Below are 115,255 nucleotides of genomic sequence, written 5' to 3' on the forward strand. Positions count from 1 at the left end.
CTTTTACATAAATTGAAATAAGGTTCAAACTGAGGTAAGCATTTGGTGAGCTCATTTTGTTTTTAATAATTGACCAAAGCTGAAAAATTGAGAGAAAGCAGTGCGCAGATCACATTACTTAATGTAAATTGAACACAGTTGGTATGCTCACATTATTTCACCATCCTTTGTGGTTATCTAGAAGGTATGTTGTAATTCTAGGCATCAAGAAATAGTCTGACGAAATCCAAATTTTTTTAGCTACGCCCAATATACAAAGCTTGATTGGTTAACACACAAGAAATAAGTAAACAATTTTATTTGAAATCAGTTACATTTTATATTGTGTGTATATAACTTGATTTATATGTAGAACTAACTTTTCTCAAAAGTCATATAGAAAACAAGAATAGGCTAACGTATACATATATATTTATTAAATCGAAATGACATGCTTTGTATTTAGTTGTTCTTCAAAAGTACATGAAATATTAAACAAAACAATAAAATTCGAAAAAAAATATCTGTGTAAATATATATATATATAACATTTTATGTGTATATTTCTATAGGTTGTTGTTCTTTCTGTTGCTGTACGTAAGTACTATAAATCGTGTCTTCAGTTTTATCTTTACGGATGGGCTTCAACATTAACATTCATTTGTGCACTTAAGTATATTCTGTACTTCAGATACAATATATGTATGTATTTATTTTTAAATTTGTGGCTAAACTGTGTTTTTCTGTGTTTTTTAGTATATTTTCCATTTAATACAGATTATTGCTAAAAAATTCAATTTCTTGCCATTTATAAAGCTTCATGGGCTCTTGCCTATTCTTATTTGATAGGAAAGTGGATAATAAAATATATCTTACTTATCTATATATTTACGAATAAAAAATATGCCTTTGATAGACAAATAGTGTACATATATGAAAATATTGAAAAGTAGTGAAAAGTATTATTCATTTCTCAAAAATATGCATACCCAAAATGTTTTACTTGACATTGCGATTCCTCTATGCGTACGTACATATGTATGTACATATAAAACTACAAAAGAACATCCAACAACAAAATGTCCATTTCATGAAAATTTAGAAGTTCCTTGTAAAAATTGTCTATTCAAAATATCTGTATGTATATATTTAGGTATATGTTTATGTATGAGTATATATGTAAGTATACATACGCATATCAATGTATGTATATATTATTTAGAAGGTACAAAGTAGGTTTTCATTTACACATATTGATATATAACTACACTGACTTACACTTATGTATTTGTTTGCTATGCCAACGACTAATTCACTATCATGTATAAATGTTAAAGTTAAAGAACTTAATTTGTTTATGGTTCTTATACTTATGTGGTTCTTCATGATATGTAAAGGCTAGACAATGGCAACATTTTCGAGTTTCGGGCTTCGAATTCATATTTGAGCAAAACGGTCTACCCAAGTTAAAAACCGATTTGATTGCAATGTTGTCTACCGGGGTTTCAAACCAATTTTGTCACAGTAAATTCCTTTTTCTTTTGCTTGCTTTTTCGTAGTTTCAAATATCCGTTTCTAACCGTTACTCAAGCTTAAACTTAGGGATTAAATAGGTAGGTTTATATAAGTGCTTTATATATCAATTTACCTATTTTATATATATATTTTGTAGAAAATGGCTGTCAACTGGACATACATCTATATATTTTTTTTCTGCTCTGAATTATTTGCCTTGTGTTAAACATTAAGTAAATATATTACATATTTTGTATTTATATTCAACATTTAATTAATAACAATGAGCTATAAAAATACAACAAAAATACATAGTGTGATATTCTGTTATTCAGGTATTACCAATAATATGAAAATAAGTTAACAACACTTAAGTTTTGTATTGTGCCTCCAAAAGCTTGAAGAGATATGTTTTCCATGTTAGGCATAAATAATTATTGTACTTAGTCTTTACATTGGTTTTTATAGCCATAGAGGAATATATTTGTTAAACGTTGTGATCGTTTCTATAAAGGCTCTACATTAGTTATTTTCTATCTAATTTTGTATCATGCCGATTTGTATGTATATGGTTTCCCTTCCAAAAAATGTTATGTATATGCATTTGTATAGGTATATGTATATGTATATGTATATGTAAATGTATTTGTATATGGTATAAAATATAAGTTTAAGATAAATAATATGCAAGTTGTAAATAGAAAGATATATATGTAGATTTAACCGCCAATTTATCACAAAACCACAATTGAAGGCTATGAATCGAAATTGAAAGAAAAACTCAATCCTTTGAGGGAACATTGCTATCATCTAATATTTTCTTAATTTTAAATTTACATTTAATTTTTATCATTCAAGTGTATCATAGTTAACAAATTATTAGAAAGCTTAAATATAGCTTAGACTATGCAATACTTATGCTCTTATCAATTATTATACTATTATCTTAAATCTTAGTTTGTGAGTTTGTGTGCAGCGCTGTATGTGTCAGACACAAATCACATAAAGGTACTTAAACTCTCTCTTTGTGCACCAAGTCGTGCGATAAAAGCTCCAACCAAGACATAATGGATGACAACCAAAATGTAAGGAGTGTATCTACGTACGATATATATCGTATTTGCCTATATGTGTCTAGTTCTAGACTTTAAAGAATCAAAAATATAAATTTTTCTTTTTTTTAATTAAGAAGCATGTTTATAACCATTAGTTATGCGCATCTGGTACTTAATACGATTGACTAGATGTAAGCTAACGGCGAGAGTGGATACTGCATGAAAGAGCTCTGATTTGTATTCGAAGGCAAGCATGAATCGGAATCGGAATCGGAATCGAAATCGAAATCGGAATGGGGAAAAAGGCGCAAGAAAGAGCCAATGTATAGTGTAAGGGGGTAACGGTTACGGTAGCTGATGTATGGGGGGATGTGCGTGTTGCGCGCATTGATTTTGACAGTTTGAAATTAAACAATTTAACAATTAACGTCAACAAGTTGTGAATTCTTTCTTTCTGTGTGGCTGACAAGTCACGAATAGCTTCGACTTGAAACACTGCTTAAATATTCATGAGCAACTCTCATTACGCACTGGTCAGTGGCCAACGGTTAGTTGTTGTGCCTGTACCAAGCAATGGTTACAAACTAGGACTTGTAGGCCTACGAATAAGGAGATGTAGGGTTAAGGAGCGGGTCGATCATACGCATGTTACTAGATATGAGCTGATGCAAATTTAATTATAATTGATATCTACATTCAATCTAGCATTCTAGCACTTTTCTTTTTCTTTTATTGCAAGCATCCTAGTCTCACGTTCATTGAGATCGCTTAGAGCTATGTACACGCTGGATTGTTAAATATTCAATGCTATATTCTATTTACGTAATCTACCGTATTACGAGCTATGTAAACATAAAGGAAGCAAAGTTATGGCGCCTAAAAGGGCAACGTGGTAACGAACATGTTCTCAATAAGTGCCGGTGCTGGCACCAGATCTTCTAATTTTAGATAGAATATGCGCTGCAGTCCCTGTACGCTCAAGGAGCGTAACTCGGGCAGTTTGCCCAACAGGCGACTGAAGTAATGCTGCTTCTTTTGAGCCTCCGCGTTGTAGGTAACATGGTCACGTAGACTGCCGATTATCTTCATTTGTAGTTGTTCCACCTTTTTGGGTTCCCGAAGTCCGTGTCGTTCTGTAACAGAAAGTAGCGAGCTGTAGTGTTGTTGTGTATATGTGTGTGTGTGTGTGTCTGTGTGTGGGTGGATGATGAGGTGGCTATCCACTAACCTGTTATCAACGTGAGGGCGCAGAGGCAGGCGAAGGCAGAGATGTCAATCTCCAGATTGTGCAGGCTGCGGCTGAACTCCATGATACCATTTAACCAGTCGCCAAAAGAACGCTGGCACTGGGTACGATGTAGCACAGTGCCATTACAGAAGATCATCTTTGTATCGTCACTGCGAGCACGATAAGATAGTCGTAGCACAAACAGCTCCAGCGAGGCGGATTGGAACAGAAGCTCTTGGTCCTCGGATGTGAGCTCCAAATAGCCGGGAATCTTTTCAGCGAATTGCCTGATCACATCTACCGAGCTGGTCAGCAGTTGGTAGAACTGCTGAACCTTTTCGGCTTCGCTCAACCCTAGGGGATTCGCTAGAGTTGGCGGAGTCAACGAATCCTGCGGCTCCACGTAGTGGGAATAGTCCAGGCACGAGGGATCTGGTGTTGTGTCCACGTGACTCCGCACCAGAGCAGTTATTAACGATATGGGCGGTGATGGGGGAGACTCCTGCGGTGACTTTGGCTTTGAGGGTAGACGTCCACGGCGGCCCTTCAGTGAGTCCGTGCGCACTACTTCCTTCACCATGCCAACCACCAGACACTTTTGAAAGCGACAGAATTGGCAACGATTCCGTCTTCGCTTGTCGACCGGGCAGCTTTTATCCGCCAGGCATACATACTTGGAGCCCTTCTGCACGGTTCGCTTGAAGAATCCTTTACAGCCCTCGCAGGTTCTAACTCCGTAATGTTGGCAGGCAGCCGTATCTCCGCACACGGCGCACAACTGCGAGGAATTGGTCGACTGAAGCAATCGTCCTGCCTGGCTGTGCAGAAAGTCAGCACCACCCCCGCTCACAGGTGAGTTTGCAGTGGAGTTGGGTGCCGAGCTTAGTTGTATCTGCAGCGCATTGATGGCATGAGTGTTTCTAGAGCCAACTAGCGCCAGCTTAGCCACCTTGGGGCTGTGCGCGGCAGAAGCGGGAGAAACGGAGCGCTGTATGGGCAACGAGGCTCGGCGCATGGGTGGGACAACCACAGCAGAGCCTGTGCTCAAGCCTGATCCAGGAGCGGCGCTACTTCCTGCGGTGGCCGCCTCCATCTCGGAAATGGTGGGAAACGTGGGCAGGGAATAACGTTCGCCGTTGTGCGAGCTGTAATTCTGTACGGATTCCCAACATAATCGTTACAATAGGTAAAGGGTAATGATTGTAAGCAGTTCCTACTTACCATGTGTTGATAGGTTTGCTGTTGTTGTTGCTGTTGCTGCTGCTGCTGCTGTCCAAAGAAACTGTCGTTGTGAGCCACACCGCTGTATTCATAGAGCGAGCTTGCTGATGAGCTGGGTGAGGGATGGGAAGTGCCATTGATGGCATTGAAGTGACCATGGTAGTTGTATCCACTGCTGTTGCTACTGCTGTTGTTGGCGTTGTTGGCCCGAGGTGGCTGAGCTTGTAGCTGGTGCAGCGATTGCCCTGAAGCATGGTCGGTATTTAGGTCAGCCATTACATCCGCAAAGCAGTCTTCGTCCATTTTTAGAGTCAAGATCTGGTCGGATGGCGTGGCAGTAGTTGAAGGGGATGCCTGTTTTGGACTGTTGGCGCTGCTGCTGTTGTATTTGAGAGAGTAGGTTTCCTGGAAGCTGGGTAAACTACTGCCGCAGGAGAGTGGTCCTCCAATGGGTGAGATCAGGAGGTCGCTGGTGCCGTGTCGCTGCAGATAGGTGGCCTGGAGCTGCTGTTGCTGCAGTTGCTGTTGTTGGTGAGTGTGAAGTGCGATAGCGGGATCGCTGCTAGACCGCAGGCTGAGCAGGCAAATCGAGTGATGATCCTGCTCGGAGCCTGCGCTGCCGTTACTGTTAGAGGGTGGCTGGTCTTGCGTTGAGGGCAAGCGCTTATCGCGCAGGCATGTCAGCTTCGTGAGATTCTCAATGGAGCTGGTGATATCCTCGCTGCTGCCAATCAGCGCCTCACTGGACGGGGGCACATCAATCTGCGAGTCTGGATAGCTGGCGACCGATCTCTCAAGAACTGGCGAGAGCAGCGAATTGTTCGAGTCCGATGGAAAAAACAAGTCCGAGAACAGCTCGCTATGCGTGACGGCCGCATCGGCTAGGTTGCTTATCAACTGATCCTCCTCATGGGACAGCAAAGTCACCTGGCTTGACGTGGGCAGCGGTAAGTGCTGGTGCTGCGTGAGCAACTGCTGCTGCTGTTGCTGCTGTGCCTGCTGCTGCTGCTGTGGCGCTTGCTGCTGATGATTGTGATACTGATGGCGATTGTGATGATGATGTCCAGCACCAGGCGCGACGGCAGCTACTGTGGACGTGGTTGTTGTCGTTGCCACGGCTTGCGTTGAAAAGTTGTCGAACGACGAAAGTGAACTAAAGGAGCTCTGCAATTGAAGAAAGTCAGACATAGACTGAATTAGCGCCTCTCGACCGAGTTTTAGGATAGCGTCTAGCATTAGATAAGGGTGGAGTCAAGTCGTCTGCTAGACATGCGCGATATCCCTGTCGACGCTGATTGGTGCACAGAATACAACCCCTATTACCAAGGCAGCCATATAATTGTTTTGCTCTGTTCATAAACGTCAACCGAGATTTGTTATGATGCTTATATTTGACTGACTAGCGACTTAATACCATTATAAGGCTGAAGTACCGTTCTACTCCAAAGCTTGGCATCATTTTTTATACCCAATTCATAAATCACAAATGGTTCTCAAACTTGTTCAACCTAACCTCAGTAAGTTCTTGATTTCAATTAGTAAGGAATATATCATATAGGTAAGAGTCTAACAATAATAATAGTAATAAAGAAATATTTCTAAAACCCCTATTAGATAGTAGCGCACTGTCTATTGAGGATCATTGTTCTCCAATTGGATATGCTTGACGCATTAGCCGGCTCTGTTTGCCAACAAGGATATTTGGCAAAATATTGAATTAGGCAGCTATTGTGGTAGTTGTTGTCATTGTTTGGGTGGTGGCCTCCTCTCTCTCTACAAGCTCTTCACAGTTGGTAATCAAGGAGCCATTGACAAAAAATTTGCCTTGCTACGACGCCTTTTTTGTTAAGGTTGGCAAAATGCACAGCATCTGCTTTAATATTATCTATGCCTATTTTTTGTGATCTTTGAGGACATGCATTATATAAAGGATGTTAATTTGAAATGGAACTCACATTGGGCTGCAAAAGTAACATGCTTGTGGTCGCTGGGCTATGGAGCCTCGGTTGGCTGCTTTTAGGTGATGCTGCAGATGGTGTTGTTGTTGATATAGCTTTTGTTGCTGTTGTTGCAATTGTCGCACCTGTAACTTTAGTATCGCCTTTTGTAGATCTAACTGCAGATATTCGTTCAGCTCTCAAGCACTTCGGCTTGCCGATTCTCTGGATATGCCTCACGCTTTGCTCGGTTGACTTTGTGGGTAGCGTGTCACGATTTTCCGTTGCTGTTGTTTCAGTTTCTGCACCTGCAAGGATTTTAATAAGGATAAACATTAAATGTTGGCATTTAATATGCTTCGCTGAAAATTTGAAAATTCGTTAATTTCTAAATGTTAAGCGGTGTCTGGGGCATCATAATTTATTCTAATATGCCATGCTTCCCTGCCATACGCTACCCTGCACTTTTGTCACTTTGTCAGCTCCACAGATACATACGGATTCATACGGCAAACATTTCGAGATGTGGTTTCCCAATTGTCTTGCGTTCCACACGCAAGCAACCGTATCGAATGTCTTAATTAGAAATGCCTCTACAAGCCTCTCCTTGAGTTACCCTATGCAAGAGACTTCTGTGTGAGACGACAAGAAAGGAGAACGGCAGGCGGAGGTCGGAGGTCGGAGGCCGTTTGGCGGTTGCTGGTTGCCAAAAGCTAAGCTCACGTTGCCGCCTCCGATGCGGCACCCGAGTTGTTGGAGTTTGGCCAACAGAGGATCGCATCTCAATCTCTTGGTTAATGCAGCACATTAAATGAAATAAATTGTGCTGTCCGCTGCAGCACCTCGACTCCGCTGCCTACCCTCGCCCGACCCCCTTGGCGGGTGTTCGCTTTTGATTAAAATAAATATTATGGCTTATTCGAATTGCAACATGGCAATTGGACGTTTCGCTTAGCTGTCCGCTGTCGCTGTTGCTATTGTTGCCGATTTTCATATTTGCTTCACAAACACATTTGTCATAATTTATATAATTTTATAAAACTCTTGATTAGCTTACAATTGTTAAGATTCCCTAAAAGATTTGAAACCTCCCACAGTTTACCTTTGCAAGTAAAAACAGCATTATATCATGTTTTCTTCTACTAAAACTATTTAATTCTGAATTTTGCTTTTGTTGTTCTTTTTAAAGCCTATCAAATCAAAAGCCATGTGTGGGGTTTTAGCGAAAAAAAAGTATGGTCTTTGTGGCCGCCCAAATGAAACGTTCTTACATGTTTGGATCTAAAAACTGGGGCTGAAAATCTTGAAGAATTGCATGTGCTACGTTTTATAATAGAAGTTGGCTGACAATGTACAATAAAATCAAAAGAATTCCATTGTCAATGAATGGGTATTTAACGCAGCGATGTCGTAATATCGATTCTTGTAGACAATATCTGCAGTATAAACTTATAGCTTATAAAAATCTATATTTGACGTCCCCGTTCATGGTTTTTGTTTATTTGAAATTTACTCTTTTACTGCTCAAGATCAACTTGAAATAAAAAGACAAACATGAACTTCCGAAGGTAAGGCTATTCAAATTAATTCTTTCCAATTATTCAGATCTGTATATTCTCTTTATAAACAAATATAAACAAATATATGATCTCCATTGCAATTCATTTAAACATGGGAAGCCTTACTCTCTCGATGAGTTTCTTCAATAAAATTTTTGAAATTTATAGTACCTGCTCAGTTGGCACAATCTATTTGAAGATCTAACAGAGTGTAAGACAATGGGCGAAGATTTCAAATGAAAATCAAATATCATTGCAAATGCTGCCGGCTTTAGCCGTGGGTCATTTAGAAAGCAATTGATTGATACCCTTTGCGCCAGCCAACTCAAAGCTCAGAAGACAACAACAAATAGCTCAAAAACTACCGTGGGCTACTGTAGAAAAATAGCTACCGGGAAGAGCGTGCGATATTCATTGAACATAACAATGTGCCATTGTTTTTATTAGCGAACATGTTTCTCTGGCATCAGCTTTGGGTTGGGCACGGCTCTGTAGATGCAGTTGCATCTTGAAATATTCAACAAACATTCAGCCTCGACGGCGATGGACTAGACTAGATTTGTGTGCGTGTGTGCGAGTGTTAAGTAAGATGAACAATTCCTCATCTATGGTCCTGCATTTACTATTTTCAAGAGCTGCTTAACAAATTTATTATAAAGGCCAGCAAATACTGACTAAGCTCAAGTCGTTTCGTTTTCTCGTGTCTTCTTCGTGTTGCATAACCCGGCTAATTTTTTTCTGTGTTTTTTTTTTTTACTTTTTTATTTTATTTTTTTATACCCTGAACCCATTGAAAATGGGAAATCAGGGTATAATGGTTTTGTTAAAAGTATGTAACAGGCAGAAGGAGGCGTGGCAGACCCCACAAAGTATATATATTCTTGATCAGGGCGACGAGCTGAGTTGATTTGGCCCTGTCCGTCTGTCTGTCCGTCCGTCCGTCCGTCCGTCCGTCCGTCCGTCCGTCCGTCCGTCCGTATGTATGAACGCGTCGATTTCAGAAGATATAAGAGCTAGAGACTTCAAATTTTTTTTAAAATGTCCGTAATTACAGCGCGCATATCAAGTTTATCATTAAAAATCGATAACTCATCCCGATCTTTTTTTATCGATAAAAAACCTTATCGAAAACCAGTTATAAAATTATATCTTCTACACCCTTATTGCTAGAGTCTCCAAATTTTTAATGTATGCTTATATGCAATTTATACAATTTCGGTTTTTGTTAAAATTTACCCCCCACCCTTAAATTCACCCCCTCACCCTCACTTTTGTAAAAAGCGTATTTCAAATACTAGAGACTTGGGCTTTGGAATATACACACATATTCACCATATGATTACGCTCTAAAAGTTTCATTAAGATCGTATGTCTACAAAAGAAATTATTTAACAAATAAATTCTCATAATATTGCCCACACTGCAGCGCAGCCCAAGCGCAGTCGCTGCTTACTGCGCAGTTAGCAGAGCGCAGGCTTATGCGTGCGTGTGGATGCATGTGTATGTATGTGTGCATAAAAGAAGTGCAGAATGATTAGAATATCAGCTTGGAGGGTTCAGGGTATCTCCTAGTCGAGCAGTCTCGACTGGAGCTTTCTTACTTGTTTTTATATAAGATTGTTAATACATATTATTTTGCAAGCTTTGAGTGTACTTTGAACTGCGAACCCCATTGCACGCTCTGGCTCTGGCTCTGGCTCGGGCTCTGTCTGATCAATGGACATGGACATATGCATCTGCCCAGTCTGACAGACAAAGCCAAAGACAGACTCGAAGACAGGCACGGACGGACAAACTTGTGCAGTGACCCAAAGAAATGGTAATGCGTCGTGGTCGACGTCTTTGGCATGCTGTACGGGTCAGGCGACTTGGTGACTCTCTGGCAGCTTTGGCAGCTTTGGCAGCTCTGGCCAGCTTCGGCCAGCACTGGCATTCAGTCATTGAGTCAGTGGGTGCAGAAATCAGACATCTCTGCCGCTTGGGCTGTAGTTTTCGTGTGAAGTTTTGTGAGAAGTATACAAATGAATTTCAGGTTTGGGCCAAGGAGTTAGTCAGTTTGTCTACTGTAGCTGTTGCCGAATTGTTGTTATTGTTGTTGGTGGTGGTGGTGCTGCTGAAGCTGTTACAGGTCTGTTACAGGGCAGAGGCATGGCGGCAGGGGAGGCGTCGATGCTATCGCCTTTGAAATCCACGACAACGGGATCCGCTGGCCCAATAGACTCCAGCACAGACCTGCGCGCAGGCCACAAACTTCCTGCAGTACCTTTGATGATGACGATGCCGTTCGTCTGCCCCATTGTTGCCCTAGCTCCGGCTGTATCTCTCTCGCTCTGGGCATGGGTACTTGTTTAGACTTTCACTATTAATTGTCGATTTTCATCGATGGCTTTTTTATTGTTGGCTCTGATGATGCACAAAATGCAATACTTAATGGGCAATGGGTAATGGGGTTGGTATTTATAGTTGAGCAAAAAACCCAATTTCTGTGAACCTCATATCGAAACTGTATCTATTACTCAATGCTCTCGAGTGAGAGACAATTTGATTGATTTATGCAATCGAGTCTGCCGTCTTATGTTGCATTGTTTTCGTTACATCTCTAATTGCCCGACTCGTCTTCGAGTCAGTGCTTCGACACACGCTTCTATTACATTATGTTCAAATTGGGACAGCGAATAATCACAGGACTGCCTGATTTTAAGGAGCGATGAAGCGAAAGGCCGAATAGGACTTGTAATTAGAAATTCAATCTCTTAATGCTATTCTGGATGTTTCTGAATATCAAAGTAATATAATATTATCAAAAATTATTGCGATTGCCTTTAGACAACCTTTTCAAATGGGAGAAGTATTTAAAATCTGTATATATATTGTATAATATATCAAATCAGATCATTAGAAGAATTCCCGTAGGACATAATAGAGCAATGCTTAATGATAAGCTCGATCGTCGCGATAAACATCGTTATATATATATATATATATTGTATGCTGTTTACCACGATTCAGTCTTCTGTCGGTTGCACATATATTAGCAGATGCGATGGTCAGGGTATAAAAATCCAAAATGAGGTTTGAAGAGAGGAATATATATGGACTTGAGTGAAAAAATCCCAGTTAAATATAATATATATTAAAGAAATTTGTCGCAACAGTTCATAAAATCTTGTTGTGCCACATTAAATACTAAGTAAGCCACGAAACGGAGGCTGCATCAAAGTTAGCCTGGCACTGGCAGCGACAATGCGAACGGCGTCATCGTTGTTTAATCGCTGCAAAAATGATCGAAGGTCATCTTGGACATTTCAGTCAGAGCCACAGCCGGAGACGGAGACGGAGACGGAGCCGGCCATTTGAGTGGATCGAATTCACTTAATAAGCGCGTGAGCGCATCTCAACCAGTTGTTCCAATCCCTCTCGCTCTCGCTCCGCCGTCCGCCCTACTCCCTACCCCGTACTCTCTCTCCCTCTCGCTCTCTCACTCTTTGTCTGTCTCTCTCAGCATATTGACCAATATATTGGCCACTTGCCAACTTGCTGAGAGGAGGCTACTGCATTGGTCATCGTCAGCGAATTATGCAAAAGCGGATTCATAAAAATCAACTGCAGCCCGCTTTTGGATTGCGATTTGTGTCTGTTCCAAAATTTGCATGAAATTCTAATAAAAGATTTACCGTTTAGCTGCCTAGCTGCTTGGCTGGTTAGTCGAGGAGCTGGCGAGCTGGTGTGCTGGTTAGTTGTTAGGTGTTAGCCAGGCAGATGCAGCATCTAGAAACTGGTTTGATCGAAATTGGAGTGTTATATCATTTGAGAATATGAAATTCAAATGCGTGGCACTTGGATTTACCGCTGCTAACCCGTTCTAGGTCTCCAACCAAAAAATATGTACTTGTCGCAGCAATGATAATACGAAAGTAAATAAAAATCATGTAAGAAATTTGCATTTAGAATGCACGTGGATAATCACTTGAAGATGTTTGCCCATTCTTTTATTTACTTTTGACAATGGATGACCATTGTAGGATTAAGTCCAAAAGGAAATTCCACCCTGATCTGAACTTAAATATTTCTAAGCATATACATGTATAAGATCTCGTGCCTTAAATTAATTGACAGATTTCTGAAATACAATGCGTCATAATAAATGCAATTCCTATATCGCTTGCTGCGACGCTGAAATGCTAGACTAAGGGTCTCTGACTAGCTGTCTGTCTGCTTCTCTGACTGGGACAGGTCAAAGGTGGGCAGGCTGCACTGCATCAACGTCTAGGTGAGTCTCCGCCTGATTGACATGGCTAAGACAAAGATAAAGAGCTGCAAATTTTGGAACGCCGCTTGCATAAGGTTTTTCTTTTGCATTTGTGTGCTGAGAGCGACCCAAAATTAAAACCCAACTAAAAACAAGGTGCAGCCCCAGGCGGGAGCGTTTGGGAATCTGCCCAAATAAATAAAAATTTGACACAATTTTTTGTTTCTTTGCCCATGCTGTTGTTGCTGCATCGTCGCGCAAGTTGTTGCAACTTAAAAAAGCAAAGGAAAATCAAGCAACCCAAAGCTATCAAAACATGCACTTGCATGCGAATACATTGCGCGAGGGCTGATCGTAGAACTTTACAGACAAATGTTATCGTATTCTATTAATTTGCTTTTTTATTTATATAGTTTATCGTTCCAATGTTCATATTTTGAATACAGATTACAATTGCTTGAATTATCTTTAAGTTGACTCTCGTCTTTTAAATAAAATTAAATAATAAATAAAAAAGTTGTAAAAGATGCGGAAAATTCTCTGAGACTTGATATATGTAGACAAACATTTTAAAATTGCATACAATATTTTGAAATACATATGACGATTGAATTAATTTAGAACAGTAGAGAAACAGCTATAATCAAATAAGAAATATTTTACATGGACTGCAATGATATTTTGTAAAGCTTTATAATTTATAAATCTACCCTTAGAGATCTTCATCTCGTATTAGCGCTAATTTCAGTTTTCAACTTCTTTTCGACTTCTTTCGTTCGAAGATTCCAAATGGGAGAAAACCAGGGCAAGGGGCAAGGGGCGAGGGACGAAGACCAAAGCTGCCTTCGTGGACCACCTAATCGATTGCCTGAGCTGAACAAAGCACGGGCACAGTTCCCAGCAGGTTGCACCAGCCAGTCACAGCAATAGCACCAGCTACTTCAGTAACACCCAAAGGCATCTGGCTTCAATAATGCCTTTGTATAGGTAACTGTGAGATGCAATGAGACGGCTCAAAAAAACCACGACTTAAGCGTTGTCTTTGTCTCTGTCTGCGACACAAGAGGAGCCTAACCCATATATTTGTCAGTGAATTTGAGGCGTGCTCATGTAGATTTCATTCAGTGTACAGCACCCCAATGAAATGGTTAGTTTTGCATATCTAAATTTCAGTTTTGTATCTACCGTAGATAGCTCCATAGTGCATTTACTCATCCTTCAAGTGATTTAATTGCACCGAAAAGACCGAAAGGTATACTAAGGTGAGGTATTAAAAATCAATTAGTTGTGTACGTATATACCTTAAGAGAAATAACTGGCTCATGGCTCATGTAATATAACGAAATTGTAAATATATAACATCTTTGGGGTGTTTACTGATAAATAAATAAATAAAAATAAGAAAGAATTAATTCGAGTCTTTAATCATATGACGTCAATAAAAAACTCAATTTTCTGTCAAAATCTAGTTACATATATGTTGAATTGAATTCATGTCATTTAATAATTAGCTCATAAACAATACAGCTTCGAAACTTTTTCCTCGGTAAAAGAAATAACAAAAATAAAAGTTTAATGTAAATTGAGTCACCAGATTCGTCAATTAAAAGAGTAAACCATGGGTTACTCTTCCTATCCTATTCTTGGTATATATAATTAATATGTCAATTCTAATCTGCGAATGTAAGCAAGTTAATATAAGCTAATTTATTGTTGAAAGGCGCATCACATAAATATTTATGCAAATGTATTTGGTGCCATTGCATCTATTCCCCAATTCCCCACACATACATATAGGTGCATGGTCTCCACACCGCACTGGCATGGTTTAAATTTCATGATTACAACTCTGTTTGCTGCATGGCACCAGCCTAGGAATGGCAAGGCATACGACGACGACTTAAGTCTGACTCGGGCTTTAGTCGGCTTGCAGTAAGCTCGCTGCTGACTGCAGCTTAAACGTGTCTTCAAGACGGTTATTAAATCAATAATGAAGCACACGAAGCACACCAGCAGCACCCAAAAGTGCTACGAAATCTTTTGTGGGCTACACCAAAGAAAACCTCATAATGATCATCATCATAACGTAGCTAAGATCTGGCTACATCATTAGCACTCGTCGCAGACATTCAATGTTGCTGCTGCTGCTGCTGCTGCTGGTTAGTTGAGGTTATTGTTGTTGTAAACGGTGCCGGAGTCTCTGGTACGCCGGTACGGTGACACACAAACATCGTGGAGTTCACGGAACGCACCCATAAGCCAAGCTCACAGTTTTATCCATTAGACGAGCTTTGCTTTTGTTTTTGGCTTCGAGTTTTTTTTTTTTTTTTTTTTATTGCCAGTGTTCAAGTTTGGCGAAGCTTGAGCTGCTTCTCCTAGTTTTTTATTATTTTGATTTTTACTTTGTGTTGCCTGCATCGCCTCTGCCCAGAAATCGAACTATTAACTTATTGCAGTCAGTGTAAGCTAAGTTTGAGGTGGCGCGACGACGTTTGCAATTCTTTGGCCACATTCCAAAACGTAAAAGGCCCGTCGTTGGCGTTTGCTTTTGCTTTTGCGTTTGCACCAAGGTGTCGAGGGTTAACTAAGGTGTGATAAATTTTTGTCATTTACCACAACATTACTATCGATATTTGAAAGGCCAGAAAAGGTCGTCTTTTGGGTGATCTAAATGCAGAGAGCAACCTGCCATAATTGTTTTACTATCCCAAAGCCCATACTGGTGACTGCTGGGCTGTCCAGGGCTGCAAAACAGTTAGATATCAGGGTCTGCAGCGGTAATTCCAGTGACTGTTCCTGAATAATCTTTGCTGTTGTTTTACAAATATCTTCCACAAATGCATATGTGTCAAATTAATCGCCATCTGTGCTGACCGCTCTGAAGTGTTTGGATTCAGTAACTGACAGCATCCACAGCCAACGGCTTGAAGCTGTATTTGTTTTTATTTCAGTCGCGTTGCATATACATATATATGTGGCTATCTCACCCACACAGCATCGGTGTCGTCAGCCGTGTTGATTTTCGCCGATAATTAATAGGCAAAAGCAAAGATTGCGATGCCTCGCCATTGGAGCGCCTAACGTGAAGCTCCTTCATTCAGCCTTATGTGTATACAAATTTACCTGCTTCTTTTTTATTTTGTATTTTCTACGGCTACACGCAAGACCAGCTCTAGCTGCTGATAATATTTTCAGCAACATTTTTGCATAGCTGTGTCTATTAATTAATTGGCGCCCAGCGGACGTTAGTCGCCACAGCGGCCGGTGGAGCGAAGAGACGAGGCTCTTCTATAATAGCAATTAGCGTGGCATTTTAATATGCATTATTGCAGTGAAAAGATCGAAAACCGTTTTCACAGCATCAGAAGAAGCTATAGTCACGACTTTAGCCAGGACGATGAGGAAACAGACACTCAGTAACTGTTGATCTTTGGCAAAAAAAAAGCAAACAAACAAAAATGTTACTTATCCATTTTAATTACATAATTAATTTATATTGCCTGTGAATACTTGGTTCAATTAAATAAAGACACGTGTATCGCACACAAATACAGAAGTATTACTATATTGGCAAACATTTAAGACTAATAATATTATTTTTTGGGAATATTTCTCAACTGACTTTTTTACAATTGTTTACTGTAATATATGTATATATATATAAATATTGATTTAATGAATGGGTATTCAAAATACAGGCTGGCTCTAAAAATAAACATTTTGAATAAAGCACAGCACTTCTGAAAACCTGTTGATATCTGCATCAGTTTCCCATGACAGAGCCGACATCCAAATTGACGCCGCTTTGAATTCGACGATCTGGGGATATGTGGCAGGCAGCCAGTGCTTAATTTAGTCAAATCAACGCTTTTGTATATGATTGTGTCTAAATCTTTTATTTGCTGAGCGCATTAGCAATCTCAGAAACTGGTCAACGAAAGCAAAAGCCAATTCAGAGTCACGTACTTAAACGAGTTAGAACACTGCAGTCCACTTGACGAAGTACTCTGCTCAATCTAATGGCTCTTAATTATTATCAAGCTATAGAATTATACTCAGTGACGTATGTTGATCAAAATTAATTTATTTGAAAAATGTATTTTCTTTCAATACTCTAAAGATCTAACCACCAAACTGTGACTCACAAACTGTGGCATTGGAAATGATCGCTTGTTGAAAATAAATTAAGCTTCAAGACTTTGAGTTGTTGTTACTCAATGTGGGTGTAAGTATTAGAAAAGTATTGAAACAAAAAAGAAATACAAGTCAAATCAAGATACAAGATGCAAAACATTAGAACAGAGGTCGAGCTACTTTCTGTTTGGCTAGTCTAAATATCCAAAAGTAAATAATATTATAATATATAATAATATTTATCTATTTTATTATATATATATATATATATATATATATATATATATATATATATATATATATATATATATATATATATATATATATATACTAATATAATATTTCTCAATTTTCATTTTATTTATAATACTTTATTTTAATAAAATAGAATAAAAAAAGGTTTAGAAAACCAAATGTTAAGCTAGTGGAGGAAACTGGGCTAAAAAGCCGCTTGAACGAGCTCAGCTCGTGAGCCGTGAGCAGTTCATTTCAATAGTAGTTGGTGGTCTTTTCTATCACTTGGCATATGTATAACGTATTACGAATGTAATAAATTGAAAATTATATTAAATACAAAACTCTTGATGCACGTTTAGGCAACTGAATACTCAAAGTACAAACAGCCGAATGGATAGTTCGATATCACTTTGAAATTTTTCCAGGCTTAAATATATTTATATAATATTTGTAGCTCTAAATCATACACAAGTCTATAATTTTTAGGATGGGCCATATATGTGATCGAATCTAAATATAGAGATAAATATATGTAAATATATTAGTGGCCCACTTGCCTGGAGCAGTATTTAACTCCCGATAGTCTCAAGATAACAGTTATTTCTGGTTCATTTTTCGTTTTCTCTCAGTTTGGCTTATATTGCAATGGCATATGTGTACATATATACATATATATATTTTGTCTCTGTGTGAGCTTTATATGGCACGATTAGAACTGCGTTCATTTCTGAGATGTGCGCGCAGTGGTCATAAATTTAACAGATAACTATAGAAATAGAATTAAGCGCGTCCGAGTCGAACCGGTCTAACCACTTTTACTCTCATCACGGGCATCGCATCATAAGCAGGCTAGCGTCCATATCTGTGCGATAGTCGCTGTTGTCTTCGTATAAGTCTCTCTGTATCTCTGTCTTCGACTCGACTGCAGTGTGTCATCGTGCAAATGTTGTGCCGTAAACCAATTTTAATTTATGCTAATTGCTCAGCATTGTGGCAATTGGATAGCTAAGCGCAAGAAGCGAACTTGTGTCTGAAATCGAAACTGAAATTGAAATTGAAATCGAAATCGGTATCGAATCGCAATCAAATACGTATACGATTCTAAATCTGATTCAGACTTGCTTGTCAATTGAAATGGTACCTTTAGGGTAGGTTAAATAGGTTCTCATATGGAAATTTGACAATTCTAGGGTAGGAATATCTATTTATTTGTATTCCTCTAATCTAGTGAAAGCCATTTCGCAATAGAAAGCTTGATTGGTCCACAATGGCCAGAAAACGACGCCAAAACTGATTGGCAACTTGGCATATTATTTATTAATTATTTCATTGATTTGTCTCGAGGCTCTTGCTATTGTTTATTTTATTTGCTCTTTATTTAGATTTTTTTACTTGGGATTTTCAATCTGTGATTCCGATGCCGATGCCGATGCTGATGTCAATGATTGAGGTGTGTATTTTTTATTCCCTCACCTTTGGAATGGCGTGTTGAATGCACAACAAGGTTCTTGTTTCATCCGTTAGATCCGCAATGACCGACTGGCTATTGGCAAAGTGCTTTTTATTATGCCTTTTTACATACGATTTTCAGCCATAAATCATTCTATGCTGTGGGAATCTATGTATACGTATAGCTGAGCTATCTGTAACTATGTGTCGTTGTCTATTGGTTGCACAAAAAGTTCAATGCTAAACAGCGAGCAGTCAGAGCACAGCACACAAAAGAATTTGCCACAGTTCAAAGCATCGTTCATTAGCCAACTCGAATCGCAACTCTGATTCCACATCCAATTGTCATGCTCAAACAACTTAGCTAACTTGGCTGACTAGGCGAGTCATAGCGCTAAAAGGTCGTACAAATCGACTACTGCAACTGGACGAATCTTTTGATATACTCATAGACAACCCATCGTCGATTATCTCAGGACATAATAATGAAATATACAATACTTTTTATGTATTTTGTAATAAATTTTAAAATAATAGCGTTTCCTGGCTTTTTGACTGCTTACATTTCAGAAAAAGCTAATTTCAAAATTAAGCAATTTGTTACGCATAGAAAAAAATTGATTTTTTTTCTAATGTAGAGCCTTGCGTTTACTTTAAGGAATGCATTTTAAATTAATCAAAATAAAGGCAACAACTTTGTGTAAATACTGAAGGCTAAACATCACTTTGGGGAATATAGTTTTTCCCAACGGTTCAAATTGCATTCTCAAAAGTGAAGGCCTCGTTAAAGATAAAGCGCAGCTGAGCCAATAGATTGGAACGTCTGCTAGCTTTTTTTTAGTCCAATCAGCCTTAAATCAAAGACTGCATGCTGTCATGTGGTCAGTCTGAGGTCTTTAGCTATTTGTACCAAATGAGCACTGTATTTGTTAATATCGAATTTTTTAAAATGGAGGGGCTCTTCCTAAGCATATATATGACTAAAATTGATAATATAAATTTAAAGGTTATTAAATATTCAACTTGTTCGAATTTTTATGAGTTTGATAAACTGAATTATAATCCTTAAAAATGGCAGAAGAGCTTTATATTGCAGGTGAACGGCGAGTGGCAGTCGATGCTGTGAGAATAATTGACGACTAAAGACACAAAAAAGTATTATTAAACTTGCTTAAACTACAGGAGATTCTAATAACCCGACGGAGAGACTAGCTGGCAGAATAGACCGACTTGTTAGTTAACTTCAATTTTTGTTTTTTATAAATGTATCTATAATACAGGATTATGCGTCTGTATAAAATCTTTCTCGTTACTTCTTTCTCCCTTTCTCTCTCTTTCTATCGTTCTTTATCTCTTTATCTTACCTTCCTTTTCTTATCTCTTCCTTTTCTCGCCATCGCTTAAATTTGTAGCTTTGACCGAAATGTATGATATTAAACAAATGTAAATTAGTTTAAGTCTATATAATCAATCAAGCAAATTAAGTATATGCCGTGTTATAGATAATAGATTATGTTGCATATATTAATGCGTAAGAATGCGCTAAAAGCGTTTCTGTTAGATTCGCCTCTCTACTATTTGTTCAGCTTTATTCCGTAAATGAAAAGATTTTGATTCAATGGTATTTTCTAGTTACTGACCTAAGGCAGTAACACCTGTGCTAGTACCTGAGTATATTTTGAGTGCCCCTCGTAATGTGCTTCTATTTATACAGATGTTTCTTGTTTTTGTTTTGGACTCAAACACGTGGTATGCGCCGTATTACGCATACGCAGTGCTAACAGGATAATGCACACAAGAAACAAGAAGAGAAAACGTGAGCGAGTACGCAGTCTTATATATAACGCCGTCTCGCTTTCTCGTTGACGTCATCAGTTTTATTTTGGACATGGCAACAAGCTGAAAAAGTAAGTATTATAAGCAACGGCTGAGGCTTTATCGATCCATGGTTGTGTGTGTGTGTGTGCGTGTATGTCTATGTATGAACCAAGTTGGTTGAAGGATACGGAGGCCAGCTGATAATTTATATGTGTGTAGTCAGAGCCAAGGACGTCACGATTTTCAAGTGCGTGTTGCATGCGAGTACATACGTTATGTATGTATATACATACATATGTATTAATATCTCACATATTCTAAATCAATAGCTCAAATAGAGGAGGGCTCGCCAGGAGCTATACGAGAATAATTACATACTTATTTACCTGAACATTCGATATAGTATGAAAAATTAATTTGATTGATTGACTACTTGATTATGAATGTTCAGCCCATACTTATGGTTCGAAAAGTATACAGATAAGGGCACTAGCAATATTTTATGCTTGCTTTGTATTTATCAGGCAAAACTGTGAATATTCAAGTGAGGTCAATAAAACTAAGCTCTTCGTTCAGTACCTATTTTACTAATTTTAAACTCTACAATTTGGGAATCACTTCGTAATGAAGACTCTAGTATTATGATACATGGCCAAAATCATTTAATCACTAGAATATCAACCTGAGCTCTTAGATGTGTACTAATATTGAAGTTATTCCTTAAGGCTTCACTGAACCATGCGAATTGTGTTGGAGCTTAAATTAAACAAGAACTGAAATAGTCTATGGTAAAAAGAAGGCGTGTATGTCGAGCTTCGAGCTGCATTGGAGCTTGGGGTTTGAGTTGCGGTAGGTTGGTGAGTATGAAATCATCATGGGGTTGGTAATGGTAATGGCAGACAGAAATTAAAAGAGGGAGAGTGGATACGAAATGACCTTGAAAGCGACCAAGAAGATAATTTGAACAAGTATGTGAGAGCCACGAAGTTGATTCGTGGTTCGTGGTTTGTTGTTGGTTGCTTTCCTTCTTTTGCGTTCGTTCCACTTTGCGACTCGTCTCCAACACTCAGCTGGTCGCAAAGGTAATGACGTCACAATGCGTCTGTGAATTATTTTTGGTGTAGGGCAGAAACATCAGCGCTAAAGCAGATACGGGTTTTCGATTGCGTCATCAAATGCGAGTGTATGCTACGCAGAACCCTTTCCCCTTGATATAGGATATACGACATGCGCTTAGTTCTTGTTTGGCTCTATAATTTCCTACGTTTATTTTTGCACGTGTTGTTCGCTCTGCGACGTTTTTAGTGTTGCGTACTTCAGGCGCTTATAAATAGTAGCCATAGGCCCTGCTAAAGGTCATTGTTTTTATCTAAAAGTAGTACCCAGCATCGATTTTAATATGCAATAGAGTTGGGCGTCCTGTATGCGAGTTGGTGAATACACCGAATCGTTCATTTCGCTGACTCACTATACCCTAACTAGCTCATGACTGATACATACTATTGCTAACGGAAGGTAAAGTCTCAAATGAGCTTATCGTTCAAGAGTTATCGATTTCAATTATTTGGCTGTGGCCACAGAGCAATGCCACTATGGTTAGTAGCAATGTTCATAGCCGTTATATCCCTTTATTTTAATGAACCATTTTATTCAAACTGTTCCTTACCCGGTCACAATTACGATGAGAATTTCGGTTGCTACAATGTTCGAAGCAAGTGTCAATCAAGCAAGCGCCGTTAAATCTTCTTCAATCATTAAAAAACAAGTTGGGTGCCAAAAAACGTCAACTGAACAAGCCAATTGGAAATAAACAAGCATGCAAACACACACACATACATACATATGTACATGTGTAAAAAAATCAGAAAAGGAAAAACAAAACCAAAACATCATAACAACAAAAATGTTTGAATTTGAGCTTTTGCAACGGGTACAACAACAATTTGTGATCTTGGCAAATTTTCCTTCAGACAAGAATTGCAGACGCAACTAACAACAATCTGCAGCGGCAAGCAGCTATTAGCAAAAATTTTTTAGTTTTTTTGTATTTAGCTTTTAGTTTTGGGCCCACATTACAACACCACATGTTATATGTTATATGTATGTGATTGGAGTGCGCTTAAAGAGGAAAACTAGTTATTCTTAGCGGATTCCTCCTCACTTATACGAAATCGTTCTCTTTGCAACTGCAGTCGTCTTGGTGAATTAAAAAATCAGTAAAAAGAAACAACAACAATTGATTAAAATACTAAAATTGAAGAGGCAAAAACGATGGACAACAATTTTTTTTGCGGCCACGCATCGTGTTTGTTTATATTTTTTTATTTTAGCTTTAATTTTACCTCGTCTCAATTTATGTTGGTTGGCACTCTTGAGAAACATTGCAGATGTCGTCGAATTTAACGAGTATTATATACTAGATATGCTTTGTAGCTTTCGAAGACGACTGAATTGTACAACATTTTATTTGGAGCGTACTAAATTTCCGGAGCCATACAAGAGTACTCTATTACTATTTTTATTATATTTCAGGCTAATTTATAGTTGGGAAAGTCAGTTTTAATATTTTTTATGTAGGTGAGGAATAAAAATTTCAAAATCGATTTCAATAAATCGCTGTGCTGCAATCGTACCTTATTTTGTTCTTATTAAGTGTTAAAATTATGAACACTTTTTGTCTACAACTTGGGCTTGACCCTCATTCCGCACACAATCGCGGTCATTGGCTTACCCCAAATGCAGTGGGAAACGAGAAACGGCTGCACTCGACTGCTCCACACTACGTTTGAAAATATCTGAACAAACTATAACCCGAAGCCTTTTGGAGTCGACACTTAGAAAACCCTAAAAGCATCTGATTTTCTGTTGTGCGTAAAATTTGTTTAACGACAGCCAATATAGTCTCTTTACACAGATGTATAGTGAAGAAATAAGCAAAATTATAGACGAAACAAGGTAAAAGCAACAACAGGCCAACGGCTGAGCAATCCAATCAGTTTCAAATTAAGGTTTACACATGCGCCGGCAGCAACCGGCAGCCAAATTGACCAACAGCCAATAAAGTAACCAAAAATCGTCAGATTGTAAAAAATTGTACAAATTGTAAAAACAGCAAGAAATCAAGAAGACAAAATAGTAAAATTTCGAGGGAAACCTGCTGGCTGAGCCCAGGCGAGACGACGCCTCAAAACGCATTCCCAAGATGCTATTCGGCCTCGACTGGTTCTGAGCACCAGCTCACAGTCAGATTACCCGGCCGGCCATCCAATCATCCATCTATCCATCTCTCTGACAGCAAGTTCTTGGCGTGCCAAAGTGTGGCATCGCCGCGTGATGCGAGGACATTGCACTCGCCGCATTATTGGCAAATTGCAAATTGCGAATTGCAAATTGTAAATACACTGCAATTAAATAGAAAACGAAATCAAAATACAAACTATGCGGAATCGAGTGCGCACAATCTATTCTGGGACTTGAAAGCTGTATAGGAGTTGGGGCTGTTTTATAGATAGCCATCGAATCAGGCACTCAGTAGACAGACAGACAGACAGACAGATTTACAATGGCCAATTATGCAGCAATAGTTTTGTATTAAGTTAAAGTTTAGTATGCACCCGATATAAAGGAGGAAGAGTCGCGTATCGCAATAGCGTGCGAACCATTTAAGTTTAATTATAAACTAAAAAGTATAAATAATAATAAATTGATACACATAACTCTTGCGTAATCTGGGTTGATTCCTCATTTTGTGTAGAGCCCTCAAAAACCTTGCTTGGTCAATCCCATAGACAATAGTGAACCATGCGATCAATCCGAACGTTGTGTCTCTGCATTGCTTATAAAATTCGCATAAATCAACGCAGATAATTAGGCAATCATTAGCAAGGCCGCAATATGACTTTTTCTCTTTCTCTAGCTAACTTCATTTTTTATCATTACTTTTTATATGCTTTTCCGAAATTTGTCTTCAGTTTTGTGGTCTCACACGAGGTGTGAAAATAATGACCTAAACTTGATCACTGCCAAAGCCAACAGCCACAAATTGATCAAAAACACCTTAGTATAGGTAGACAGGAATCTTTTATTTGGCGGAAAATCCAAGAAACTTCATTTCATTTTCATTTCAACGAATGCCTTTTTTAAACATATCCTATCGAGTAAGTTTTTAATCATTGTTTATCTGGTTATGTGATAAATCAATTGGGTGTTAATCATTTAGTCGTTTTTTATGAATTGAGGATTAGGCAGTAACTTGACTTAGAGTAGACGATACAAAATGTAGCTGACAAATAGATTCATCGTTTATTTGCAAATGAGATGCAATTGACCGTTAATGATGCGATGCACTTAAAGGGGCGCTCGGTCAATGCGCAGCAGTTAACAAAAGCTGGCAGACAGAGAAATTAAAATTGTTGTTGCTTTAAAGGACACAACTAATTTCACACGCAAAAAAAAAAAAAAAAAGAAATCAAAAGGAAAACAAAATAAATAACACCGAAACGGAATTGTCCGGCATAATAAAAGATACACAAACAGTGGACCAGTCTCGTGATTATTTTGCTTGCAAAATGTAGACTCATAAGAAATACGGGCGACGTCATGAGTACGTGTTCTTCAGGTTAAATATATCTGTCTATATAGCCATATAATACCTATGCAGAGCTCTGACGCAGTGGACTACTTTCTCACATCGATTTGATGGCTCAAGTTCAAAAGATTTTCTCTATGGCCCTCAGTTGACGACGCACAGTGGGACCTTTGCATACTTGGCGATACAAAAATCTAAAAACACTAGTTTCTGAATAAAGAAATTTATTTTTAATATCTAATAGCCATTTGACAGTTTTAAGTCATACTTTTGCCTTTCCTGTGCATTTCAATTTGATGTCACATTGGTTTTATTAGGTATGCGTGGTACAGGTAGACTTGAAATTTAAATTCAATTCAATTGAATTCAATTTAAATTTAAAAGCCATTTCAAGCATCAATCCTTTTGGCCAATCATTTGCATTCTTATTTCAATTTTCTCACGCTTTATGGGTTAAGGCCCTACTGTGAGCTACGCCCATTCCGCCCACCTACCCCGTGTCATCCGTGAAACCTACTGTAACGTATTGCATTCGCTCTAATGGCGTAGCTGGCGTCATGGTTCTTTCATCAGCTGCAGCTCACTCTCCTACGTACGTATATAAAAATATTATAGAAATACAAAAACAAATAATACGAAATGCGAATCAGAGAGCACGATACATCTATTAGAACCGAGGGCAATTATCAGTTCATACCCAAGAGATAATTAACTCGAATATGATTTGCTGCACTGGGTCATTGGACTGGCAGTGCTTAAGCCCCGTTATAACACCCATAAGAAATACAGAAATGACGATAATTAAAAAGGAAACTATTTTTGGTCTACATATATAAAAATGTGAGAAATATAAAAAATGGGAGCAATATTTAAAATCTCCATTATTAGCGACAATGTTTACCCATCTTCCCTCAAGCAGCATACGGATTACACATAAAAAACCTATTTGCAAATAGATTTGTGAATTTAAATGAAATATTTGCATGCTGTATATTCCTGAAGTCCATTAGAATAAATGATATTTTGATCAATTTTCCAAATGGAATGTTGGGTAAAAGAATCATAAGCATACGGTAATAATTTTTATTGTCTAAGTAACGTAAAATAGTATAACAAAGTAATAAGAATATAGAGGAGTCGTACAAATAATGGTTATCCAGATGCAGCACACAGTACGTATCTTTCCCTGAAATAGAGGCGTCAATAATAACACTCAAGTGTGCCTGTGTTATATGACAGTGTGTAAGTGTGCATGTAAGTGCATGCGTGTGCTTGTGTGCGCTTGTCATGCACATTGTAAATCATTTTGCGTCAGACTTTGTGTCGCTCTGCCTCTATTTGTAGCCGTCTGCCACAGTGGCTGCTCCTCTTCGCTGTCTGCTGCCTCTGCGATGCTCTGCTGACGCTGGTAAACATGTGCTTGGATGGGCAAAGCTCGTCTGTCTGTCTATTATATGCATATATTTATATTCTACTATATTACTATTATGACCCCCTTCTCCCTGCCCTGAGCGGGCAAAAATTGATGTCGTCATTCTGCCCGAGGCGTGTTTATAATTTCAGTTAATGCAGCAGCTGCATTCAACAAATCTTTTTTCTTCGCCATTACGCAGCACTTTTGGCAGAATGCGTAATGTTGCACATACGCAACGTGCGCGTAGTAATTAGAAGCAACGAGCCCCACCTCCACCACCTCAACCATCACCAATATCGAAGGGAGTCACGCATACATACAAGTCTGTGTTCCGTTACTGTGCCAACAACTACTGTTATTCGAGTGGAGCCCTGCAGAGCCTGGCAAATGCTGCGTGCAAAGTAAGCCGGAGGAGACGCAAGAGCCGGCTGAGCAGCCCAAAGGTCCAATATCGCAGCCGTCGGGAAAGAGGTTGCGACAGGGATAGATCGCTGCCGGAAAAGTTACGCACTTCGAATCAGTGTTCAGATTCTGCCTATAGTAGGAGTTGTTATTGACCTCATAGTAGATGTTGCTCTCGTAGGGAAGTGTATACAAGGACTCCTGACACTTGATGGCCGGCGATGGCAGCAAAAGTTTCACTGTTTGATGTGGCTGCTGTGGCAGCATTTGTTCATTTTCAATGAGTCTACTATTATTGTTATTGTTATTGTTGCTATTGCTGTTGTTATTGCTGTTGTAGCTGTGGCTTACCGACGCCGTCGCCTCTTGCTTCACCACAATCAAAGAGGCAAGACGATCGCGCATTATATTGTGTATGTATTGGCTAGTGTGTGTGTGCGTGTGCGTAATGTAAATGACGGCGATTCATGAGAAGGCAACACAAGGCACAAGAAACAAACATAAGAGAAACAACATCAACAGTCAAAGGACACATGAAAGTTATTAAACACCTGTATGGCGCACTGCAACACGATGGAGATCCAGCACGACGTCCGAACTGGAAGCCAATTTTGTGTCTAGCACAAAAACTTGGCAAGTCGCCCGCTGTGGTCACTCCGATAATACATAGCTGTAATCGAGCGTGGCTGTTGCTGCCATTATTTGCTCGACGTTACTTAATGCACACTCACGGCTTACACTTGTCCTCGCCTGTTTCTGTTATGTCCTTAAACTTGAACTTGCGAATTCCGCGATTTATCCGGCCTCCTCCACCTCCTCCCGGCGACCCTGCTTATTCTTATTCTGCTCACAGGCGTTTGCGCAGTACCCGCGGACGTCGCGACGTAACCAACTGACGACGCAATGGCTTACTCACGTTTATATGTCAACGTATGTGTGTGTCTGTGTGTGTAAGTAAGCGGCGTTATATATACTCGAAATACAAGGACTTTACTCAATGTTAAATGTGCAAAGACATCAACAAATTTCGTTGTTGCTCGTGTTATAGTTGGTATATTTACATAGTGTTTGCACCTGCACTGAAGTTACACATAATTCTACACAAATATACATGGAGATATTCAATGGATTCTGCTCACACAATATATTCGAATTGCAATAGTTCACGTTACACATACGCAGCGTAGCACAGACGCGCGCCACAGCTGCAACGGGAGTCGCACGATATTACGCATACGATGTGTTCTCAATCGGCTTCCGTTTCCGTGTTGGTCTAGATGACAACTTGTTGCAATCGTTGAGCACCAATTAAATATTTCTATACTTTGTATATTGTTTGAATTAGTATTATTATATTATGCGAGACATTTGTACGTTCGAAAATGAGTGCCGCTTTTATTTTGCTCTATGCGATTATTAAGCGATTTGGGCTGGTTGTATCTGGCTTGTTTAATATTTGCGAAAGGTTGTTAACAATGCGGCGTCTGTGACGCGACTGAACTTATCTTTACAGTTATACGCGACTATATCCAAACGGAGGAGCAGCACGCCAAGCGAACAATCTGCTTCAGTCGGCGTCGCCAGCTGCTTGTGAGAGAGAGAGAGAGCAAGAGAGCCAGAGAATGAGAGAGAGGGAGAAACCCGTGCTCGGGTGCAACACACGACCTACCTTGCGCACTCGGTTTTCGGTTTTTTGGTAAGACAAATCGTAAGCGCTATTACGTCATTTACCGAGCCATCATCATCGGCAAGAGCAAGAGCAAGAGCAGGAACAGGGGTAGCCGCCCCAGCAGCGATGTTAGCTGCGGCAACAACAGCAATACAAAGCTCGTGCGAACTAAAATCGATGACGTCGTTGTTAATGCGCCTGCGCTGCAGCCGAAATGGCAGTGGACAAATATACGTATACGAGAGCGCAATATTGTAGATGCACAGCTCTGTCGACGTCGTATGAAAGCGAAGACGGAACTAATTTGCGTCATAAAAAGCTCTGCACTGCTCCGTTCTTTAAACGGCAGTGGGAAATTGATTTTCTAGTTGCTTTTTTGCTTTTTCACCTGCTTTGTTTAAATGGCTGTTCACTCCCCCCTCCCCCGCTATCATCCCCTACTATGTCTCTCCCTCTCTCTCTCTCTCTCTCATGTTTTCTAACTGTTTCTTTAGATTGTTTCACACGCCCACATCCTTACAAACTGAAACGGAGGCGGCATGCCGGCTATATACCGGGAAAGCCCTTGAACCTACACGTAGATTTACCTATTATATATAGGCAATATCACAATTCAATTCGCAAGGTTTTGAGTGTTACATTGCTCTTGCACCTCTGTACAGTTAGGTAATTAATGAAACAAAATCTTAACACACTTTACCATTGACAATTGGTAGTGCAGCTTAGAAACCTGAGCGGCAAACAACCGTTAGTAATATATGTACATTAAATTAGCTCCTCCTCTCGAAACTACAAACAAAACCGAAAGCAACAAGTGACACACACACACACACACCAATATTCGCACACAAGCAGGCAGTTTTATAAACGTGAAGCCGAAGCTCGGATCACAATCCTCTTGAGCGAGAGCGAAAAAAAATGAACGTTAACTGAGTGAGAGAGGGAGTGAGATAGCGAGACTGAGTGGGAGAGTGAGAGTGAGAGTCGGTCTAGCAGCGTTTGGTTTCCAGTTTGAGGTGGAGTAGAAGTATATGTAGGTGAGGCCGGTAACGTTTCGTTTTCGTTCGTTTTGCGAGTTCGTGCTGTGTAATGCATTCGTTGTGGCTATTTTTAGACAGATTCCAAGCCACGTTTTCTAACTGTTTTTAGCGTATGCCTGCGCCTGAATCACAACGGCAGAGCTTGAGACAAACGTGAGATCGCCGGTCAGCAGACTTGGGCGCAGTGGGCTCTTCCTTTCGATTTCGCTAGATTTTTTTTCCCATAATGCTTTTTCAGCGCTTTGGCATAGGCATTGCCTTTGGTTCAACACCAACACACCCCTCATACCCCACACCCCACATTGTATTAGTGTTGCAGTTCAGTTCACCTTAGCATGGTGAGCCTCACATGCATACATACACACATACATACATACATATGGAGGTACGTACAAGTTGAATTTTTGGGAGCGACGCAAGTGGAACTGGTCTGGTGATGTTTGTGTTGTTATTGTTGTTTGTGTTTTTGTTTTGTTCATTTATTCATGGCTGCTTCTGACTTGTTGGCGCTGCTGCTGACCCGCTCGTGGCCCCAAAAAGTGCATGCATATACCGCCAGCCTAGCGTCGGACAAGCGTTGGAGTCGCTTCCAAGATGTTATATTGTTGTTGGTTTTATTGGCTGTATTAAGCATAGCTTGCCAAGCCAACAACGTGAGGCAACGCTAGGCAACACGAGGCGACGCGCCGCGCCGCGACGTCGAAGGCAAGCCAATAGTTGGCACTCCTTGCTTTTGCTGCTGCCTTAAAGTCTCTTTAGCTTTTGTCTTCTCTGCGATGATATTCTAAATGTGCTGCGCCAAATTTACTTCGTCTGTTGAATTTGTTGTTGCTGCTGGCCTAATCCATGTATCGTTTTCGCATCGTTGCGCGCAGTTCGTGAGTTTAATTTAAGGAATTTTAGCTCTTTTTGATTGCTGTTTAGTCTTTGATTTTTGTATGTCTTTACCAAATTTCAATTAGCAAGCGGCACTTTGCGTTTGCTATTTCAATTGTTTTTTTCGTTGCTGTTGTTGTTGTTAGGCTGCACATTTGTGACGGCGCCTTTTGAATCATTTGCATAAATTGCTTGTGGTTGGGCCAACTCTTTACCTCTCCTTAAGTTTGGTGTGCCTTGCTTTACTTTGCCTAGTCTCAAGCCGTTCCGGACTTGCTGACATGCCCATTTTATCGATGACCCACCTATCTATTACCGAGCATAACTATACCCATAACATCCCATGCAAATTTTCGGAGTTGACTCCGTTGCCTGCAGGTGCTTTTCGTGGCGAATTATTGTCATTATATTTATTCATAGTATTTCTATATATAAATGTATATGTATATATGGTCTAACCTGCAGACATCTTTTGTGCCCTCTGGTGCAAGTATTTCATGCAATATTTGAGTTTTCGAATTTACTTTTGGCCAAATAACATTATGTCGAGGAAGCATGCCAGTATTTCATCCAGCGACAAATAGTACACATGAATTATAAAATTATAGCTGTTCAGATATATTTAAAAATATATAATATTTAAAGATTTTATACGTGTACGTGATACCTTTTAAGCTCCAATGACATCGAAGAGTGTAAAAATTTTTGATTGAACACGCCCCTTTTTGATAAAAGAGCTTATTTGCCAAGTATATTGTATTCCAGCTTTTAAGCGGGGTCAACGAAAACTTAATAGTTTTCTAAGCGATATTGAACGGTTTAATTTACATTATAACATGACCACATCTTTATTTTCAAGATCGCTGTTAAAGGTATAAAATATAATTAATATAGTTCATCACGCACAAGTAAGATTCCATATTAGATTCCCAAATTACCCCACCCATTCATAACCCAAGCAATTTTTAACCAAATCTGAGACAGCAAATTATGGACGGATTATCCTTAGGAATTCTTATTGGTTAAATTAATATCAATCATCTATTGAAGGCAGACAGGCAGACCTAAGGATGAAAGTATCCAACTATCAACTACTGCCTTCCGGTGCTTATCAAGTTCCTGTGTTCATTAGCGTCCCATTATTTATAGCGCAATGCTTTGCGGCTGGGTGGCCACACGCGCCGTGACGTCATAACACAGTGTACGAGCGATCGATAAACAAAGACGTCATCAATTTGGGTGGCGACGCGTGTCCGTGACGGGCTACATGGACATGCGCTGTTAATTGCGCTCGCGCCATGAATGAAAGCTTTGGAGCATGTGGTGAGTGCGCCGGCAGAGGCAGTGACAGTAGCAGAGGTACACAGAGACAGAGGCAAAGCTTTATGCGGAGGCAGAGCAGAAACGCCGGCCGGCAACGGAGGGTCGGCGTCGCAGCGTCGGCTATAGTCTCCATTACGGCTGATGTTGTGCTCTCGCTCTGGCCAGCAGCAAGCGCGTGAATCCGTGACGTAACAGTGCGACGCCTTACTGTACGTACTTTCAACGGCTATCTCTCTTTTTGTGACGTCAGAGTTGGATGTTACTAGACTGTTCGTATGGGCAGCATTTGTCGTGCTCTCTCGCTCGCTGTGACGTCAGTGAACCGACTTTTTTAAGCCTGCTGGGTCTATATTATTATTGCATGATTAATTCATTAGCACAGGTGCAACGAAAAGAATTCAATATCTGCGAGCTTTGTGTTTTTGTTGTTGCGAAAATTCACTGCGTGCATATGTGTGTGGATAGGAAAGTCTCCAAGCCTTTTTAAATATGCTAAATATAGAGGGTATTTCAAGTCACCACACAGCACGCTCTATCATCGGTAATGGTGACGTCACAATACACTTGAACTTGACTGCTGCGTAAATTTGTACATATGTATATATGGCCAGGGGATAAGCATACGTGCTGGACTCCTTTGCAGGCCGTTTTGCGAGCAAAAATAGTTGCTAAGTTGCATATCTAAAAGTAGGCTTCCAATAAATTCAAAGAAGGCATGAATAAGGGTGCATGTGTAGGAATTATTTTAGCGTCTTACATCTTACACACATACCGACTCAAGCCACGGACTTTCATTTGTGACAGTTTTATAGTCAGTAGTCAAAATTAGTAATGCTAAAAACATGTTTACCTTGTTTATCCTTGTCTTGTCTGGGTAAAGAATGGAGAATGTAGGGTAAGAAAGAAATGTAAATTTTAGCAGTAATTCAATGATTTAATTTAGCCATTTTTCTGAACGCCAATAAGTATTTCAAATTAAAATTGTTCCCTTTGTTGTCTTCAATGTATCGGATCGGATCCATATATTTGAAGTAAAGATTTATTATATACATGCCCATTCTAATATAACGAATACATTGGGAAATTATTAAAGCCTTAGTTTCATTTGAATGCTTTAATCAGCCTCTGTACTAAATCTGCAGCTGAAAGACAAGTTATCCAAATGACAGTCACTAAGGTTCTTATGCAAAGCCACCTAATGTTTTTATAAGTCCGAAGCAATTGTAGCGCACCAAAACGCTGCATTTATTATGGAATGCATCTCTTTGAAATAGTCAACTACCTGCACAGTGTACACGTGAGATTTCCATAAATTTAGTGGCCTGTCATTTATAAGGAGCAAACAATATACCGGACAGATTCAACTTGATATACCGACAAAAACATTGCGGCAACATCCAAGTAGTCTTCAGCTAGTCTCAGTGAAGCTGCTGTTCATGTGAGAAGCATCTGTTTATGGCGATTTTCGCACCCATGGCGCTCGGACGAATGCTGCGCAAATGTAGAGACTTGACCTCGACCTGTCCCGTGCTCTCATGCTCAGGGCAATACGTTCAACTAGGTAATACATGCTCTGTTAGAGTCTCTCGTTATATTATTTGTGTGTATTCAACAAGACACGGTGCTGAGTTGCATTGCTCGCAATGAAGTCGATAATAAAGTTATAAATAAACCATCCATTCAATTGGTCATGGACGGTAGAAACTCTTTGCTCAGCGCTTCAGTCCATTGATGTAGATAAATAGTTCGAGAGCGATACGTTTCATTGATTCTTCGGCTATTCTTTGAACAGTATTTGAAAGAGCCCACAACTGAACCAATTTAATTTCAATCTCCAATTATAACTGATATAGCTCACGATGGTGAGCGACTAAGCTGTTCACAAACTTGTACTAAGCCTCCCATCTCTAATATGCAGTCGCTGACATGGACGGCGAGCCATGCGGCTTCTATAGCTTGGCACGGCTACATCTTTATATTCTGAACGGTATAGATTTGTATCGGCTGATATCTGCGTGTAAATTCGCAGTCATAGCCAGAAGCTAAGCCATGCATCTTGGTCAACAGTTGGAGGTAGCTTCAGCATGCGATTGTTAATTCAACGGGTTTGTCAAACTGCAGTCAGACAGATACAAGGCTTCGATTCTTCGAGTCGCTTGCAATCAGCTTCGGCTTGAGTCGGTCTGGCACCTTGACAAGCCTGCAAACCTCAGTAAAATGGCAATTGGCAACAAAGATGATCATGGTAGTAATTCTGAAGCCAAAGTTAGTAGTTGAAGCTTTAACTGTAGGTGAGAGGAGTTTTATGATTCGCATTTAGCTATATACAATGACCATATTGAGAAAACTAAGTTAGAATTGAAACTTTTCTGAACTTACTGCAAAGTTATAAAAATCCTTGATAAAGACGTACGTAGGTATATTCAATATTCTAGACAGTTATTTTAATTGAAAAAAACTGGTGCAAAAAGCAATCGGATGTGCAAAAAAGACATTGACTACAGCATGCTACATTTTCATATATATTTTATAAGAAGAATTCACATTAACCCCGACGTTTAGTCGATCAGCCTGACAGCAAGATTACAAGTTCATGTTTTAGTTCATTTTTACAGCTCGTTTATTCATTTTACAACTCTTTAGATCAACGGTACAAGACAAAATCATATACATATATGTATAAACGATCTTGAATGAGTCATATATAAAATATCAGCTCTTGGATCAAAATTACATTTCCCACCTCAGTCAACCTGCAAAGTTCGTTAGTTTTTAAATTCTCGGTTTTGAATGTCTCTAAACAACATAAGACATATAAGGCTTGTCCCTACTGCGGAACATTTAAAAATAATTATAATAATTCATATCAATAATAATAATAAATATTCGTTGTCAAATATAATAATTCTAAAAAAATTTCAGGCATATACTACAGTATGAGGAATTTTTAAAATACTTCATTTCAATCAATTTAGCAAAGAATAGTTTAGATATTTTATATTTTTATATATCACATTGTAATTTGCACTCCAGATATTCGCGCATCCGCGGAAAATGTCAAGCGACTCAGCTAGCAGATATATGTAATTAGTCAATGCTCAGAGCAGAAAATCGAGAAGCCACCATCGCAACAGGCACCTGAACATGTCAAGGTGCTTTTTTCCGTTAAGTTTATTTGCATGTGTATGTAAGTGTGTACCCATAGCCAGCAGGCGAATGCGGTACGATGCGATGTCAATGGGTTAGATGTACTACAACTAAGTCGGAACGATCACGTTTGTCTATTTAAGGAGACCGAGTCGAGGTTAGCTGCAGACATTGCAGCCATTGTGAATGTTGTCATGCGCGAGTAGCACGCAACAACTGCCTCGGGATCGAGACTGGCGGATGACTAAGGCTAGCAACTGACCAGCGGTAAGAAGCTAACTGAGCTAACTGGGCTTCCTGCTGCTAACACAGACATCATTCCTATCGGCACGGCAAAGTTCAAGCAACAATTGAATGGGAAATTTATTGCAGCTAATAGTAGAATCGGAACGAATCATTTGAGGTATACAAACATATGTGTATCTGTATCTAAAAGGCATTTACGCTGAAATATTTAATGGCCAGGCCGTAACGGTAGACGCTCGCAATCATTTGATACCTATCAGAGTGAACTTGATCATAAATACAAAATAGTACTTCCTTATGATTGTTCCTCAGTTCAGTTCAGTTTGCTAGAACGTCACATTTGTAAAGTTAAGTTTAACCATGTTTTGCGGGCTTAAGTAATCGGGATGCTGTGCGGAGAACAGACAGCATAAGAGCCTTTTATGGCAACATCTATATTAATCTGAAGCACATACCATGAGAACAGTACTTGAGATCCTAGTACCTTCTACATTAAGGACCAAAGTTCGATGTGTTGCCTTGCCACAGCAATAGACGGCATTCAATACTAACTGGTCGGTGATCTCGTCGCAGTTCTTGATATCAATGATATCTAGCTGGGGGCATTTGCGAATCAAGCGCATCAGACCAACATCGGTGACGCGGCCACAGAAGGACAGTCCAAACCGCTTCAGCAATGGCAGCTCATTGAAGAACTTGAAGTGATCGTCCTCCAGTACATCATTTTCGCACCAATACAACTCCCTCAAACTGCTCAGCTGACCCAGGAAGCGGGCATGCTCATTGCTGATCTCAAACTGGCCCGTCAGTTTGAAGTACGCCAGCTTGTTGCCCTTCTTTTCGGCTAGAGTGGAGAGAAATCCCAGATTCAGTTCATTAGACGTCATCCAGGTCTTGAGCGTGCACCGCTGCAAATTGGGAAGTTGGGCAATAATCTCAAAGTTGGCATCGCAGCCGGAAAAGGACAGCTCCTCCAGCTCCTCACAGCATTCGGCTACCTTTTGGTAGAGCGACTGATTCATGACCTCAAAGCAGCAATCATCTAAGACGAGTGTACGCAGCTTTCTCAGCGGAATGCCAAACTCGCCTGAGTTCCAGAGAAGGCAGTCTCGGAGCACAAGCCTCTGGAGCTTGTCAAAGCCGCACAGGTGTTTGCCTAACAGCTACAATTCGTCAAGCAATTCATATCAGCTGGTAATCGGTGGGAATTGGCTTACCCGTATAACAGCCATTGATCAACTCAAACGACTCCAGATCGGTATTGCCATCCAAATCCAAACTAAGAACATCCTCCGCATCCATGCAGTCGATGCTGACACGCCGCAGATGCGTCAATCGGGACATAATCGTTCGATAGCGAAACTCGTCTGTCACATTGGTGTAGTAGATTTCTTCGATGTTCTTGCAATACTCCGAAATAAACTCGACGAGCAGCGATTCCTTTTGGAAGGACGCACAGTTAACCATCAGCACGCGCACAAAGGGTCCGGCCACCTTGAAGAAATCTATGATATCAGGTAATGCCATTTGCTCCACATCTTCCGCATCCAATGTGTGCTTCTGGGTTCGAGCCCAACTCTCAAATGCCTGTCGGAACTTTGGAGCCACACACGCCAGTCGTACCTTGTCAGACAGCCGGGGCAAGTAGGCAAACAGGTGGCGGATAATTTCTTCATGCAGGCACAAAATGTGGCACTTAGATGAGCCCTTGTCTTGGGATTGCGCTTGCAATCCAGCGAATGCAGACATTTTTTAGTGTCGTCGGCTCAATTGACCCTTTACACATAAAATTTTCATTGCCACGTACTTGACAACTCTCGACAATTGTAAACAAATACATATCGGAAAATATTTTATGTACAAGTATAACCTTATGAACACATTTTTGTTCTCAAAGCTTCCTATGGCAGTCATCACACGTTAACGACTGACAGCTGGAGGCAATTTTCATTCCTCACCTGAATCAGATTTCCATTTAATTTCGTTTTAACCTATGCACAGTGAGAACGGGTATACGATTCAGCATGGAAGCATCGTGTAAATCAAAATAACAGAACAGAGGAAGTACACCTCAATAAATCGCAGATAAAGTGCAGGGTATTTACTATCTTAGCTGTTCCGTCTAGACCAGTCTTAATTGTTTTTGATTTTGTGTTTTTGTTTGGCAGCAATTCAATGCATAATTGGCTGCATAAATGCATAAATAAAAGCAGCTCGAAGCAATAATACGCGTTTAGAGGTGTACAGTTTTTGTATGACCCATGTTATACTGATATACTGGGAGACACATCTAATAGTAGTAGTAGTAGTTTTAATTATGTGTATCTGTATTTTATACCGGATAAACTTTGTCTATGGTTTTTTAAATTTTGTATTATTTAATAATTAACCTTGTCGGGACGGATTTGTTATTGTTTCAAAAGGTAAAAGATAGATGCAGCTTACCCGTAGTACCAACGAATGCATAGATACTGCGATGTTGTATTTATATACGACTAATCTTAGGAATTCCTGATCGTGTTTCTTGAGCTTGATTCTCAACAGCGGTAAATTGGGAAAATTTTCATTACCAAAATGATTTTTCTATTTAAGGTTCTTCTCTGTTCCCGAATGAATATAACGCTTAAACCGTTACACATGATCAAGACTTTCAAAGAGGAAGCCTAGCATTAACATACTAAAATACTATATCAGGTGCTTAGCGGATAGAATCACGCAATATATTGGAATTTATTATTTAAAAAATTGAATCGGGTGCACGTCTTATATTGCATAATAAAACAATTTTTACTGATCTGACTAAACTTTAAGGAATAAAACAAATTTGAAGATGAATTTCAAATGACAATTTTAGATCCTATTTTTATGCATATATGTATCTGTTTTTTTTTTTTTTTTTTTTTAAATTTTTGTTTAATATGTTGCATACAATATGTATATATATGTATATTTAATTGTGTGAAAATCATCATAGGAGTCTATGTTTGTAGGTAAAATAGACGTTTCGATATATGTAAATATGTATTCATATGCTTGTTGAAGCACTCAGATCCAATGTGTAAGCTGCATGGTCCCGTCGTGAGTCCGTTGGGTATCCATTACACTCATCTGGCGGACCAATCGCTTCATCGAAGACCGATGCTGCCTTCCAGTACTGCCACTGTTCGAATCGCTAATCTCGAGTGGTGTGCGCTCATTAATGCGAGGCAGCTGGCGTTGGCGACGACTATCCTTTAACTCTAGTTCGACATCGGAAGCATTGGTTGAAGAGCCCCCTAGTACATCCAGATTTTCATAGGAAGCTGGTGGTGAGTGAATATCACTTTAATGATAATAAAATTGATTACTCAAAATTTGGGAATTTTTAAATTCAGAATTAGATTTACGGTTGTGGTTTGCATCGGAAGCAATCCTTGAGTTGCCAATCCTTGCCAAACTCTTCACCCTCTTCAATGGTCTGCGGCAAACGATGATGCAATGTCTCCGGCAAACGCAAGCCGGTCAAGCCCCCCAGCATCGAAACAAATCCCATTATTACTAATGGTAGCTTTAAATTTTCTTTACCCAGATACGTAACGAAGGGTATCACGATAAGTCCCAAGCCTCCTATGTAGCTAGATGCTCCAATGCCTATGCCGCGCACCTGCGTCGGATATAGCTCGCCGGCAAACGGGTAAATGATCAAGAATGATGCCGAAAGTAGAGCCTTTGATATGAGGTATAATATTAAAGTCTCGTCTATGGCATTGTCAGGTAGCATCACAGTTATAACGCAAGCCACTCCACTATATTCAATTGAAGAACAAGATGATAAAATTGTAAATAATAGTTATATAAATATAACTAAATACTAAATAATATGTAAGGAACTCTAGCCGAGACATCTCGACTACGAGATCCCCTGAATTCGTATAACTGGCACTTTAACAATTTTTTTTACTTCTTTTCTGTATGCACTAAAAACAACACATGTTCATACACACGCTTACTTTAGAAACTTATTTGTTTCATAATTTTTCTTGCAGATGGACTAACTTCATAAATTCAAATGAAATTTTGAGTGAAAAGGATGAATTTGTGACCGGTATCCAAAACATAAAAAAATCGAAATTCTATAAAATACGTGATCCTATATTTAAAATTTAAAATATATGATATAGATATACATACATACATATATGTATATAAGATTGTCGATAACTTTAAAGCTTAAATAGTTATCGCTTTTCTAAACAAACTTGATCTACGTGTGTAATACACGAGCCTAAAAAAATGTATAGTGTTCAAACAGACGGACAGGGCTAAATCGACATAGCTCGTCACCCTTATAAAATATATATACTTAGTGGGTGATTGTTACATTACATTAAATAAAAAAAAAAAACGTTAGAAAGATTAAGTTAATTAATTAACGTTAGAAAGTCAAGTAAAATAATAACATTATTGATATTCTCACCCCAATATCATTGATAAGCTCAGGGGCCAACGTCGTCCCCAAGTGTCCATAAAGTACCAACAGCATAAGTAACTAGGAATCTCAACAACCGCCGACAAAAAGAAGCTTACATATTGATTGGTGCCAAGCGATGGTCCATAGTAGCTGAGACCCAAATAGACGGTCTCGTTGGCAAACCAGCTAAGTGTGATCAAGATTGTCTTTAGGCGCATGTTAGGCGTGCGGCATAGATCTAGGAGGCCTACGTTAGCCACCTTCTTCTTCTGTTCGCGATGTTTATCTCTTTGGATTTGAGCCTCTAATTTGCTATGCACTACCTCAGGAAATTCTTGTCCATTGACGCGTGCCATGCGTTCAAGTATTCGCAGTGCCTCTTCCAGGCGGCCACGCATGAGAAGCCATCGCGGGGACTCGGGCATTATGAATATGTATAGAAAGTAGGAGTAAAAGGGTAAGGATGTGTAGTATGAGAGACGTACCCAGTCCCGCTCCAGATAGGTAACCAACGAGAGTAGCATTATACCTGACGTATAAAATGTGCACGTCATTACAGTCACAAAAGATCGATACTTCTCGCCCACTAATTCCAGAGCTGCAAAACAGACATGAAAAAACTGGCATTTTACTCACGCACGACCAAAATCCAATACCAAACAGGAATATCTGTGGGAAAATATTGATCTGTATGCTCCATTAGACGATTTTAGCTCTAAAACTAATAGATTTGCAATTTTTTCATATTATATATTTTAGTAAATCCTCAGTTAGTTGACAATAGGATTTGTCGCTGTGGAACGTTTGAAGAATAAAATATTCTCAGTTTTGTAACTGGTTTAGATTATATACTACATATTGGATCCATTGAATATTATGGGAAACCAGGGAATAATGGTTTAAAAAACAAAAATGTTTACATGATCCTGATAAGGAGGATGAGGTGAACCGATTTAACCCTGTCCGTATGCCCTTATGCTATTATGTTGAAATAGAGACTGTACATTTTTGTGTCTATGCACGTGCACGTGTATATAAAAGAATCGAATTTTATTTCAGAATTAGCAATATAAAAAGAAAAATTTCAAGGCACTAGCTCTTATATCTTCTGAGATCGAGGCGTTCAAACCAACGGACGGACGGACAGACATGCAGACAGGGCTAAATCGACTCAACTCGTGGGCCTGATCAAGAATATATATACACTATGGGGTCTGCCACGCCTCCTTCTGCCTGGTACATACATTTCAAGAAAACCATAACATCCTGGTGTCCCATTTTCAATGGGTTCAGGGTATAAATCAGCAAATGTATATAGGCAGATCTACTTACAAATGATAAAGGGTATCTGATATACCGCAGGTATAGTCAACCCAACAATCACTCGACTTCCGGCCCATGTCCAAAAGTCCGTGCTCAGCGATGTAATCAAGCTGCCCGCCAGAAGAGTAGCCAGGCAGGCGAAGTAAGATAGTCGCCGGCCTGCTCGATCGTTAAGCAATCCAAACAGATATACACCTACCGGACCTCCACAGTTGAGAGCCGCCAATCCAATGGTGGGATATATATCTCGATCGCATACCAAATTAAACTGTTACAAATTTATCGATATTATTATGCATGCCTATAATCAGATCAGGGTTCCTGAATGACTAGGAAATGAGTGGCAAAGAGCGGCTCTAAATGAGACTAGATGTAGATTAATTGTAGCTGTGTATATGTTTCTTTAATCACATCGATCACAATCGAGGACCAGACACTGGTCGTGTTGTACTCCCACCCTTGACTGCACTTAACCAATGGCCAACTGTTATTAGGCTCCAGTGTTAAGGCACTTTCATCGGTGTATTCAATAGAGTCAAGCAACTGTGTCCAGTTGACGCCATATGTATAGCATTTGCTGAATTCCAATTTGTCGTTCTCCTAAAGTTGAATAAAGATACAATAGACTTACAAACTTACTTATAACCGAAAACTTAAATCGGACTACATGAACTTACCATTTCCTTAGGTATTGCCAAATATTTCCGCTGCTCAAGATCCATTTGAAGAAGCTCCGGAACCCTACACCAATAATCATCAGGGGTGTCGGCCATGAAGAGTTGGTTGAAAGCACAAAATCCGCATGGTATACAGGCAGGCAGGCAAATGCCAAAAACGAGGAGCTTCTGGTACTTGCCGAACTCGCCAATGACTGGCAGCAAATCATCCAAATCAAAAGCTTCCTAAAACGGTATCCCCTGTAAGTTGCTTAAAATGCATATTTCCAGAGCAACGAAGCTACTTACATCCATTGATGGTTGCGCCTTGGGCTTGTTATGTTGCTGCAGCTCCGAGAACTCATCGAACTCATCTTCACTTTCCACAATTTGGCTTGTCATTAGTCTAGTGGATTGAACGTTCTACGATTTCTTGGAATATGTTTAAAGACAATTTTTCGTTTTAGCAGAAGCCTTAAAAATGTTTGTCATATGGTGCAGTTCGAAGGGTTGCAACCCTTGCATAAAGCCAAAGGAGGAAGGCAACATTTTTGAATTTGTTTTTATGATTTATTTTTTAATTCCAAGTTGGTTTTATATTACTTTAAACTAAAGTACATACTTTTAAAATATTACACATATGTTTATCCTTAGAATCCAAGCTTCGGTAAAAATTAATTGGCTTTTTTTTAAGAATAAACAAAAGGAAAAGTATATATAATTACAAAGTAATAAATTATAATAACGGTTAAGAAATGTGTGTTAAGTTAATTCATATAATTTTATAATATTCTTTTTTTATCCTTTTTTATTTACTTTTTCGAATTTCGTTTATATCGAGAATAGGACGTTTATTTGAAATGATTAAATTACATGCCAAAAATTGTTTATAAATTGTTTCGGAAACATGTAACTTGCACAATTGATTTGCACCCTCTTTTTCTCTCGTATCTTCTGATTTATACTAAATATTATTGCGCGCTTCGGTACTACAACATACTCACATACTTATATACATAAACATATACATTATGTATTATATATGTAGTCGTACATTAATAAGTTCTTTATAATAAACAGAAAACTGGCTGTTCAACCACAGCGCAGAAATCACACACATTAGGCTTAAGTATAAATTGTGGCTACACATACAAAGCACACGAGCACACATATTGTATAAATACTTGATTTATGCGCCTAATCGACCTTGACAACACTATAGATTTTTCGTATAAACCAGAAGCATGCAAAGAAGCCAATGGTGCCGGTCAGCAAAAAGAACAGGAATACCATGATAGCTGTATAGCCAAAGTAGAGAAACGTTGAAGCGCTGTCCTTAATTGAGAGCTTTGTGAAAAAGTAGTGGCAACAATATATGAACAAATAAACGGCTGTGAATCCCGAGGTAAGAAATGATCGCCACCACCAATGATAGTCTTCTGCGCATAGATGAAAATAGCAAAGTAAGATTGTTGTTTCTGAGCATGTGATGATAAGTATCAGGAATACGAGAAAGAGAAATCCAAACATATAGTACATCTGATTTGACCATAACGAACTTAATATAAAGAATAGCTGAATAAAGATGCAGCCAAATGGCAAAACTCCACCCATTACTATACCAGGAATAGGCTGCGTGTAGATTGACTGATCGGGAATTTGACGCGGAATTTGATTGGTGCGCACTGGATGCTCAAGAGACTGCAATAAACATAGTCAAAGTGTTAATATATAATATCTTTACGGAAAAACTAAATCAAAATATTTAAATAGTTATAACTCACTCGCTTGCGAAAACCAAAGTAGGCTCCAACAAAGGTCAATGGCACTGAGACTCCAAACCACAAAGCCAACAAGGCAATCAGCGTACTGAAAGGCACAGCTCCAGAGCTGCTCTCGCCCCAAAGGACAAGATTCATCACAAAGAAAAGCGAGAAAACGACTCTATAAGGAAAGAAAATAAATAACTTATAATTTTATAATTAGAAATTTTGTTGAAATTTACCCGGGACAAACAAGAGACGTGAGTATGACGTTGCTCTTCCATTTTACGCCGCCAAAACTCTTATAGATTCTCGCTGAAACGTATCCCGCTGGTGTTCCCAACGACACGAACAACACCATAGAACAAGTCATCAAAGCACCACGATTTGCTGGTGACAAAAAACCAAGGCAAGCAAAAGCCAACGTGACCATAGACATTGCCAATACCTGCACACCGGAGCCAAGGAAAACGGAGAGGAGCATTCCTTTACGTGGTGGCCTGAATACATCTCCGTGCACAAGTTTCCATCCGAATTCCTCCTGTGCGTCCTCACCACTGTCCATTTGATTATATCGTGCTATATCCTTGTGCAAAGTGCGCAACATAATCATAGCCACCATACCACTCAGGAAGAGAACAATAACTAATGAGTTGAGTATAGAAAACCATTGAATATTTGTATGCGGCATCGACTCTAAAATATAATCCCAGCGCGAGGACCATTTCACTGAATTATTCAGCACAAATTTCACGGAATATGTATAAACAATTTCCAAAAATACACCATTCTTAAGGGAGCTTTCAGGTATGGCCAAAGGCTCTGTGCCCAAACAGTTTGGTTTGTTGGGATCAGCGTGACTCAATGACTTTGGAGTGACCTTAACTGATATGATGCGACCACTACTACCAAAGCCAATACCCCAATCCTCGCGAGCGCCACTGTGATAAGTTATTTCCAGATCCACGTGATTGAAAGGATAGTAGTGCAAGGTCCGCTTGTATAGTAAGTTGATGGGACAGCCGTCGCCATCTGGACGAACCAAACAGCCCATTGGGAAGCCAATACTGCAGTACTGCTTTCCCGTCTCAAGCTGATAACACCAGGTAACAGGCATGTTATCCACTATCCAATGATGCTGATAGTTAAGACTAATACCCTTTTTAAGTACCATCATTCGCCTATCGCTGTCCGCATCACCACCGGTATAGTTTTTGCGACATGCCTGCAGTTATATATATTTAGTTTCAGTTATAAATATTTAATTAACAATACGATAATTAAGTATGTAATACATCTTACTTACCACTTTGCATTCCACATCATCCAAAAACTGTATTTGATAAGGACCAGGGCGTATACGCTCGCCAAACAATACTTGTCCTAAGTTTTCTACCGGAGAATTTTCCTCTTTCCCCAGACAGAAATCGAAGTGATGGTATTCATAAGGTAAAACCGATTCCTCAGTATTTAAGCGATTAACATACAGAATGACATCAGACTAAATAATGAAATATAAATACGCAACTATATATGAGACTAAATATTCCATTTGGTACTGTTCGAAAAAATTAAAATAATGTACATATTTCCATCCATCGAAAATAAAAGAAAAAATCTCGAGATAATAAAACATAATTAATATAAAATTAAATGAGATTAATTAAAAACCAACGCAGACTTTTAACAATATACATATTAATCAAACTAATAAAATATTGTACCTCTACTATACTATTTAGTACCTAATAAAAAATATTGGTCAATATGTTTATGATTTTATAACATAGATAACTTGTATTTAAAATAGAAAAAAATGCTCCCTAAAGAGAATGAGCAAGCTAGAAATGAAGAAGAATGATAAACTAAACGAGTGTCTTGCCATATGGGATCTTGCCAACTGAGCTAACAGTCTAACAGTCTGTGTGTATATAAACATTTAACATATGCATGTATGAAGAGCTTACATGTATGAAGATTACATACATAGTTCGGATCATGCCAAACAAAACGCTCTACGTCAGCAGACCACCCCACTGTCAACTTAGTTCGAAACGATATACATATGTATGTAATACTCATGGGAATCTTATAACTATTTTGAATATAGTTTAGAAGAAATGAAACGGACGAGCCCCTTACGATGTACAGACCTTTTTTTTTAACGCTGAACACAAGAATTACACATACATATGTATGTAAATTTACACATATACCTTGCATGTACTGGACACATCCGATTTCCTGCAGTAGTTCACTGGGGCCAGGCCAGGCAGATAAAAGGCTTTGCAAATCGTCAACGTGTTAAACAATAATATCACCAGCGCCACTTGAGAATACAGAGCCATGGTGCAACGGCTCCGTGACGATATCATTCTTAGTGTATTGACAACTAAAAACGAATACTGAGTCAGGTGGATGCGGAGTTACCAAATTCTGTGGTTAAATTTATTGTGACAACCGTCGACGGAATTTCACCAGAACGTTAGCTGTTTCTGCAGTGCTCTCGATAATGTATATTTGGACGTATCTAACAGAGTTATTACCAAATTTTGTTATTTTTTTCGGCTTATTTCTGTCTGATAAACGTCAGCACTGTGCAATCGCAAAAACGGCGCTGCCACTTTTGGGCCTGCCAACTTATCTAAATGGCAACAGAGTTACTTTTATGAATAAACTTAGTTTTTGAGTAATGTTTTCTTTAAAGCCGAAATTTTTTTTTATGAGTATACCTATTTGATACAAATTCTGTTTGCTTTATATGTGCATTTTAGACTTTACTATTTTTTGTGAAACGCATTAAATTTAAATTCAACTGACAGCTATGAGCAAGCCACGAGTTGCCACCTTTCAAAATGATTGACGCGCATCAGTTTTCCATGTGGAGTCGAGAATTATTCAGAGCCGGCCCGCTTGTATTTCTTAACAATTTACATTTAGTCGAACATAAAACTTCTTGTTCCAAGTTAATTGCAGCTAGACAAATTCAAGTTACGTATATTAAGAATTTGAGCGAGAGTTTTTCTGGTCCCGCGTTTTTTGACAGTTGGAATAGGCAAAATCGAAATAGCAACACAGCATCAGGAACGCGCAGACAAAGGGGAAACAGACACGCAGAGTGAGTAAGTATTTAAGCGAAAAAATCAATTTTAGGACGACACAATATTTCCAAAGTGTTCGTTTCATCGTCAATTAATAAAGCTCACTTTATTATTCGTTTACTTATTTGGCAGCTGCTCGGTATTGTCTATATTCACATATACATACACACCATAGAAAGCTAAGAGATTACGAAAAAATTTCCACCAATTCGCGCCCTAACAGCTACGGCATTTGCACGAAATCGAAAGTAAGAGCTCTAAAATGACTTCGGACATAACACGCCAACTAATTGTTATCTTGGAGAAGACGGTCTCACCAGGTAAATATTTAATATCCTCTAAATATATATATATGCATATATATATATACATATGTATGTGCATGTACCTAAATTTCAATTGAGGCAAGCACCTATACATCAAAGCATCTAAGTTTAGTTGCTCAGGGCCAACCAAAAAGCCATTTTGTTATAGGCTTTGCTACGACGCAACGTCGGCGGCAGTGACGCGTATGTTGCGCAGGGTTGCAACGTCCAATATGTGAACATTTGTTTGCTATACACAACAATGATACATACATACCTATATATATATATATATATATATATATATATATATATATATAATGGTAATAAATAAATTTTACTTTATAAACTAATCAAAAGTAATACACAATTGTTTTTGCATATTTATTTATGAGTGATTCAGCTACCCTAACCTCAAATTTACTTACTTTTCGCAGACAAAAATGAATTGCTTTCGGCGAAGAACTTCCTGGAACAGGCTGCCGCCAGTAATCTGACTGAATTTTTAAAGGCGCTGTCCAAAATTCTAGTTGATACAACAAATAGCGCTGTAGCGCGCATGGCAGCTGGTCTTCAATTGAAAAATCACTTAACTAGCAAGGATGAGAAGATCAGTCTTCAGTATCAGGAGCGCTGGCATCAGTTTCCTGACGAAGCCCGCGAACTTATAAAAAATAATGTAAGAAATTGTTCGAGCTATATATAATGATCAGTTCAATAAACTTATTCTGTATTTTTATAGTTTATGTTTCACAATCAATAAGCATTAATTTCTTAATTTAATAGCTTATTCGAAATAAGTTTCCTAACCAGATCTTGTGAAACATTCTGGTTTTAATATTTAGTACTAACAAATACCTTTACCATGAAACAAAAGTGTTTAAATTAATTCTATATATTCATAGATACTTGCTGCTTTGGGAACCGAAAACACTCGACCATCATGTGCTGCCCAATGCGTTGCCTATGTAGCTGTCATTGAGTTACCGATCAATCGATGGGGCATTTTAATACAGACGCTTGTCAACAAGGTTGTCCATGAGGGCTCCAGCGAAATGCACCGCGAAGCTGCGCTAGAGGCAATTGGTTATATTTGCCAGGATATCCGATATGGTGTTCTTGAAAATCAATCCAATCAAGTGCTTACGGCTATCATACATGGAATGCGCAAGCAGGAACCCAGTAATCATGTAAGATTGGCTGCCACGACGGCGCTTTACAACTCATTAGAGTTCACTAAGGCAAACTTTGAGAAGGACATGGAGCGAAATTTTATCATGGAAGTAGTATGTGAGGCAACGCAGTGCACAGACACACAGATATGTGTTGCTGCCTTGCAATGTTTAGTTAAGATCATGTCGCTGTACTACCAGTTCATGGAGCCCTACATGGCCCAAGCATTGTTTCCAATTACTTTGGAGGCCATGAAATCAGAAAATGATGCAATCGCTCTTCAGGGAATTGAGTTTTGGTCAAATGTAAGCGATGAGGAAATCGATCTTGCCATTGAGAGCCAAGAGGCCACCGACCAGGGCCGTGCGCCGCAACGAGTGTCCAAACATTATGCACGTGGTGCTCTTCAGTTTTTAACACCGGTTCTAGTTGAAAAACTTACTAACCAGGACGAATGCGACGATGAAGATAACTGGAGTCCGGCTAAAGCTGCCTCAGTATGCTTGATGCTTTTAGCTACATGCTGCGAGGACGAAATCGTGCCGCATGTCTTGCCGTTTATTAAAGAAAATATTGAATCGCCCAATTGGCGTTACCGAGATGCTGCGGTGATGACTTTTGGTGCAGTGCTCAATGGTTTAGAACCCAACACGCTGAAACCACTTGTTGAGCAGGCGATGCCCACCCTTATACGCCTTATGTACGATTCCAGTGTTATCGTTCGCGACACAACAGCTTGGACTTTTGGACGGATATGCGATGTAAGTTGAGTTTTATTTATTGTTTTTCATATGTAATAGATTTCTTTCGCGTGCTTCAACAGTGCCAATTACTGCTATAAATGATAATATTTACTCATTCCCGCGCTGTGTGGTGTCCGTAGGTCTGTCCGTATTAATGCAAACCAATTCGCCGCTATTCAAACTAGACTTGAAAATTTTGAACCCTTTTCTGATTACGACAAATCAGGAAATCCTATTTCCGGCATCTGATAAATCCCTTGACAACCTAGAGATTTTGAGTTTGTCAGTAACTGTTCAAGTCCACGTCCACTAGAGGCGTGCCAAAGCAGATCTAACTATAAAGTGTTGTATAGAAATCGAAAAAGCTATATCTTTCCGACTCCTGTAGCGTGGTATATGAGAATAAAAAATATAGAGCAAATTTTGTAACTATAGCTCCAGACTGGATATTGCCTTCGGACTCGGCTACCAAAAAAGATTAAACGACATTTTGACCATGTATTAATCAGTCGGTAGCGCCCGAATGCATCGTTTTACTTGTTATAACATATACACATATACATTGCATGTAAATATGTAAATGACAAAACTCTTTTCTTATTAGGTAATTCCAGAAGCAGCTATAAACAAAACTTATTTACAAACATTGCTTGAGTGCTTCGTGAAGAGTCTTAAGTCAGAACCACGTGTGGCCGCCAATGTTTGCTGGGCGTTTATAGGTCTTTCGGATGCTGCTTACGAAGCAGCCGTCACCACCGAAGGAGACACACCAGAGACGTATGCGCTATCACCATACTTTGAGTTTATTATCACCCAATTGTTGGAAGCAACTGATCGTTCAGATGGCGCACAGGCCAATTTGCGCAGTGCTGCCTACGAGGCTTTGATGAATATGATAAAAAATTCTCCTCTGGATTGTTATTTAGTCGTCCAGCACACTACGATTGTCATCTTAGAGCGTCTTAACCAAGTTATGCAGATGGAGAGTCACATCAGCAACCACAGCGATCGGCACCAGTTTAATGACCTACAATCCCTGCTCTGTGCCACTCTGCAGAGCGTGCTACGCAAGGTGCGCGAGGAGGATGCTCCACAAATTTCAGACGCCATTATGACAGCAATCTTGACAATGTTCAGCTCAAGTGCCGGAAAGTCGGGAGGTGTTCAGGAGGACGCCTTCCTGGCCCTCTCTACGCTGGTTGAACTACTGGGCTTTCAATTTGTCAAATACATGCCAGCCTTTAAAGATTTCCTTATCATGGGACTCAAGAATCATCAAGAATATCAAGTTTGCTGTGCTTCGATCGGACTAACTAGTGATATTTGTCGCGCATTGAAGCACCTAATGGTACCCTACTGCGATGAAATCATTTCCGTATTGATGAGCGATCTCTCCGAGCCCAATCTTCATCGTAGTGTGAAACCACAGATTCTATCTGCCTTTGGCGATATGGCCCTAAGCATTGGGAGCGATTTTCTCAAATATCTAAATGTAGTTATGGACATGTTGCGGGCAGCGTCCGATTTACAGGTAATATCAATCAGACTTACTTATTTTTTGGAACTCCTATTAATTGTTTTTTTCTTTTTTTTTTTTAACAGGTGGATTCCAGCAACTACCACATGACAGAATACATAAATGAATTGCGGGAAAGCGTTCTAGAGGCATACACCGGTATAATTCAAGGTCTAAAAGGAGTTGAGCAAACGGCCAATCCAGACGTGTTCCATATGGAGCCTCATTTGATGCATATTATTTCCTTTATCAAGCGCATTGCCCAAGACGGGGAAGTTTCGGACTTAATGGTGGCAAGTGTCGCTGGATTCATTGGGGATTTATGTACATCATTTGGCCCACGTCTCTACCCGTTGTTGGATGATGTTGTTATCACACATTTCCTGGCTGAAGGCAAGCGTTCCAAGGGTCAGCGTACCAAAATGCTCTGTACATGGGCGGCCAAGGAGATAAAGAAAATTAACAGTCAAGTTATAGCCCAGTAAAATGGGCTTTTAGGTGTTAATCTATTCCCACCCCAATGTGTGTACGCAGCCAAACTGGTGAGTAAACTGTTGCTCGCAAGAAATAATGTCACTCAACATTCATTTTGTAACACATTTTTTACAGTTCAGTCCGAATTCGAAAATTCTATCTGCAAGTTTGTTTGTCCGATTTATTGTTGCTGTGCGACGCTTAAAGTTTAAGACAATTTTGTTTTTTAATTAAATTGTAAGCCAAATCCTGCTATGATTATGATATTTATATTGTTATTTTTGTGTGAGATCATTAGTAAATTTGATATTTCCTAAGCAGCGTTATTACAGTCCAACCAACTACATAGATTACATAAGCATTATGACAACTTAACATTTAAGCAGCTTATTAGCACAACGATTCCAGTATGACACAAAGAGAATCCGATTATATACATTACACAAAACAAAAGGGAGTGCAAAAAATGTTATTCAAAATTATGATCATGTCTCTATAAAATTGTAATGTAAGGTAAAAATCGGTATCAATTTATAACATAACATTAAACCCGATAAAAATCTAAAACTACATAGCAATATTGTATACAAATTATCTTACGGCTGCAACATAATTTATAAGATAATCCTATGTAAATGAAAAAAAAAAAAAAACAAAAATCAACCAATTAGTTGATTTGCGGGAATGAAACTCTTAGTTCTTGACGTATATAAAATGACGTACTTCAAAATGCAGCAAATGTGTAAGTGTGTGACTGTGTCAGTCTGCGAGTGCGGGAATATGCGAGTATGAGAATATTTGTGTGTGAATGATAACTTATGAATGAGCCATATGAATGCCTGTGTACAATGTATGAAATGATTATAAATGAGTGCTTTATTAATTGCTACTAATCTCCATATCTAGTTACAGTGTGAATCTGAGGTATGTGGATGTCTGAACTGAAACTATATGGTTTGTGATTGAAGTGTTATGAGCGAGAACCACTCCTTATAAATAAAAGCACTTCAAATGCGCGCGAGTGTGGCGTGTTGTGTGATATTACTAAATGTAAGTTTTTTCTAGAGATCATTAAGCAAATTTCCAATAAATAAGACGAATGACTAGCTATAAGCGAATTTCAAAATCGACGATATACCAAACACAAATTAATGAACACCAAAAACAAAAAAAAAAAAAACAAAAGAAAAAGATTTTAAACGGGCGCCAATCTGTTATAATATATAATAACAATAATAATAAATAACAAATCCCAATCATGAAAACACAATATAGGGAAACCAATAAATTTAAAGTGATTCAATTTTTATATAGAACATAAAATTGTCATTTATATTATTCAGCCAATATTCAGACCAGCGCCTGATTTTCGATTAATTTTAAATACGAAATCAATATGAAACAAATGTGAAATGAAATGAAAAACGAATACAGTAACAACCGAACAACTACCTGCAGCGTCATATTGAACTTAAACAAACAAAGCACTACTAAACTAACGAAAACGGACCAGGGTAACACTACAGTACTTCACTTTACATACATGCATACATACATATACATTACATTTAGGAATATAAACACCATACGAACAAGTAAATGACTGTTTAGGACATAACGACACGACGAATTTGTTAATGACTAAACTCAGTTTTATCTTTCGTCATTCACATGATCACTCGGTAAACCGTACAAAAAAAAAAAAAAAAAAAAAAAAAAACAGATTTCTCAGCAATTATTCAATACTTAAAATAAAACAAAACATTTATGTAAGAAATTCCCGTTTAAGATCTTTTAACAGCTCTCTGATCTATTTAAGAAATTTAAATAATTTTCAATATAGATTGAAAGTAAACATACAAATTTGCGTTTAGCATTCAGTTAAAGTAAATTAAATAACCCAGATGAACTTGCAATATTATTATTTTGAATGATTTTAACTATCAAATTGCCGTCCAAAAGTAAATTCCTGCAGTTCAGTTATAATTCTTTAATAATTTACCTTTCAATCTATATAACGATTCGTCATAAATTACGTATTTAAATTATTTACACTCAATTTGAATTGCCAAAATAATTAGATTAGTAATACTTGAAATCTTAAAAACACTGGGGACGGAATTTGCTGATGTGTTCTGGCGGCTTAAAATCCAGGCTGCATCATGTATGAGACCTATGATTGAGAACAAAACGTCGAAAGACAATTGAAAATGTATCACACATTGGCGTACGTAAGTTTCTTTTGAATGTTTTGCAAATAGAAATGATAACTTTTGCGTATCTTTTTCCAGATAACACATTTTGGATGATTGATGAACATGTGAGCATGTGTGATAATGATGATGAAATCTGATGTATTTTAATTGGAAGCTTATTTGAGAGAGAGAGAATGAAGATATTTCGAATCCCAAATTAACTGATCCTGCACAAATATTATATATACATCCACATTGTAAAATATGTGCGCTTGGGTGTGCAAGACTATGACTGATGAATGTGCGTGAGTGTGTGTTGATATCATTCCAGATTCACAAATGAATTTGAATCGTGAATAATGTAAAATTTAATGGTCGGTCTGTTTTTCTCATTAATATACATATACAAAATTAGATGCTATGTATAAGTGTGATTGGTTGATATAAGTGCAAATATGAAGAACACTTTTAGATCAAATTGTATGTTGTTCTGTTCTATGAATTTAAACCAGAATGCATCTGTAAAAGTGAGCATGTATGTGATTGATGTGTGAATATGTGTGTAAAAAGCACCACGCGCAGCAGAAAAATGTAAAACAATATTCTGTTTTGTAAGAATGCAAATCAAGAATTAAATGTTTAAAAAAAGAATAACAAATTAGAAGAAAACAAAAATGACATTGAAAGAGATCAAAACAAAACTAATTGAAACGAAACATATGGTACTGATTTTATACTGAGAACTGAGACTTTATACTTATACAATACATACATAAATACAAACAACTACATAAGGACTATCATTAATTACTTTACGCGGGACGTACGATACAAACTAACAGAAAAATAGAAAAATTTACACAACGCAACGGACATAAATATAGTTAAAATAAAAAAAAAGTCTGTATGCATATTGCAGGTTCATATACATACATTTACAAGTGCAAATATGTATACATACCTAATACGGAAATGTACAATGTACGCATGTATGAAATTATTATGAAAAGGTTACGCTGACGCGCGGTGCTTGCAATGGATTATAAATAAAAATAAATATGTTTAATTTTAAGTGAGTATTGTGTATCTTCTCTACTGTCATTAATCATAATGCGTGTGTGCGAATTATATAGCATGCCTGAAGAGTGTGAATCCGAATATAAATAGATTACTCGTCTGGTCAAGTTGTTCTTGAATCGAATGGTATAAATGAAAGCATATTATTATTTCCATACTGCAAAAATGAGAATTATTTTGTTAATAGAAAAGTATGTTTAAATTGCTGCTTAAATGATTGCTCTTAAGCACTGGATGACTGATAGTTTGTACGTGATGAAAAAGAAATGTAATTGTGTTTGTGTGCAAGGAAAATAAAAGTATTTTGAATGCAAGCAAAATTTGTTAAATTGGACTTTTATTTAGTTAGAGTTACAGTTTAGGCCTATTCGGCAATATCAATACTGCCTCCTCCTGCAGTTGGCGCAGTTTCTCAGGTTTGATGTCCAGCTCATCAAGGAAACTCTTTACATCAAATTGTGTACTCGAGCGTAGTTTACCAGGCGTCCGACATAAACGAGGAGCCGGACGGGGCGCCCAATTGTCGTCAACTCGTCCAAAAGATTGACGGGCAGCGTTATGGTCATGATTCTGGACTTTCTGCCAATCCACTACAGGATAGACACAAGCATCTACATCTTCGAATATTTCTGACCATTCGGCTTGCGTTTTTGTAAGGAATATATCCGTTAATAACTGTCTACCTTGGACTTGATGTTCTTCCCCATATTGCGACAATTCTTGGGGCAAATTTAATCGTTCCTTAATTAAACTAAAAAATTGCGGCTCTAATGCGGCCACCGACATAAAAAGGCCATCTTTTGTTTCGTAAGTGTCGTAGAAATAGACGCCGCCATCAAGCAGATTCGTTCCACGCTGTTGCCCTTGACCCCAAATATCGAGCTTCCTGGACATAAATAACCAGCTAGCGACATATGCAGCACCATCAACCATTGCTGCATCCACAACCTGACCTTTTCCAGACTTATGACGTTCCAACAATGCTAAACATATTCCCAATGCACACATAACGCTTCCACCAGCAAAATCCGCTAAAAGATTGATAGGTGCCGTTGGTTTCTCATGCTTGCGGCCCAGCATGGAAAGCACCCCAGATACGGCTGCATAGTTCAGATCATGTCCAGCACGTGGCGCAAGTCGACCATGTTGTCCAAATCCTGTGAGACGTGCATAAATTAAACGCGGGTTGGCGGAGCACAATAAATCAGGGCCCAAATTGAGCTTCTCCATGACTCCGGGCCGAAATGGTTCAACTATAACGTCGTATTTTCGAGCAAGCTGTTGGACAATCTGTTGACCTGCCGCCTTTTTTAGGTCAACGACTACAGTGCGCTTACCATGGTGCAGCACATCCATGGAATTATCCAGTACCTAAAACAATATTGTAAGTGTATACCAACTGCAATCATATTTCAATAAATCTCTACCTTGTCTATGCGGGTTACGCTTGCACCGAAATCTGCGAGTATTTTGCCACACAATGGCCCAGGAGCTAGTCCCACAAACTCTAAAACCTTTACACCCCCTAACGGCATTTGAAGAGCCTTTCACTGCCCACTATACAATGTACTTTGAACAGTACTAAGATCGTCAGTGCTAACACAAAGGTACTTATCATCAGTGTTCTTTAACAGTAGCATAACATACATACATACATGTAGCATTAAAATACCACGATTTTGTATTCATATAATCATTTTAAGAAATATAGAAATTTGGGATGCTACTCAAAGTTAAAGATGGATAGACATTTCCTATATAAAATTTCTTGAATGATATAATGAATTTTCAAAAATAAAATGAGCTTCAGTTCACTATATGTATATAAATCATTTTTATTTAATATAAAATATTCAGTTAGCTATCGCAAAATGGAGTATTTACAATGGACTACGAGTAAAAATATTTACAGTTTCCTCTTAGTAAAAAAAAAATAAAAATTGTTTATATCCAACATCACTAACCGTGTAACATGGAGAGTGCTAACATACAACATACACACACAAGTATGTATGTATGTATATATTGAGTCAGCTGTTGTCCACTGTTAATTGAAAACATTCTCGTCAGGATTGCCTAAGCCGGTTGAAAGAATTTAATTGCAAATGTGTATGCCAGCGGTATGGCAAAATGAACTGCAATCCCCATAAATACATGTAGATGACAGTCACATAAACAAGCATTTGTTTTTCAATATGAAAATACGCAATAAGTTTCAAATTAACAATGTTATACTGTGAACAAGTTATAACTTATAAGTGAGTCAATTGATGCGCCATAAGGCTCTTTTTTGCGTTAACTTGTGTTATTTTTGCGTCAGCTGCAACACCAAGGAGCAATTAAAAATTTGAAGAAATCAATTTGGTTCACGAATATTGAAATATGCCGCAACAAAGACGAAAAGTTGCTTTTAGCGGAAAAAAGAAGAAGGATCAGATACTACAAAAACGTTCTTTAAAAGGTAAGTTATTGTATTTGTGCAAAACAATTGCAAAAATAACAAGACCAATAGGTCAACCTAAGTACTTGCGAAGCACTCAAGAATCGAACGAAGACAGCGATGCACAAGAGAGAACAGTTGATAAGAAGCTCATGGAGCAACCTTTAACACGCGGTGGTCGAAACAAGAATGTAAACCGTTATAATCTTCAATTCATACAAGAAAGCAAAAAGGAGATAGAGATATTGAAGCAGGAGGGCTTTCGTCCACTGGATGTCCTAACGCCCACTCAAAGGGAGATCGATGAGCGGTATTTTGAGACATATGATTTTCCAGTGCGTCCATCTTGGACATTTAATCAAACCAAAGAACAATTGGACCGCAATGAAAATAGATATTTCAAGGTATGTTAATTGGTAAATTTTATAAAATTGATAAAGCTATAATGATCTTTCAGGAGTATATTGATGAATTGCTACAAAAAAAGGAGCGCAACAATCTTAAGGAGCATTCCCTTTTCGAGCTAAACTTGGAAACGTGGCGTCAGCTTTGGCGTGTACTTGAGTTCTCGGATATTTTACTAATCATTGTGGACGTTCGCTATGCGTCGTTAATGTTTCCGCCATCTTTATATGATTATATTATTCACACGATAAAGAAACAAGCGATTGTCATCTTTAATAAAGTGGATCTAGTCGCAGCAGAGGCGGTTGTTGCCTGGCGACACTATTTCAATGAGCGATACCCAGAGCTTCCGATTGTGCTGTTCGCATCGTATTCAGTGCGTAGCCAAAAAGGCGCTCAACGTAGTCGCTACCAAAATGCTCATCGGTCAAGTATGGAGGGAGTGCATAATATTTATCGCGAGTGTCAAAAAATTGTTGAAAGCGATGTAGATCTCTCAGCATGGCAGCAAAAGATTCGTGATGATATGTGCACCGACGAATTGAACAATGACGAAACAACCACGAATAACCAAGAAGAATTGAGAATTAGTAATGTCACCGAAACTACACCGCATCATCATGTGAAATACAACAGCGGCGTCTTGACCATTGGATGCATCGGCTTTCCAAATGTGGGCAAATCATCACTGATCAATGCCCTAAAAGGGCGTAAAGTTGTCAGTGTTAGCCGTACACCAGGTCACACCAAACATTTCCAAACCATATTCCTGGTGCCGAACGTACGTGTGTGCGACTGTCCAGGCCTTGTCTTTCCTTCTAGCACGCCAAAGAGCTTGCAAGTGCTGCTTGGCAGCTTTCCCATCTCCCAGCTGCAAGTGCCTTATCGTTCGCTCAAGTTGCTGGCTGAGCACGTAAATCTACCGCAGCTCCTGCGTTTACATCTGCCAGAAGAATATGACGAGTGGTCTGCTGTTGCTATCGCAGATGCCTGGGCGTATAAACGGGGATTTTTGACCGCCAAGGCAGCTCGCCCTGATCGTTATCGTGCCGCTAATCACATTTTACGTATGTGTCTATCCGGACAGCAGCAGTTAATATTTCAGCTTTATCCTCCTGGCTATGATGATAACCGCAAAAGCTGGAGTGAGCACCCTGATCTGGCCGAGGTTAAAAAATATCATCAAGCTTATAATTATGAGCCTGACAGCGAAACTAATGAAGATACCTCATCCATCTGCTCGGAGAGTGAGTTAAGCACAATACTAGATGAATGGTTTTATTCACTCTTTTATTACAGGTGGAGATAGCTATGACGAAAACAGCTCTAACGACGAAACCAACGCAGATGACGATGATTGCGGTGATCAGATATTACGCTCACGCAACGCATTTCGTCTACTTGACGATAATTAATTAGGTTTAAGCGATAACAATGTCTGAAATATTTAATTTATAAAATTTTGGATAGAGAAACATATCTATTTTGGTAACATAAGTTGATTGAATAACTTCAAGTCAATAGTATACATTTGATCACATCAGAATTCCCCTATGTTCGACAATAATTCATTTAAATGTTGTCAATCTCATCCGACATGATTTCATAGTCGTCACCCATTTTATCATCAATTGAAAGCAGAAGCTCAATGGATCTATAAAAAGAATGAATTATATAGAATAATTATATATTTATAAAACAGAATACTGGTTGGTTAAGAGCAACGTAAAATATTTAAGAGTTGATATATTCTCTATTATATTGATCTTATGATGATCTTTTTTTATTTTCAAGTAACACTTACTTGATTAGTTGATCAGCATCGCTGTTTTGCTCAATTGGCGCTGGATGCAAGGCTTTCTCAAGCAACAAGAGTTGCAAACTTGAACGCAAATTCAGCACTACCGAAACCGTTTCTGGACTGCATTTAAAACTAAACAAAGAGAAACAGAGATCGTAAGAAACGAATCCATAATGTGACATTTCACCATAAGCTTACTAGTAGGTCTGAGCTACGGACAGATAATGTCTATTATCTACGACACCAGTCTCGACGCCATCGCCAAAAATAATAAGTGCCATCGGGAACACCATTGTAGCGTCGAGCAGATAGAGATCCGTTGACTTCTGCCGCTGATAGTACACAAAGTAGTTTGAGTCAAATCCTGTCTCGCCGCTGTTTACTGATGAGGGGTGAAAATTTACTCGACGCCCATCGTCGGTCGTCATGTTATGAATCGCGCGAACACGATTTTTTATTTGTCGTGCTTTACTATTTGGAAAATTGAAATTATATATTCATTATTTTAAGCAGTAGTCTTTAAATACAGTTTACCGCAAATGAGCCATATTGGGATAGAGACCGCCTCCAATTATTGCACGAAGCAGGGGAATTTTCCCAGAATTAATGTTAGATGAATGGTCCAAACAGTTCGTTGAATTTAGGAACCTATAAGCAAAGTTTATTACTTTTATGAATTGAGTGTAATAAGGAATTCGCAAAATATAAGTATTTTGTTTCCCCACATAATTGCTTCAAGCGTTCTGAACTTGAACTTATCTATAATTCTAAAAAAAAATCGATTGAGATTATATGAATACATACTATTAATACATTACTATTAGAAACGTGATGGCTCTTATTGGCTCTTACTGCATTAATACACCCGGGTTACTTATTTTTATGATCTTCACTTATAATAGTACTCACTTATAGTTACTGAGGAGCTCGGAAAATTGAGACTTCATACGTTCTAGCTGCTGAAGTGTCATGTGACTGAGAAAGTTGTTGTAGCAAAAGTCGCGATCTCTATGGTTCTCTACGCTTTCGCGGTAGTTGCAAATTGTGTTATGTATCATTAGATGATCGCTGTGCATCCCTTGGGCCATCCTACGCTTAGCCTGGTCGACCCGCTGCTCCTGACCCAAGGGCGTATAGAACGGATTTTTATAGGAGAGTGCAGCTGCGACAGATGTAATGGGATCCACACAACGGAAAAGCGCTGATATCAGAATCATTTTACCCACTTGCGGATCAATTGGAAGCTTCGCCAGATGCATGCCCAGCGGTGTGAGCTTACCATCAATGTCAAGCGCTTCTATCCTGGTTGGAGCCGATACAAATTAATAATCGCTGATAAAGAATCAAAACTACTTACCGCTTAAGTAGATTAATGGCTGTGCTCACGGTTCTCTGAACAGGCGGATCGATCATTGTTTCAAACAATGCGTAAGGATCATCGATGTGAAGTACTTTGAGACTAAGTATGATCGCTTCCAGTTTGCAACGCAATATTTCTGGAGTTGGCACTTCTGACATCAGAGCCTCTCGTGCCCGACTAAACAGATTGTAACAGACGCCTGGCTGAACACGACCCGCACGCCCCTTGCGCTGCTGCGTGTTTGCATGCGTCACCCAGCACTCCTCAAGAGATTGTATGTTTGTCTCAATGTCATAGTCAGTTACTTTAGTTCGTCCCGTATTAATGACGTAAACAACATCATCAATGGTTACTGAAGTTTCGGCAATGATGGTAGATATGATTACTTTTCGTTTGCCTTTGGGGGCTGGCCTGAACACGGACTGTTGCTCCACCGAGGGCAGCATTGCATGCAATGGAAAGATAAGTAAATGATTGCGCCAGCGCTGTCCCAAGGGTGAACGTGGGTTTTTTAGTGTGTTATGTAACTGTGATATCTTACTGAATCCAGGTACAAAAACCAATATAGCACCGTCTGATTTATTGTTACATATATAATAGATGAGACTCGCAATGAACTCGATGTCCTCGCAACCTTCGGAATGGGGTACTCGCAGCTGCTCAAGCACTTTGCTATCGTACTTGTCGCGCACCTGGCGTATATAAGGCTCGATCATGATTCTGTGGTCTGACTGATCCAGCCGGGGACGGGACCGTTTATTGCTCCGGCAGTCAAATTGATAGCCTGTCATAGCGAGTACATCCTCCAGGTAAAAAACTTCGACCGGATGCATAACCCCTTCTATGCGAAACATTGGGCATCTATTAAAGTAGTTACAGAAATCTTCCTCCCGCACAGTTGCACTCATTAATATAACTTTCAAGGTGGGCCGATGTGGCAGTATAATTTTGAGCAATGCCATAAGCAAATCTGTCTCAATGCTTCGCTCGTGTATCTCGTCCAGGAGAAGAACACTCACGCTGCGCAACAGCGGATCAGATTGAAGCTGCTGCAAGAGCACGCCTGTGGTGCAGTACGTTATAGAGGCACGTTCGCGAGGCTTCCGGCTTTCCAGGCGTATCTGGTAACCCACAGAATGTCCAATTGTTTCCACTCGCTCATAACTAACGCGCTCGGCCACTGTTATTGCTGAGATTCGACGAGGCTGCGTGCACACGATGCGGCAAGTAGATCCTATTCCCTTTGCTATACAATCGTCTAACAGAAGCTGCGGCACCTGTGTTGTTTTACCACAGCCGGTGCTGCCCACGATTAACAAAACTTGATTCTTGTCCACTGCGTTGATGATTTCTGCTGCGTGACCCATTGTTGGCAATTTCATACGATCTTCGTAACGCGCTCGAAAGTCCACATTTTGAAAGAGTTCCTTTTGTTTGTCCAGAAGGTGGGCGTCTAGGCTTCTGTTTTTTAAATTCAAATCTTGGTTCTGCTTTTTTGTCTCTTCTATGAAGCCATCGAAATTCATACTTAACATGTGGTGAAATTTCTGCTGGAAATCCTCATCCAAATGCTTATTCCTAGCTTCCCGGGCTACCTTAAACTGATCCATGTATTCATTCACACGCTCAATAACGCCAGGCGGAACGCTTACATCGCAGCTCAAATTGATTTTGGGCTCATATTTGGTGTCTGAGTTCTTACGTTGTCGAGCAAGATTTCTGTAGTACATGCCAATATCTCTACCTTTTAGTCCTGGCGGACGAGAACAGTTTTTTCCCGAACGTCCTTGCGACTTATTTCCTCTATGCATTTTTATTTTTTATAAACTTAACACACCAGAATTAATTTATTCGATAAAAAAAAAGTTGACATTTATGCAGCCCTGATGATAACTCACAAAGTGATAGTCCCTATATATGTATATATAATATTAATATTTCTGAAAGACATTCATGTTCCACACTAACTTTTTTGTAAGTTAATCAGTATCACCACTTATCAGAGAACACATAGACTAGACATATAGTACAATTTTTACAACTACGGAAAATGTTTTGAAGAGACCAGACAAATTCGTGTTTGCTCGGCTCGGTCTTTTGACGCTCAAGCTGTGAAAATAAGGCACGACAAAAGTGCGTTATTTGGTTAGTGTTAGTATCTCTGGTCAGTGTATCAATCTAAGCACGATACATTTACTAAATTAGAGAACGATACATTTACGATACATTTACTAAATCAGAGAACGCAATATCGATACAGATTCTTATCGAAAGGGTATACAGTCCAATCGAGATAATTTCTCCCGCTCTAATTCAAAAATCAAATCTTGGCACAAATTAAATAATTGTAAGCAATCAATATATTTTTTCTTCTCGTTAATTTTTAATAAAGTAAGAAAACTTTTTTAGTTAATATTGAATTGCATATTAATTTTGTAAGTTTGAAACTTCTAGCTCTAAAACAGTATGAGATATAAGCTTCTGCGATTTGCAATGCCCCTTGTGGGCGTAGATATATCCACTATGCCCTTTTGATCAGTTACCGTAACTGATCTCTAACATCAATAGTGCTCAATAAATATAAGAATTTGAAAAAAAAAAAAATTTAATATTCAGATTCGATTTGCCATGCCCCTTATGGGCATGAAGTTATAATTTCATCACGCTTTATAAAATCAACTCATTCATTTAATAGCTATATTTGCATCTGACATTAAATTACATTTTTGTTTTTTAACAACCTCCATTTTTACGAGCTTTTTAAAAAAATTACAATTCTCTCGCTCTTGTATTTTCTGAGATGGACGCATTCATGCCTACTGACATTCACTTCATTGTTTCGCAATCATGCAGCGACATGAATGTCCTAACCGAAACGGAGCGCATGGCTCTCATTATTTTCGTTACCTACAATGTCGACAAAGTCGTATATTAGGACTCGAAACATTGTAATTGAATGCCTTGAAGAAGAGCAGAAAGACGAGAGCTCATAAGAGCGATTGCCAATGCAAAATAGTCGTCTATGAAGTTACCAACGAAAAGAGATTATTCCCTTGTTGACTTTAATCGAGTTTGGATACGGTTATAACAGCTCACATACGTCTCCTATCGTCCAAACTAATTTTGTTTTTTTTTTTTTTTTTTTCATTTTAATATCATTTACAATATTAGTCATTAAGGTGTTTTAAAGTTTCTCTTCGGGAATGAACCCCAAAATTAAAGTATTTGGCTTATTAATTTCAGGAGAAATGCGAGGATTGTGTTATCTTGAGCTGAGATTAACCAAAAATACTTTGTTTTAGGATTGTGAACAACTATTAGCAGCTCTTATTAGTTTTATCATTGTATTTTGTTCGTTTGATCAAATTTCCTTCAACTGGCTTAGAATGGTTTCATAAGAAAAACCTTCCACTCATTTTTAAAATGTAAGCGCAACCTTTTGATAAAAAACAACCCTTGAATTGAAGACTTTTCAAATAAAAAAACTTATCAATTTGATTTATTACTATGATTATTTTTTCAATGTTCTCAATAATTTTTTACCCAAGTGCCCAGAAAAAAAGGATTTGCAAGTGCGTTATATACGAATATATATTGTAAATATAAGGAAGTAACAAAGTATATCTATTGACATTAATGTTTTTTATTTTAATAGTAAATATATGAATTCTATAAAATGTATAATTTATTGCAAGCACATGTTTCATTTAATGACGGTTCTTTGCAAGAATCATTCAAAATATATTACCTATAGCCAATATTCATCTGGCTTCACTAACAAATGCGATGGACATGCAAATACGAATTTCATCTGCTTCTAATACATAGAAATACGTTCACATTGTGTTTGTATAGGTATGCATTTATTTTAAGTTAACAGGTATGTTTATGTATTTCATTTAAATATATTATAAGCTGCTAATTAACACATTTAATCATATGAACAACAAATAAGAAATTTGAAATTTCCCAAAATAAAAACAAGATATATATATATATATATATATATATATATATATATATATATATATATATATATATATATATATATATATATCTTTTTTTTTTTATTATACTTGACGCAGGATAATATAGAAATAACGCAAACATTAAATAACATTAAAAACAAAAAACTTGTGCACATTGGTATAGTATAGGAATATCGTTACTTAAATAACATATTTAGGCTGACTTGTAGTATGAAAAAAACTAACCGTTTAAGGATTTACACTGAACAATACAGAAACTTTACATGTTTTTATTAATGCTGCGATCATAAACATATTGTTAATAATGCCTTTATATCGGAAGTAGAAACATGGGGTGGATTATAAGCAGTGGCGCTTCTTTTCTCTCCTTAAGTACGTACTTTATGAGGTATTTTATTATGTGTAATTGTGAATAAATTTTAACACTCGAAATTTATCAAAAACAATAAACAAATACCATATTGATTGTTTTGTATTAATTTGCTGTACACAAAAGTTTATCTCTAAGAGTTCTACAAAATCATTGAAACAATATTCTATTCAAATTGCAAGTTCAACAATAATTAAGGAAAAATATGTAAGGAAACACAATCGTATGTCGGCTATACGTTAGAGCAAATGTGATTGAAAGGAAAATATTATGGACAATTGAATCTGCGCATCTAGTTTTCCAGTAAAGGATAGTCTGTAGACGGTCGTTATTGTGGCTTGTTTTGCCTAGATTCGTTGTTGTCCTCCGGCTTTGGTAAAAGCGGGGCTAACGCCGTTGTTCCATCCCTGTCATCATTTTCCCCATTCTGAAGATCCCCTGCAACATCCGAGGTAACCAAACTACTGAATGAACCATCTTCAGTTCGTTCGGGCCCAATTTTATGACTAGCTTGGATTGGACCACTAGCACTATTACTTCGATCCTCATGAGATATAGTATTGTTAGTGGGTGACGATGTTACACTTCGATTAGGCTTGGATAGCCGCCTCGCTGACAGGAATCGAGGCTTCTCATCTTCAGTTACGGAATGAAGCAACCGTTCAACTTCGTCATCGATTGTCTCACTTGAAAATGTGCCCGATTTACGGCTCTTTTCTAACAAAGTTGCTTTTTTCGCAGTTAGGTACAGGCTACGTTTAATTGCAATATATATCACATCTGTAGCAGCGCGAACGGAGTAATCTGGAACGAAAGTTTGTCGAATTTTCGAGTCCATATTTAACGACTGCATCGACCCCATCTGAGTTGGAGAGTCTATAACGAGATACACAATTTAAATTGATTTATTTTAATTGTAGTTTTTAACTGTATATACTTACCAACAACTACGTTCTGTACCAATGCTTGTGTACCAAAATAAGTAAATGGACCACTATCAAAAAGTAGTCCCTCTCTGCCAATCGTTACTTCTACGCGACCCTCTAATATAAGTACAAAAAAGTCAACTGCTTTTCCTTGCGTAAATATGAACAGGCTGGGATCATCTTTCGGTTTTCCCTTTGCTTTGATGTTGTGGAAAATATCTTGGTTAAGTAATCGCCGCAATATTGGTTCTGAAATGACATCCTTCTTAAACGCATCCACAGCTGTACGAAATAAGTGGGAATATTTTAAGATTGTTAAATAACAAGCAAATTCATGGCTGCCTATTTATTACCTGTACTTAAGTATTGGAATGTAGCCAATGTTAATTGAGGAGAGATGCGAACAGTTTGCGCCTCGCGACGTTCAGCAAACGCGGAAAAGTCAGCTTTTTTATAACGACTGCGACGTGTTTTTGTACGGTTATCAACGAACACATCGGTTTCATCGACTATTTCTGCTTGAATGAGCTCTTCAATAACGTCTTCCAATGTAACAAGGCCAACGGTTTCATAGAACGGATCACCGTCGCCTTCATTGTTAACACGATGAACAAAGGCGATATGACCGATCGTACCTTCTTTGAATTGATTAAACATTATATCTAAAGTGTAGTCCTCAAAAACAAAATGAACTGGATTTTGGTAAAATTCGCACAGCGTTTTTAACGGCGTGTTATCATCAGTATCTACGAATGCCAAATCTTTAATATAGAGCAAAGTCACAATGTTTTTCCTATCCCCGTCGTATACCGGAATTCGCGAATAACCAGAGTTCATAATATCAGATACAGTCTCAAAGTCTAGCACGGCATCCAGTGAGAGCATGTAGGCGTCATTAATGTGAGTCATAATATCGGCGACAGTTTTCTTACGTAACTCCAAAGCGCCAGAAATGATATTCACTTCATTTTTATCCAAATCATTTACGTCGTTTGTAACCTGCGTATAACCATTTCATTAGTATAATGAAAATCAAAGCTTTTAGACATTTTTTTACTTACACGGACAAGTTCCTTTAGACGTTCACGATTAAATACATTACCAATCTCTTCACCCAATAATGCATCTAGAAGACGAGATATTGGGTACGATAGTGGAGCTGTTATGGCCATTACCGTTTTGGTAATCAATATAGTTTTGGCACCAATAGCTAAACCGTGTCTTGAACAAACAGCCTATATTATTATTTTTTGTTTTTTTTTTTTTTTGAATATATAAAAAAATATTTGTGAAAATAGTTTTATTTTGAAAGATAAGAATGATAGATTACCGTAAGAGTTACGCCGTTATAAATTTCAAATTAACCCATGAAAAATAGAATTTTTTTTATTCTAACCATAAGCAATAAATGCGTTTGTCAGATACCATACAAAGTTGTTGCGCATAACTAGGCTTTAACAGTTGTGTGTATTGGTGTCATGTTCGTTAATATATATAATATATTAATCAAAAAGCATAAACAAGTCACTTAAAATCTATTAGGGGCCATCTTGTCTTGTTTACGAATTAAACTAATATGTATAAAGCAATACTATTAAATGTAATTGAGTAATAATGGTAATTATTTGAATCTGTCTCTTGTGTCATGTGTCGAGAAAAAAAGTAATAATTTAAAAAAAAAAAAAAAAAGAAAACTGCCAATAGAAAATAAAGGCATAGATAAGACTATGGAGTCTCTTCACGCACAGATGCATTATGCGACTTATTATTTTCAAATATTGTTATCTATTATCATCGCTAGTTATTATTATTATCTTTTTATTTTCACCTAATTTACAAACAATTTTAAAGATTAAACGTTTGCACCGGCTTAAAACTTTTGCAATTTTTATACTTTTTTTTTAATGTTTTGATTGTCACTGAATTTTGTTTAATATAATTGCCCATACTTACGAATCTGGATTATTAATTAATTAATTAGGAGCTTCTCTCTCCAGTCGCAGCAACGCAATCCTATTAAAGATTGTCTAAGTGTGCTTCGTTCTATTACGTTACATTTACCCACATTTAAAATTCAATAGGAAGAGTGAGTCATCGACTATAGCAACCAAAAGGTATCCAACTGGGTGTAAAGCCAGACCCTGTTATTTAAAATGTTTTTACATTCAAGGAGACGGGGGACGGAACCTTAAACGTTAAGTATGGGGAAGTGTGTTCAAAAATTAAAATGATCGAAATGTTCCTTTACAACACGGTAAACTAATTGAGAACTTCAACTTTTTGAGATTCTTTAAAGCGTACAATATAAAATAATAGTGTATTTTAAATTTTTTGTTTTTTGTATATAGACATACCTATTTTTATATCAACTCCTTACATATATAAACTTACATATTAACCATTACTATTATTTTTGATAATTAAGAAAAAGTACAACCGTTTGAGAATTTCGAAGTGGCATCAGTCAATTATAATAAATCCATAAAATGGATTAATTTGATTCAGCGTGTTACTTTTACAGAAACCAATCATATAGTTAATTGAATGCCTACCTGGGGTGTTATTTCACCGAAAAGTACAATAGCCAAGGTGGAGAATATGACAGCAAAAAGTCCAGAAGTCAAACCATCCAGTAGAATGGTAAAGGTGGAGTTAACCAACACATTACCCAAGAGAATACTGCACAACAGATAATTACCTTGATCTCTGACAGGTGCAATTTTCGCGGCATACTTTCTTTCTTTTTCCGTGCCAGTATTTCGTAATATCTGAGGTAAATTATTTTTATATTTAAACGGTTAATGGGTTTACCTTCAATTACATACTTTTAACTCAGTACGGTCCAAAGCCATAAGACCTAAGTTAAGACCGGAGAACAAAGCTGAGAAACATAAACATATTACAATAATCACAATTGCGACCCAAAGAGGCAAAAGTGGTTGATGCGTTTCGATTTTCATCCATTTGTCATTGCCTTGATGTACAAGGGGTGTGGTTTCAGCCGCACTCTGGTGCTGTTAACAAAAATCAGTAATAATACATGATTTTAAGTTATTCTGAAACTATTTATGTAAAACTCACAGCTACTCCGTTGTCGTCAATTTTCGCACAAATATACAATACGCTCTTTGAGTACGGAAATTTAACCGTATATGTTGCAGTAAGTCCGCTATCGGCAACATGGTCCGGCTTAAAAATTTCGGTCATAGGCTTCAAACAAGCTCCTTTATAATCATTCTCTTCACTTGTAAACGCGATAACTGTGTTTTTCTGTAATTCAACACCGAAAACGCGAATCGTCTGTTCCTTATTACTCAATACACTCGGTACTCCATCATTGGACTCAGAGCTATCATCTTCCAAACGTAATCCAATGATGCGAAAAGTTTTATCACTCTCAGCCTGTCGCCGTTTCCGATCTCTGTTAGAAAAAAATAGGGATAATTAATATAATTGATTGGAAATAATTATTGAAAAACTTCATTTACACATTCTCATTTTTATACCCTGAACCCATTTTCAATGGGAAATCAGGGTATAATGGTTTTGTTGAAATGTATGTAACAGGCAGAAAAGGCCTGACAGACCCCACAAAGTATATATATTCTTGATCAGGGCGACGAGCTGAGTCGATTTGGCCCTGTCCGTCTGTCCGTATGTATGAACGCGTCAATTTCAGAAGATATAAGAGCTAGAGACTTCAAATTTTTTTTTAAATGTCCGTAATTACAGCGCGGATATCGAGTTTATCATTAAAAATCGATAACTCATCCAGATCTTTTTTATCGATAAAAACCTTATCGAAAACCAGTTATAAAATTATATCTTCTACACCTTTATTGATAGAGTCTTCAAATTTTTAATGTATGCTTATATGCAATTTATACAATTTCGGTTTTTATTAAAATTTACCCTTCACCCCTATATTCAACCCCTCACCCTCACTTTTGTAAAAGGCGTATTTCAAATACTAGAGACTTGTGCTTTGGCAATTACATGCATATTCATTTTATTATCATAATCTAAAAGTTTCATGAAGATCGTACGTCCACAAAAATTTTTTAAACAATTAAGTTCTCATAGTAAGCGCTCACTGCCGCCCATGCGAGTTAATGCTTGTGTGTGTATGTGTATGTGTGTGTGTGTGTGTGTGTGTGTGTGTGTGTGTGTATGTGTGTGTGTATGTGTGTGTGTGTGTGTGTATGTGTGTGTGTGTGTGTGTGTGTGTGTGTGTGTGTATGTTGTAAGCTGAAAGACGCGAAAAATTATTGAAATAGCTATTACTCCAAGGGTTCAGGGGATCTCGTAGTCGAGCAGTCTCGACTAGAGCTTTCTTACTTGTTCAATAATAACCATAACTATGTATAACGAAATAATAGATTCAAAACATTTTGAGGAAGGTAGATTCGAACCTATAGTAAAGGTAATTGAAAAAGAAAAATAAATAAACAAATAAATAAAACCATCCTACCAAATATATATATAATATAAACCGAAAACAGATTATTCGACGTTATTTTGAAGAGTTATAATTCAAAATTTATATTTGGATTATAACTCTTTTATCCTTAAGCTCTATATCAATAGATTAGAGTCATATCATACAGAATGATTATAGATCAATAAATAAGAGTGATATATAATTTATATACTACTGGCATCGAGAGAACGTCTTCTAAGAATGATTAATGTACACATTTACTTTATTAAAAATGCATACATAAGTATTATGCATATTGATGCATCCGATAGAATATACTTAATATATATAGACGACCAAGTGAACAAGAAGTTGTTATTCATACAAAATCAATTTTATGAGCCGACAACTGAAAGGTAAAACCCAAAATAATACCATATATAGTAACGTTTAACAATATTATGAACTACTAATAAATGTATGTAGATTTACAAAAGAAATTTTGAAAAAGAAATAAGAAAAGAGATGATTTATTTCTAATAACTTATATGCTAAGTAGTTATTCATCAATCGATAAAACATCCAGCTATTACCATTATATATTTCTTATGTATAGACCGATGCCAGACTTAGATTATAGCGTCAAAAATAATATATAATTCATAGTGCATCTATGTAGCTAGATAGATAACGTTGGAAAGACAAATAGCAGCTACCAGGATGTTAACGCTGATCAAAATATATATGACGAATTCAATAGCCACTTGACTATTGTATAAGGGCTTCATTTTTTGATAAAGTCAACCCCTACGTAAGCATTTCGGTCATCAAACCAATTGAGATCTTTTCGTAAATAGTTCTCAACATACTAACTTACCAGAAATTACTGACTTGAGCTGCATCCAGAAAGATAATCTTACTTGAAACCGTCGCAAGATTTCAGCTTGCGTCATAACAAGTATTCTCTTATCGCATATAACTTTATTATCAACATACTGCTATCAAGCTTCATATGTCTCATTCGATTAAGTATACAGCACGAACATATATGAGTGCTTAATTATATAGAAACGTTTTCTGAAAGTTTTCCCAGATAAAGACACATTGATAATGCTCTAGATTTTCAATAAATTCATTACTTTAAACCGTATCAAATATTTTACATTCACAATGTTTGAAAATAGGTAATACATATCATTGTCGAAATAATGTTAGAACTATATTAGAGTAGTAATCGACCAGAAAAAATAAAAAATGTATGCTTTCATGTCTGACTTTCCAACCTAGTGTAGGAGAATTACAATATAAATCGATAAGATACAAGATATATAAATAAATATACACCTATAATTCATTGAAAATTTAAATTCAACTTCTCGTTTCGCCCAAATTCACACATATAATAACCCTCTGAAAATTTAAAGTTCAGGGTAGCTCCACCTAAAGTATTCTGCCCTGACCTAGCCTTTATAAAGCTTTTTAATTATGATTGATATGGTAACATAATCTTTTATATATTCTTTTTCATATAACCTTTTTATATTTATTGATAGATTAGAGTTTTATCGGAAACTTTAAATATACCTGAAATTAAATTAACTTATAGATATACATTAAATTATATATGTACCTACTAAATACATATATGCAATGCTACTAAATACTTACAGGTGAAGAACTAAAAATAGTAAGGAAGCATCGGAATGGAAACAGAGAACTAATTTATTTCCTCTAGATAAGTTAATTATGGCTTCTAAGTTTCAGAAAGTTCTTAATAGTAGAAAGAACCTATCTATTTTTATATTTACATCTATATTTATTTATTTTATTAAAATAAAAAAAAGATACATACGTACATATACATAGAAAACGGTGACTCACCGCTTTCTTTCTAAATACTTTTTATTTTTTAAAAGTCCTATTATCAGGCGGAAAATAATTTAAAAAAAAATGCTTTCTACTCATATTCATTCTTATCTCTCAGCTACAAACCTATTAAAAAAGTCCCTCTTTACTAGTTACTACACCTGAAACAGAGTATAGTGAATTCGGTTGCAGTTGAATTATAATTAATTCATTTAAAACATTTGCTGTTTTCCAACAAATTTCATAAATAATCGATTCTTGACCGTGTGCGCCCTTTTCCAAAAGAATCTGTAATATCCTTGAAGCACTAACATACACACACACTCCATACTAATGTATAAAATATATGGAAGTGTAAACATTTACATAGATGCGTGCATACGTATTTATGAACATGTGTCAAAACATGACAGGATGTATGTACATATATTCAGTTGATGTCTGTCTGCAGACGCTGAAAGTACATCACAAACATACATCTGTACATATCTACGTATGTACGCGAATTTCTATAGGTACACATTTGCCAGAGTTGGACCGATTAGATGATATGTATGTCATCGGGCGCAAGCGCTCTTCAGACAATAATTTTGTAAATTTTATTATGTATTTTTATCAACGTTTTAAGCTTATTATGAAAATTTAGAATGTGTTGCTTAACTATAAAGTATTCATAAGGATTTTATAAACATAAAAATTATGTATGTACATACATGTGGATATTAAAATTTAAATGTACAGGTATGCATACATATAATTAATATGTTGGAATGACATTTTACGTACATACAAGTGCTAATACACATGTACATACATACATACATACAAATAAGTAGTCACTCATTACATTGGTATAAGTACGGATATCGAAACGCACAAGCAAGCATCAGAAAAATATAAAAATAAGATACTTGCTTAAACCGACGCAATCCAGATTTGTTTGGACTGTACGTTGAAACAAAAATAAGAACTACTCGCAATATTGTTGTGTTTGGTAGCTTTCAAAATTTTGTAAGAGTATGTTCATATGTATGTATGTATATATGTGTATATATTTCTGTGTATTGATTTTAGTGCGGCTTCGCCAAAAAAAAAAGCACACACACATATATGTATATATGTAAATATGCATGTTTGTGCGTAAGATTATACCTGTGTTTGTATTGCGTGTGTGAATGTGTGTGCAGCTGAGTTGTTAGCTCGCACTCAAACGTGCTTCACAACGACGAGGAGAGCAATGGCACAGGCAATGGCTAAGAATCAGCACGAGAATGAGTCATTAGTACAAATGTTTGCGGTAATTTGCAGTTTTTTAGAGATTTCTCAAACCGAAAGAAATGAACAAGCCCTTTAAAATAGTATAACAAAGTAAATATATAGGTACAAATTAGGCATGTCGAATATTTAATACCCTAAAATAATACTGGACTGCGAACGTACTGAGATGATAGCTCAATATTCTAAATAAAGGTTGTACATTTTTTTCATTAGTCCCATGTAGTTCATCCTTTCGTTCGTTTACTATTAATACCATGAACGACTCATATTGCTTGTTCGGTATGCAATAACATTAATGAGCAAATAACTATTAAATAACTGAACAGAATATCGACCACGAGCGACTGAGCTAATCGCCCGAGTAGCTATTTTATGTAACAATACTTAAAGAAGTTAAATAAATATACATTTATTTGTACATAGTATATCGGAGTGTAGAGAGTAACTTTTGAGTTCTCTTCAATTTCAGCTCTTAATATAAAATTGATTATTGATCTTATAGAGATCAGATCAGGCTACATCGATAGTGATAGGTGGTTTATGCCAACATTTCTCTTTTAGATATGCATTTGCACAACTGTAGAGTACCCTGGTTTGTTTATACTAAAAATATCAACTAGAAATTAATTAATGTTTTGACTGTCTATCTTTTTACCATTTTATGTTCACACACACTTTCGTAAATTTATATACATATACACGTATACGTACATACACAAAAAATATATTTAAAAAATGGCAATACTTTTCACACATAAAATTATTATAAATAGATTTGGCAGCCAAAACATACGCGATGCAAATATAATATACATCCTTACATACATTCATAGACAAAACTGACATATTTCTATAATTACAATACAGCATATGTATACATACATATGTATATACATATTGGCTATGCTACTTAAATAATTTGTATGGACGTGAACATAGAAAAAATTCATTCAAATTTATATGGATGTCTCTCGAGTATGTATACATACATACACACATATGCACGCGCACAGAAGCATGAATGTATTTGTGACCTTAATACTTTTACTTCAGCGAATTCAGCTTTTTCAGATTTATTAAGGCAACAAGTCAACTAAATTAGGCGAATATCTAAAAGCAAGCAAACAGATATTCTCGCTGGGAAGTATTTACATACATGTGGGGATATGTATGTTGAGTGTGTAGACAAGAACATACATACATCTATGTATGTGCATGAACGTGTATTGTGCGGTGATAAACAGTGAATGATAAGACCAAGAAATTGAGTCACAGCCAGCCTTCACAGAATAATAAAATAAATATGGTTATCGGTATCGCATACAAGTGGAACTGGGGACTGAGATTCTTTATATGTTGTTAGTAGGTCGAGGAATACGTATTATTTCGTACTGGTATTTTGGATATATATATGTACATATATGCGTAAAATCACATACTTATATACGTATATCTAAGCATAGTATGTTTCGATACGATGGTGCGTATGATACGTGTAAATCAGCAAAGATAGAAAAAAACAACTGTAGAGAAAAAATGTTTTATGCTTCTCATATCTATAAATCTTTTATAATGTACAGAGTTAAGCCTAGGTTTGGAGGAACATTGCACAAAACTAATATACTCGCTTGCATCTGACAAAGATTGGCAAAAGTTGTTAATCTCTTAGTAAGCTATAATGTGTTAATCAACGCATATATTTGTATTTTAGAGCATTGAAAACAAATATGGAAATATAAACTTATCAATGCAGAAAAACAGCTTTATTATACATACATATGAACCTATTTTTATTTGTGACATATTTATAAGATGAAATATTTTCACTTAAAACTTTTGAAGGGGACCATACTGACTTTTTACAAGAATTTAGCAACAGTAAACTCCTAAAACAAAACATTATCTGCATATAATTAATAACAATACGCCTTTGCCGGCTATTGCTTACATATTTAATACATATGTATGTACGCATCATGAATGCTTCAATTTTGTTATTAAACAGTCAGCTCAAAATGAAAACATCCCTTTATCCGGTAGACTGTGAACTGCTGTGTTTACCTATTAAAATCTTTAAAGTCGAGGCGACCGCGCTATACCGCATACAATATATATGGTATATAATTAACAGTTTAAATTGAGTTTTACGCAAATATAATGGGGGCACGACAGGAATGCAATTTCGTTTTAATTCTTATGGCATTTAAATATTTTAAAGTTTATAGCATAAACATATATTTAGCTGTAACATGTCATAAAACCAGTTTAATTAAGTATATGTTTTGCATTCTTAAAACATTTTTACATTTAAAACGTATGTTTAAATTCTAACTAGGTGGCAGCTCTACCCGAGTGACAATCTGTCACAAATGTAAACAAAACATGATTGGGAGCTTCCAAATATGTAAGCCCTAAAACTAAAATTAGCAATATGAATTCCAGCTGAGAGATTGAGGAGAGTAGGCAGATTCAGACACTAGATAAATTAGACTTTATAACTTGTATGCTAGATTTTTCTCAAATAAAAATCAAATGCATATGATGCTCCTCTGTAAAGCATAGAATTAATTAACATCTAAAGACGTAAAGGTCGCCTAGCTATATAATATAGATTCATTATCGCAATAGATTTATTATTGAAATACATGTATATTGTATTCTAACTTGCCTTGTTTGTGTTTCTGGCAACTTCAATTCCTTTAGTATATTTGTTTCTGTGTTAGAGTTATTTATGTTTTCTTCTGCCAGCAGATTTGTCATTAAATTCAATGGTTTTAACACTGTTAACGGAGCAACGCCATCAAAGTCGACATTTTCAAAAGATCCGTAGGCCAATTTACAATTTTCTAACGCTAAAATTGTAATTAGCAAAGCAAGATAAATGCTTTTTATGTCTCGTAGACACTCCAGTGTAACACATAATTTTGGACGTGCAATTGATTTTCCATCTCTCACACGCGGCATTCGCAAAACTGAGGTGTTGGTAACTATTTTTGAGTTTGACACTTTAGTCCGTTTATGACATTGTTTGAAACACTTTTCACTCTTTTCCATAATACGTATTTGTTATGATTTTTGAGTGTTGTTTAGCAATTATATTACAATAATATCACGAAATTCGTCCGAGTGATATTTTGTTGGCACAAGTAAAGCCCCTAAAAGCAATATGCCTGCCTATGCAATGCACTATATACGTATGTATGTAGCCACCGGCAGTGTGACCGTAGCGCCATAGATAATTAAACTTAAATAATCAATTAAAAATAAAAATCAAAATAAAATAAAAATACTAAACAGATTTTATTTAGACTATATAAGGACCGATTTATATTGATTGTCTGAAGGCTTTCCGCAACAATATACAAATATAAAAAATATATTGAATAAAGCTGTAATTCTACACATACCAAGAATTTCTGTACCTGTTTTGTGTTGATCATATTATATATTTTTATATGGAATGAATTAAATTCTTTAATATACATTTGCATTATTAGAAAAGGCTTTCTTCCACAAAACTTTTATTTTGAATCGAGTTTAAAATAATTTTATTTGCTTATGTAAATTTATGTTTTTAAAATATACGAGATTTATGTGAATTCAAATGTGCTGATCCTAAACAATTTTCGTTTTCTGAAACACACCTGAACAAGTTCAGTCGTTCATTTTAATGATCTATTCAATTGAACCGGAACAGGCGAACTCTGCATAATAAACTTATCTATTCGGTATTGTTGGTATCTAGCATATCAAGACATACAAAAGTTATAAGAGTGATTTAATTATGGACAACTCGGAGGAATTTTCTGCAATCGACATCGTTACATTCGTAACTGAACAACTGCAGCAAAATTACCTTAGTAACCGAGCCAATAAAGCAAAAATCTTTGACGAATTTCTGGGACGATGGGATACAAACGACAGTTCTCTTGCGAAGGTGAAGTCTTTAAATTTTGAATTCGAGACTGGTATGTTGCAAGATTTCTCTTTATATATACATATATATATATATATATATATATATATATATATATCTACATATTCGTACAGATTTGGATTGGTTCAACGTCAGTAGACCATTGACACTTGCTGGCTTACGCGGAAAATTAGTCGTGTTGGATTTCTTCACCTACTGTTGCATTAATTGTATGCATGTGTTGCCAGAGCTTCGAGCTTTGGAAGAGAGATTTCCAGTGGAAAGTGGACTTGTTGTTGTGGGCGTTCATAGTCCGAAATTTGAAAATGAACGAACAGCAGCCAACATACTGTCGGCAGCGCAGCGCTATGGCATTAAACATCCCATTGTTAATGACTCGCAATCTGCTCTATGGCGAGCTCTAAGCATTCGCTGTTGGCCTTCGCTTTTGGTGTTAAGTCCAAGCGGGATGCCCATGTTGTTATTAATGGGTGAAGGCCATGGTGAGTTTCTTCGCGACTTTGCTGGAGAGGCGTTATCATTTTTTGATCGCCAACAAAAACTTAACTTCTCCAGCTTACCACTACAGCTGTCAACAGACCTTTTGCCGGCATCCAATTTACGTTTCCCTGCAAAAATTGCTATGCTAGAAGATCAGTATGCTATAGCTGATGCTGGAAACAATCGGATTATTGTGGTGACCAATTGTGGGGTCGTAAAGTATAAAATCGGCGGACTGGAGGCAGGGTTTGTGGACGGCTCTTTAAATATGGCGCGATTCAATAATCCCCAGGGTGTTGCCTTTCTTGATAAAAATACGCTCATAGTGGCCGATACCGATAATCATGCACTTCGGCAAATTTCCCTGAACAACGGAGTTGTTGAAACGCTAGCCGGAACGGGTAGTCAAGGCAATGAACGAATCGGTGGGAAACTGGGGCCATTGCAGCCACTATCATCGCCGTGGGATGTGTCGGTGTTTCGCACCCGGGACATGGATATGTCTTTCCACCTAGATGAGCTTAATGTGCCTGAGAAAACAATAGTGCTGATAGCCATGGCTGGCACTCATCAGATTTGGGGCTATTTCCCCGAAGGCATTATTTGGTGGAAATTTCGAAAGTTTGAGCCACGTTGTTGCGTTGCGCTTATTGGCAATGGGCTTGAGGAAAACCGAAACAACTCCTATCCACAGAACGCAGCGTTTGCACAGCCATCAGGCTTGGCCATGTCCAGTGATTATCTTTACATAGCCGACAGTGAGAGCTCTAGTATACGCAAAGCTTCAATGGTCGATGGTAAAGTAATGCCAGTTGTTGGTGGAGATCGCAATCCTTTGGTATATAAAATGATGTGTCAATTATATGCATTTATGTAACATGAGTTTTTAAAATTTTTTAGAACCTATTTGCTTTTGGAGACGAAGACGGCAAACTGTACAATGCAAAACTTCAGCATCCATTGGGCGTATCATATAACAACGTCGATAAGAAGCTATATGTGGCTGATACGTATAATCATAAAATCAAACAAGTTGATACTGAAACTAATATAATTTCAACCTTAACTATAAAAAACAAAGATGGTAGCACGCTTGCTCTTAGAGAGCCGTCTGGCCTTTGTGTTGACGCTGATAGAAACAGATTACTAGTTGCTGATACAAATAACCACGGCATTCATATAATTGATTTAGCGTCACTTACAGCTGAACCTTTTTTACTGGACTTTAATCAAATTACGAATACTACTGAAACAGACGCTCCGCGCTCTCTATCAAAAATCAGTGGGTTAGAGTTGGTAAAAAAGATTCCTGTGCTTCATTATAGAAACTGCAACATCAATTTCAGCATGAGACTCTCATCCGATCTTAAATTTACTCCGGATGCACCACAGAAGTGGATGGTAAAATTCCTGAATCCAGAATTGGAAATAAATCAATTAAACGGTATATTAGCTGAGGGTAAATGTAGCCTTCAACTTAATAATAAATCGTCCAGAAGTGTCAGGACTGAAGCAACTAATCAAAACGATTTAACAATAGAGTTTGCATTAAGCCTTTGTGATTCAAAAAGCTGCCTTATAAAGAAATTTACAGTTTCCATTGTCAGTGAACGTTCTGCTGAGGGCTCACCCTTGCATCCCACAATCATTAAAGACAACACTCTTGACGTAGATATTGGAATACATATAAATCAATCTAATATTAATTTCTGTTGATACAGAGATGGCTCGTCGAATCAATGACAGATAACAGATATATGTTTTCATGTATCAGCGCAATCCAATTCAGCAACAGTGTTTAGGCTAATCTATATTAAAAAGATGTTGTATGTAGTGGTTTCGAATAATTAATTTAAAACAAATATTTGTGTTTCCGTTCATGTTTATGTTTGTAAAAATTTTGCACAAACAAAAAACAAAAAATGCATAAAAAATTGTCAATAAAAGTTGCACTTTGTCCTAATTAATATTAACCTAATGATTTTTGCAAATACTTTCCGCCTTCGCAATGCCTCCAGCTGATTTGCAAATCTCAGTGAACAAATCTTTTAAAATGGAAGCCTGGTTGCCTTGCGAGCCGTCTAATGTTATCGTTGGAATGAATGTTACTGGGGGTCGAAGTGCGTGTGTCGCATCACCGTTCAATTTCATTAGTTCAGATCCATGGCTGCTATCAAAACACTTCTGGATGAGATCAGCATTCTCTACATTGTATTGTTTGGTACACTAAAAAAAGGAGGCACTCATTTGTAATTTTGAGTTTCATTAATGTATGAAGCAAGTGAACCTTTTGCATAGCATCTTTGGGATTTCGATTGTCTCGAATCATACAGGTCACAACTTCTAGTCGAGTAAGTGCATCATCAATAACTTCAGAAACGCATGCATGATACATATTTGCTTGACATTCCGTCGGACCGTGCTGGCAATCAAATATGAATTTGCCTTCATTATCGGTTGTGGTGTGTGCCTTTAAATTAATTTGTTGATAAGCATAATAGAATAATATATTTATTTTCGGTATACCTTGCCATAAGGTACAAGTTGCACCTCCATTATAGGCGCTGCAGCTTTGTACGTGGTCAGCAATTGCTTAGTAATAAAATATTTAGAGTCCGGGCAGAGAGCCTCATAAAATACGGTTACCAATACGGGCAGTGGAGCTCCTGGAGCTCTTCGATAATGTGGTTCTTCCTGCAAAATAGGAAATAGTTTATTAATTTTATTCAAGTATGTGTATTATATCAGGCATTTTAAAATAACATTTAAATTTTTTTTATTAGTATACAAGCAGGTTGGCTAGATATTACTGTATATGTAGGTAAGCCACATACATACATACAAACATTGCATTATCAGCCAACTCATTGGAAAATATCAAATATTTACCTTTAAAACTAACTGCGTCCGAGGATAGGATAGAATTCGCAGTAAAAGCCCTAGTGTGGCAATTAAGAATAACAATATAAAAATTCGTTTCCGTGTAGGTATCATTTATTAACTAAGCAAAAAATAATTTGTGCAATATATGCAATTATAAATCACACCAATTCATATACATATGTATGTATAAGCAAAGCAGAGAAAGAAGAAACTATAAGTAATAAACCAACAACATTATAAGTTATAACGCGTATCGTCCAAAACTCCAATGCATGGCGAAAAGTACTAAAATACGCCAAATTTATTGTACAAAAATACCAGCGGCGGTATATCATTACCCCTTTCTTTTAAACTTAACAAAGATAAAAATAAAACATTTAAATTTTAAAATTATCTATAGAATTATTATTTTTTTTTTTTATATTTGTTGTTCAATTTTGTTTATTATAAAACAGTTAAAAGCAGCAAAAGCTCAATTTAATATTGTTTAATTTATATTTTTATTTTGTCCGAGCTGTTTCGTATTTCTTTTGATAAGAAAAGCTAATGTCAATACTTTAAAAAGGTAAATTAAATTATTTCCAACAAATTTACTTGGCATACCTTGACAATCTAATTCTTAATACTAGTATTTATTAAGCACTAGACAAACGAACTTGATTTTTAACGATCTAACTAATTAATATTGTCTCTCTGGTTTATAAATTCATAAATATTTTAATATCAGTCACTGGGTAATTTCTTACCTATATAATTATTCAACAGAATTTATAACAAACTGTTAACGTAACCTTTCAATGGGATTGGCCGTTACGGACTAATGGGTCTCTAAGCCAGAAAACATCGATTACACTGGTTGTTAATTCTATTTATATACTAATCAGAGCTCGAATTTTCAAACTCAGTTTTAAAGACTGAGGATATTTCCTTTATCATATCACTGGCAACCAAGCTACGGCCCAGTTTTTGAAATGCTGCATAATTTATTTTCTTAACGAAATAGCTAGAGGCACAAGCCGCCAAATATGCTGGATTGGGTTGATTCGATTGCAAAGACCAACAAAAGAAAGTTGCTAGGGATCCACTAAGCAAATCGCCCTGACCACCGCAACGACGTCCTGATCCACCGATTGGCATGCTGTATACTTCATTAGTATGGGGTATGTGAATTTTATCATGGGCGCCTTTTTCAAGCACCACAACCCCATCACCGAGTAATGACATCTTTTCGTGTGCCGTCGCGGTATCCTTACCAAACAATCTTTCGAATTCAATTACATTAGGTGTCAAAATCACATCTCGTTTTCCACATACTAGCTCGATATTATCATTTAATATGAATAACCCATCTGCGTCTATGACAATTGGTTTTCTCATTTCCAGACAAAGCTTAATGACATCTGTTGTAGTTTTAAGAATGCTAGGATCTCGCCCTAAGCCTGGTCCAATTACCTATAAAACAGTGTCTAATTAGTAATTGAGGTAAAAAATTATTTCAGAGTATTGAAATATACTATAACATGTAATCGTTCCATCCAAGGCTTTATTTTTTCAACAGCATCCTCACAGTCCAGGACTGGGTGTACAATTAAGTCCGGGCTATACGATTTAATCACTGCCGCTGCATTAGTATGGCAGAACACATGTGATAAATCGGCTCCCACTTTCATAGCAGTAATTGCTGCAAAGTATGGAGCTCCAGTATATTCCAGAGAGCCCCCAATTACACCAATTCGACCATATTGACCTTTATATTTTCCATTGCTCAGTTTGGGTATAATTGTTCTAAATATAGTCAACAACTTCTGTGCATGTACTGGTATTTCTATAATTTTCGACATTTTTAAATATAGATCAACTTTTTTGATAAATAAAAACTTTTATAGAGAGGGTAAACGGAATTTATATTGTTTATTGGTATTTTCAACTCGGTGTTATTGGGATGAGCAACTAGCGATATTGAATATTTTATATTTAGTTAAAATATCGATATATCGATAAGAGTAAATTTGGGTTGCGTTAAAACACTAACCAGAGAACACTGGTTAGTGGTTAAAATGTGAAGTTAGTTTGAAAAAGGTCATCAAACAACTCGTATGATATATGTATAAATTTTGGTTACTTGTTTTTATTTGAAAACTTCAATTAAATTTAAAAAATAATAATAATAAATAAAAAAAAAAAAAACAATTATTTGGGAGTACCCTTTATATTTTCTTTTGGAAGACTTAACGATCCGGCAGCACAATGCCACCCGATCATTGTGATAACATGTACATTATATACATTGCTACATAAAATTTATATATTTACATACGTATGTATATTTATTGCCGATTCTGCATGCTTTGTTGCGCAATCGTGTTACTTTTCTACTTCCTTATCCTTTCCGTTAATTTCAAGAGTGATCATGAAAGTATCGTCTCTGGCCCGGGGATTGCTCAGTGCAATAAAATCAAATGCGAGATGTTCTACCCGTTCACATTTCACATATTACCCCACTAAATTAGCTGAGGGCACCCACGATGTGCAGAAAATGAATATGTTCCAAGCCATAAACAATGCAATGGATCTGGCTCTTGAGCAAGATTCGTCAGCATTATTATTTGGAGAAGATGTTGGCTTTGGTGGAGTTTTTCGGTATTAACTCAATTAAATATTATAATACACTTTTTGACATACTTATGTTAATTTCTGTATTTCAATAGCTGCTCTATGAACTTGAGGGATAAGTACGGAAAAGATCGGGTTTTTAATACGCCCTTGTGCGAGCAAGGCATTGCTGGGTACGTATCCAAGATCCGTTAGCTATTAATTTATATGAAGCTCAAAAGCCGGAGAAAATTTATATGATGGATATATATGTATATATAAAATTGAAATTTCGAAAAAGTTGAACAGATTTTTTTTTTTTTCTTTAGCTTTAATTTTGAAGTATCCTAATGGGGCCCGACTGCAATGTTGTTAATCATAATAATAAAAGTAGCTGCGGCTTTAAGATCAAGTTTTTAAGCAATTTTAAATTATCTTACTGTAAGCCCTATCAGTACTAATTTGAAAATAGAACTCTTTATTAGGGGTTGCTTCACGTGAAAACAATTCTTAATCTTATTCTAATATTTTAAAAGGGTATATTTATATTTAAATTTAAGCTATTAATTAAAATTGATTGCATTTTTCAAAGAATTTCATCAAAGATTCCTGTTTGTTTTTAAATAGATTTGCAATTGGTGTTGCTAATACTGGCACTACTGCAATAGCCGAAATTCAGTTTGCTGATTATATATTTCCAAGCTTCGATCAAATCGTGAATGAGGCTGCCAAATATCGTTATCGAAGTGGGGGATTATTCGACTGCGGTTCGTTGACTTTCCGAGTTCCTTGTGGCGCTGTTGGACATGGGGCTTTATATCACTCACAGAGTCCCGAGGCATACTTCGCACATACCCCCGGTCTACGTGTTGTGGTAAGGCTTTTAGTACTTTATGCAATCATTTTATTAAATAATCATTTAAAATGTATTGCAGATTCCACGTGGTCCAATTAAGGCAAAGGGGCTGTTGTTGGCGTGCATAAAAGATCCGAACCCATGCATTATGTTCGAACCTAAAACCTTATATCGTGCTGCAGTGGAGGAAGTACCAGTGGAATCTTATGCAGATGATTTGGGAAAGTGCGATATTTTACGCGAAGGCAAAGATATTACCCTCATTGGCTGGGGTACACAAATTCATGTCCTTTTGGAGGTAAGTCTTGGCCCAAATCTTAATAGGCATATCGACTATGTTAATTACTTGTAGGTCGCAGATCTGGCAAAAAAGGAACTGGATATAGACTGTGAAGTTATAGATTTGGTTTCCGTTTTGCCATGGGACACTCAGACAATTTGCAATGTAAGTTTTTTTTTTTTCATTATTTATTGGGATTTTAAAATCTTTCCGTTCCTATAGTCTGCTAATAAAACTGGACGCGTTTTGATTGCCCATGAAGCGCCTTTTACTCAAGGATTCGGCTCTGAATTAGCAGCATATATACAAGAAAAATGCTTTTTACGTCTTGAAGCACCCATAAAAAGGGTCACTGGCTGGGACACACCATTCCCCCATGTTTTCGAACCTTTCTATTTACCCGACAAGCACCGATGCCTAACCGCTCTTAAAGAAATCATCAATTATTGATGCAATATCATCATGTGAGAACTATTTATTGGAAACGGATGCATTTATTTACAATTATTTTGCTGTTTCGTACACCGTACATATTCTTAGAATGGGTAACAGTAAAAAATAATTAACTCAAACTTATAAATAAATATAAATGATTGATCAAAAAAAACTTACAAAACTGATGTATTTAATTTGTCAAATGAAAAGATTTTGTAAAGTTGATGCCTGCGTGTATGGCGGCGTTTACTGTGCGTGCCACTTGCCTCTCTCCTTGTCTATTTACTTGCCTGCTTGGTTGTGAAAGAGTAAGTTGGGTCTGAACCCTTGCGTCAAGCATTCTAGCTCTATGTCCACGTTTTCCTATTGCTTCGCCCATTCATTCAAGTGCAGTTTGCATAGCAAAGTCATTCAGTGTATTTAGTTTGCTGCTGCGGGTGCGTGTGGTCCTGCTATTTCAGGTGCTAAGTAATTACATCGTTTTTTGAAGATGAAAAACTTTGAGTCCGCGATATTTACATACATATGTACATATACATATAACTTCCTTGATTGTCATGAAGATCGATTGAAGCTTTCTATTTTCTGTACGTAATGATTTACGAAATCATTCTGGTTTCATTCTGGTTTCGTATGTTTAATAGAAAATTTCTTGTACCAAGAGGCAGGGGTTATATGGGTAATTGTATGATGTAATTCAATTGTTTAATATATTTTTTCTCTTATACAATCTTATACACTCTGTTTTCGTTTTCACTATTATTTGTGGGAATAGTATCAAAGTTTTAATGCACATAGATAGATATATTTTCGAGACGAGCATGCACACTTACAGTCCGTTGAGGGGCTTATCAATTTTTGTGGTTTGAATTGCAGAGTGACATTTGCAGAAAACTATACACTGATAACTTTATTCAATTCTTTGGAGTACATCGGGTAGCGGAGTTTATATATTTTCGAGCGATCACCAATAAGTCAGCTTCTTAATCGATAGAATGCACTATTTCATTTCACTATTTTATTAACGCACAAACAAGAATAATAAGCTATGCTGCCGAGCTGTTCTCTCTTAATTATCCTTAAGTTCCAAATTTCATCTAAAAATTTATTACCCTAGAGTTGAAGGGAATAATTGGAAACAAAAATAATAGTTTGATGATTTATTTCACTATCATTTTTTGGTAATGAACAGAGTGTATTAGTTTAACATATAATAAATTGCTAATAACAATTACTTAGCTAAAAGTATAACTGACAATAAAAAATTAATTATTATTAAACAGGGCATTTAAGAGAAATAGAATGAAGTTGAATAATTGGCGCTATGTGCTTGAACCACGTCCTCACAATGATGGTACATAGATGTATACATTTGGGAGGGAATTTGGATTCCGTAAGAGCTCTATCATATTTTTACACTATTTATCGCGTTTTTGCTTACTATAAGAAAAGTATAAGAGAAATATTTTAACAACAGTTAATACATTTAATTTAATATATATATATATATATATAAAGTATTTACATCTAAATCTGTCTATAAATTATGATCATTGTTTTGTGATAATATAAGGTCTTTGGAAATAAATGGGATGCGGAATAGTCGGGATTAAAAATATAGTTTACTTTCTAGCCATCGCAATTCCTAGGCCCAAAATTCCACCAAGCACAAGGGCAGCTCCTCCAGCCACAGCAATGCCCTTTGCAACCTCCTTATCGCTTTGTTTTTTTATGTATTCCTATAACAAAGAAAAATTTACGAAAATTCACGAAATTGCATTTGTAAGCCAACCTGTTTCGATAATAAACTTACCTCTAATGACCGCACTTGATCATTAGATTCAATATCCAGAAATGCTCTACAGTACTTTAGGCCTTCTGTATAGTTTTTAATTCGTGCGTTTCCAAAGGCAAGATAATAAATATAATCACGTCGTCCATCTGGATGTAAGCGACAAAGATCTTCCAAAATCATAATACCCTGATTCAAATTGCAAAATTATAAAGGCATAGTAAATTCAGGTGTACATAAATGATATTCATACATACAAATACACAAACAATTTATAGTTCAATTGTTCAATATAAATTACTGACTCACCTTTCGAATGTCATTTGTATAACGACTCCGGACCAAGCAGAAAGCGTATCTACAAATTTATATTGTTTCATATTTATATATACATTTGTAGAAAGACAAAATTAAGCTACGTACTCAAACTTTGTTTCTGTTGAGACTTCCCCATCGAGCTCAAACTCATGGAGGTACTTCCTTTCGAATCTCTGTAAAATAAATATTTTACAAATATTCGGAGCCTGTATATTTATATTTATGTACATACCTCTAAATCCTCCTGGGGCACCACTTCGTTTAGCAACTCCTCCATTGTCTGATTATTTCACAATATGAATTGTTTTTATATATATATATACGAATGCAAACAAGAAAAAATATGTATGGCGATAGTAGTTAGTGACTTACAATTGGACGATAACCGATATATCATATATGGTAATTTTGATATTAGTTGTTACAAGTAAATTTAGAAAAAAAAACAAATATCAATAATGACAATATTAGGAAAATGTTTTGATTTATGCTATTTGTTTAGCCATTATATATTTATAATTTTATATATAAAACCGAAAGTAAGTATAATCTATTGTTTAACATGACAAATCTTAACATGATTAAAATAAATAATAAAGCTCACAAATTCAACAAGCTTTTGGTATATAATATTTATTTTAAAATACTGCAAACTAGTATAGAACTCGAGTACTTCCATGTTGTAACTACGAATTCAATTAAAACTATATAGATCTGGTGGCACAGGTTTGCTTTTATCTGGCAACTTTAATGATGGCATCCCTGTTTTAGGCAACCATATTTTTTTCTGTCTACAAACCAAAACAGAAATACCAACATACATAGTAATGGTTTAATAAATGAAGTTTTATGAATTCGGTTTTCCAATATTTCAGTTTCTATTTTTGTGTAATTATGAAATTAAATTAGAACTGAAATCATATCAGCTGATAAGGAACAAAACTTAAACAAAGTATCTACACCACACTTGCAAATGGAGCAACAGCAACAAAAAAGCGCAGTTCACGTCTCTAAGTTGTTTGTCTGCACGGCTGTTGACTGTAAAGATGAAATCGAAGAGGTAAATTCGCATATAAAATTGTATATATGAGTGTGCGCACTTATAAAGATATTTATTTTTTATTTAATGCACATACAGAAATTCGAACGATCTTACGCTAGCCTGCAACAACAAATTGCAGGCCTCAGTGATAAGGAAATGCATGATATGCTAACACAGTTTGTCTGCAAAGAGAAACAGCATGAGGAGATTTCTATTGGCTTTCTATACATCATATTAACTGATCCGGCAATGGCTCCGAAAACATATCGGGACATAACACTTGTGTCTAGGGATGGAATGAACGTAATTGTGGCAAATCTTACACTTCTAGTGGCCGAAAAGTACACCAAGTTAACGGAGACAGCCAGGAGACAATTGATCTGGGTATTACGTGAATTTGTGAAGCACCAGGTTCTTAGCGTCGAGAATGTGATTTGGAATTGTTTACGTCAAGCGGGAGGTGGAGATGTGTCCCATAAAAATCTCTTCCTCGTTGAGAGTCTATTGGATATATTCATCGAGTACAGGGCGTGGCTAGAAACCAATCCTTTCCTTGTACAGTCATCAGTTTACAGTTTTGTGCGCCTTATAGAAGACCATGCCAATCCAGCCTTGATATCGTTACGTCAAAAGGAAGTTAAATTCACAATTTCTTTGATTCGGGATCGCTTTCATGACATTATACCGTTGGGAAGAGATTTTGTACGGTAAGTCTAAGTATATCATAAAAAATGCATGTATGTAATGCTGCTTATTCAGAGATATTGTAAAATTCTGAAAACAGCTTTTCAACGAATATTGAACGCCTTAACAAAATACATTTTTTATTCATTGCCTAGATAAAATTTAACTTATTTTAAATTTTGCGCAGGCTATTACAAAATGTTGCACGCATTCCGGAATTCGAACAATTATGGCGAGATATATTATACAATCCGAAAAGCTTGCATCCGACATTTAACGGAATTTGGCATTTATTACAAATACGTACTAGTCGGAGATTTTTACAATGTCGGTTACTTCCAGAAATGGAGCGAAAACTCCATTTTTTAGCATCTTCCGTAAAATTTGGAAATCAGAAACGCTACCAGGATTGGTTTCAGGACAAATATTTTGCAACACCCGAATCGCACAGTTTGCGGTCTGACTTAATTCGCTTCATCATAAACGTAATTCACCCAACAAACGACATGCTGTGTTCGGATATTATCCCACGTTGGGCCATAATTGGCTGGCTTATCTCATCGTGTACGAATCCAATTGCATCGGCTAATGCCAAATTGTCACTCTTCTATGATTGGCTATTTTTCGATCCGGCCAAAGACAATATCATGAATATCGAGCCCGGCATTTTGGTGATGTACCACTCCATTCGGAATCATCCCTTTGTAAGCAGCACATTGCTCGACTTCTTGTGCCGCATTACAAAGAACTTTTATATAAAGAACGAGGATAAAATAAGATTGGGGGTATATAATTCCTTAAAGTTGATACTCGATAAACAGGTAAGTCATAATTGCTTATTATCAATGAACGATTACTGAAATCTAGTTCCGAATATAGGTCATTCCAAACTTGCATCCGCTATTTGAGTCGCCGAAGCTGGACAGAGAATTGCGTAATCTAATCCGTGAGAATTTTAGAGAATTTGTGTCCCCCGTTTCAAATATGCCACAGACTATGTATCCAGCAACACATTCTATTCAGGCGCCTATCTTTAAAAAAGAAGCGGATCAACGAATAACGCAAATTGGTAAACGTCTTGGCAATCTCTTAGTAAATTAAACATTAATCGTATAGTTATTTTTCGTCTACTGTTTTTTACAGAGAACATCGAGGTTGGTGCTGGAGTACTTGCTGCAAATAGTAGCACCATTTCGTTAGTGGATGATGATAGTAAAGTTGCTACTATTCCAATTGAAAGTTTAGAGCGAGAAACTGAAGCTGTATTTAGTGATGAAGATGGCGAAAACCTTGGTAGATGTACCAAGAATGAAGAGAATACTGACGACGACGATGACTTACCACTGTCAAAAGTTAGTATCGCAAATGAAAATTGATGTTTCAAAATCATTAAAATCGTTTAACTTATATTATTTAAGGTTCGTCTTAAAGAGAAACCAGTGCCCGAAAAAGTAGAGTTGCCTGAGGCAATAGCTGAATCGTTCGAGATATTTGTTACAAAACGCAACTCTTTCACATGGGAGGCATTTTTGAAAGATTTTCGTACCTTACCTGCCTCGACTTTAGATGAAACACAACTCAATTATGTGATCTCAAATACGGTTCTCATTCTACGGGAAACATTACCACAACAAAATGTGTTTTCGGAGAGTAAAACTGAAGAGAAGTGTTTGGCTAAGAGCATAAGCTATCCGCTATATGGCTTATTTCGGTTTCTGTATGAGAATGAAGATAAGAGTAAAAAGCCCTTTCAGAGTCTATTATCTGAAATATGTGAGCGGTTGAGTGAAACGGGATATCTGCTTCTATACTTTATGAAGATTCACTGCAAATTGCAGACACGAAAAAATGCACAGCAATCGTATCAGTTTAAGACAACAGTATATCGGCAAATATGCGAGGCTACGGACGGGAAGATTGCCAGTTGTCTGGTCCGAGACCTTGATCTCCTTGAGAAGGAAAACACCACAATATATTTGTGGTTACTGCCCGACATTTACAGAGAGTTTAAAACTATAGCCATTAATAACACAGACCTTTTACGTATCACTCTTCGTTGCGTTGACGCTAAAAACGTTCGCGATATAATGTATTCTATTGCCCAGGGCAAAATGACAATATTTAAGCAAGATGGCTTGATTGAATGTATACGTGAAAGCCTAGAATATGAAACGTACGAACAGTTTTGTCTATGGCAGCTTATACAGGCACATGATGTACCACTAAAATGTATACAGGTAAGTCAACTAAATATTAAATATTGTAAATGATGACAGATATTCCTCGTATGCTCGTATACGTTCTGTAAAGAATATATATTCAGGGCAACGAGCTGAGTCGATTTAGTCCCCTCCGTATGTCAGCTCATTAGTTCATATTTTTGAACTCTTTGATTTCTAATAGTAAATGAGCTAGACCTTGAAATTTGTTAGTGGGTAACAAATAAGATATAATTTTATTCTTTTATTGTTATTGATCAAAAATCTTATCGAACCTAATTTATGAAATTATATCTCCTAAATCTGTAGAGTTGAAGTTTTTAAATTTTAAATAGATACTAATGTGTATTTTTTAGAATTTTGTTTTCTCCAAATTTGCTAAAAGCGTATTTCAAATAGTAGAGTCGTGTGCTTTGTAAAAACTCATATGTGAACATTGTCTGTCTGGCAGTTTTAGAGCGATAGTCCATCTATAAGGAAAGTTATTTAAGATTTAAGTTCCCTTGGTAAGGCCACACAGCGCATGCTCATGCGTGTGTATTTTTTACCTCTATACAAACATGATTTTTAAAATATGTTTCAACATCCGACATGCGCTTCATGTCCTGTTTTCAATATGAAACTGAAAATATAAATTTCTCTTTTCCGACAGGACATATTACCGGAACTAGAAGCTGCAAATCATCCTGAAGCATTAAGTCATTTGCTGTTGCTATTAAAGAACGAAGAGCCTACAAATGAAATAATCAGACTATTGCTTAGTAGGGAAGCAAAGTCTAGAGGAGATCCATTTGTAACATCGGCTCTTAGGTATATATTAAGTAGATTTCTGAGATATGTTATTAAATTGAATTCTTTCGAATAGATTTTGGTGTCAGCGATGCGAAGAAAAACTCTCTGAAATTATAGCATCTCTTCTCACCTCAAAATATCCTAGTTCATCACCCAACAAGCGAAAGCGACCATCTAAAGGTAGTTCCGCTGCAAGCAGTGCTCCATCTGCTGACCACGTGAGTTTCCAATTTATAAATTTTATGTTTAAAAAATGTATTATTATTATTTTTTTCTATTTCATGCAAAGGTATTAAACCATTTAGAGCATTACAGAAGGAGTTGTAGACATGGCACTGGCACAGGATTATATGTCCACGATATGATGCAGCGGGCACTACAATCAGCTTACACACATAGCAATGAAAGCACAAAGGTGATGAAAAAAAAAATATATGATGAAAAATTAAATAAAATATGTAATATACCTTTATACATTTACCTAATATACCTTTACCTTTCTGAGTAGAAACAGTTCAGTGATCTTTTCGCATTGGCAGCGGAAGATGATACAACAGCCGTTGGCAGACGTGGTGGCAGTGGACGGGGTCGAAAGCAGCCAGTTGGTAAAAAAGACTCAAATAACCACAGTGCGGGGAGTAAAAAGAATTCAGATGTCGTGAAAGCTATATACTCCTCTGATGAGTCATCTAGTGAAGTAAGCATAGAACTCATTTTTAACTAATTCCCAGTTATTTATATACATATTCGAATATTTCAGGAGGATTGGTCAAAACATAAAATTACGCAAGCAGCAAAGAAAAGAAAAAAAGCTATAAATGATTCCGACTGACAGTGTCAACGTCAATTGCAGTCCTCAGTCTTAATCGGTTCCTTTGATGATGAAAATTACACACAAAATAAATATGAGTTTTTGAACGAAATTACTTAAGTTTAAAATGGTTTAAGATTTTATCAATTTATGATTAGTAAAATCAATTGTAGAATTTTTTTAATGTTGAAATTGTAACGTTATATTTTTTATTTTTAATAAAAATCAAAGAAATTTATTCAACAAACATACAGAGATATATACTATTATTATTTATATAGTCTTCGGCAATAATGTACCTCGAAACAAATTGATTTTTTACCAGTCCATATGCAAAATAAAGACGTTTATATTGATTTTAAATGATGTCCTACGTACGTCTGCGGAATTGAATTTGAATTTTAGAAAGATTCCCTAAACAGTATATTTCTTATATCTAATACCATCCTACACCACCCAATACTATCCTACACTAATACTAATAATAATAAAGTTTATGCATTCTGCTTTCGAGCAAGGAGAAAGCTTCACTTGCTCACTTCTTTTTGTTTCTCTTTCCGTATAGCTTACACCAATAGCTTTAGTCCGTCCTCTGGCTTAGTAGTTTTTGCAATTGTCTAAGCGCCATCTGGAGTTCCCAAAAGTTTAGTTTCAAACATAAGCTTTTGAACATTTTTTTCAAATTGCCAAGCCTAGCTTAAAATGGGGCAACTACTCTTCATATAATTGAGATCCAATTTTAACTTAAATAGTCATAAAAAAAAGTGGAATAAGATTTCAAGCTTATTTGTGCACCATTTAGGCCAGACGATATGAATTATTTTATTAGAGCTTACCTAAAATGAACCACATTCCGTGACCCATTTCAATGTGCTCGTTGAATCTAAAGATCCATAAGTCTGTATAAAAAGTATAATTTTTACACGACTATATACAGGTGTACATATAAATACATACATATGTATTTCAAAGTACTAATATTATTTTTAATAATTAAAGTCTACCAAACATATAACATATGTACGTATACATATATATATATATATATATATATATATATATATATATTGTTTTGTTTTTGTTTACATATATGTATGTATGTACATACATAGGAATGTTTCTGAATATCATTATATACCAGCTGAGTACTTTAATCAATATGAGCGAAAAAGATCCGGTTAAACACAAACATGTACATGTACATAACATACATACATATGTGCATACACAAGCGCATAACAAACAACAATAAATACGTACATATATGTATGTATGTATGTATATGCGACTCGGCTTTGCTGGCGGCAGCACGAAAAGAAGCTTTTGACTCTCTACTTTTACAATGACAATGGAAGTAAAGTTTCAAACTGCTGAGATCAATGTTGTGAAAGCGGCTGTGCGCATTGCGGTGTTTCTTTCTTGTCTACGTTGACTGCGGAAAAAAGAAAACAGCGACCAATACTTTGGAAAATTAGAATAAAAAATTACTAAAATATAAGCCCATACATTGTCACAAATAATCAGTCAAAACAATTTTATTTTGTTGCTTGTACAAACATATGAATGTATGTACATATTTTGGCAGTCGTGCGCATATTTATATACAATAGCGAAAACAAATGGAGTGGCCCTTACAAATAACTCTAACAGAGAAATGTTAATTTTTCTTTAAAAAGAAAGTTTACTATCAATACAATACTAAGGAAATTTCGTACGTAGTTAATAAAGTTTGTGAAAAAGTTTCAATACAAGTGTTTAAGTTTCATTCAAATTTAACCTGATGTGCAGACATGAACCGACGCTTTTTCGTTTAACTCTTGCTTTTACAATTTTTTGTATCTTACATACATACATATGTATTTACATTCATACGTACACACAAACATACATACATGCTCATTTATGTATGTATATACATGCACAAAAATAAATCTACGATCATACGCTCTTTCCATTGACACAAATCAAGTAAACCAACAGAAAATAAGCAAAAAAGCGTGCGAATAAGTACATTAAACAAAATTATTTGTTGACTTTGACCTCGAAATTATTAAAAATGCATCAAGTTAATAACAAGTAAGAAAGCTCTAGTGAAGATTGCTCGACTACGAAATCCTCTGAACCCTTTGAGGAACTGATACTCCAATAATTCTTCACATCTTTCTGCTTACAAAAGAAACACACACACAGACACATAAGCAGAGGGAACATAATTTGTTAAACACATTTCTTGTCGATTGACTATCTTCATGAAACTTTCAGATTGTGATTAGACCTCTAGTCTCTAGTATTTGAAATAAGCCTTTTACAAATTTAGGGGTGAGGTGGTAGATATAGTGGTAGGGGGAAAATTACAACAAAAATAGAAATTCTTTAAAATACATTTGAATTAATATTTAAGATTTGATGACTCAAGCTCTAAAGATATAGCTGATATAATTTTATTATATCATCCCATGATTTTCCACTTGAATCTATTAATCTCGGCTTTATACAATGTACCAAATTATATGTGTTCACTTCTTCGTTATCATCCTTAAGATATTCGAGAGACCAAAAAATATAATATAATATCATCATCAAATCAAAGCTTTCATGAAAACTCGGCTATAAAATATTAGAGAAAGCTGAAAAAAATGACAAACTAATTTATAAACAAGTATGAAAGCTTTAGTTGGGAAAAGATATACATAGATACCCTAACTAGAAATGAAAAGTCATAATTCGATTGTAATTACGGTCATTTTAATAGAGTTAGTCAGTTAGAAAAAAATTAGGCTAACTGTTCAATTACAAATCTAATTTCAATATGATCAAATGTATACATACATATAAAATTGTCTGAAATATACCAATGTAAATACAAGAAGTGCATCTTAAACGAAGTGAGTTATGACCTTATATATATCGGAGGAGCTAACGATTATTTGAAAACAATTTGGTCGGTTCCAAAAGCTCGATCATACAGACACAGCAAAGTCCTGATTAATTAATAATGAGCCTATTTTTGTCAGTAGTAATATTTTATCAGAATAATAAAATCGTGAATCCCTACTTCTAACGCGTTTAACGTACATGTATGCAACGTTTCTAACGAAAGTCGGTCATTTTTAAGTCAGTGCTCGAAATTTATTTGCCAAAGAACTTTATCGATTGAGAGAATCATCTAAAAAATATTAGAGTAATATCGAAATGCTCATAGTATAGACTTGATTTGGTAAGTGTAAGTTAAAGAAGAATTAAAAGTTTTGATGTGATTCACGTGCTACTGTAAATCATAATATCATAAACTAAGAACTCAAAAAGTTAACGGAAATAACATAAAAATTATAAATTATAAATGATAAATGATAATACGCAACACACGAACTGATTCGTCTGACTTGTGTTTTTTAATACCCTGAACAGATTTTCAATGGGAAGTCAGGGTATAATGGTTTTGTTAAAAGTATGTAACAGGCAGAAGGAGGCTTCGCAGACCCCGCCAAGTACATATATTCTGGATCAGGGCGACGAGCTAAGTCGATTTAGTCCTGTTCGTCTGTCTATCCATCCGTCCGTTTGTCCGTATGTCCGTTTGTATGAACGCGTCGATCTCAGAAGATGTAAATCCAAAAATCGATAACTACTCCTGATATTTTGTTATCGATTAAAACCCTTATTGAAAACAAGTTAGTTAATTATGTATGTCTCTTACACCTTTACAGGCAGAGTCTGTAAATGTTAAATGTAGACTCCCCACCACTATATCCAGTTAAGTTTCCATAGTAAGCCAATGCAGCAAATGGGTGTTTATGCTTGCATCCTTATTTTTCTCTGTATGTGTGGATCTTGTGTAAGCAGAAAGACGTGAAGAATTATAGTGAAATATCAATTCTTAGCAGGTTTCAGGGGATTTCGTAGTCGAGCAGTCTCGACTAGAGCTTTCATATTTGTTTTAATATGTTTTAATAGTAGTACAAAAAAGGTTTGATAACGAAATTAATTGCTCCCTTCTAATTATTTAGTTTCTGTGATCGACCTCTTTAGATATGGCTAACATATGGGATTAGATTGACTCAGCCAATTTCCATTTTTGTATTTTGAAGCGAAAATAATTCTATAATATTAGCAATTTTTTGTTGGTTTTGAATTTTTTCATTCCCTGAATAGGTATTTTCTGTCCTTAATCCATGTACGTGTCGATTCCCACTCCCACTTTCTTGGCTTAGCCGCCTCTTCTTGCTTCTCCTCTGCACTTACTTTAATTTTCGGTCGATCACTCTCATCTTCTTTAAATAGATTTACATTTTAATAGTTTTACATTTATTAAAAAATTAAAATTCTGTTTGCCTCTTATGTAACTGCAGATCTGAACATCAGTACACCATCAAGTTCATATAATGTAAACTTTGTAAGTATAACAAATTTTATTTATGTTCTTTCAGATATATAATTGAACTAAATAGTAATCATTAACAGATTTATTGAAAATGGGAAACTCTGGTAGTGCTCATCATATTAATAGCGAAAGATCGAGCATCGATCGAAATGCTCAATTCCAAACACGATTTCAACACCGATGCCAGGACTCACGCCGTCAGTTTGAATGGAGTAGATCTGTGTTGAGGTCTATCCCCAGTAGCCCGCAGCGAAGCTTAACCACAGAATGGAGAAGATCATACCCATCTGCACTTTTAAAGACAGAATCAAGCTCTCCAATAGAAAGCGCACTGAAAGTGCTGCCGGAGGTGGATAAGCGGCTGCATCTCCGAGCTACAACGAATGGTGCAATTTTAAATTCCGGAGGTACGATAAGTGGCCGAAAACAAAATGAAACCCAACTTCAAAATGTGTCCAATTTACTTAGTCAACAATCCAAAACATTCATGCTTGAAACTGTTCACGACAGGAGCTCAGGCTCAAGTGAATTAACTGGTACGAAGCCCGAATTTACGCGATCGCAAACATTGCTTCATATAAAAGCGAAACAGAAGGACTCTGCGTCAAATATAAATGACTCAAATCTATCCCGAATGCAAAGACACACGTATTCGGAGCCGGAACTCATAAATAGCCTTAATCAACAACCCGCAGTCAAAACAAACATACAAGAACCGCCATTGAGAGCGAATAATCGGATCAAGTATTCGAAAAAGAGAAGAGCTCCCGAGGCACCCCAAGCAGTCACAGCAGCTGCACCACTCATAAAAAACAATACGGAGATTTTGCGAAACGCACCTAGTTCGAAGTCCATACATTACGCTAAAAATGCAGACCGTAAATTTAGCAAACAAACCCCGAACTCAGTGCCGAAACAAACTGAGTTCCTAATAAACAGGGACCATGTCATTCGTAAAAGTGTTAATGAAACTAACGGCCAACGCAATTCTCATGAATGTCCCAAATTCACCTATCGGCGTGAAAAGAGCTCGGATGCAATTTTGCTAAGAAGTCAAAGATCGATTCAGCCTGAAATTAAGGCAACTCCTCCGATTAGCAAAGTAAGTGATTATCAAAGGGATAAAAATCAGATTTTAAATAGTAAATTTGAACAGAAGACTTCACCTCAAAAAGAAAATATGGATACTGGAATGGGTTCAGTTCAAGCAAATAAATGCCAACGAACATTTTATTTTGGCATGGAAACCGAAGTTGTTAATATTCACTCCATTGATGTTGGTAAGTTTTTATGTTTATTTCAATTAAAACGAATTTCTATACCTTGAAAGAAAAATGTTTTTAGCTGAAGAAAAACTGCCAAGTGACGAAGTTTCCAACTATGACACTGATTATAGGGAAAGCTCGTGTCTGGAAGAGAGTTTAAATGACAATGGGCTTCTTGTGCGTATTCGGCCTACCTTGCCACGCCGGCAGATGGATACACCTTCGTTTAGTCCAACTTTAGCCTGGCGATCCTTGATTGAGCAGCAAGAGCACATAGAAAAGTCAAAGAAATTAAATACTCTTAATAGTTGGAAGACGACAACCAGTGAGATGCCTATAAAGTATACTCGAACTTCACAAATGAAACAGCTTGCCAAGCCGAACAAGATTCTTAACAATTGGACACCCGAACAAGATCTTGCCAATGAGAAGGATGATAAAATTAAAGGCCTTATTACGGGTGACGACTCAAGTTCGGAAGAATATCGTTCTAAGTGTGAAGGCGATAGCTTGCTGTTCTATGGTGGCAAAGCGAAAAATGTAGGAAGTTTCATCCACACTTTTAGCCTATCGCTTCCAAGAGATACTCATACACAGCATTCCCGAAGCATTGGCAATCTAGGAGAAGTATGTATTAATATCTTTTTAATCTGCTTACCTCCTTTTCCATTACATTATTATTATGCAAGATACATTTCTTTTATTTGATTTGTTAATGTTTGTATAAAGCGAAGGAAAACACTGTTCATATCACTATCACTATCATTTATTAATTATGATTGAAAAGTCAGAAACTTTGGAATCTAAAGAAGTGCGAAAAAAATTTCCGCATTGCATGGTTAGTTATATTTGTAATAGATCATCTATACCTGCAATTCAGAAAGTCATCTGTATATGCGCAATTCTCTAGTGGCGAATGTGACATTCGTACGTATTTGAGTTTAAAACAAGTAAGAAGACTCTAGTCGAGACTGCTCGACTAGGAGATACCCTGAACCCTCTAATCTGATATTCTAATCAGTCTGCACTTCTTTTCGACACACATACATACACACGCACGTAGTAGAACGCGCTCTGCTAACTGCGCAGTAAGCAGCGACTGCGCTTGGGCTGCGCTGTAGTGTGGGCAATATTATAAGAATTTATTTGTTGAGTTATTATTATTATGCTAGACGTACAATCTTAATGAAACTTTCAGGGCGTAATCATATGGTGAAAATGTGTGTACATTCTAAAGCACACGTCTCTAGTACTTGAAATGCGCCTTTTACAAACGGTTAGTCTACATTTAAAATTTGGAAGCTCTAGCTCTAAAGGTATAGGAGATATAATTAAATAACTAGCTTTTGATAAGATTTTTAATCGATAATAAAATATCGAGAGTCGTTATCGATATATAAAGAAAAGCTTGATATGCGCGTGATATACACGGACCCAGGAAACAAAATTTCAAGTCTCTAGCTCTTATATCTTCTGAGATCGACGAGCGAATAAAAAACGAATGCCCAACCCATTTTTTTATTTTGACGAATATTGAATCTTTTAGCTCTTGATTAGCTCTATAATTGGTACTAAATCTGATTTTAGGCAAATGTTAGTTTTAAAGATAATCCTAAGAAAACAAGAGGTTCGCAAGCTACGAAAAACGTAAGTCGCTTTTTAAATGAACAGTTCAACCTGAGATTTTAGCGAAACCGTAAGTGACAATTTATTACGAATAATTTTAAATTATTAGAAATTGGCACATCTTTATAATGTTTTTTATTTGATTTAAAAATATTGAGTAGGTTTTTTCATACCCTGAACCCATTTTCAATGGGAAATCAGGGTATAATGGTTTTGTTGAAATGTATGTAACAGGCAAAAGGATGCGTGGCAGACCCCACGAAGTATATATATTCTTGATCAGGGCGACGAGCTGAGTTGATTTGGCCCTGTCCGTCTGTCTGTCTGTCCGTCTGTCCGTATGTTTGAACGCGTCGATTTCCGAAGATATAAGAGTTAGAGACATCAAATTTTTTTTAAATGCCCGTATTTACAGCGCGGATATCGAGTTTATCATTTAAAATCGATAACTCGTCCCGATCTTTTTTATCGATAAAATCGTTATCGAAAACCAGTTATAAAATTATGTCTTCTACACCTTTATTGCTAGAGTCTCCAAATAATATGTGCTTATATGCAATTTATACAATTTCGGTTTTTGTTAAAATTTACCCCCACCTCTATGTCCACCCCTCTTGTAAAAGGCGTATTTCAAATACTAGAGTTTTGTGTTTTGGCAAATACATGCATATCTATGTTATAATAATAATCTGAAAGTTTCATGAAGATCGTATGTCTACAAAAAAAAGTTGTTAAACAATTAAGTTCTCATAGTACGCGCACACTGCAGCCCATGCGTGTTTATGTTTGTGGGTGTATGTGTTTGTGTATGCGTGTGTGTATATGTATGCCTGTGAGTGCGTGCGTGTGTGTGTGTGTGTGCGTGTTTCTTGTGTAAACTGAAAGACGCGAACAAATTTTGAAATAGCTAATGCTCCAAGGGTTCAGGGGATCCGTAGTCGAGCAGTCTCGACTAGAGCTATCTTACTTGTTTTTTTTTTTTTTTTTTTTTATTATTTTTTTTTTTTATTTTTTTAGTAATTTTACATGAATAAAAGCATTAGAAATGATTTTTAATATATTCTTTAATTTATTAATTATAATAAAATAGTGTCTCAATAATAAGAACAAAATTATAAGAAAAAATAATAAGAAAAAAAATAATAATAATAATTATATAAAAGTATTAGTATAATAAATAATAGTTACTTGATTACTTTTTGTTTGTCTATATTCAAAGGTGTGCACTTACAAGAGCCTACAGAAGTCGAAGCCAGAAAATTATTCAAATGGTGTTAGCGCTGGATCCTCTTCTTACCAAAGAAACTCGACTTTACATCAGCAGGAAAATATTGCTGCAACCAATTTGGAATGCTCCAATAATTGGTTGCTTCATAAAAACATCAGTGGTACAGAGACTTACACGAAAAGTTTGGAGCATGGAAGTAAAAGGCAAAGACTTGTTCCATTGGGGCCACAGTCAATTAAGTTCTTAACTGGTGGAAAGCACGTGATGTACCTGCCAGCTAGTAATGATCAAACAAATTCGTTGAAAGTTTATCAAGCAGAATCGCAAGCCAATATCCAAGAGCCTAAATCAAATCGTTATTTCAAAAGCAGACAGCGACCTGTGCCGCAAAGTTTACAAGATAAAACTCCAATTTTTCCAATACAGGTATATATTAAAATATTTGTAAAATATCATTTTAAAATTAAAATATTAATTTTTAAATTCAAGGCTATGAATGAAGAGGGCTTAAAATTGGAAGATGATAAACCATTTCATCACCGTTTCTCGTTCAATAATCCTGTTCGTTTATTAGAGAAAAAATTAAATGCAGACAAATCTGGAAAGTCTTCAAAGCTGAAAGTATCACTAGATGGCCAACTGGAAGCATTAAAGAAGTAAGTGTAATAAATGTTTATTTAAGCTTTCTAATAATTGTCATTTTTTTAAATACATATATTTTTTTAAATTAGAGTTGAGGAAGACTTTCAGAGGAATCGTGCTAACGAGAAGGAAAACATACAACATCAACTAAGGCTTTATTTTGGCACGGATGATGAGCAGTATCACAGCTTACCGATTGCACCTGTGCTCGACCGATTTTCAAATATTAATCTTAACGATACAAGCAATAAATTATTTAGCCGTGATGATCCCGAAGGCTGCGTATCAATGGTACCTTTTACTGAACACGAGAGTAAGGATCAGAAAATTACAATTAGTTCAGCGAATACTTTAACTTAGATGTCGAGAGCCTGTAAATAGTATACATAGTATAGATATATTCCAATAAAGTGGTCGTTAATATAATGGAAGCAATTATATTTTCTGTTACCCCTGCTGTTTACTTGTAGTTTAAGCATGTCTTCGGCGGATTTTTACTATGGGAAACCAAGTGAAACAGTGATAATATATGTATATACCGTGGAATCTGGCTATAACGACTCTGCTAGAAGCGTTCAGCCGGTTATATCGACGAAAATTCGACGCCTTGGTTGGTCCCCATACAAACTTATATGAAAGAGCATCCCCTTAGTACGTTTCCACATTTCAGTCATTCCTCGGCTACTACGTACGTACCGAAAAAAATACTGCGAAATAATGACATAACATTTAAGAATAACAAGTAAGAAGGCTCCAGTCGAGATACCCTGAACCCTCTAAGCTGATATTCTTATCATTCTGCACTTCTTTTATGCACACATACATACACATGCATCCACACGCACGCATAAGCCTGCGCTCTGCTAACTGCGCAGTAAGCAGCGACTGCGCTTGGGCTGCGCTGCAGTGTGGGAATAATAATAGGGGCGTGGTATCCAAAATCTGTAATTTACAAAATCTTTGTATCGATTAACTTTATATACAACGCAAATTTGAAGACTCCAGGTCTAAAAATGTTCAAATTAGGCTAAAAAAAAAACGAAATCAATTTTTCGATTATTCTCGATAAAAAAGTTATCGAGCAAACGCGTACTGCGTATGGTACACACGAGCACTAACCAGAGAACACTGGTTAGTGACACGAGTATGCATGCCAAATTTCAGCTCTCTAGCTCTTATAACTTCTCAGATCGACGCACTCATACGGACAGACGGACGGAAAGACGGACAGGGCTAAATCGACTCAGCTCGTCGCGCTGATCAAGAAATATATATATACTTTGTGGGGTCTGCCACACCTTCTTCTGCCCGTTACATACATTTTCACAAAACCATTATACCCTGATTTCCCATTTTCAATGGGTTCAGGGTATAAAAAAACGCTGTTAGAAATGTATCTACATACAGTTTGACATCAAAGTGTTTTCACATGAGGAAAAAATAGCATTTTTGTTCTTTGACATTAAAAAAAAAAAAAAAAAAAAAAAAACTACTAAATGTGATATTTCAAATTTTTTAAAAATTATATTATGTTTTTCAATTTGTTGTCTTACAAAAATTTAAAAAATTAAAAAACTATTAACATAGGCTTAAATAACAATAACAACATAAAAGATATTCAAATTCAACTGACACGAAAGTGTTTGCACAAAAATAAAGTATTCAAAATAAGGCACTATTAACTATATTAGTATCAAAATTAGTATTTAGTATGACCCCCATTGGCTTCAATGACCGCTTTCAACCGTCTACTCATGGAATTAATTAGTACATAAGTACATTTATATATTGTTATTAAATTAATTAATAATTAATTAATTAATTATATATTAATTATTAATTATTATTTAATTATATATATATCACTCAATCGTGGTACATACACATGTATGTATTTATCAACGATCAAGAGTATGTGCGTAGCAGCGACACAAGTGCTGCCAAGACAGAGAGAGAGAGAGAGTAAGAGACAAAGTGCAATGCCGATGTCACACAAATGTTTCGTACCATGATATTGAAATAAATTTATAAAACTTTTTGTTTTGATTAAAAAATAAAAATTGTTTATGTTAAAACCTATTACGAACGTGGCAGCCGTTAAAAAGTGAAAACAATATTTTTTTTTGCTCCTTCTGGTTTAAGCGTCCTCCAACGTAAAATCTTCGGTCCTTAGAGCGTCGCTATAACCGTATTCCACTGTATACAGTTTGTCGTATGTTAATAGCTTACATCCTAATGAACATACCGAAATTATCTAAATCAAAGAGAAAAAGAAAATTCTTACACTTTTCCTTGCTACAGTAATGTGGATACGCCGCATCAATCTTATCGATAGCACGTTAAAGTGGGAACGTCCAAATGCTCGATGTATCGATATAATTGTATCAACATTTAATACTGTACTGAAAGAGAAGCATCGATACCGGTGATATTTCTTTTATTAATTTAACTATGAGTTAAGTTTTAATTAAAATGGAGTTATTAAAGAGTATTAATAATAAAGAAATTTTTATGGAGGTATAAATGCACACAGCATTATATATAAAATAATAAAATACATTTCATTATCTACTAGGTTCTCCATCTTTCTATTGAGTTCTTAATTGGAAACATCAACGAGCAACAGGCTCTACGCTTTTCTCATAAATATGGATTTCAAAATCCTGACGACTTCTTACTGGCTACACGAACGATCTCTAAATACTACCAACAATGTTGTACAGATGGTGGTGAAACTGACATTTCTGAAAAGTTGCCACACTTAAGTCCCGAATTAGGACCGCTTGTACCATTGGTGCTCGCTGCAAGATTGGATGCAGTCGAGCATGCTCTTAGGAGAAGTGAGTACCTGAAGAAGGATATCAAGAGCGTTGTATCTTTTTCCTGGGATACACGTTTAATATTGGGAGACAGCAGTTTCAGAAGCAATATTCGACAGGTGTCTACCATAAATTTACATTGCCAGTTACATTCAAAACAAGAAAATATATATTTTGAAATGGATTTAGGGAAGCTTTGCGCTATGATTGAGGTATTGGAGAAGTCACTTAAAAGGGACAAAGCAATTAAATAATGATAAAATTGTTTATGCATTTGTAAATATAAGCCGCAAATTGATATATTTATGTTTAATATAGATAACTACTAATTTTAATGTCACGAGCCTTTGCTTTCACTATCACTTCGAATCTTATCCTTATCCTCCAAGTGGTCGACTTTTAGCAGGCGAAAACAAGTAAGTAAGTACTATAACTAGAACATCCCTCATTGTCTAAGGATTATTATAATTAGTTATTACTATTATGCAGATATTTTTTGACGGTACATTCTTAATTAAATATAATAAATAAAAGCCCACATTAATGTTAGTTTACATAATATTTTATTTATATTTTAATAAGGTATGTATACACTTAAGTTTGCTATATTTATAAATTCATTTAAAAATATTTAAATTATATACAATAGTAATAAGCATTTGGATCTGGATACACTATTCAAAATTATATGTAATTTTAATTTTTTACAATGTCTTCAAATGTTTTTATTCTTTACTTTAACAGTGTACTTACTTTTTGGGTATGTACATTTTTACATCCATGCTCAGCTTAATTAATAAAGGCAAATTTTAACCATACAACCACACTTGGGCTGAACAGACGCCGAACGTATTACGAAAAATATCGTTGGGCTGAAATACTCACAAACTCAGCTTATACCCGCGGCCAAATACTGATTTTTGTAGTAATAAGCGCAAATTCCAACGACAATCGAAACGGCGGTTGTCATCATAACCGATTTTGGCGTTAGGACGCTTAAGAACCATTTACTTACATTATAATTAGATTTAGAAGAAACAGATCGTCGATACTTAATCCGTCGTTCTTCCTCTAGTTTGTGTTGTTCTTTCCTGTTGGACAAGAGCGGTTAAGATGTTTGACTATTATTGCAATTGAAAATCAATGTAATGTACTTACTCATTTTGAATAAGTTCTTCTACTTTCTTTTCGATTACAGTCAAATTATATTTGTCATATAATTTACTAGAGTTGACTAAAATGTCCTCAAACGGCAAATCATCAGGCAACTGCAAGTTGACTTTATTTAGTAAATAAACTACAACCTTACAACAGATATCATTCGATTTCTGACGACTGCACCGGGGGCGACGCTTAAGAAAGAATACAGAAACTAATTAACGATTACCTTTGATAAGAGACAATGCACTGATGCCATATCACAGTCCTCCTGAAGTATAACATTTGCTCTATGCAATAGAATTGCGGCGGTAACAAAAATCGGTGTATACATCGGCGATGCAAGGAAATAATCGTATAATCGTACAACTGCCTTGTATGAATTTAAGCTGTGTCCGAACCAGGTCAGATACCAGGGCAAGGCAAATAAGGTGCCCACTGAAGACCGTTGTAGAAAGTGGAAAAGTTCTGGCTGCTCAAAGAGGACAATCGGCCAAATGAACATGAGACGTCGCTGGGTCGCCTCCATTGTTTCCTGCATGCATTCAGAGAAGTGGGTAGTAGAGAGTTGTTCCATGATGGCAAATGCGACTTCCTCGCCAGCGACTAATAGAAAAGTTACGGCGACATCGTGATATCCCTGGTAATACCGTAAATTGGGATACTTTTTGATTACTCGCAGTATGAGCACTGTCAGCTGGTCCTGCAGGGCGATACGCTGCTCGTAGGGAATTCCTGGAGGAAATCGCTTCAATGAGCGATTCACATCTAGCAAAACTTGATGGAATTCCGGGTGGCTTTGCAACTCATCAAGAGTTGGCACACGTTCCAAATTTGTGACATCAACGCCTGCCAATTGCGGCCACAGCACTCGCCTTAGGTCATCGTTTACCAATCCGAAATTGCCAAGGGCCAACTCTTGCAATGCCTTTAATGGAATGCTGCCGCCAGGGTTATCGGCAATTAATTTTTCAATTTCGATTCGCTTATTTCGCTCACCATCGCTCTCTGGACCTACAAAATATATATTATATTTTTAAATATATGTATATATACATACAATTCGCTGGAAATTGGTTTATTTGACATACATTTTTCAAAGCTAAGTGGGGGAAGATCGATTTTAATTTCGTCAACATCACTCATTATTGACAAAATTTATTGCTCTATCGTATCGTAATAGAAGCAGAGTTAATTAACTTTTTCTGACATTAATATTCAAAGATTATAAACTTTAATCAACTTATTTGTGAACATTATTTTATCGGTTTTCATTAAGAAAATCAGAAATGTACATTTATTGTTATCGATAGTCTAATGACGATACTGCAGTCGAGTACTCGGTTTTCTTACTTTTTGCTTATTTATTGCATCTGCGTTAGATTTTTATAATCGAAGTTGGTTTTTCTTTTGGTGTATCTATATCAAATTTAAAATGTTATTTATAAAATTTCCAATCTCTGTGAGCTGGAATAATATATAATGATTATAAAATATATAATTAAAGTTTTTTTTTTAAAGATAAAGTACATTGTATTTGACTTATTCTTATATCCAAAAGATACTGAAAAATTATATTAAATTGTAAAATGTACTTGACATACGCGACGGAGATATGACATAGAAAATTGATGGAAGCTTTGTCGCCACAGTACTGGCAATCACTCTATTTTCGATTTCGTCTTTCTGATGTTTTTTATACCCTGAAACACTAACCATATGATGACTGTCTGAACCAACAAAGTATAGATATATTCTTGATCAGAGCGACGAGTCGATCTCAGAATATATACATACATACATAAGTATATCTTAGGTCCATGTCACGATTGAGTGATAGTGTCTTTTAACAGTGGGTCCATGTGTATCAAACGCAGATTAAATTTGCTGTCAAAAATCGATAACTATTCCTGTTATTTGGTTATCGATTAAAAACTTTGAAAATTGGTTATAAAATAAGTATTTCTCCTACATCTTTAGAGCTAGAGTCGCCAAAATTTAAATGTAAATCTACACGTACATACCTTATAGAATTTTGATTTTTGTGATAATTCACCACTGACCCCCATATCAACCCTGGACTCATAAATTTGTAAAAAGCGTATTTCAAATATTTTTCATTTAAACGTTATAACGTTCTGAGTAAGGATAAGGACATTCGGATTTTGGAAGACCTTAGAGGGATGCATCATAAATAAGAAAATTAACTGTTTGTATTTTTTTTTTTAATACTTTTATTCTGTTAATTTTTTATGTTATTCCTTTTTTAAAGCAATAAAAATTAGGCTTACATGTAAATTTGTTCGGTATATCTAAACCTAAAAAAATACATATGTATATACAGATAAAGAGTGTTTACTTTAAATAGTCTTGTTTCTTTTGTTGTGCACTTTGCTGGTTCAGAATTTAAAAAAAATTATATTATTGATTGATTTCTTTGTTTTTTTTTTTTTTTTTTTGAAAACCACTCAATTATTGGTAAATATAAATTAAGTATTCTTAAAATAATAGTAACAGCCTTATATTGAAATTACAAACTAAAATCATACATATGTATTTGTGAAGCATTAATAATACTATTTGTGTAAACATTTGGATTGTTGAAATATTCGATTAAATGGGTATTTTATTCATAAATATAAATGCCAAATTATTCCCCATAATATTAATAAAAAAAAATTATTAAATGCCAGAATATGGTTATAAAATTATCATGTCTAGCTAAACTTTTTCCAGCTTAGAATTTGTGGGTTGCTTTAAACTTATAAATAAAAAGGAAATACTTTTATGAAAGTCCAAAGTCACTTAATATTACTTATGTATAAGTAGCTAAGATATATATATGTATATATATGTATATATATTTATTTTAAGAAAGTAAGAAAGTCATTATTGATAGCTTAAACTAGATAATCATGATACACATAAATATAAAAGCAGTATGTCGGATTCTTACACAGTTTTATATACATCAATTAATATTTTAAATTTGTCTACCTGTTTTGAATTCAGTTTTTAGTTTTTTGTTTTTAGCTTGAAATTTTAATAAATACATTTTATGTATATAATTTAAGTACAATATTTAAATTTAGTTCTGTATATTAAAAAATATTTAAAAGGTTATATTATATATAGTAAAGAGCTATTGGAAATATTTTTATAGATTGTTTAAACGTTAACGTTAATAATTAAAAACTAAAATTTTTTTTGTTTTTATAAGTATCTAAACATTTTATATGCGCGTTATATTGATTGCATCTGTTATTGATTCCCTTCTTAAAAGTTGTTTTGTATCATTTTCGATTTCTATTGGCGAAATAGCTGTACTATGATCATTCAAATATGGTGTATCCTCCTCCACAATTTTTTCGAGTAATATATCCCCAGAATTATTTAGACCTATTTGATCAGTCAAATTAGAATACAAATTGATCAAGTTATAAGGTTCAAGCAACTTGCTTGACAATTTGCATTACCATTACGCCCGACAATCTGACCATTTGAAATATTCTCCGATGAGCTACAATGGACAACAGCTACATCCGTTGGCGCGGGTAAGCCATTCCGTCCGTTCTTCTGCAATGCAACAGCTTTTCGTGCGTGACGCGTGGTTAATACGCCTGTCTCTACATCTCGTTCAAGTCGGTGACCTGTAAATTATATTCGGTATGATATTAATAAATTTATAATTAATTTACACAATTTAAAAATTAATATATGTAAGAAAACTTAACATAATTTAATAATTAATTAATTAATTAATTAAGAAAAGCTTAGTTTTTTTGCATATCATTGAAATTATATATTGGGTTATCAACGCCAGGCATTGAACGAGATTAGCATAGAGCAACTCATACTAGTTTTTATAGTATATATTTTTATAGAAAGCATTACAGAAAGTACTACAAAATTCCCAGTGCCTTCAAAATTGACAAATAGGGTCAAAGCTAGTGTTACCAACACAGCATTTTTATTATTTTTATTACCAGAGCGTGATCTTGTAAGCTGCCGTTGCACATAGTCTTCAAGGTCCTCCTCTTCTTTGCGGCTTATAAGGCAGTTTAGAATAAGTAAAAATAGGCCTAGTCCGAAGGAAAAAAGGCCAGTGCATGTTACCTCGTTCCACCAAGCAGAGCTCGAGCCTATCAAGTTTTAAATGTGTATGAGCATCTAACATATAAGATATTTGAGCGTAACCCTACTAAATACATTCCAGGACATAGCTTCATCTGGTATAATTCCAGCTCCACAAAGAAATACGCCAAAGACAATAAAAACAATGCCAATGTGCAGCATTCCGATGCTGGTTACGACCTGGAGAAAAAAATTGCTTGAAGTCATTTCATTATATCGACGCTAATCAAAATTTACCTGGCTGTCCAACATTCCTGGTCCAGGTTTGACAGCATGATGTGGATGATGATATTTACGGCGGACAGATCCACTTGGCGAATGGAATGTTTCACCGCTTTCAGAACTTTGAGTGCTATACCGTCTCTCCTTGGCTCTTTTCTGCTCATCGCGACGTTTTCGCTGCCGCTTGATAGCCATGGCAGAGTGTATACCCACAGAATGCATTTTAAACCTTTCCGGTAAAAGCCGTATTATATAAATGATTAAAATGTTGAATAAATTATCAATTCGCTAAGAAGTGAAAATGAATATATGAACATGACAAATTTGGTTGTACCTTAAATCTAAAAAAATTTCTAAAATTTCTTACTCACAGTGAGCCAGTTAGTCGAATGATTTGTAGAATGAAATTATTTTTTGAAGGATCATAATAAAATTGGAAACAAATATAAGGCATTCTGTCATAGATTATAACTTAAGCATTAAGTATTCTATTCATGAAATGATTTGAACTGAGAATATAAAATACTTTGGGGACTCAACCCCAACAGGCTTTGTATCAATATCTTAAGCTAGCTAGCTAAGTAATCAAATAAGAACTGCCGAGATAAATAAACAGCCATTTATTAACTATTTGAAATAAACAAATTTTAGCTAGTACAGCATAGCATCTGTTGAAGTATCTATCTATATATTCCTATCGTCAGTAAAAAGTTATTGCTGACATTCACTAATTGTCATTATAATGCTTAAGATCCTGCTGAATTACTTTACCTAAGCCATCAATTGCAGGCACATATTTGGACGGAAAGTAAATTTTTTCTAATGATTAAAGGTTTGCACATATATTTGCATATCTATACCCAATGCAACATATATATATGTATATATATATATATATATACATGCCAATATTTCAACAGGTTTAAGTTCAAAATATACTAGATATGGATGTTAAATAAACAGGCCAAATTTTCTATTAAGTAAAACAACCCCTAATATTTATATATAGGGGTGACACATACATATCTACGTAAATCCTTGATAATGAAAACAATGTACGCAAGTAGTTGAAGAGTTTACATTTCACATCAAGTACATTTGCTTGAATATTTATTTAATATTCGTATATCATGTCTACTCACCGTTGTTTTTATTTCAGTACTTGCTTGCTTGTTTCTGTAAGTTGTTATTTTAAGCAATTTAGTAACTGTCCATTTTAATTAGTTCATTTTAAGTACTGTCCTACTTTTAACAGAAGCATATGGATGTACATATGTATTGAGTAAACGTACACAGGAATGCATATGTAAATAGGTATTAAATTTATATATGTATGTGGATATATATATATATATATATATATATATATATATATATATATATATATATATATATATGTATATATATTTTTTTTATTATATAATATATATATACATGAATATATATGCGTATTTATAAATGTATTCGTGAGTATAGTATATATCACATATGTATATCCCATTCCCATAATTGCAATGCATTTTAAATTATTATGATTCAATATCGATTTTTTAGTTTTTCTTTGTTTTTCTTATTTTTTGAATTGGTTTCATTCACTTGCATCTCGATTCTTTAAGTAATTGTAATAATTGAAGGCGAAAATAATCTACGTACTTTTTCGATTATACTTAATTTAGCTTGTTTCAAATTGTATTTTTTTTCTTCTATTCACACCACAGAACACATCAGCCTGTGGGAAATCCTTCACTTTGTATTATAGTTGTAGATTCGTACCATGAACAGGAACTGAATTCCATCTGAAAGCTTTATGGTTTTACAGAATGGGAGTTAAAGCTTAAAACAAGCTTTGTAGCTCACTACAACTTAGCCGCCCTTACCATATGAAGAGCTTTCACGTTTACTTAAAAAATATACTAATAAATAAAAAGTTCTTACAAAATATAGAAAATTAATATTAAGATACAATAAAATAAATGTAAAATAAAACAAATTTTGCTTTCGCCTAATTCATGTTGTATAAATATTGACCGCATTCTCCTGCACTGTTAAAATTCAGGACGATGTTGTTGAAGGCTTTAAGCTTTCTCAAATAAGATTTATGGGCCATTGTGTTAATACTTTTATATTTCACGCCATCTATCAGTTTAGAGTTAACATAGGACAACCATTGCACATTGGTTTTTGGAGAGTACGCCGACCAATTATTTCTTTAAACAAAATAAAATTAATTCAAATTTTTCACTCAATATCTATTAATTATACGCACTTTAGTTCATCTCGCATCATGCGGTAAATGTCATATTGGTAATCTCCGGTGGCCGCAAACAAATCGTCATCTTGGGAGAGGTCATTATAATGACAGCATTCCGCAACAGTTACTCTTGACAATGTGTAATCAATAATGGTAGTTTGAATCCCTCTTGTTGCCACCGAAATCTGTTTTCCGGCAAGTTTAAAATCAATAAACTTTTTCATCGTTTTCTCAATGAGTATGTTTCCCCAATGTAGGTCTCTATGCTCAAATTGAAATGCTTCTTCTCCAACAGCTAATGTAAATGTAACCTAATGTTTATATTCAATAAAAAGAAAGATCAAGTTAGATGCATTGGGCGGAACCATAACTATACTTAATGTCAATCTAAATATAAAATAATTTTTTCAATTTATTGACCTGTTTGGAACTTTGGACCGTATAAAAGAGTAAAAATTTTATTTTCAATACCAAAGAAGCTAAGTTCATTTTACAATAACAGAACTGCATTGCACTGAACGGTTAAAATATGATGCATAATATAACCTTACCTGCAGCAATGCAAAATAACCCTGTTCAGCGTTTTGGAAAGCAAAAGATGACATATCTGTGCCAGCAAATTTTAGCTCCAAAACAATAAATAACTGGTTATCAGTAAACATCGTAGGATTATCATTTTCAGATTCTTTTTCCTCGTCATAATCTTCCCAGAGTCTAATTAAATGTTTTGGATATTTTCCTTTCACCAAGTTCACCTGTGTTGAATACATTATTTATTGAACTTATTCATATTGGGTCTATAGAAAGGGTTACGTTGTATAAATCCACAAATCCACTCGTAGAGGTAGTTTGATTTGTTCGTAGTGCGCTCATCTCTTTAGAAATTATAATTTCAGGCAATATTTGTTCAAAAGTCTTTTGAGCTTCCTCGTTGACCAAACTAGAACCTTCGATCGGGAGCACCTTTAAGACTACACTAGATACCATTTTATTCTTTGGTGTATATTTAAATACTTCTCCGTAAACTCCTTCGCCAATCTTGCAAGTTTTCAACATTTTTGCAGCAGCATAAGCTGCACTAAATTTAATCGGCTTTGATTGCCCGCAGTACTTTAACACTTCCTTTTCGAAGTTTATCTGAAAATCATGTTCTGAAATACGATTTATGTATTGCGACTTTCGTGAGTTTCTCCGAAGAACTCTTAAATCATCAGACTTTACATCTCGCGGTTTGAAGCATTGTTTTGGACTGGTGCGACCAGATATTTCGTTGTGGTTTGTACGACACCAGGTACGTAAGGACTTGCGCCATTTGCCAGGCTGCAGAACAAGTGAAGATCGAGTCTGTCTTCTTGATATCTGATGTGCGTTCAATGTGGGTTCAGATTGAGACATCGAAGATGAATCGATAGACGTTTCAGGGCTGATTGTATTCACACGAAAATAAACTTGCTTCCGTGGTTGTCCAAGTTTTTCTAGATCTTACATAAAAGAATTCAAGTACGTTATTATTATGTTAGCTTTTATAATTTTACCAATAATACCTTTAGGAAGGAATCCATCTAGTTTCATACCACCTATCGGCGATAGCGCACAATCAAACAGATTATCGGGAAAGCGTTTCGCAAAAGGAGTTGAGATGGAGTTGCCGAATTTATTTATTACGCTTAATTTATCACTAGCATTCGTAAGGTTATTTCTTGCGTTTGGAAAGGAACAGTCATCGACGCTCAACATGTTTGGATTGGAGTTTTCTACACTGGAATCCATATTAAATGATTTTCGCACATTCTTCTTTATTAAGTTGAGTTCTCGTAGATTACTAAATAGGATATAAGGTTTCTTTATTAGTGGTACACATTTATAGTTATAGTTTATAAATGTTGTCCGACATACGGTAGGGGATCCAACAATCTATCAAAAGAGTCTTTCCAGGCATCATCAGGTAAAGTCTGGTCCATATCGTATAATTTTTCTTGTTCAACAATATTTGCAAAAAATCCAATTTTGTTTACATGTAAACAGTTCGAAATGAAATCGAATCGAAATGAACGATACTAACGCATTTAAGAGCGATGAGTGACTATCGCCTTCTGTGAAGTAAAAATACTGCAATATTAAAGAGTAATTACTATAATGGTCGAATTATCAGAATTTCAACAAATATTATTAAGGAGTTTAAAGATGTGTTTAAAGCTAACTTTCTGAAAACAATAATATTTGTAAATGATTTAAATACTGATCTTAGGAAATACTCATTTGGCACTGTAATTTACACATTTGTAAATATTATTTCAGGTCCATTTTAATTTTAATAACGATAGTATATAATATATCAAATATTGATATTCTGTTTAGTATTTTATGTATTCATAGTATCACTGTTCTCTGGTCAGTGATAGTATTTAATAAAAAAGTATGCAGAGTTGTGTCTCTTTAAATAATACTGACAAAGCTAAATTTATTTTATTTGGGCACACTGATAAATTGTTATTATTTAAAAAAAAACCGCTTTTAAATAAATAATTATTATTAAATTTGTAATTTATTTAATTATTTACATAATTCTAATATGTTAATAGCCAGTCAAACATTATTTCCGGTCTGTTTAGTAGTATATTGGCACTGATATAGGTATGTATATATCATTTTAAAAAATGATGAGGTTTCGTTTTCACAAGTCTTTTTTTTTTTATTTTTTATACCCTGAACCCATTTTCAATGGGAAATCAGGGTATAATGGTTTTGTTGAAATGTATGTAACAGGCAGAAGGATGCGTGGCAGACCCCACGAAGTATATATATTCTTGATCAGGGCGACGAGCTGAGTTGATTTGGCCCTGTCCGTCTGTCTGTCTGTCCATCTGTCCGTATGTTTGAACGCGTCGATTTCTGAAGAGATAAGAGCTAGAGACTTCAATTTTTTTTAAATGTCCGTATATACAGCGCGGATATCGAGTTTATCATTAAAAATCGATAACTCATCCCAATATCATCATCGATAAAAAACCTTATCGAAAACCAGTTATAAAATTATATCTTCTACACCTTTATTGCTAGAGTCTCCAAATTTTTAATGTATGCTTATATGCAACCTATGCAATTTCGGTTTTTGTTAAAATTTACCCTCCACCACTATATTCACCCCCTCACCCTCACATTTGTAAAAAGCGTATTTCAAATACTAGAGACTTGTGCTTTGGCAAATACATGCATATCCATGTTATAATCATAATCTGAAAGTTTCATGAAGATCATGTGTCCACAAAAAAAAAAGTTATTAAACAATTAAGTTCTTGTAGTAAGCGCACACTGTGCCCATGCGTGTGTATGCTTGTGTGTGTATGTGTTTGTGTATGTATGCCTGTGTGTGCGTGCGCGTGTGTGTGTGTGTGTGCGTGTTTCTTGTGTAAGTAGAAAGACGCGAAAAATTATTGAAATAGCTATTGCTCCAAGGGTTCAGGGGATCTCGTAGTCGAGCAGTCTCGACTAGAGCTTTCTTACTTGTTTTTTTTATTTTTGTTATCAGTTTATGAAAATGTTAAGTTTCCAATTGCAAAAGCGTGCAACATTGTTTTGTATTCTACATGAAATCCAATATTTCTAAACATTATCCTGCTGCATTTGGTAAGTTGTATAAAGTATATTATTAACAATAGTTAGAATTACGAGTATTGCTAATTTATGTATT

General features: G+C 36.3%; 20 protein-coding genes and 2 long non-coding RNA genes across 56 annotated transcripts; 8 read left to right on the forward strand and 14 right to left on the reverse strand.

Annotated features, from left to right (window-relative positions):
- Positions 1–394: 394 nt before the first annotated feature.
- Hr38 (Hormone receptor-like in 38) lies at positions 395–28,290 on the reverse strand. Of its 2 annotated transcripts, none has more exons than XM_089463779.1 (5): positions 27,337–28,290; positions 6,954–7,243; positions 4,999–6,162; positions 3,778–4,930; positions 395–3,682 (listed from the first exon to the last, which is right to left on the reverse strand). In XM_089463779.1, the coding sequence occupies exons 2-5, from the start codon at positions 6,972–6,974 to the stop codon at positions 3,426–3,428; spliced, it is 2,595 nt and encodes an 864-aa protein (XP_089319905.1). In that variant the 5' UTR covers positions 6,975–7,243; positions 27,337–28,290; the 3' UTR covers positions 395–3,425. The 2 variants fall into 2 exon arrangements, with proteins under 2 accessions (XP_089319905.1, XP_089319904.1); XM_089463778.1 differs by lacking the exon at positions 27,337–28,290 and adding an exon at positions 26,704–27,330.
- Positions 28,291–34,299: 6,009 nt separating this feature from the next.
- Positions 34,300–37,008, reverse strand: LOC108610710 (uncharacterized). Of its 2 annotated transcripts, none has more exons than XM_089464556.1 (3): positions 36,304–37,008; positions 35,542–36,242; positions 34,300–34,446 (listed from the first exon to the last, which is right to left on the reverse strand). In XM_089464556.1, the coding sequence occupies exons 1-3, from the start codon at positions 36,833–36,835 to the stop codon at positions 34,438–34,440; spliced, it is 1,242 nt and encodes a 413-aa protein (XP_089320682.1). In that variant the 5' UTR covers positions 36,836–37,008; the 3' UTR covers positions 34,300–34,437. The 2 variants fall into 2 exon arrangements, with proteins under 2 accessions (XP_089320682.1, XP_017858466.1); XM_018002977.2 differs by lacking the exon at positions 34,300–34,446 and adding an exon at positions 35,179–35,475.
- Positions 37,009–37,781: 773 nt separating this feature from the next.
- On the reverse strand, positions 37,782–41,964 carry CarT (Carcinine transporter). Its single transcript, XM_018002973.2, has 7 exons — positions 41,825–41,964; positions 41,537–41,761; positions 41,271–41,459; positions 40,869–41,127; positions 39,543–40,134; positions 38,473–38,871; positions 37,782–38,408 (listed from the first exon to the last, which is right to left on the reverse strand). Exons 1-7 carry the CDS (start codon positions 41,915–41,917, stop codon positions 38,132–38,134), a joined length of 2,034 nt encoding a protein of 677 aa, XP_017858462.1. The 5' UTR covers positions 41,918–41,964; the 3' UTR covers positions 37,782–38,131.
- On the forward strand, positions 38,255–42,859 carry LOC149270035 (uncharacterized). Of its 2 annotated transcripts, XR_016269192.1 has the most exons (3): positions 38,255–38,394; positions 38,461–38,904; positions 39,112–42,859. It is a non-coding gene; the product is annotated as an uncharacterized LOC149270035 (long non-coding RNA). The 2 variants fall into 2 exon arrangements; XR_016269191.1 differs by lacking the exon at positions 39,112–42,859 and having other exon boundaries at positions 38,461–39,016.
- On the reverse strand, positions 42,291–45,939 carry TM9SF2 (transmembrane 9 superfamily protein member 2). The gene is made up of 6 exons (XM_018002975.2): positions 45,825–45,939; positions 45,495–45,670; positions 44,585–44,779; positions 43,521–44,503; positions 43,300–43,459; positions 42,291–43,216 (listed from the first exon to the last, which is right to left on the reverse strand). The coding sequence occupies exons 2-6, from the start codon at positions 45,651–45,653 to the stop codon at positions 42,713–42,715; spliced, it is 2,001 nt and encodes a 666-aa protein (XP_017858464.1). The 5' UTR covers positions 45,654–45,670; positions 45,825–45,939; the 3' UTR covers positions 42,291–42,712.
- A 174-nt stretch (positions 45,940–46,113) lies between these two features.
- Fs(2)Ket (Importin subunit beta Fs(2)Ket) lies at positions 46,114–51,781 on the forward strand. 4 transcript variants are annotated; one of them, XM_089464553.1, is made up of 7 exons: positions 46,114–46,400; positions 46,480–46,699; positions 47,122–47,363; positions 47,590–48,618; positions 49,205–50,131; positions 50,203–50,658; positions 50,726–51,781. In XM_089464553.1, exons 2-6 carry the CDS (start codon positions 46,642–46,644, stop codon positions 50,599–50,601), a joined length of 2,655 nt encoding a protein of 884 aa, XP_089320679.1. In that variant the 5' UTR covers positions 46,114–46,400; positions 46,480–46,641; the 3' UTR covers positions 50,602–50,658; positions 50,726–51,781. The 4 variants fall into 4 exon arrangements, with proteins under 4 accessions (XP_089320679.1, XP_017858457.1, XP_017858458.1 ...); XM_018002968.2 differs by having other exon boundaries at positions 46,512–46,699; XM_018002969.2 differs by having other exon boundaries at positions 46,512–46,699; positions 51,497–51,781.
- A 1,402-nt stretch (positions 51,782–53,183) lies between these two features.
- Amacr (Alpha-methylacyl-CoA racemase) lies at positions 53,184–55,946 on the reverse strand. Of its 3 annotated transcripts, XM_089464557.1 has the most exons (3): positions 55,518–55,776; positions 55,290–55,458; positions 53,184–55,233 (listed from the first exon to the last, which is right to left on the reverse strand). In XM_089464557.1, the coding sequence occupies exons 2-3, from the start codon at positions 55,395–55,397 to the stop codon at positions 54,214–54,216; spliced, it is 1,128 nt and encodes a 375-aa protein (XP_089320683.1). In that variant the 5' UTR covers positions 55,398–55,458; positions 55,518–55,776; the 3' UTR covers positions 53,184–54,213. The 3 variants fall into 3 exon arrangements, with proteins under 3 accessions (XP_089320683.1, XP_089320684.1, XP_017858468.1); XM_089464558.1 differs by lacking the exons at positions 55,290–55,458; positions 55,518–55,776 and adding an exon at positions 55,827–55,946; XM_018002979.2 differs by having other exon boundaries at positions 55,290–55,776.
- A 236-nt stretch (positions 55,947–56,182) lies between these two features.
- Positions 56,183–58,182, forward strand: Ns4 (Nucleostemin 4). Its single transcript, XM_018002976.2, has 4 exons — positions 56,183–56,323; positions 56,375–56,706; positions 56,760–57,954; positions 58,007–58,182. The coding sequence occupies exons 1-4, from the start codon at positions 56,245–56,247 to the stop codon at positions 58,120–58,122; spliced, it is 1,722 nt and encodes a 573-aa protein (XP_017858465.1). The 5' UTR covers positions 56,183–56,244; the 3' UTR covers positions 58,123–58,182.
- Positions 58,137–62,061, reverse strand: Rhau (ATP-dependent RNA helicase Rhau). 2 transcript variants are annotated; one of them, XM_089464550.1, is made up of 7 exons: positions 61,837–62,061; positions 59,866–61,779; positions 59,418–59,810; positions 59,043–59,156; positions 58,707–58,979; positions 58,512–58,640; positions 58,137–58,361 (listed from the first exon to the last, which is right to left on the reverse strand). In XM_089464550.1, the coding sequence occupies exons 2-7, from the start codon at positions 61,677–61,679 to the stop codon at positions 58,280–58,282; spliced, it is 2,805 nt and encodes a 934-aa protein (XP_089320676.1). In that variant the 5' UTR covers positions 61,680–61,779; positions 61,837–62,061; the 3' UTR covers positions 58,137–58,279. The 2 variants fall into 2 exon arrangements, with proteins under 2 accessions (XP_089320676.1, XP_089320677.1); XM_089464551.1 differs by lacking the exon at positions 61,837–62,061 and having other exon boundaries at positions 59,866–61,329; positions 61,397–61,538.
- A 1,380-nt stretch (positions 62,062–63,441) lies between these two features.
- uex (metal transporter uex) lies at positions 63,442–75,927 on the reverse strand. Its single transcript, XM_018002967.2, has 8 exons — positions 75,386–75,927; positions 68,235–68,574; positions 67,979–68,167; positions 67,706–67,921; positions 66,215–66,388; positions 65,507–66,152; positions 65,169–65,435; positions 63,442–65,103 (listed from the first exon to the last, which is right to left on the reverse strand). The coding sequence occupies exons 1-8, from the start codon at positions 75,769–75,771 to the stop codon at positions 64,556–64,558; spliced, it is 2,766 nt and encodes a 921-aa protein (XP_017858456.1). The 5' UTR covers positions 75,772–75,927; the 3' UTR covers positions 63,442–64,555.
- Positions 75,928–76,260: 333 nt separating this feature from the next.
- LOC108610706 (NHL repeat-containing protein 2) lies at positions 76,261–79,097 on the forward strand. 2 transcript variants are annotated; one of them, XM_089464554.1, is made up of 3 exons: positions 76,261–76,654; positions 76,768–77,972; positions 78,035–79,097. In XM_089464554.1, exons 1-3 carry the CDS (start codon positions 76,624–76,626, stop codon positions 78,848–78,850), a joined length of 2,052 nt encoding a protein of 683 aa, XP_089320680.1. In that variant the 5' UTR covers positions 76,261–76,623; the 3' UTR covers positions 78,851–79,097. The 2 variants fall into 2 exon arrangements, with proteins under 2 accessions (XP_089320680.1, XP_017858461.1); XM_018002972.2 differs by having other exon boundaries at positions 76,264–76,685.
- LOC108610713 (gamma-interferon-inducible lysosomal thiol reductase) lies at positions 78,999–80,274 on the reverse strand. Its single transcript, XM_018002980.2, has 4 exons — positions 80,024–80,274; positions 79,661–79,828; positions 79,422–79,604; positions 78,999–79,360 (listed from the first exon to the last, which is right to left on the reverse strand). The coding sequence occupies exons 1-4, from the start codon at positions 80,126–80,128 to the stop codon at positions 79,109–79,111; spliced, it is 708 nt and encodes a 235-aa protein (XP_017858469.1). The 5' UTR covers positions 80,129–80,274; the 3' UTR covers positions 78,999–79,108.
- A 215-nt stretch (positions 80,275–80,489) lies between these two features.
- Naxd (NAD(P)HX dehydratase) lies at positions 80,490–81,986 on the reverse strand. The gene is made up of 2 exons (XM_018004965.2): positions 81,532–81,986; positions 80,490–81,469 (listed from the first exon to the last, which is right to left on the reverse strand). Exons 1-2 carry the CDS (start codon positions 81,856–81,858, stop codon positions 80,894–80,896), a joined length of 903 nt encoding a protein of 300 aa, XP_017860454.1. The 5' UTR covers positions 81,859–81,986; the 3' UTR covers positions 80,490–80,893.
- Positions 81,987–82,096: 110 nt separating this feature from the next.
- Positions 82,097–84,361, forward strand: BckdhB (Branched chain keto acid dehydrogenase E1 subunit beta). The gene is made up of 7 exons (XM_018001933.2): positions 82,097–82,334; positions 82,421–82,657; positions 82,726–82,803; positions 83,237–83,483; positions 83,545–83,763; positions 83,818–83,910; positions 83,968–84,361. Exons 2-7 carry the CDS (start codon positions 82,428–82,430, stop codon positions 84,193–84,195), a joined length of 1,095 nt encoding a protein of 364 aa, XP_017857422.1. The 5' UTR covers positions 82,097–82,334; positions 82,421–82,427; the 3' UTR covers positions 84,196–84,361.
- Positions 84,362–85,325: 964 nt separating this feature from the next.
- Positions 85,326–86,913, reverse strand: Fis1 (Mitochondrial fission 1 protein). Of its 3 annotated transcripts, none has more exons than XR_016269190.1 (7): positions 86,895–86,913; positions 86,523–86,570; positions 86,396–86,463; positions 86,282–86,330; positions 85,994–86,161; positions 85,706–85,919; positions 85,326–85,620 (listed from the first exon to the last, which is right to left on the reverse strand). XR_016269190.1 is itself a non-coding variant. In XM_018001943.2 (7 exons), the coding sequence occupies exons 2-7, from the start codon at positions 86,565–86,567 to the stop codon at positions 85,599–85,601; spliced, it is 465 nt and encodes a 154-aa protein (XP_017857432.1). In that variant the 5' UTR covers positions 86,568–86,570; positions 86,895–86,913; the 3' UTR covers positions 85,326–85,598. The 3 variants fall into 3 exon arrangements, 2 of the variants coding, with proteins under 2 accessions (XP_017857432.1, XP_089320686.1); XM_018001943.2 differs by having other exon boundaries at positions 85,807–85,919; XM_089464560.1 differs by lacking the exon at positions 86,895–86,913 and adding an exon at positions 86,663–86,816 and having other exon boundaries at positions 85,807–85,919.
- A 108-nt stretch (positions 86,914–87,021) lies between these two features.
- IntS3 (integrator complex subunit 3) lies at positions 87,022–92,089 on the forward strand. Its single transcript, XM_018001930.2, has 11 exons — positions 87,022–87,350; positions 87,429–88,039; positions 88,204–88,837; positions 88,896–89,085; positions 89,160–89,368; positions 89,435–90,253; positions 90,888–91,045; positions 91,101–91,245; positions 91,317–91,442; positions 91,536–91,724; positions 91,788–92,089. Exons 1-11 carry the CDS (start codon positions 87,264–87,266, stop codon positions 91,857–91,859), a joined length of 3,240 nt encoding a protein of 1,079 aa, XP_017857419.1. The 5' UTR covers positions 87,022–87,263; the 3' UTR covers positions 91,860–92,089.
- A 1,068-nt stretch (positions 92,090–93,157) lies between these two features.
- LOC108620585 (uncharacterized) lies at positions 93,158–101,411 on the forward strand. 18 transcript variants are annotated; one of them, XM_089464570.1, is made up of 8 exons: positions 93,158–93,549; positions 93,808–93,914; positions 96,188–96,231; positions 96,300–97,499; positions 97,564–98,111; positions 100,330–100,764; positions 100,828–100,994; positions 101,070–101,411. In XM_089464570.1, the coding sequence occupies exons 4-8, from the start codon at positions 96,311–96,313 to the stop codon at positions 101,338–101,340; spliced, it is 2,610 nt and encodes an 869-aa protein (XP_089320696.1). In that variant the 5' UTR covers positions 93,158–93,549; positions 93,808–93,914; positions 96,188–96,231; positions 96,300–96,310; the 3' UTR covers positions 101,341–101,411. The 18 variants fall into 18 exon arrangements, with proteins under 18 accessions (XP_089320696.1, XP_089320687.1, XP_089320693.1 ...); XM_089464561.1 differs by lacking the exon at positions 93,808–93,914 and adding an exon at positions 94,856–95,055; XM_089464567.1 differs by lacking the exon at positions 93,808–93,914 and adding an exon at positions 94,954–95,055.
- LOC149270036 (uncharacterized) lies at positions 100,830–103,370 on the reverse strand. Its single transcript, XR_016269193.1, has 2 exons — positions 103,265–103,370; positions 100,830–103,212 (listed from the first exon to the last, which is right to left on the reverse strand). It is a non-coding gene; the product is annotated as an uncharacterized LOC149270036 (long non-coding RNA).
- Positions 103,343–104,139, forward strand: LOC108610099 (uncharacterized). Its single transcript, XM_018001942.2, has 2 exons — positions 103,343–103,497; positions 103,556–104,139. Exons 1-2 carry the CDS (start codon positions 103,453–103,455, stop codon positions 104,051–104,053), a joined length of 543 nt encoding a protein of 180 aa, XP_017857431.1. The 5' UTR covers positions 103,343–103,452; the 3' UTR covers positions 104,054–104,139.
- A 206-nt stretch (positions 104,140–104,345) lies between these two features.
- On the reverse strand, positions 104,346–106,362 carry LOC108610091 (TBC1 domain family member 20). Its single transcript, XM_018001932.2, has 4 exons — positions 106,049–106,362; positions 105,187–105,971; positions 104,958–105,067; positions 104,346–104,890 (listed from the first exon to the last, which is right to left on the reverse strand). Exons 1-4 carry the CDS (start codon positions 106,101–106,103, stop codon positions 104,689–104,691), a joined length of 1,152 nt encoding a protein of 383 aa, XP_017857421.1. The 5' UTR covers positions 106,104–106,362; the 3' UTR covers positions 104,346–104,688.
- A 1,027-nt stretch (positions 106,363–107,389) lies between these two features.
- Positions 107,390–111,222, reverse strand: LOC108610096 (uncharacterized). Of its 6 annotated transcripts, none has more exons than XM_089464582.1 (7): positions 110,967–111,220; positions 110,456–110,555; positions 109,329–109,542; positions 109,160–109,271; positions 108,944–109,099; positions 108,434–108,607; positions 107,390–108,356 (listed from the first exon to the last, which is right to left on the reverse strand). In XM_089464582.1, the coding sequence occupies exons 3-7, from the start codon at positions 109,533–109,535 to the stop codon at positions 108,190–108,192; spliced, it is 816 nt and encodes a 271-aa protein (XP_089320708.1). In that variant the 5' UTR covers positions 109,536–109,542; positions 110,456–110,555; positions 110,967–111,220; the 3' UTR covers positions 107,390–108,189. The 6 variants fall into 6 exon arrangements, with proteins under 6 accessions (XP_089320708.1, XP_089320709.1, XP_089320707.1 ...); XM_089464583.1 differs by having other exon boundaries at positions 110,456–110,558; XM_089464581.1 differs by having other exon boundaries at positions 110,456–110,489; positions 110,967–111,219.
- Haspin (haspin) lies at positions 110,967–113,678 on the reverse strand. Its single transcript, XM_018001413.2, has 6 exons — positions 113,461–113,678; positions 113,109–113,386; positions 112,378–113,045; positions 112,116–112,319; positions 111,580–111,875; positions 110,967–111,520 (listed from the first exon to the last, which is right to left on the reverse strand). The coding sequence occupies exons 1-6, from the start codon at positions 113,523–113,525 to the stop codon at positions 111,316–111,318; spliced, it is 1,716 nt and encodes a 571-aa protein (XP_017856902.1). The 5' UTR covers positions 113,526–113,678; the 3' UTR covers positions 110,967–111,315.
- Positions 113,679–115,255: the final 1,577 nt, after the last annotated feature.

The sequence above is a fragment of the Drosophila arizonae genome, chromosome 3 (assembly GCF_054131065.1).
Source record: "Drosophila arizonae isolate 15081-1271.41 chromosome 3, UAZ_ARI_1.0, whole genome shotgun sequence".
Taxonomy (NCBI): domain Eukaryota; kingdom Metazoa; phylum Arthropoda; class Insecta; order Diptera; family Drosophilidae; genus Drosophila; species Drosophila arizonae.

Excerpts from the sequence above, each read along its gene's own strand:
- LOC108610706 (XM_018002972.2), top strand. The coding sequence starts at position 76,502 with ATGGACAACTCGGAGGAATTTTCTGCAATCGACATCGTTACATTCGTA. Across the intron at positions 76,686-76,767 it reads AAATTTTGAATTCGAGACTG|ATTTGGATTGGTTCAACGTC; the intron begins GTATGTTGCAAG and ends ATATTCGTACAG. Across the intron at positions 77,973-78,034 it reads GTGGAGATCGCAATCCTTTG|AACCTATTTGCTTTTGGAGA; the intron begins GTATATAAAATG and ends AAAATTTTTTAG.
- uex (XM_018002967.2), bottom strand. The coding sequence starts at position 75,771 with ATGGAAAAGAGTGAAAAGTGTTTCAAACAATGTCATAAACGGACTAAA. Across the intron at positions 68,575-75,385 it reads TTGCCAGAAACACAAACAAG|AGATCGGAAACGGCGACAGG; the intron begins GCAAGTTAGAAT and ends TTTTTCTAACAG. Across the intron at positions 68,168-68,234 it reads TTGACGACAACGGAGTAGCT|CACCAGAGTGCGGCTGAAAC; the intron begins GTGAGTTTTACA and ends TTTTGTTAACAG.
- TM9SF2 (XM_018002975.2), bottom strand. The coding sequence starts at position 45,653 with ATGATATCGTCACGGAGCCGTTGCACCATGGCTCTGTATTCTCAAGTG. Across the intron at positions 44,780-45,494 it reads ATGTGTCCAGTACATGCAAG|TCTGATGTCATTCTGTATGT; the intron begins GTATATGTGTAA and ends TTCATTATTTAG. Across the intron at positions 44,504-44,584 it reads ATGATGTGGAATGCAAAGTG|GCATGTCGCAAAAACTATAC; the intron begins GTAAGTAAGATG and ends ATATAACTGCAG.
- LOC108610096 (XM_089464580.1), bottom strand. The coding sequence starts at position 109,767 with ATGCCTTATATTTGTTTCCAATTTTATTATGATCCTTCAAAAAATAAT. Across the intron at positions 108,608-108,943 it reads GCTTACAAGATCACGCTCTG|GTCACCGACTTGAACGAGAT; the intron begins GTAATAAAAATA and ends TATAATTTACAG. Across the intron at positions 108,357-108,433 it reads TCAGATTGTCGGGCGTAATG|GTCTAAATAATTCTGGGGAT; the intron begins GTAATGCAAATT and ends CTGATCAAATAG.
- Fis1 (XM_018001943.2), bottom strand. The coding sequence starts at position 86,567 with ATGGAGGAGTTGCTAAACGAAGTGGTGCCCCAGGAGGATTTAGAG. Across the intron at positions 86,331-86,395 it reads TCAACAGAAACAAAGTTTGA|ATACGCTTTCTGCTTGGTCC; the intron begins GTACGTAGCTTA and ends ATAAATTTGTAG. Across the intron at positions 85,621-85,806 it reads GGAATTGCGATGGCTAGAAA|TAAGCAAAAACGCGATAAAT; the intron begins GTAAACTATATT and ends CTTTTCTTATAG.
- Haspin (XM_018001413.2), bottom strand. The coding sequence starts at position 113,525 with ATGGACCAGACTTTACCTGATGATGCCTGGAAAGACTCTTTTGATAGA. Across the intron at positions 113,046-113,108 it reads AGATGGATTCCTTCCTAAAG|ATCTAGAAAAACTTGGACAA; the intron begins GTATTATTGGTA and ends CTTTTATGTAAG. Across the intron at positions 111,521-111,579 it reads ATGATGCGAGATGAACTAAA|AAATAATTGGTCGGCGTACT; the intron begins GTGCGTATAATT and ends TTTTGTTTAAAG.
- Amacr (XM_089464557.1), bottom strand. The coding sequence starts at position 55,397 with ATGCCGTTAGGGGGTGTAAAGGTTTTAGAGTTTGTGGGACTAGCTCCT. Across the intron at positions 55,234-55,289 it reads GCGTAACCCGCATAGACAAG|GTACTGGATAATTCCATGGA; the intron begins GTAGAGATTTAT and ends ATATTGTTTTAG.
- LOC108610091 (XM_018001932.2), bottom strand. The coding sequence starts at position 106,103 with ATGAGTGATGTTGACGAAATTAAAATCGATCTTCCCCCACTTAGCTTT. Across the intron at positions 105,972-106,048 it reads CCCACTTAGCTTTGAAAAAT|GTCCAGAGAGCGATGGTGAG; the intron begins GTATGTCAAATA and ends TATATTTTGTAG. Across the intron at positions 104,891-104,957 it reads GAAGAACTTATTCAAAATGA|GAAAGAACAACACAAACTAG; the intron begins GTAAGTACATTA and ends CTTGTCCAACAG.
- Rhau (XM_089464550.1), bottom strand. The coding sequence starts at position 61,679 with ATGCATAGAGGAAATAAGTCGCAAGGACGTTCGGGAAAAAACTGTTCT. Across the intron at positions 59,811-59,865 it reads GCCATTAATCTACTTAAGCG|GATAGAAGCGCTTGACATTG; the intron begins GTAAGTAGTTTT and ends GGCTCCAACCAG. Across the intron at positions 58,362-58,511 it reads GATGCTGATCAACTAATCAA|ATCCATTGAGCTTCTGCTTT; the intron begins GTAAGTGTTACT and ends TTCTTTTTATAG.
- Ns4 (XM_018002976.2), top strand. The coding sequence starts at position 56,245 with ATGCCGCAACAAAGACGAAAAGTTGCTTTTAGCGGAAAAAAGAAGAAG. Across the intron at positions 56,324-56,374 it reads ACAAAAACGTTCTTTAAAAG|GTCAACCTAAGTACTTGCGA; the intron begins GTAAGTTATTGT and ends CAAGACCAATAG. Across the intron at positions 57,955-58,006 it reads CTCATCCATCTGCTCGGAGA|GTGGAGATAGCTATGACGAA; the intron begins GTGAGTTAAGCA and ends CTTTTATTACAG.
- LOC108610713 (XM_018002980.2), bottom strand. The coding sequence starts at position 80,128 with ATGATACCTACACGGAAACGAATTTTTATATTGTTATTCTTAATTGCC. Across the intron at positions 79,829-80,023 it reads GGACGCAGTTAGTTTTAAAG|GAAGAACCACATTATCGAAG; the intron begins GTAAATATTTGA and ends CCTATTTTGCAG. Across the intron at positions 79,361-79,421 it reads CCAAAGATGCTATGCAAAAG|TGTACCAAACAATACAATGT; the intron begins GTTCACTTGCTT and ends TCCTTTTTTTAG.
- Naxd (XM_018004965.2), bottom strand. The coding sequence starts at position 81,858 with ATGTCGAAAATTATAGAAATACCAGTACATGCACAGAAGTTGTTGACT. Across the intron at positions 81,470-81,531 it reads TGGAACGATTACATGTTATA|GTAATTGGACCAGGCTTAGG; the intron begins GTATATTTCAAT and ends ACTGTTTTATAG.
- CarT (XM_018002973.2), bottom strand. The coding sequence starts at position 41,917 with ATGACAAGCCAAATTGTGGAAAGTGAAGATGAGTTCGATGAGTTCTCG. Across the intron at positions 40,135-40,868 it reads TCAGATACCCTTTATCATTT|CTCTGGAATTAGTGGGCGAG; the intron begins GTAAGTAGATCT and ends TCTGTTTTGCAG. Across the intron at positions 38,409-38,472 it reads TTCCGATGCAAACCACAACC|TGATATTCACTCACCACCAG; the intron begins GTAAATCTAATT and ends TTATCATTAAAG.
- LOC108610710 (XM_018002977.2), bottom strand. The coding sequence starts at position 36,835 with ATGTCTGCATTCGCTGGATTGCAAGCGCAATCCCAAGACAAGGGCTCA. Across the intron at positions 36,243-36,303 it reads GATCAATGGCTGTTATACGG|GCAAACACCTGTGCGGCTTT; the intron begins GTAAGCCAATTC and ends TGTAGCTGTTAG. Across the intron at positions 35,476-35,541 it reads TCTCAAGTACTGTTCTCATG|CATCCCGATTACTTAAGCCC; the intron begins GTATGTGCTTCA and ends TTCTCCGCACAG.
- Hr38 (XM_089463778.1), bottom strand. The coding sequence starts at position 27,190 with ATGCGCGATCGTCTTGCCTCTTTGATTGTGGTGAAGCAAGAGGCGACG. Across the intron at positions 7,244-26,703 it reads CAGTAACGGAACACAGACTT|GTGCAGAAACTGAAACAACA; the intron begins GTATGTATGCGT and ends AAATCCTTGCAG. Across the intron at positions 4,931-4,998 it reads AGCAAACCTATCAACACATG|AATTACAGCTCGCACAACGG; the intron begins GTAAGTAGGAAC and ends GAATCCGTACAG.
- BckdhB (XM_018001933.2), top strand. The coding sequence starts at position 82,428 with ATGAAAGTATCGTCTCTGGCCCGGGGATTGCTCAGTGCAATAAAATCA. Across the intron at positions 83,484-83,544 it reads CCCCCGGTCTACGTGTTGTG|ATTCCACGTGGTCCAATTAA; the intron begins GTAAGGCTTTTA and ends AATGTATTGCAG. Across the intron at positions 83,764-83,817 it reads AAATTCATGTCCTTTTGGAG|GTCGCAGATCTGGCAAAAAA; the intron begins GTAAGTCTTGGC and ends AATTACTTGTAG.
- IntS3 (XM_018001930.2), top strand. The coding sequence starts at position 87,264 with ATGGAGCAACAGCAACAAAAAAGCGCAGTTCACGTCTCTAAGTTGTTT. Across the intron at positions 87,351-87,428 it reads GTAAAGATGAAATCGAAGAG|AAATTCGAACGATCTTACGC; the intron begins GTAAATTCGCAT and ends ATGCACATACAG. Across the intron at positions 89,086-89,159 it reads TCAACGAATAACGCAAATTG|AGAACATCGAGGTTGGTGCT; the intron begins GTAAACGTCTTG and ends TGTTTTTTACAG.
- LOC108610099 (XM_018001942.2), top strand. The coding sequence starts at position 103,453 with ATGGAGTTATTAAAGAGTATTAATAATAAAGAAATTTTTATGGAG. Across the intron at positions 103,498-103,555 it reads ATAAAGAAATTTTTATGGAG|GTTCTCCATCTTTCTATTGA; the intron begins GTATAAATGCAC and ends ATTATCTACTAG.
- LOC108620585 (XM_089464566.1), top strand. The coding sequence starts at position 96,311 with ATGGGAAACTCTGGTAGTGCTCATCATATTAATAGCGAAAGATCGAGC. Across the intron at positions 97,500-97,563 it reads TATTCACTCCATTGATGTTG|CTGAAGAAAAACTGCCAAGT; the intron begins GTAAGTTTTTAT and ends AAATGTTTTTAG. Across the intron at positions 98,112-100,329 it reads GCATTGGCAATCTAGGAGAA|GTGTGCACTTACAAGAGCCT; the intron begins GTATGTATTAAT and ends CTATATTCAAAG.